Source organism: Labeo rohita, chromosome 23, assembly GCF_022985175.1.
Source record: "Labeo rohita strain BAU-BD-2019 chromosome 23, IGBB_LRoh.1.0, whole genome shotgun sequence".
NCBI classification, from domain to species: domain Eukaryota; kingdom Metazoa; phylum Chordata; class Actinopteri; order Cypriniformes; family Cyprinidae; genus Labeo; species Labeo rohita.
The window spans coordinates 21,906,114-22,050,292 of NC_066891.1; the positions used below are offsets into that span (position 1 = coordinate 21,906,114).

The following is a 144,179-nucleotide window of genomic DNA, read 5'->3' on the forward strand; positions in this document are numbered from 1 at the left end:
AATAAGCATCGGCTGCATACAGTGACCAACATTTGGTTTTCAAACACTTAAAATGGGTAGCATTCAACAATCTGAACATGGAGCCTCATTGAAATCCCCCTATCTCCAGGACTGAATGGTAGGGCCATGACATTTATATAATAAGATTCCAAAAGAAAAGGTTATTATCAACTACAATCTAAAATCATTTTGCAATATCTTTATTACTTCATGAGTCCAAGGCACACAAACATCTAAAACCAAAAACAAGATGCAAAAGACATGACCCTAAAAAGGACAGAGTGCCCAAGCATTAAAGGTTCTTCTCATTATAGAAGCTATGTTGCCAGTGAAAGTGTAAAGGCTGAGCTTTTTTTGGTCCTGAACAAAAGCACCAAAACAACTGAACTATGAGTATAAACATCCTTAAAATCCACAATGAATATTTAATTATACTGACATTCACAATCAACAATGTTCACTAAATATTTATATTTTTGATTGTTTGTAATATCAGAGCATCCTTGGAACCATGTGAGTTTTGCATGAGGGTGAAAAAGTTACCTACGCAGATTTTGCTCGTAATCAAATTGCACTTTTGTACACACACACACACATATATATAGACAAGACAAGCGTTTGAGATTAAAAAGTATTTCAATTGTATTTTTTAAATTAAAATAACTGATCGTTTCACTAGCTAAGACCCATTTTTCTTTGGCTGGGATTATTGACAGCCGCTATGCATTTAGCCGCTAAACTTGCTAACTAGGACATTATTAGGAAAGGCGATCACAAAGATTCATAAAAAACCTTATATGCACTTCTGCATTATTACATCCAGCAACACAACACCTTAATCGCTCAATTCTTGTCTTACATCCCTGCTCCGGCATCAAAACATGGAGGCTGGACTGTTACAACTAATCTTAGGTAAGGCACTCATGTCAATCAACTATCATGGGAGCGGCCTCTGACGGTGTGACGCCACAACGACAGGCATCTGAGAATGGCTCGATTTGAAAAAGGGAATATTATTTTTACAGATTAATTAAAAACCACTACATGATTTTTATCACTATAGGGTAGATTTGTACATACGCTGCCAACACACATTAATGTTCAAACAACATGAAAAAGTGAACTTTGCATCCGATGACCCCTTTAATGTTAGCTCTGCAGAAAAGAAGATCTCCAGGAGCTGGGCTAAGCACCCTTGATCTAGATCATAAATTGGGTTGGATCATTGAGCTAATGTGTTTGTTGAAAACCGCTGAAGACTGGGCAGTGCTCAACCCCTGGGAACTCTGAGGTTGTACAAACCAGACAAGCAAATCACCCCAGATCAATACCACCGCCCTAAAGCCTGACGAAAAGCCTGAAGGTAATATAAATCATTAAAAGCAAACAACTAGCTGCAAATGGTAAACATGTGGGAGGACCAAGGGCCAGCTCAACAGTGATCCAGCGCTCAACCCTGGACCCTTGATCCTTAGAGTAAAATCATAAAACATACACAAAAGTGAAAAACCACTAAACAAAACGAAAAAGTCTGTTTACCCTGAGCTGTATTCTATCTCTGTTTATCTATCCATAATGACAGACTGCAATGAAGGATTATAACCTTGAAATGTTCCCTAGTATTGAATCAGAAAGGGATGGTGGCATGTGATACATTCAAATCAGTCTACACACATCCATCAACTACAGATGTCCTTAATTCATCAAAAATGACAGTTCTGTTATTATTTACTCACCATCCTATCGATTCAAAGGCGTGCAGACTTCTTTTTTTCTGTGGGCCCAAAAACTGCATATTTGAGGAATATCCCTGGTCACTTTTTGATAATTAACGTTAAAGTAAATAAGGAAAAAGGCTGTCAAGTTCCAAAACCAGCTTTCAAATGATACAATTTTGTGGCGCTTCGACGTGTCGTGAGTCGTGACAGATCGCTGCAACGCCTCAGTTCAAGCACATGTGAACCGATCATCTCTTCCTGTTTACTAGTTAAGTTACAGCACGAAATTAACATGAATGAACATCAGAAAGTATCTTGTTTCAACCGCGGAAAGACAAAAATACACACCATTCTGCATGTTCAAGTCCATCGATGTTAATCTACTCCTTTGAACTACTCTCCTGTCTGATTTGTAGGATAACATGGCAGATTCGGCGCTATGATTGGTCAGATCGTCTGTCAATCAAACTCCAAGCAACGACTGAATTTATGTTATTTTTATACCTGAAATATTTAGACAAGTATTCACTTATTTAACACATTCCATTAAAGGTCGTTGTGAATGTGTGTAGGGCAAGAGGATTAAACCAAAGCAATAACAAGACACAGCAGGTATTATTTATTTATTTATTTATTTATTTATTTATTTATTTATTTATTTATTTAACTTAAATAGACACAGTCAAAGTGCAGTTAGGACTACAATAACGCACATGAAAACACAAACAAAAAAATATAAAATACTAAATATGAGTATAATTGTTTTTTGAAACAGTAACAATGGTGACGTCACGATCAGTCCGTTTTCCCGAGTGACCTCAAGTGTTGATATGCATCCAACCAATGCACCAATGCTGTTTCTGGGTCCAAGCCCCAACTCATTACACTTGAGAATACTATCTCAACAGCCGTTTATGAGCACTGTTTATTCATATTAAACATTTAAGCTGAATGTTTTCATATTTAAGGTGAGCTTTTTATTGGGTTAAATTCCATATTTGTTTGGGTTTTGTAGTATTCAATTTTGTTGTATGCTTACATGAATATTATAAAATAACATGAGTAATTTACCGTTTTAAATTTGATTTAAAAAATCGAAACTTCTGAAAAATTGAGTGTTCCATAATGTCTAAATATACATTCAAATGCAAAACCTAAAAATAAAAGTTATGACGGTAAAACTAGTTTGAGCAACTAGTGTAGAGCTAAATACCGCCATATGGACATCTAGTGGTTAAACTATGGCGTTACATATGAATGTTATTTTTCTGGCCACCAAACGCCTCTAATTTGCCTGTTTGCACTTGAATTTAACCCTAAATACTACAGTAATTGTAACATAAATTCTACGCATATTAGAAAATGTTATATCTATCTCTCTATCTATCTAATAATTTATTTATATTATTGTATAACAGTTACACTTAAGTTGTTGGGTCATATTTGACTGCCAAAGAGTATGAGAACATATTAATGCTGTGTCTTTATCACTCCCCAGAATAAAATGCTATTGTAAAGGATAGACAGAGTAGTTATCAATACACAAACAATCATTATGTGTTTAATGATATTAAAATAGATCAGTTTAATTAAATTAAAATGCACATTACTAATTGCTGCAAATATAGTGAAACTGCTGTCTATCCTTCTTAAACTCACTGAAACATATTGACAGTGCGGAGTTGTTTGTAACTAATCAGAGCACCATGAACCACGTGACCACGTTTCATTTACCAGGTTGGTCTAGCCAAAATGCTGGATAACTTTTATTCAATTGGATGCAATAACTAATCTAATTATCATCCACTTTTGTTTTGACAGTGAAGAATTTCTTGTCCTTCACATCCTAAACGACGACATAAAACAAGTGATTTCCACACATTCTATTGAATTCAAGAGAAATCATCTGATTTTAAAAATAAAACTGTACCGAGTACCTCAAATGTCCTCAAGTGCTCATTCTGAAATCTGAATAACAATGTATGACTTTTTTAAGTATACATAGCCTATCCATACAATAATTTCCCTTGTACTGTTACTCACTGTGGTCATAAAATTATACTGGTTTTCATTAGTGCAGAAAAAAAGTGAACTGTTAATGTTATTAAAAAGCCAGAGAATTTGCACTGAAGTGGATGTTGGTCTGTGAGAAGCCATAAAAACACTCTTCACATATTCTGATAAATGTCTGTGAATTAACATAATGATGTAAAGTAGCCTATTATTTTCAAGCACCTGTTGATGATGCATGGATATATTAGGCTAGCTTCATGCAATACAGTATTCAAGGGCATCTATTATGCCCCTTTTTTCAAGATGTAATATAAATATCAGGTGTCTTGCGTCAGTGAAGTTTCAGCTCATAATACCCCGCAGATCATTTCTTATATCATTTTGAAAGTGCCTATTTTGAGTGCTATTTTTGTGCATGTCTCTTTAAATGCAAATGAGCTGCTGCTCTCCGCCCCCTTTTCCAGAATAGAGCTGTGGCTTTACAGCTCATACTTAAGATTCTCTGCCAAAAAAACATCTGTTTGGTTTTGATTATCATGTCTATCACTCTGAAATCATGAGATTTAAAGTCATATCAGTTTAACACTTCTGAAACAAGTTTTTCTGAACACACACATCTGAAGAAAGCACATTGAAAGCGGCTGTCACACGGCATGTGAGTACAAAACTATCTCTTTCATATCTTATTGCACTTAAACTGTCAAATGCACACAGGTTTATGTTAAAAACACACGTAAGTTATAAAAAAACCAGTAGGATATCTCTGTAAAGGTAAACAGCTGGGGAGGAAATCACAAAAACAAAATGGCAGCACCATGGGTGCATACGTGCAGATTAAGGGGTGGTAATATTTTAATATTATTTTCATAATAAGTTACTGGGTTGGGAGCCGATTATAGCGGAAAAGGTCAGATTTTCATGATATGTCCCCTTAATAATTTTACAACAATTGTTCCCATAATGATTTGTTTTAAGTATTAATTTAGGAGTTTTAAGTCATAAACCAAAGCAACCAGCTACAAGGTCAATCACAAAATTCTAAAGTTTGATTTAAAGCAAAGAAAAAGTATTGGAAATCAGACAAAAAGACTGTAGAGCTTTAAGAGAGAAAGAACTACATTTCCTTAAAGCACTGTCCTGTAAAACTATTGTTTTAAAGATGTTGATTATATAAATCATTCTTCATCATTCAAAGTAAATCATTAGTAAATCATTAATATGTTCTTTTGACACAATTTACTTGTGCTGTTGTAGCTCACAGCAGGTCTGTTTTTAAAGATTTTAAGTTGCATTAAAAATCAATTCCCTGTGGAGAAAATGAATGGGATTTTCCGATTCTTCTGAACCCAATTGTTGCACTTTGCCCACTGGTGGTTAGGGAAACAGAGTGGTCGATAGGTTTCTATAAGCAGTGATATAGATCAGTTCAAACAGCATAATTCTTGGAGCAACTTGTGTTCCCTACATGAAAAATCGTCAGGATTTACTCTCACATTTAAATACTCACTCCTGAAACTGTGTGTACGTGTACACGAGCAGTGAACTGCATATAGTGCACTGTATTTTAAGCAGTCAGGCTTACAACTTTCAGCCGATAAAAAAGGGAGGCCAAGAGCAAGGGAGATGTTTATTAAATGCTTTGTTACAGTGACATTCTAACAATAGTACCAACATCAGCACAGTGAACCACCTGAGCAAAATTTGCACTTTGCTCATCCATGCTGGATACAGCCAATTAATCACCACACACCCAGTCATTACAGAGCTGGTTTTAGACAAATAACTACTATAATTGCACAGCCTCTGTTTTATATTTGTCTGAGAGGTTGTAAACTTATCATCTAGTCTTGGATCACACCGATAACAGCACCAGAAACTCATTCTCATTCGCTTCTAATCTTTGTGTAATAATCTCAGTCTATTAATCACATCACTCTGACACACACACACATACACAAGCAAACAAACAGACAAGCTAAAAGATACACAAGGAGCAGCTGGCAGATGGAGAGAGTTCTAAAGTCCAGACAGTCCAGGGTGAAAGAGGACACAGCGCATCATCTTTTCCAATTGAATTTTGATCTTAAAATACCTTTGCGTGCCACTGAGATATTGTGGTATTGCTGCCCTTGTTTCTGCTTTCAAATGCTTTCACTTTTCTGATCTATCCATTCACATAAATAGCTGCTCAAAAGGGCATTTGCAATTATCGCAAAGCATGATGCTGATGTGAGTGTTAAGACACAACGCAAAGAGATGCCCCAGGCTCGGATGAGTATCACTTGACCCTCTCTACATGTTTAATAGTAGACAAGCTATCAAGATGCTTTATAAATAGAGAAAGGAGAAACGGAGACAGTGATAAATAACTCATCCTGCAGCATTTGTGCTACAGACACCACAGATCCCAAATCCGATTATCATCTTGCGGGAAACACATTTTCTATAATTTGCTATACTGTTTGGGTTGGTAAGATTTTGTGATCTTTAAAGGAATAGTTCATCCAAAAATTAAAATTCTGTCATTAATCACTGACCCTCATGTAATTATAAACCTGTAAGACCTTCATTCATCTTCAGAACATAAATTAAGATATTTTTGATGAAATCTGAGAGCTTTCTGACCATGCACAACATTGACACGTTTAAGACCCAGAAGGTAGTAAGGACTAAGGATGCAACAATACAGTTAGTCCATGGTTCAATATGTACCTCAGATTATAACCAGGGTTTTCGGTTCAGTTCGGTTCTAATAGCTTGCCACATTAGTGTGTTTTTTCAAATTAACAACAAAATACTCCTGTAAACATCTGTACACTGAAAAAAGCATGGATTATGGTATGTCTGCATAATATTTCTTTTGAGAGAGGTATTATTTTTTCTATTTTTACGCAAAATAGGTTGGGTTTCAGTCATACTGGACGCCAGAGGGCGCCCTCGTGCAGAAAATCCACATATGCGTCAAAGAAGTATCACTGATTATGTTTTTTTCCAGCCAAATGTAATGACAATAAACACTTGACTGCAATAACATATGGTTTATCTGTGTTCTTCAAGCCATCTTGTGTATTTTCAGAATGATTAAGTATATCTGTAAGCCATTACTAATCGACATACATAGAATATGAGTATAGAATTTATTGTCTGCCAAATTCTGTGATACAAAACCACATCAGATCACATAAGTACGCTATTTTAAACACTCGACTGATGTTGTGCATTAAAAACAAGTTATAGTGTTTTTTATCACTTTTGTTTTTATACTTCTTTTGCTGGACAACAGGTTTAGAAAGGCTGATCATTGCATATCATTAGAAGGGAAGATGCTCTGCGTGTGTTGCTTTTCAAATATAAGCTGGGAAGCGTTTCCTCATCATGTGAAATTGCGGGCACACACAGCAAATTCAGAGAGAAATAAAACAACAAAATTATTTAAATGCAAAACTGAAAAAACGCAATTCAGAAGTGCGTATTGAACTGCGGATGTCGTACCGAACGGTTCGATATTATATATTATGTAGATACTTTTTGTGACTTTATTCAACAATTTCTTCTTTCAAGTACAGCATTTATTTGATCAAAAATACAATAAAACAGTAATAATGAGAAATATTATAGCAATTTAAAATCTGTATTTTAAAATTCATCATTCCTGTGATGCAAAGCTGAATTTTCAGCCTCATTACTCCAGTCTTTAGTGTCACACGATCCCTCAGAAATCATTTTAATATGCTGATTTGTTGCTCAGGAAACAGGAAAAATTCATTAAGCTTTAATAAATCAAAACCGGTAATATCCAAACAGGGCAGGTAGACACGCACAAAGTAACGGACCTCATCCTTGTGCTGGAGGAGGGGGATCGCTCTCTTGAGGACCACACTTTGTGTTCCTCGCCAACTACACACACTACCCGGACTGCTTCTGCTCACTCTATCAAGCAGAAATTAATGCCGCCACACACGCGCTGTTGTCTGTGGACGGTCCTCGAGAGAGCCTAGATTGTGTGCTGGTGTGGACCCATCTTACGAGATGCGAGAACTGGCAACTGAGCTTGTGCCGGTAGATGAAGCAAGGGAGCATGAGGGCTTGGAGGAAATTCCCACCCACTGCACCACCACTGAGGGTGAGCTTGCACGGGACTCTGAGTACCTAATAAACTTTGATTTGGATTTATATCTTGACATGCCCGTTCTTTTACCCCCATCTTCAGAACTGTCTGTCTGCCCTGAATTATCTGTCATGTTTCGGCCAAGGAGGCTATTTGTGAACTGTCAATCTGCCCTGAACAGTCTGCCTGTACTTCAACAACCATGGAGGTCGTTCCCCTGTCACTGGTGCTCCCACTACTGGGAGTGCCACCCAGCCTCCCTCTCCTACCACCTCTGCATCAGTCCTCACTATCACCTCCGCTGTCTCCTGGCAGCCCCTCTGCTCACCCTCAGCTCACCTTCTGTGTGGTGGGATTGCCGCGGGTCTGCCAGTCTCCATCAGTATTGTGGCTGGAGGATCCCTTGTCTCCGCCTCCAGCCTGTGGAGCCAGTGCTGAACTCCGCCTTAGGCCATTGACCCAGCAGCTTCACCATGGCTCCTAGCTCCCTCCTCTCCACCATGGCCCGTCAGTCCACCAGCTCCGCTGGGCTCCTTCGTCCCTCCAGCTCTGCCTTGGTCAGTCGTCTACCATCTACCACCTTGAGACTCCACTCCTCCAGCTATACCTCGTCCTTCTGGCTCTGTCAGGCTCCTCCTTCCCTCTGGCTCCACCTTGGTTCTCTGTCACTCCGGCTCCACCACGGCCTTCCAAATTCCCGCCTCCACCTTGGTCGCCAGAGCCATCGGCTCTGCCTTGGCCCTCCGGATCCTCGCCGTCACCCTGGCTCGTCGGCTCTCTGTCTCCGCCTTGGGCTCCACCACCACCTGCTTCGCCGTTGTCAGCTCCAATGTGGGTCCCACCACCTCTGCATCAGTCCTCACTATCATCTCCGCTGTCTCCTGGCAGCCCCTCTGCTCACCTTTAGCTCACCATCTGTGCAGTGGGAACACCGCGGGTCTGCCAGTCTCCATCAGCATTATGGCTGGAGGATCCCTTGTCTCTGCCTCCAGCCGCCGCCTCAGCCCATTGACCCAGCAGCTCCACCATGGCTCCTAGCTCCCTCCTCTTCACTGTGGCCCATCAGTCCTCCAGCTCCGCCGGGCTCCCTCATCCCTCTGGCTACGCCTTGGTCAGTCGTTGACCATCCGCCGCCTCGAGACTCCACTCCTCCGGCAACACTTGTCCCTCTGGCTCTGTCAGGCTCCTCCTTCCCTCCGGTTCTACCTTGGTCCTCTGTCACTCCGGCTCCACCTTGGCTCTCCAGATTCTCAGCGTCACCCTGGCTCGTCAGCTCTCCACATCTACCTTGGGCTCCACCACCATCTGGCCCGCCTTCTTCAGCTCCACCGTGGGCCACCTTCATGACAGCGACCTGGGTCCCGCCAGGCTCCTCCTGCTCCAAGTCCCTCCTGTCATCTCCCTGTCTCTTCTCTGTGTCTGATCCGCCTTCGCTCTTCCTGTCTACGTCCTGGCTTCTCCCTCGATTTGATCCACCCTGGACTCTGTGTGTCGTTCTTCTCCCGAGGGTCCACCCCCCCGCCGGAACCTCCACCAGTATTGTCAGCCTGTATTCCTGCTAGCCCTTTGCCATACCCTGTCACCATCCCACATCCACTCCTTTGTCCTCCGTCCTTCCCTTTGTCTCTGTGGCGCAAGGTCGCCCCCTACGGGAGGGGGGCAAACTGTCACATCTTTGGACATTTTTGTTCTGTTTTCATCTCTAGTGTGTTCACTGACCCATTTTTTGTCTCTCTTTGATTAGTTAGTTCACCTGTGTCTTGTTAATCATCCTCACCTGTCTGTCCCTCGTTAACACCCCTACTTAAGTTCCTGTCTGTTCAGTTTGCCTTTTCCTGTCTACTACATCACTACATGTGTCTCCTGCCTGCCTGTTTGTGGATGTACCCTCTTGTGGATTAATTAAAGACTATTCGACTTGATCTTCTTTGGCGATTATTATTTACAGTAGCGTGGCATCATCAATGTTAAAAACCATTTGCCTTTTTTCAGGTTTCTTTGATGAACAGAAAGTTTAAAAGAACAGTGTTTATTTGAAATTGAATCTTTTGTAACTTTTCAAATGTCCTTCCAGTCATTTTTTATTTTTATTCTTTTTAAAATAAACAAATAAACAAAACTTAAAATAAAATAAATCTTACTGACCCCAAACATTTGAGCATCACAGAGTCAAATATATACTGTACGAGAAAAAATGTGTGATATAATGTGATATAATAAAGTTAACATACTGTTTGAAAAATTAAAGAATTGCTTTTTATATTGGCACTGTAGTCAAATATTTGCTTTATATAAAGTTGACAGTATAAACTTTTTTTGAAAGTTAATATGTTGTAAATTTTGCAAGTATTCAGAACACCGTAACATCATGCTAGCAAAATCAACAGACATTTTCTTCACAAATCTTTCCCCATCTGCTGAACACTAAGTAATACACAAGCGTGAGGAATTGACATTACTTTGAGCGATTGATTAAGTCATTGTCTCCATTAATTAAAGAAAGTGGAGAGGGTGAGAGAGCGAGTGAGAGGCCCAAGGCTGACAGTTATTGTGTGTGGTGTGTTTGCACTCGCTCAAGTAACTGCAGACCTTGTCTGTCCTTATATTTATCATCGCTTGCATTCAGCAGCAAATGAAATGAGAAAACTGGACACCTTCTGTCTTTTGACTGCCAAGGCCAAAAAGCAGTTGGCTATGGCTTTAATTGTGTCTAGTCCTCTCCATTTTTCCAACCCCCTTTTTCCATCTTTGGCAGGCTTGTCGTTTGGAGTTTACAGCCTGCGGGAATAAACCAGAGAACAGAGTTACAGTGGCAAAGCCACGCATCGCTTCTATCAGCCTAGTTTCCTGTTACAAAATCAACACCGTTTTCACTCATCTACAAATGCTCAGAGGTAGGAACTCCTTTTCAGGGACACATTTCACCTTGAGGAGATCAATTAGCACATTTTACATTTCCATTTTCCATCAGTTTACAGGCATGCTGCTGCTTGAATGATATGTGAAGTAATTAAGGAAACGGAAAATTAAATAAGACCTCATTTTGAGTGAAATCTGTTTCTCTCAAATGTGGTAGACAAGTGAAGAAGCTTTCCTCCTCCGCCATTTCATATTTTCTGCATATTACAGTCTGTGGATCATTACCTGTCTCTGTTCTTTTCCTGAAGGTCAATGGTCTACTCTGGAGGCAGCCCATTAAAAGCCCCGTTCTTCTGCCATCATGTGCTTCTCCTACATACACATCAAATTATCTCTTTATTCCAAGAGGTCGTAAGGACACAAAAGTGGTAATGTGTAATTGTCAATTCACAGGACCTGATTCTCCTTTCAGCCCTGTATTTCACTGCTGGTGTTAACTGGTTAACTGTCTTGTAGGCATTGTCTGAGTAATGTCCTGTCTTAAAGACCCCAGCAGCATTATGCTTTTTGTTTTGTTACATTTGTTTTTGTTACAAAAATTGTAGTTAGTAAAGAATCCATTACATTACACATTTTAGGTAATATAATCAGACTACTTTCAGATTACTTTTGACCTATTTTCATTTATCACATTGATTTAAATAGGATAATCTTGATATAAGATTGATATAAAAATAAGAAGATACACTACCAGTCAAAAGTTTTTGAACAGTAAGATTTTCAGTTTTTTCAAATATTTAAAATAACTGGTTTCTATTTGAATATATTTTAAAATGTAATTTATTGCTGTGATCAAAGCTAAATTTTCAGCATCATTACTCCAGTCTTCAGTGTCACATGATCCTGCAGAAACCATTCTAATATGCTGATTTCCTGTTCAAGAAACATTTATTAATATTAATATTATTATTATTATTATTATTATTATCAATATTTAAAACAGCTGAGTGCATGTTTTCAGGATCCTTTGATGAATAGAAAGATCCAAAGATCAGTTTTTTTTTTTTTTTTTTTTTTTTTTTTTTTTTTTTTTGAGTAGCAAATTGTATTTAATTTAATTTAATTTTACGATTTTATTTTATTTTATTTTATTTTATTTTATTTTATTTTTTTATTTTCAGCAGCAAATCAGAATATCAGAATGATTTCTGAAGGATCATGTCACTGGAGTAATGATGCTAAAAAATCAGCTTTGAAATCACAGGAATAGATTACATTTTAAAATATATTTAAATATAAAACAATTTAAATAGTAAAAATATTTCAACATTTTACCTTTTTTTGCCGTATTTTGGATCAAATAAATGCAGGCTTGGTGAGCAAAAATACTTCTTTATAAAAAAAAACATTAGAAATCTTAAAAACTTTTGACTGATAGTGTATATTTTATTGTTATTAACAACATTATATTACATAAAGCTTTCTCAAACTGGGGTTTGTGAAGGAACTGCAGAGGGGTTATGAGTTAAATGAAAAGCTAATAATTACTAATAAAAAATAATAAGCTAATAATTAATTAAAAATGTTAATCAAAACAAAACACTTGCACGCATGTCATACTAATGTCAGAACCATGATTAAAATATTTATATTAAAAATTTTAGGGGTACTTCAACTTAATATATTAGATGAAAGAGGATAAGATGAAGAAAAAAGTTTGTGAATTTGTGAATTCATGAACTTGTGCATTTTAATGTGTTTGAAAGACAAAAGTCTTCTAAAGACATAGAAATATATGATTAACCTACACAGTGATAAATCATATAAAAATTTATGTGCAATATCGAAACACTTCTTAAACATATACAACATTTTTTCCAATAAAATATCCTCTGGAACCACAGTGTTCCCTCATTTTTAAACATTACCACCAATTTGGTTGCTCACATACATGAAATAAGCAAATAATCCTACCATCTGAACATATGATCACACTCCTATATTGCTAGCGGTGATCCTCTTCACCAGAACGGTCACCCTCAGACTCAGAGGTTCAAATAATCCCAAGTTAATTTTCTTCTTCATCACTCTCTGACTTTGGCAGGTCTGCAAGATGAAGGTTGTGGTGAGAAATACTCCACAGCTGAATGTTAAATATCCCCATTGCTTTTCAGGGTACAAATTTGTCCAGCTGAGATGTGAACTAAAGGTTAATGGCTATGTTTTATTTATTTATTTATTTTTTTTGAAAGGCAAAAACTCAAATATTTCTCATTCTAAATGCCCATTAAGACACGCTCAACAAGGCATAAATAAATGTCCTGCTGCTAAAGAGAAATATATAGTATTTTCTCTCTCTCTCTACACACACATGTTCAACAGATATACTGAAGTGCTAACCAGCCTGAATTACAATCAAAGAGTGAGTGTGTCATAAATCATTGCTGGAAAACTTATACACACACACACCAAACAAAAGCAACAAAACATTTCTAAAATTTATACTGAAAGGTAACTGTTTTTTCTCCTTTTTCCAGCGTGGTATGGTGGGTTTCCAAAGATTAATAAAAGCACCCTCAGAGAGACTGAATCATTCCTTTCAAGAGCTTTTAGGGCCTTTATTGGCTCAGAGCCAAACAGAAAGAGCTCTTAGAAACACATTTTTCAAAAATGAAGTTCTGGAAGAGTTGGACCATTTTTCCTCCCTGTACAAACAAAGCTTGTTATAGTTTCATTAGGGTTGGAAAAGAAAACTATAAGTTCAATTGACTCCTTTTCTTACATAATAAAAAAGGAAAGAAAGAAGGAAGAAATGCACAATACAAGTAAAAAGGGCCATTAAAAGAAAAATCATGTAATAATAATAATAATAATACCCATCCTAAAACCTAAGAAAACTAATAAAATAAAAATGTCTATTTGCCAGTCACACATAATGAAACAATTGACACTTACATAATAGTACTAACAAAATGCTAAATTCAAGGAAATGTAATAATCGAGTTTGAAAAAAACTGTATAAAATTAAATCAGATCAAATAGATGCAGATACTTATGGAAGCCCGTTTCTGCCACTTAATAAATAAAAATAAAAAAGGTAATTGTGACTTTTTATCTTACAATTCTGACTTTTTTCTCGCAATTTCAAGTTTACGTCTCTAATTGTGAGTTATAAAGTTAGAATTGCTAGATATAAAGTCAGTATTATGGGATATAAACTCACAATTGTGAGAAATAAAGTCAGAATTGCAAGATTTAAACTTGAAATTGCGAGAAAAAAGTCAGAATTATGAGATAAAAAGTCGCTGACTTTCTGACTTTTTTTCTCACAGTTGTGAGTTTGTATCTCGCAATTCTGACTTTTTTTCTCACAATTATGAGATACGCAATTGTGAGTTATAAAGTCTAGTTCTGAGGAGAAAAAAAGACTGATATGTTCACAGAATTGCAAGTTTATGTGAAGTTTATTAAGTCACAATCCTGACTTAATAACTCCCCTGATAGCACACGTACATCTCGGAGACGTCTATTTGACGTCTGCATTTACATCTGCAAGACATCTGCAAAACGTAGTTTGCTAATCTGCAATACGCCCGTTGGACGTTTCCTATCAGATGTCAAATAGACATCTATCAGATGTCTTTAAGATGTTTATGATTTAAAATGTATGTAAAACTGACATCTTACAGACATCTACCAGACGTTTGTACACAGCAGATGCTTTCCAGATCAAGAGATCTTTAACAGACATCTTATAGACGTACGTGTGCTATCAGGGTCGCAATTGCCAGTTTCTATCACACAATTCTGACTTTATTTCTCAGAATTGCAACTTTATACCTCAGAATTCTGACTTTATAACTCGCAATTGTGAGTTTCTATCATGCAATTGCAACTTTATTTCTCAGAATTGCTAATTTATATCTTTATAACTTCATAACTCGCAGTTGTGATTTTATATGTCACAATTCTGAGAAAAAAGTCAGAATTGTGAGATAACAAGCTGCAATAAACTTTTTTTTATTTTCTTATTTTTTATTCAGTGGTGGAAATGTGCTTCCGTAGATACTGGATAAACTATGCCATGACACATTTTTGGAGTATATTAAAACTATACTATTGCATTATCTGAGCTGTTAAGTTTTTATCATCATTTTACGACCGTTTTAGGGTTTTGTCCGTTGCATTGCCATGGAAACTAAGTTGTAAAATGGTATATAATGTTCCAACGAAAAGGTTGGTAAGTTTTTTTTTTTTCCTGTTTTTACCACATTATATAGTTCACAGATCACAGCCGGAGTTCAATGTGCTACTGTGGGATCCATAGTGATGGAGAACATTGAACTTTGCACAGCACTCTGAGATCAATGTTAATCGCATGGTGACATGAGCAGCCAGTCCAATTTCCCTCCAGCAGAGCCTGCGGTGCACCAATTATAATCCAACAGAGGGAGGCGAGAAAAAAAAAGAGGTGCAGGTGTGTGTACAGAAGTTCGTTTTCAGGAAGTGTGTGTATGTTTGAATTCCTGTCTTCATTTGTTTACTCATTGCAGAACAGGATGCGAACAGACAGTGTGTATCTCATCTCTCATCCTCTCAGCACCTGTCATGAGGTGGAGCTGGGACTCGTGCCAATGGTCTGCTCCTCCCTTTACAGAAACATATTAACCAGCAAAGTATCTAACACACATGCAAGATCCTTTTTTGTAACGCTTTGATGCAGCTACTATTGACATAATCTGTTTCATAACTCTGTTTACCTTGCTATAAGATCACTTAAAATTTATTACTTTGATACTGTGGTATCAGATTGCACAACTGTGATATATTGATAAATAACATGGTTCTGAATGAATACCATATTCATATACCATATGTAATACAAGGTGTCTCAAATACATAATGTATAAAAAGAAGTGATGTCCAAAATAGGCTAATATTAGCACTTGCAAGCTATTGTTTGAATGAACTAAAACGTGTTTCAGACTGTAATTGGATATGAATACTGGAGTATCATTTCACTGACCTATACTTTCATACAGAACTGGTTCATTGCTTTTGTTTACAAGACAAAGATCATGTCACCATGACGACTTTAGTAAACAGCGCATGTTTACTTCGTCGGGGACAGAAGGGAGGAACTCGTTTGTGTTTTGTGAGGTAAACAGTTTTAAACTAGTCTTAAATACGTTTCACGTATGGTTGATATACAGATCTGTGAGGTTTATAAAGCTAGAGGAATGAGCAGAGATGACTCTGAAAACGTTTGCTTAAATGTTACGATGAGGTTTTTATGTCTGTCAGTTATTGCATCATCTGAAAAAGTTCACCAAAACGATTCAATCATATTCGTTTCATGAAGCTTTCTGCAAGGTATATTTATATCTTTTGTGCGTTAAGAATGACTGACTCCTCGAATCGCTTCCTCGTTCAAACACATTATGTGTTTTTATAATTAAATGTTTAATTTATTAATTAAACGTTTGTTATGATCTTTTTTCCTTTAATGTGTTTTGTGTATCTACAAATCTAGTTTTCAGCAACATTGTTCAAAGTGCACAAGTGAGAAGAAGTAAACAGAAAAGTGCCCCTCAAAGTAGGCCCTATTTGGTGGATTTACTTTGAAACAGTTTTCACTCTTTTCTAATTTCTAATAATTTCTAATAACAAACCAGTTTAAATGTGACATTTTGAAATAGAAAGACTGAAATAGTGTTTCCTTGTAAAATGTACTCCAACATGCTATATAAGAGAGAGTGGGGTAAGTTGAGCCAGTGGGTAAGTTGACCCACCCTGTATCTTGGCAGCTGTACACTTTTACTGTCATGTGACGATGTATTTTGGAATCACACATCATTTCTGCCAGAACAGTGCTGATCCTGGACTTCAGGGGGCCCTACGCAAAACTGTGTCTGTGCGAAATGTGGTATTAATGAATGAATGATTGGCTGTTACATCAATGCAAATTTATCTGGGTCTAAAAATATTTATGATGCACATAGGTAAGTTAGCAACATATAAAACCATGCAAACGATTTTTTTTGTTTTTGTTTTTGTTTTTTTGTTTTTTCAAAAATGCCAGCTATGGGGCAAAGTGAGCCAAATGCTGTTGGGTAAGTTGAGCTAATAATTTAACTTACCTCATCATAAGGCACTGAAGTTAAGTTAAATCTCTGAAGTATAAACTGGTATTTTGATATTATACAACTCGTTTAGTTTGTCAAATATACACACATTATTTGTAGTTTATTTGACAGAGACAGTGTACAAGTACAGCAAATCCTTCTCTGAGAACCAGAAGATGCTTTTCATCACATTATATTCAAATATATCTTTCCACCTGTAGTCCTTAATGGTTTGTTTGACATTGCAGGAAAAGCTACAACGCCAAGAATCTTTTGACTAAAATGTTTATTAGTTTTACTGACAGTTATTCCTGTCTTGGCTCAATTTGCCCCAGGTTTGGGGTAAATTGACCAGAGTCAGTGGGTAAGATGAACCAAATGGGTGAAAACTGATCATCTGTTTGAATCTGATTTAAACCCATGTGAAATTGAAAGATCATTTACCTCTTTAAAAAACGTATTAATCAAATTTCATAGAGCTTCAGCTTTTCTTAAAGCTAAATTAGACAAAACAAAACCAATCAAATAAAGTATAATTTCAAATCTTTTCTGAAACAATATGTTAAACACCAAAGTTTTAACCTTCCCCAAACAGACTAAACAGAGAGTTTGAGTAAAAAAAAAAAAAAAAAAAAAGAATTAGAATGAAGGAAGTTTTTTATAAGAAGCCATAATTTTACAACGTTTTGTCATAGAAACATTCTGATCATTTAAAATGAAAGGAAACGTCCTGAAATTACTTTAGATAACTTCATTGTACTTCTGCCTCATTTCCCCTTATCTTGAGAACCACAAGTAAAAAAATGGCTAATCTTACCACACTCTCCCCTACATTTTATTTAAAACTTAGAAAAGTGAACACAAACAGTTCATTCATCATAGTGCTAACAATGTTCTCAGAACTTTAACTAATGTTCTCTCAAAATTATGAAGAAACATTCTTCCAGTAGCTTTAATACAATGTTCATTCAGAGTTGCCTGGTCTTTAATAATGTTCTCAAAATGTCAGCACAAAAATGTAATTTTACACTGTTTATGGAAAGTTTTGTTTCTTAAATGTGTTAGTTGGATGCTCGTCTAACGTTTTTTTGAATGTTACACGTTGTCATGGCAACGTGTTTCAGAATGTTCAGAGAACATTCAAAAATAACATTCCCATAGCCCATTCCCATTACAGTTGCATAACCACAATAAATAAATAAATAAATAAATACATTTGAGAACATAAAAAAAAAATGGACGTTAGCTGGGCATTTGAAAAGTGTGTTAGTTTGTAAAGTTTGTTGCTGTTGTACATATATATATATATATATATAATAGCCTCTTCTTGTACTTAAAAAGCAATTTGTTGTGCAGGTCATGCTCACACCCTGTTGTGGAAGTCAAAGATGGCAGGACGACAATCTCAGAGCAGAATTTGTTTGAAGATATGCCCTCAGCAGAGAACTCGTCATGAAGCCTACAGCGAGCCGTCTAAAGAAGTACAGAGCTGGATGGCAGCGGCAAACCAGCGCGTGCATGCGCATCAGAATAATCAAAATTCCCGCCAGGTCTGCAAACTCACCGCCGCTGCTGAGCGTCAAAATCAGCTCACAGCGCAATTAAAGGCCGCTGAGGCGAGGAATCGTGTTAGACAACTGAGGCAACACTATCAACACCTGAAGGCAGGAATTTTTCTTAAAATAACAGTATATTTTATTATGTGCAAACACTTAAAGCTGCACTTAGTAAATCCGCCTTTACACACCAATAGAGTGTTTTCATGACGCGTCATCAGTCGGCCATATTGGCGCCACTGACCGTAAACAACGCCATTGAACTGAACGAAACTCGCATATTTTGCTGATTATTGCTGTTGATACGGTCAATTATTGTAATGTTTTGGGCTGTACTAATCGGTTGGAATGGGAAAAACATTTGGAATAGTATAGACTACCAAAAGTTATAACAAATAAAGGAGAAGAGTGCAGTCGTTTGTGGTTGGCCGAACTGAACCAGGGCAAAAATCTTGACAACATTCATGTTTGTTTTTATCATTTCCGGTCAGGTAGGTGAAATATTAGGCTAATATCTTAATAAATACTGCTCGTACGTATCTTTACCACCTATTAACTTTAGTTTGTCAAAATATTACACCCTTTCCTGCTTACTAAGTCATTCTCTATATGATTTAGCAGCTTACGTTTTTTTCTGTGGTTTAGACAGTATAAATTAGCAGAACATTGTATTTAGTAGTACATTAACCATGCAATCCATGCTGTCGTTTACATCCGAGTAACATCAATATGGCCACACCTGCTCTTATGGGAAAAATAAGGTGGATAGTAGCTGTTTTAGCGGAATGATTGTTGTATATGATCAGTCATGATTGACTGATTGATTGATTTCACATATAAAAGTAATATTTAGTAGGCTGCAGAAATACAGTTAAGGTCAAGTGTTCACATCCCCTTTTCAGAAACATTAAAAATGTTCATTATCTAAGCAAAATTAGAGGGATCATACAAATTGCATGTTGTTTTTTATTTAGTACTGACCTAAATAAGATATTTAGGATATAGATATTATAAGATAGAGAGAAAATAATAGTTGCATTTATATATATTTATATATAAATGACCTGGTTCAAAAGTTTACATCCCCTTGATTCTGAATACTGTGTTTTTACCTGAATGATCCACAGCTGTGATTTTGTTTAGTGATAGTTGTTCATGAGTCCCTTGTTTGTCCTGAACAGTTAAACTGCCTGCTGTTTTTCAGAAAAATCTTTAAGGTCTCAACCAAATTCTTTTGTTTTCCAGCATTTTTGTGTATTTGAACCCTTTCCAACAATGACTGTATGATTTTGAGATCCATCTTTTCACACTGAGGACAACTGAGGGACTCATATGCAACTATTACAGAGGGTTAAAACACTCACTGATGTTTTAGAAGGAAACAATGCATTAAGAGTCTTTTTTGCATTTGAAGATTAGGGTAAATTTACCTTATTTTATCTTCTGGGAAACATGTAACATGCTATCTTCTGTAGCCTCTGAAGGGCAGTACTAAATGAAAAAAATATGATATTTAGGCAAAATAAGAAAAATGTACACATCTCCATTCTGTTCAAAAGTTTTCACCCCCTGGCTCTTAATGATTTTTTATTGTATTTTTTCCTTTTCCAATAGGCCTAATCGTTTACACCCAGATGTATGTCACAATATCAAAGAAAAAAAATCTGTTGCTCCTTCAATTTCATTGTGACTTTAAACACATTTTTCAAAATGATTTTCTTTAAAAAAAAATGTTAACAGTGCCAAAAATAAAACTAAGTGCACCTTTAATCAAAGAACACACGACCCCCTATAGTTACCAGAGTGTGAACATGTTAATGATATAAATCTCACCCAAATCTTTGGAAGGAAACTCAATACAGCATTTGTCTCTTTGACGCTTGCCTAAAAGTCTAATCTCTCTCTTCTACGAATGTTCAGGAGCAGGAAATTAGCTTAATGATTTCATGCCAGTCTAACGCGCAGAGGGCTGTGCGCCTGGAGCAGCTACTCCCTGTGAGTGAGAGGAAGATAAACCACACAGACTGCATGGACCAATTACAGGTGGATATATTTGCTTAAAACGTATAAAAATCTCTTAGATAGCCAATACTTTTCTTTCATTATCAATGTAAATGTACTGTAACCGGGGGGAATGTCCGAGTCAGGACCCGAAATGTTCTTCGATGAGCAGAGAGAGCCTGATCTTTGCTTCATTTCCCCTTTCCCACTGCTGTAATGCCGTAATAACGTTAAGCAGCTCCCTCTTGACAATTTCTCATCGACCGTCACAGTCCTGATGGTATCTCCTAAATAAGCATGAGCGTAGAAAGTGAGAGAGAGAGAGAAAAAGAGAGGGTCTCCTCCAGATCTCCACATATTCTAACAGGTGGAGAAGCGCGGTCCCATTATCTCCCCTCAGCAGGTGGATATTTAAGCGACTGCTTCTGTTTTGTCTCAACCTTTATTTTGCCCTAAAGGGTTCTTCAGTAAAAAAGCATTCATAAGAATCATGACAACAGGGGTTCTAATCTGACTGTCCTTTCAAAGTCATGTTATCTTTAGATGGAAAATGTCAATGCAGTGCCAATCTGTATAACATCAGGATACTCGGTTCAACTGCTACCATGTGAGACCCTACAGTGACAGGACTGACATTACTGATTCATGACATTCAGAGTGTTCAGGGATTCAGATTGAGCTGTTATTGTGTGAGGAGCTCAAAAAAGTGCACACTCACATCAAACCTGCCTGATTTATTGATCTGTAGATCAGTACTTGGGGGCTTCATCAGCTGTGGGTTTTATGTAAGTGACGGAAATATAAAACCTGAAACTGTCCAGTTGAATAAGTCAATAATGTCACTGAGATTGTATGTATTTTTAATGCTAATAGCCTTTGGAAGCGAATACTTTTTTTCCACTTAAACGAATAGTTCACCCAAAAATGAAAATCCTGTCAACATGTGCTCATTCTGTTCCAACTTGTTACAAGCTTGTATGACTGTTAATTGTTTATATTTCGAATAAGATTTTATATCATTTTGTTTGTTTTGATTTTTGTTTCATTTTAGCAATTTTATTATGTGCTTTTGTCATTTTCTGTAGTGTTACTTAATAATGATATTATTATATTAAGGTTTTATTTTTATTTTTTTCCAGTTTTATTTCTAGTTCAGTTTCAGTTTTTATTTATTTGCAGTTAGCAATTTTAGTTATTCAGCTTCAACATATCTATTAATGTTGCCAAGGCTAAATTTATAATTTTAGTGTACTTTGCATTTTTCATCTTTTATTTTATTTTTTATACACTACCAGTCAAATGTTTTTGAACAGTAAGATTTGTAATGTTTTTTTAAAGACGTCTCTTCTGCTCACCAAGCCTGCATTTATTTAATTTAAAATACAGCAAAAAACGGAAATATTTACTATTTAAAATAATTTCTATTCTATTCTATTCTATTCTATTCTATTCTATTCTATTCTATTTGAGTTTTTATTTATTTGCAGTTAGCAATTTTAGTTATTCAGCTTCAACATATCTATTAATGTTGCCGAGGTTAAATGTATGATTTGTGTGTAGTTTACATTTTTCATTATTTTATTTTATTTTATTTTATTTTATTTTATTTTATTTTATTTTATTTTATTTTATTTTATTTTATTTATTTATTTTATTTTCAGCAGCAAATCAGAATATTAGAATGATTTCTGAAGGATCGTGTGAATGGAGTAATGATGCTAAAAATTCAGCTTTGAAATCACAAGAATAAATTACATTTTAAAATATATTCAAATATAAAACAATTATTTAAAATAGTAAAAATATTTCAAAATTTTACTGTTTTTTGCTGTGTTTTGGATCAAATAAACGCAGACTTGCTGAGCAAAAAAGACATTAAAAAACATTAGAAATCTTAAAATCTTTTGTAACATTATAAATGTCTCTATCAATACTTTTGATCAATTTAAAGCATCCTTGCTAAATAAAAGTATTCATTTCTAAAAAAAAAAATTACTGACTTCAAGCTTTTGAATGGTATGGTGTATAATGTTACATGAACTTTTTATTTCAGATAAATGCTGATCTTTGGATCTTTCTATTCCTCAAATAATCCTGCAAAAACATACTCAGTTGTTTTAAATAATAATAATAATAATAATAATAATATAATAAATGTTACTTGAACAGAAAATCAGCATATTAGAATGATTTCTGAAGGATCGTGTGACACTGAAGACTAGTAATGATGCTGAAAATGTAGCTTTGATCACAGGAATAAAATACATTTTAAAATATATTCAAATAGAAAACAGTTACTTTAAATAGTAAAAAATCTTTTGCTGTATTTCGGATCAAATAAATGCAGGCTTGGTGAGCAAAAGAGAATTCTTAAAAAAACATTAAAAATCTTACTGTTCAAAAACTTTTGACTGGTAGTGTATATTTGTTTTGTTTATTCCAGCTTCACTGCAATTGCTTTTAATAGTGTTTTAATATCGCTAAATGAAAGTCATTGTTTTGGACCCCATTTACTTTAATTTTATACACAAACCAGTTGACAATCTTCAAACTATTCAAAATATCATCTATTCTGTTTAGAAGAAGAAAAAAAAAAGCTACACAAGTTTGGAATGAAAGGAGGGTGAGTGAATAATGACAGATTTCTGCATTTCTGGGTGAACTATTCCTATAATTCAACTACTTATGAAATGTTCATGTTGTACAGTTCCTCACTTTAAGTCGCTTTGGATAAAAGCGTCTGCTACATGAATAGACATACATATAAATAAACTTGGAAGGGCATTTTTAAGAACATGAACTTTTCAAATTAAATTTGCAGCACCCTCAGTTGCTTACATTTTCTTCTGTGCTCTATTTTAGAGACGAAGAGTTGAAGAAATCCTAGATGAGAAGGGCCTGACAATCAATCGTAGATGACTGAAGACAAAAAGGAATATATTTTCTGAAAATGCAGAGTATATTGTGGCCATGCAAAATATTTATGCATTGGACTTTCTTAGTTAAAATTTCAAGATAAATATTATCTTACTATCACAAACCAGTAAAGCAATTATATTATGTTTAGGGATTCTGTCAAATTATGATGTAAAGCCAATAATCGTTATTTTTATTTTAGAAATTATAAATTAATTAATTATAATTGAATTATTTTATTTTTATTTAGCTTTTTCATTAGTTTTGCTTTTTGTTATCATTTTATTAGTTTGTTGTTTATATTATAATTTTTAGTACTTCAACTCAAGGCAACATTTCTACTTTTCATTAAAAAAAAATTAAGTTTAAGTTTTTCAATATACATGTAAAGTAATGTATACATACATGTAAAGTAACAATATACAGTATCATATATCCTTAATTCTGTTCAGTTTTAGAAATATTCATTCATATTTAAGCAATATCAGATTAGAGGATTGTTGTATATAATCCAATGTGCTGCAGTTCCAATAACCAGAGGTCTAAACCTCTGATCTTATTATATCATATTTCATAGATTCTCCTATGTCTCCAAACTAGTTTTTCTTTCATGTGGAAACCAAAGGGGGATGCCAAAGTGGAGAGTGGATGTTCAGTAATCCCATCTCAGCAGATTATGATCGAGAGCAAAAACCCATCTAGACAAAATGAAAGTCTTCAGCTGAGGCACAGAGGTTTCCAGGATGAAAAAAAGAGCCCAGACCAACATCACCAGCAAACAGAAGTGAGAGTAAAGAACAGGGCAGCTTGCTATGTCAGTAGCAGTCAAACACAGATTGCTGGCAGCAAGGCTTTTTTGTGTGTGAAGTGTCTGTGAAGCATCGGGGGGTGAATCTGGCAGCGGGAGGTCGGACTGTGAGCAGAATGTCAGTCTGTAAGATGTGAGTGTCCGAGTAATAGAACTGCCCTCTAATAACCTTGCAGATTGCTGACGTTATGATAGAAAGTGAGCTCATGGTTAGCCTTCGTGGTGTGAAGGGGCCTTTATCGTTACAGTTGTGTTGTGGACTCTGCTATTCTTTTCAATTTAAATCTACTTTTTAAAACTATAGGCCTGTTCACACCAAGAACAATAACTATGAAGATAACACACTGACACTCTGCAGTTTTGTTTTCTGCTGATTTTAATCCACAAGCTCTTTAAAGGATTAGTTCACTTCCAGAATGAAAAATTCCTGATAATTTACCCCCAGGTCGTCCAAAATGTTCATGTCTTTCTTTCATCAGTCAAAAAGAATTTCTTTGTTGAGGAAAACATTCCAGGATTTTTCTCCATATAGTGGACTTTAATGGGGACCAGTGGGTTGAAGGTCCAAACTGCAGTTTCAGTGCATATTCAAAAGGGTCTACATGATCCCAGCCAAGGAATAAAGGTCTTATCTAGCGGAATAATTGGTCATTTTCTACAAAAAAAAAAATACACATTTCTATACTTTCTAACCACAAATGCTTATCTTGCACTAGCTCTGCAATGCCCATCTACGACTTCACGCATTACGTAATCATGTTAGAAAGGTCATAGTCCATCTGTGTACTTCAGTTCAAAAAGGTAGAGTAGGACGAAAAACTCCATCTCATTTTCTCCTCCAACTTCAAAACCATCCAGTTGTTTTACTTTTTTTTTTGTAAAGAGCGTTAGACTTCCTTTGCATGTTTGCTTTGTAAACACTAGGTTTGATTATATAATGCGTGAAGTCAAGCCAGTGCAAGATGAGCATTTGTGGTTAAAAATGATATAAATTGTACCTTTTTTTTTTTTTAAATAGCTGATTGTGTAACTAGATAAGACCCTTATTCCTCAGGTGGTGGACCAGTTTGGGCCTTCAACCCGTTTATCCCCATTGAAGTCCACTCTATGGAGAAAAATAATGTTCTCCTTAAAAATCTTAATTTCTTTTCAACTGAAGAAAGTAAGACATGAACATCTTGGATGACATGGAGGGAATTGTCAGGAGTTTTATATTCTGGGAGTGAATTCATCCTTTAAAGCAGTGTTCCTCAAGTCCTCAAGGCCCACTGCGCTGCACATTTTGTATGTCTCCCTCATTTACCACACCTGATTCAGATCATCAGCTTGTTAGGAGAAAAATCCATAAACAGAACTGAGTTTATCAGATTCAGAAACATACAAAATGTGCAGAGCAGTGGGCCCTGAGGACCAGAGCTGAGAACCACTAAAGCAGGATAGATTCTGATTGGTTATCAATGTTTTATCAATTCCAGCAATATCATTTCTCTATGGCATTAGCGTTATAGTTAAGTTACTCTATCAGCAAACATTAAATGTTTCCTTAACAATTCGTTTTTTTTTTTTTTTTTTTTCGTAACCAAAAGCTAACGATGAGTTTTTCTATTAAGGAAATCCTTATTACCAAACCAAACCAAAAGTGATTTACTCAAGCCATCCTATAGATACATGTAACTTTTATCTTTCAGATTAATAAAAAAAAGTTGTATTAAAAAAAAATCCTGGCTCTTCCAAGCTTCAAAATGGCAGTGAATGGCTGTTGAGGTTTTGAAGTCTAATAAAGTGCATCCATCCATCATAAAAAATACTCCACAACATTTCCAGGGTTTAAGTCTTACCTACATCCTACATCGTTCACTGAAACACCACTCTCTCATGAACACATGTACAACAGTTAGCACAAGCTAGAGGTTATAGTTTACAAAGTTTTAAATTTGGATATTTTTCTTACACAAATGCATCAGTTCACCTCAGAAGGCATTTATTAACCCCCCAGAGTCATGTGGAGTACTTTTTATAATGGATGGATGCACTTTATTGGATTTTAAAATCTCAACACCCATTCACAGCCATTATAAAGCTCAGAAAAGCTTGTCTTCATTTATGAGTGAACTATCCCTTTAAGGCCAGTTTACACCAAGAACAATAACTTTAGATAACTACATTAGCTTTGACAAAAACTCATAATAACATTCTGTTTATTGTGCACACTGCAGTTAATATTGTCTGCCGCTTTAAATGCTCAAACACTTTCTGATTGGCTGTCAATGAAAAAAAAGTGATTGCAATAATAATATTTCACTATGTATCGTCATTGTTATAGTTGTTTTGCAGACTCTAAATGCTAAAATCATTATGAAAGTGACACCAACAACATAGTTCTTCTGTGCTGTTTTCACACGTATCAGTATCACTATCGTCATTGTCCTTGGTGTATAAACATGCCTTCACATACATATTTTTCCACTCTGAGTGAACATTTTGGTGCTCCTCAACAAAGTCAGAATTCAACTTAATTATGGCTTAAAGTCATTATGTCAGCATTGTAATTAGAGGGGAGGGAGGGTGAAAGATTGGTCAATTTCATGTCTGTTAGATTAAAGACGGGGGTGAAGCCGAAGATGACAGGAACCAGATAACACAATTAGCCGAGCTGCTACTTAAAGGTAGGGAGAGAAAATTGCCTGTAGCCTTAACAACATAGACGATCATTAATTATACCTAAAAGAAATATAGCTACCAAATGCTTTTTAAAGACATTCTTATTGCTCCCACTAACTAAATGCTCAGCAAAGTAGGTGCTTTTAGGAGGGATAAGCATTTAATCATATGATAAATCAAAATGCGGACTTCTTAATGGTGTGTGGGGAGGGGTTTTAGCTTTACAATGTGGCAGAGAGCTTTACTGACACCAAGTGGCCATCACACAGATGTCCCCCCATAACCCTTAACCATCCTATAGTCAGTAACTACTGAAATAAAAGTGGAGTATCAGGAGAGAGGCAGTACCTCTGTTAGTAAAATCACATGGTATCTTGCAGTAAAACGAATCTAGATTATCTAAAGTAATACAGCTTGTATATTAACGCATTTCTTTGAACATTTCTATCTTCAAGAATCTTGCAGAAATGCAGTTGTGGGATTTTTGTGACGCGCCGTTCTCCTTAGTGTTTGGCGCCCCCTGCTGGATATTAACAACATTTGTATAAAGACATGATTATAATCTATAGTGGTTAGAATAATAGACATGCGATGTTAAAACATCATATGCCTGATTTGCAGACTGTAAACTGTACCTGTTATGTAAAAAAAATTAGAAGTGCTAGAGGCATTCACAAATATTAGAGAGAACGCATTAAAGGGAAAGACAGACTGCATGAAAATCAAGTAATGCAAGGCCTAGTCGTGTTGTAGCCCCCCAAAAAGTGCTCTTTATACAAACACTTTTGTTTTATTGTTTGATTCACCACATTGTGTATTATTTCAGCCGGCTGATTAAAGGAAGACCAACTTGAAAAGTTCCGCTGGAAATGACAATTACCGAGGAAGTCCTTCGTCAATCGACTGAGTAGAACTGTCTAAATCAGCGCATGCGCAATTCATCCTCAGCCTGCCTCCGTAAGGGTGTCGATTCTCAAGCTGGAACATTGGAGGAAAAAAAGATACTGTATTTTACCCACAAAACAGCCCAAAAACAAACGGATGTGCTTCAGAAAACGAAACGGCTACCGCCCTCCAGATCATTTTCATGCCAAAATTGTAAGTATGGTCATCCTTAGCGTTTTTCAACAGCATAAGCGTTGAGTTTGCCAGTGGATGGTGGGTTCTTTCCCGTTTTTTTCCCGGAGAACGGGTCGTCCTCCGTAAATCCCAATCTTCTGTTTCTGCATTTGCTTTTTGTGCAGTCTAAGGGGCAGGAATGAACTTCTATGGCTTGGTAGGAACGAAGCTTTCCTAGAAATAGAGAGGTTGAATGTCTTCGAGATAGACTACAGCGCTTATTCGCAGTCGAGGAGGGAATACCGCTTATTTTCGCGTCTCCCGTTTCGCTTCATCAGGATGGGATAGATAGATGGCTGGAAAGCCAAACTGAGTTGTCATCTGCTGTAAGATGTGTTTTGTGAGCCCCATGCAGCAGTCGTGCTCGGGGAGTGATGTGTTTTCAGTGTACAGTTATTACAGGAAGACCGAGTGCGCCCGGTGTGTATGCGTGTGTCACGGGCATTACGGGCTTGATTTGTTCATCATAAAACCAATATTTGCATAGCACACTCGGTCGATGTTTTAAATCGCTATGCGTTAAGCAGCATGTGCTGCTTTGGTTGGTTTGAGGCATTTGGGTGCAACGGAGAGTGAAAGCGAATGCACGGATTATAGCGTTGTATGAGGGGATATTTTCAAATCAAACATCTAGGAAGTGGGGGAGGAGGATAAAGCTCAGGTTATCCTCTGTCACCTCCTTTGACTTAGGTGTTTCAAACACATATTTTAGGTAAGCAGTTAGAATAAACCCCGAACGCCTTTTTGTGCGTTTTCGTCTCGAACGCTGTTCTTTTTTCCCTTTCGCTGGCTGTGTAGTAAAGCGCGTTCGCGATGCACGCGCGGGACCTTCGGGTGAATGAATTCTGTGTGCGCGTGCCCGTCGCCGCGTTCGGGAGGGGGCGGGGCCCGCGGTGTCGCGTGGCGGCGTAGAGCTTTGAACGCGTTCGCGCGTGTCGCTGCGGAAACGGAGGGGAGACACGGCGCGCGTGGAGCTCTGACGTCAGAGAGAGAATTCCCGAGGTTAGGAGATATTTATGTCCGATCGATGACTGTTCGTGACCTTTGGGTTTCTCGGAGGAAGTCATGAAGCCTGAATTTTTATGATGAGCGCATCACGGGCATGTCTGTCACTTGACGAAATTGAATAATCACGGTGTAAGTATGTAGCCTTCTTAGTTTGTGGTGACAACAACGAGGTCTATATTTAGCCAGAAGAATGACATGTTTTGAAACACCAAGTAAGCTTCCACGTGGGCATGCCAGTCAAACTCAGCTGCTTTGATATCTTCAGCATCTCTGCTGTACCAGGAATCAGATTTAGTGAGCTTACTTCATTCGTTCCACAAAGTCACACTCTTAAGTTCACAGAGAACACTGTGCTTGCATTGTCTTGCTTGTAGTGGTGCATTTGGCATGAATTAAACCAGACCGTTGTCTCCTGAAAATGTGAGCAGAGATGCCCATGACCAGCACCATTCTGAGGAAATCATGTTTTGGCTGGGAATAAAGCAAGGAACACTAGCTAAATGAAATTTACGTAAGCAACTGAGACCTACAAATTATTATAATTATTAGATCTTTAAGTACTTTTATGTAGAGTTACATGACATCCATTAACCGTTATTTACTTGCAACACATTGCAAGTGGAATTAGGGGGCGGGACATTCTCATTTTAGAGAGCATTTGATTGGACGAAAATCTGTGTAGGGCAGGGTGAGTCATAATCAGTCGTTTTTTTGTTCATTATGGTTAGAAGAGAGATATAGCATACCTTTAAAGTGCAAAATATATATATATATATATATATATATATATATATATATATATTTTTTTTTTTTTTTTTTGACGCAAAGCTGAATTTTCATCAGCCATAGTTAAAGCACAGTTAAATGCATTATTATTTTTTTGGAACCTGTGATAGTTTTTTTCAGGATTTTTTTCACTTTTAAAAAGTTAAAAACAGTATTTATTCAAAATAGAAATCTTTTCTAACAGAAATGATGTGTTAAATTGATAAAATGATAGCAAAGACTTATACTTTGCTATTACTTTTTATCAATTTAACACGTCCTTGTTGGATAAAAATATTAATTTCTTTCAAAAAGAGAGAGAATAAAAATGTACTGAACCCAAACTTTTGAACCGTCGTGTATATTGTTAGAAAAGAATTCTATTTTAAATAAATGCTGTTCGTTTTCATTTATCTTCATCAAAGAACCCTGAAAGAAAGTATCACAGGTTCCAAACAAAAATAAATAAAAAAATAAATAATGTGACCAACACCGATAATAAATTAGCATATTATAATGATTTCTGAAGGATTATTTGACACTGAAGACTGGAGTAATGATGCTGAATATTCAGCTTTGCTTCACAAATATAAAATACATTTGAAAGTATATTAAAATAGAATACCACTATTTTTATGTATTTTTAATCAAATAAACAGCCTTAATGAGCAGAAAAGACTTCTTTAAAAATCTTACTGATGCCAAACCTTTGAATGCCAGTGTGTACATAGATAGATAGATAGATAGATAGATAGATCAGACCACACTGGTCGTGTTGTGTGTTTGGTTTTGCATGCAGCCCAAAGAACAATTAAATAGAAAGACATGTTTTCTTGACATTATTTCATGGTTCACTGTATTTAATTTCATCACATTCAATTCAGACTGCATAAAAATGCAGGAAATATTGTGCTAAAGTTTTTTATTTTTTTTTTTAAGCTGTTAAAAGTGCACGTATAGGTGGAGTGTAAGCCACTAGACTTTTATTTCATGGGATCGTTGCACTTTTCTTTTTCGATGGGGGTTTTTATTTACAAGGGTGTGTAACATAGACAGGAAACCGTGCTCTGGTTCTGTTTACTCACAAGTATGTATTGAGAGTACAAGTACTGTATTGAGAGATTTATTCTATCTCTGGATTGATCAAACTTGTCCAATTATTGTTAGACGTCTGTCAGTTTAGTCTAATTTTACATTTACTGACACAGTTTAATGATCTAAAAGTGTGCATTGTTTTTGCACATTTGCATATTTTTTTTGCAAAAAACTATGAGTTCCAGTAAGGTTTGCAGAGATAGATATCTTAAACCACATCCTATTGCAAGAAAAAAAAACCAAACTCATTCTGTCTGCTGTATAGGCATTATTCAACAGCAGTTCCTGAATGAACAAAACCAGAGAAAATAGAAAAGCAATGTGACCAGTCACTGGAGCAGAATCCTGAATAAATGATTCCCTTATTCAGGGCCTTCAGGGTTGTGCAGGGTTCATAAGGGGCCAGTCGTCCTCTCTGAAGCCCTAATTCAATCAGAACACCGCTTAGCAAACACAGCTCCTTTTAAAACAAAAGTGAGTCGCCATTGCAAGTTGCAAGTGGGCCATTTTTACATTACATACACTACCAGTCAAAAGTGTTTGAACAGTAAGATTTTTAATGTTTTTTTAAAGAAGTCTCTTCTGCTCACCAAGCCTGCATTTATTTGATCCAAAGTACAGTAAAAACAGTAACAATTTTAAATAATTTTACTATTTAAAATAACTGTTTTCTGTGGGAATATATTTTAAAATGAAAGTTATTCCTGTGATCAAAGCTAAATTTTCAGCATCATCAGTGTCACATGATCCTTCAGAAATCATTCTAATATGCTGATTTACCGTTCAAGAATTTTGTTTATTATCATTATTGTTATCAATATGTAACAGTTGAGTATAGTCACACATTTATAATGTTACAAAATATTTTAATTTCAGATAAATGCTGTTCTTCTAAACTTTCTATTCATCAAAAAAAAAAAAAAAAAAACATGAAAAAATCTACTCAGCTGTTTTCAACATAATAATAATAATAAACTTTTTTTGAACAGCAAATCAGAATATTACAATGATTTCTGAAGGATCACGTGACTGGAGTAATGATGCAAAAATTCAGCATTGAAATCACAGGAATAAATTACATTTTAAAATGTATTCAAATAGAAATCACTTATTTCAAATAGCACAAATATTTCAAATTTTTGCTGTTTTTGCTGTACTTTGGATCAAATAAATGCAGGCTTGGTGAGCAGAAAAGACGTCTTTAAAACAAGACTGCTAAAGTTAAACAGCTGACGTTATGTTACAGTAGCTTCCGTGAGTTGTTGTTGCTGTAGCTTATTGCTTGATCAGAGACCTAAAACTGTTAGTTATTTATGAATTTATTTATTTTTGCAGGTGGTATTAGGGAGCCAGACATTCTCATTCTAGTGAACATTTAATTAGATAAAAATCTGTGTAGTTCAGTTATGATCTAAACATGTTAGTTTTTTGCATTTCGTGATTTTGAATTCAAATGTGATAAAATAAGATAAAAACAGTGAACACATCTTTCTATTATCTTTAATGACTGAATGCAAAAACACACATACAGAGCGACCAGTGTAGTCGATTCGTCAATGAATGACTCTGATGTGTTGAACTTTATGAATGACAGGTATGCCAGTGTGTTGTAGTTTCAAATTGCACTCGAATCACCACAGTTTTTTGCCTTCTATATGGAGACTGATGTGATTTTTTTATTTATTTTTTTTTAAATAAACATGTCAGTTAAATGATGAATTACATAGGTATAGTACAAGTATTTTATTGGTATTTTGACAAGTTTTACGTGTAAAAATGTGATTATTGATCAATAAAGATAAAAAGGGTGAAAAGGGAAGTATTGGGTTGTTAAACTGTCGGAACATTTTTAAAGGGATAGTTCACCCAAAAATGAAAATTCTGTCATATTTACTCACACTGATGTCGTTCCAAACCTGTAAGATCTTTGTTCATCTTCTGAATACAAGTTGTTTGATTAAATCAGAGCTTTCAAGGCCCATAAAGGTAGTAAGGACATTGTTAAAATGGTCAATGTGACATCAGTGGTTCAACCATAATGTTATGAAGCTACAGTTTTATGCGAAAGTTTGGAAATGAAAATGTGAATCATTTTAACAAAATAACAGAGATCATACACGATGCATGTTATTTTTTTATTTAACACTGTCAGGTAGTGTTGTCACGGTACCAAAATTTCAGTATTCGGTACCAATACCAGTGAAAATCCACGGTTCTCGGTACCAATTTCGGTACCAAATCAAAACACAAAAACATGAACTGAACAACACACTATTTTTATTTATAACAAACAAAAATAAAACAAAGTTTTGACTTGGAAGCTGGTATTTTGGGCTGAGGTGATGAAGCTTTTGCTGGAATCCCCATTTTTCACTGTATAAACTAGCACTTGATCCATACATGTGAATTTGTGGTTTGTGGTCTTCTTCAGCCTGCAGCTGTAAAAGGAAAATATAATATACTTAAGTAAAACAATGGGCTGAGTCTGACTAAATGCAACATTAGATTGACACCAGCTAAACAGAACTTTATATACAACTTTTCAGTAAATAACAAACCTCAGCTTTTTAAAATAAATTTAGATAAGATTACTTATATTGAGTGTATGATATCAATGTTACACAGACGGAAACTGTAGTATTAAAAACACTTTACAAAAAGATTCCATTTAACATGACTTAATAAACAAGTGTTACATAGCAATTTCTTCTTAATTTCAAAATGTATTAATAAGTTGTATCTGCTGACATTATTTAACGCACAATGAACAAACATGAACGATCAAATGTTTGTATAAAATAACATTCACACACATTAATTAATGTTCACTCACTGTAACTTGAGGTTAGATAATATATTAAGTCATGTTAATGAATGGTATCTTTTACCAAACTATACAGGACTGCATTTGACTGTACTTTTATTTAATCAAACTGCGCGAACTATATTTTATAGCCTAGAACTGCTTTTCTGATTGACCGATTTTAACATTTGTTCTCTAACACATATTTTAGCTACACAGGTCATTTAAAAGCCTCAGGTGTGTAAAAATAGTACACTATCATGTCCTGTTTTTTTTTTTTTTTTTTTTTTTTTTTTTTTTTTTGTTTGTTTGTATTTTAATAAACGCTATAGAAGCATTAAACACTTAATAAAGAAGTTTATTCTAATACTCGCGTTAGCATTAGCCGCGCTTATGATAACGATTAACTAAGCAAATGGCGATGTTTATTTAAGGTATAATTTTTATAACGAAAGCTCTAAATATAAAATTAAATTAAAACTTACCTGCTTGAACTTTCATTAAATCTGGGTGTCGGTCTTTGAGGTGTTTTATTAAGTTCGATGTATTTCCTCCTTTTGAGAGAGAACTTCGATGACACCGTTTGCAAATGGGTTTCTGATGATCTATGATGTTGCCCTTGTCATCAGGCGCAAATACAAAATATTTCCACACGTGGCTCCTTCCTCCTTTCTTTACAACAAGCGGATTCCGAGCAGCCGCATCAGCAGCACCACCGGTCGCCGTGTCTTGTGCTTTTATGAAGAAGACGCAACTGCGCACTTTTCGGATAGCGCTGCAAGAACCGGGTTGACCGGGTGCTCGGTACCACCGGTACTTAAGAAAACCTGGTACCGTAACATTTAATTTTTTTTAGTACCGACTTGGTACCGAAGTACCGGGTCTTTTGACAACACTACTGTCAGGAGTAAGATATTTTACATAAAAGATGTTTAAATATAGAAGACCAAAAAAATAACTGAAATTATTAAAATAAACCCCTTCAAAAGTTTGGGAACCCTTAGTTCTTAATACTGTGTGTGGTTACCTGGATGATCTACGACTGTTGTTTTGTTTTGTGATAGTTGTGAACAGTAAAGTGAGCACTTTTCTTCAGAAAATCCTCCAGGTCCTGCAGACACTTCAGTTTTCCAGCATCCTTTGCATATTTGAACCCTTTCCAGCAGTGACTGTATGGTTTTGAGATCCATCTTTTCACACTGAGGACAGACTTTGCTGCCCTTCGGAAGCAACAAGATACTTGCATGTTTAGACAAATTAAGTACAATTTACCTTGATCTTCAAATTCAAAAAGTTTTCACTCCCCAGCTCTTAATGCTTCGTGTTTCCTTCTGGAGCATCAGTGAATGTTTGAACCTTTTTTAATAGCTGTGTTTGAGTCCCTCAGTTGTCCTCAGTGTAAAAAGATGGATCTCAAAACCATACAGTCACAGCTGGAAAGGGTTCAAATATCCAAAAGATGCTGGAAAACTGAAGAATCTGTAGGACCTGGAGGGTTTTTCTGAAGAACAGTACTCAGTTCACTGTTCAGAACAAACAAGGAACTCATGAACAACCATCGTAGATCATCCAGGTAACCACACACAGTATTGAGAAACCAAGGGTTCCCAAACTTTCGAAGGGGGTTATTGTAATAATTTCAGCTATTTTTTTTGGTCTACTATATTTAAACATCTTTTATATAAAATATCTTACTCAGGGCAAGTTTGGAACGACATGAGGGCGTGTAATTAATGACAGATTTTTCATTTTTGGATGAACTATCCCTTTAAAAGTTAAAGGTTAAGATTGTTTTTCATGATGCTGCTTGTTTCATGATGAAACGCAATGCCGATACCATTGCCCGACAAAACCAAGCCTCGACACGAATGTCTTGCTTGTCAAAATAATTCAGAGAGGCATTATATTCGCATTATGTGCAGGAGTAAAACTTGATGCTGGGAAAGTGACGTCAATTTGCAGAGAAGCCAAAAGAACATCTGTGAAACAAACATTCAAATAGTTTAACAAAATTTAAATCAGGAGTTAAATCAAGACCCGTCTCTGATAAAGACAGACATCATGAATAGTTTTGTTAATAAACTGAATACTGGCCAAAATGCTATCAAGTTTGATTGAATGCGAGGCTTTTGACAACAAACACATCCAATTATATTCCTGTAATCAAGTGTATGATGTTACACAAAATGTATTTTATATTTAGCATTGTTTATATCTCTGCTGTCCGTAACCCTGTCAGAACAGAACTCAGTTTTGGGTCGCGGCCCTTCAGTTTACAACCTAAGAATTCAAGTGCGCACATAAACAACTTGTGTGAGCAAGCGTTTATTGCGCCATTGTTGTTTTGTGGGGGTTTGTGTTTTGGTTTAATGGGAAAGGCTGGAGTGCAAGTCCACAACAGATTAGCCTGGTGTCGCTCTAAGAAAAATGGATTTTAAGGAGGAACCATGAGTCACTTGTGTCATTCTGGAGCCATCTTTCTCTCTCTCTTTCTTTCTTTCATCACACACTTCTTGTCTTCTGTCTCTTTCACAATCCTCATTTCTTTTACTCTTCTCTGGCTGTCACTTTTCTCTGTACTTCCTGTTTCTATTTCTCTCTTTACACTACATTTACATATGAATTTACTTTCACACTCTGCCTTCCAATCCATCATGTCTTGCAACATTATTTACTCACACACCTCATGTTTTTCTAAAAAAGTATGACTGTCTTGTCACGCAGTTACAATAAACAGGCTTCTTCTTATGACCAAAGTGTCATAATGTGGCGCTTACACATTGTTTGTAATGTTCCAAGCTGCCTGAAGTCATGATTACTTTACATGAGAAATATATTGAAATTTAAGTCGTTACTCACTGAAAATCCCTCTCTGTTTTAGCTCATGCATTCATGAGATTTGTAATATAAGTTAACATATGATTCCTGAACAAACTGTTTGAGTTGATCATTTCAGTGAATCAGTTGAATGAATCTGAAACAGTTTCTCACTAACTCACTGACTTGATTCATTTAAAGTGATTCACAGATTAACAGCTGACTGTGGGAGATAATAAGCTTTGTGCCTTGTTACTTTTGATGTGAAAAAAGTTTCAGAGTTCAAATTCTGTCTATTTTATTACAGTATTCAAACAACAAATGTTGTTTTGGCACTGTTTAATGTTGAGTTACAGATCGCTGTAGTGCCTCAGTTTAAGAGAAGAAACAGCAGGCGCACATGAACTGATTGTCTGCTCCGCCTTAATACCAAATTCAGCATTAAATAAACATGAACAAACATCTGAAGGTGTGTTTAAAGAAAGAGTACAACTTACTGAAATCCATATCCTGTCTCATGAAAAACGTCAGTATAACAGCTTGTAAAGTATATGTCACATAACGTCACATTTACCTAAAGGGTAGCATTTTGTTAAATATATGTGCCATATAAATTCATTATAAAATGTTTAATTTATGTTTAAATAAATTATGACAGCCACCATTTAAATATTTATATTTCAATAAACTAATTGGAGTAGTTATAATTATGTAATTTTAGCTTTATTATTATAAAAGCTTCATTGAGTGTAATTTAGGAATTTGTATACAAATCAGTTAATTTTAACTTTAAATATTATAGTAATGTATGCTTTAAAATATGGTGGGTTAAAAACAACCCAACTTGGGTTATTTGGCAACCCAGCGCTGAGTAAATGTTGGACAAAACACATGCTGGGTTATTTCAACACTCATGACCAATTCATACGTATTTTACTAGGTGGCTAATTCGTACAATTTCGTATGACCTCACTCATACGAATTTGTACGTTTTCAATGACGGGTAGGTTTAGGGGTGGGGTTAGGTGTAGGGCATTCATACAAATTCATATGTATTGTGCAACATGTAAAATAGCTAAAATCGTATCAATTTCTACGAGTGAGGTTGTACGAATTCATACAAATTAGCCACCTTGTAAAATACGTATGAATTGCTTTAAGATCGGGCTGGTTATTTTGACCCAGCTGGTTGGGTTAAATGTTTTTACCCTACATTATGGGCTATTTTATTTAAGTCAGCTGTTGTTTCAGAATTATAATATTGCTGGCTTTAATTACTACACTGTAAAAAATAAAAAACAGAATTTGTTGAGTCAGCTTAAAATAATTTGTTACCCTGCTGCCTTAAAATTTTAAGTTCAGGCAACTAAAATAAGTTTATACAACTTGAAATGTTAAGTTGTACTAAGTAACAACTTAGATATTTGTGTTTGCTAAACTTAACAGATGGGTAAGTAACCCAGCTGCCTTAAAATGTTAAGTTGATTCAACTCAAATATCTAAGTTGTCACTTAGTATAATTTAAAATTTCAAGTCGAATAAACTTTTTTTGAGTTGACTGAACTTATTGTTTTTTACAGTGTAGAGGCAACAGCAATACTCAAAAGAACTTATGGACAAAATACAAGACAAATTTGGGTGAATACAGCATAATTTACAATGTTATATACATTTGAACTCATTTAACAAGCATTTCAGATATAAAAAATGTAACATTTAAAATTAGCATTTCAAATGTACTCAACCGTTCTCTGTAATAGCTTTTTACTGTAATAGCACTAATTTTCATCCCGGTGTGTTGCAAAAAACTGAGCTGGCGATGGGATGCTGTTCGCCGGTGTAACTGTAAACGTCAAACCACGGCCTCATGTTTCAAACGCAGCTGAAAGATGCCGTGACTGGCTCCAAAACCTGTCCATAAAGAAACAGTACTGACGTTAAAGAACATATTTCCAAATCAAATTAAATTAAACTCAGTAACTAATAAAATGTATTTATTTTATTTTAACCATTTATTTTAAGCAAGGCAAAAGACGTTTCTATCATGCGAAGTGACGCAGCTGACTGACATCTTTGCATAAAATAATACATTTTACAGCACAGAAAAGACTTTATAAATGAAATAAAATACATACAAACCTTTATTTCGCTGAAGAAGTGCACCAAATCAGCAGCGCTGAGAACCGCTCTCTCCTGTAGAGGACTCAAAAAGTCAGCGCTGTGACTGACTGTCACTCAGCACCTGGGTTGTTTCGTCAGAGACAGGCTCAACCCAGCGGTTGGGTAGAAAAAAATAACCCAGCATTAAAAATGACCCAGCAACTTAGTTACAATAAACTACCCAGCCCCATTTGGGTGTGTTTGATCAGGGTTGGAGCTGAACTCTGCAGGAATGAAGATCTCCAGGAACAGGGTTGAGCACCCCTGTTTTACAGCATTATTTGAGAGATCTGATATGTTTCCAAAATAATCAATACCAAATAGAATTCTGAAATTTGTGCCAAAACCCAGCCCTATTAGTTCTCAGATAATGATAACTTCAGCTCTTTTACTATTCTGTTGTATGTCTTCATACGATAGATTCATGGGTGGAGTTGAATGAACCACTTTTGAGGGTGCATTAGTGTTGTTTTTGAAACTTGAAAGCTCTGTTCTCTGTTCTATGTAAATGCATTGAAAAGAGCAAGCAGCGCAGTCTTAAAAATATCTTTATGTTCCACAAAGGAAGGAAAGTCATACAGGTGTGGAACAACATAAATGATCACAGACTATTCACAATTTTTAGCTCTTTGCTACTGAAAACTAGTTTGGTTATGCATTTTTCACATCTCCAAATGCCATTTCATAATATATACATAACTGAAACATCACATTGTGTCCGTAGACAGCCTGGCTAAACAGAGACCTCTCCCTACTACTTTGTGCCCTCATGTTTTTGCCTTCCGTCTCTGTTTTTTCTTACGCATGTCCTCGCCAATGTCCGCTTTTCTTCCCCAGTCTTCTGTTGACCGTTTCCTCTTTTCATGTGTAGCTCCCCTTCCTCCTCTCTCCTTCACAGAGTCAAAAGGGAAGTAGGAGATTTTGGCCATAGCAGACTCAGCAGTGCCTTTAGTTCCCTACGTAGTCACAAACCCCTCTCCAGAAGACCTAGTAGAGGTTAGCTGACAGTCCAGAGATATTTATCTACCCCACAAAACCTGCAGCCATGTAAGTATCAGTCTACCTAATCTACTGCGCTATTAAAAGCTCATTGTTTTAACGAGAGTATTGAGGGAAGTAACATATTTGTTCTCCTTATAATAGCAGTAGTGGTTGTAGAAGTACTATTACATGAATGTTAATTAAATATGATAAGTATTAATATAACTACAATGTTCGGGCATTTTTAAGATGCCAGCTGCTCATTGGGTCATGGACTGATTGACCTTTTAGCTCACATCTGTGTATTTGAGGGTGGCATAAGATCGTGGCAGCTGGCTGAACATCTGGGGCTGATTTGATCATGATTCGTGGGCGATTCTTGGCAGATCTTTAGTTTATGTTTTAGACAAGTTTAGACAAGTGATGCATGGTGATTTAGTAATGCTTGATATTGGTTAAGCACTAGACTTTTATGTTCAGCCGAGTAGATTTGATTTTGTGTCATTTGTATGATATTTTCTGTACATGCGTAGGATTAGGTGTTATATTTTATTCAGTGTGAATGAAAACAAGGCTAATGTGTACACTGATGTAAATAGATCAGCCAAAAAAACATTCAAAATATGTTGAGAGCTTTTTTAGATATGGAAACTCCAGAAAACGTTGGTAGTGAAAATCAGATGTGACCTATGACATTAAGATACAACCTGTACTTCATTCCCAGAATTCCCACGGTCCTGGACAACCTGGAAACACCAGAGAGTTTTTTAAAAAAGTGTAATTTCCATGCCTGGAAATGTCATGGAAATTAATAGAATCATTAAAAAGTCATTGAAAAGTCATGGAAATGTCTTTAGTCATTATATATTTTTTCTAATTATGTTGAGTTCTTCCATCTTTGTGAGTGCAGTCTCTATAGTATGATTTTAACATTCCTCATTTAGTCAATCATAGACATAAAAGTAATTGAAAAATCATGGAAGTTCACTGGCCAGAAAATGTGAGAACACTCCAAGCCCTTATTTATTCAAATTAAGCTATGGAAAGCTTTGAGATGATTTGTATACTTTGTCTTTCCACAATGAATGTGTGGAAGCTATATGAAGTGAAGAAATCAGAACATTTTTTATGTTTATTATAATTATATTACAGTGTCGTTTAAAAGTTTGGAGTCAGTATAGTGTCATTCCATGTCTAAACCAAATTACAAAAATTTCCCTAGCTCAAATTTTTGATTTTGCTAATATTTTTTCTGAAGAAAGATACACATGAATAGTGATGAAAGCTAAAATATTAAATGTCATTGATGAACATTCACTGAGTAATCCACTACTTTGTAGCGGCAGGTCAAAATGGCAATTTTCACCTGAAATTCAGAGTCAAGTTACAGGGGGGGTAAAAATGACTTCGAAAAGATGCCAGCGTCATAATGTTATTTTTACACAGAGATTAGCAGTTATATTAGTAAAATCTGTTGACTTTAGCAATCTTTGTTGCATTAAGTGCCAATGGTGACCAACAAAATTAGCAAAATATTAGCAAAATCAAAAGCCAGGGGCCCTCTGGTTGATTTGACACGGAATGATCCTATAGTGTTTTTTTATAAAGAAATAAATACTTTTATTCAGCAAGGACACATTCAATTGATCATAAGTGACAGTAAAGACATTTATAATGTAAAAACGTTCTAGTGAACGTTTTATTCATTAAAGAATCCTCAAAACAAGTATCAGAGTTCCCACAGAAATATTAAGCAGCACAGCTGTTTTAAACATTGCTATTAATAAGAAATGTTTCTTGAGCAGCAAGTCAGCATATAACAATGATTTCTGAAGGATCATGTGACTTGAGACTAAAGTAATGATGCTGAAAATTCAGCTTTGCATTACTAAATTTCATTTTAAAACTTAATTTCAAATTGTAATAATATTTCACAATAGCACTGTTTTTACTTTATTTGATTAAATAAATTCAGCTTTAGTGAGCATAAGAGCTTTCAAAACCATCTGAAAATCTTACCAACTCCAAACTTTTGAATGGTGTAGTGTAAATGTGAAGGAGGGGTTTGGACCAATGAGAGGCAAGTCTAACCTTGTTGCATTATTGCATCATGTTTGGTTAGGACACAGTGTGAAATATTTTTGTAAGTTTGAGTGTTTTGTAAGGTGATTTTTTTTTTATTTTTTTTTTTCCATGATTCATGCATTTACATTGTAAAATTCCTGTGATGGACTGGCCATCCGTCCAGGGTGTTGAAATAATTTTGTTGAAAATGTTTTATTTTATTTTCTCCCTCCCGTAATAATTATTAACGTTTCACATTCTTGCTACCGTTTGCTCAGTTTAGTAGATGATTAAACTTAACATGCCTGACTAAATGAGCCTAATTCATAAAACACAAATTTAATAATTTAATTGTGAGCATTTGCTTAATGTGACTAATATGAAGTCTGTTTCTCTTTTTCTCCCTCACCGTTCTCTCTCTCTATTTGTGTGTCTGTGTGTGTCTTACTGTTGCCCCGTTCGTGTGTTCCTGTGCATTCCGGCCTGTGCTATATGTGTTTGTGTGTGAAGGAGAGGTCCGCGGCCTGCGGGGGGATGACATGCATGTGTCCAGGCATTTAACATCATTGAGGATTTTAAGACTAGTAGGCTGCCCTCCGCCAAGCCATGATGGACATTCTGGTAACTGGCCTTTTTCTCTCATTGCTGTTTGTGTTTGCAGTGTTTTTGTGGTGGTTCATTTGCGTGTTCGTGGATTGAAGAGTGTTTTGATGTGCTTTGTTTAATTTGGTACCTGTGATGTACGAAGCATTTGGGTTCCCCAAAAGAACCTTTAAAGGGATAGTTCACCCATAAATGAAAATTACCACATGATTTATTCACCCTCAAGCCATCCTGGGTGTATATGACTTTCTTCTTTCAGACGAATGGAATTGGAGTTGGCTCTTCCTAGCTTAATAATGGCGGTGAATGGGTGTTGAGATTTTGAAGTCCAATAAAGTGCATCCATCCATCATAAAAAATACTCCACATGACTCCAAGGGCTTAATAATGGCCTCCTGAAGTGTATAGATGTGTTTGTGTAAGAAACTAAAAAAATATTGATATTTAAAACTTATTTTAAGTTATATATAAAACCATAATCTCTAGTTTCGGCTAACTGTCATACGCGTGTTCACAAGAGAGTGGTGTTCTAGTAGATGACGTCGGACGTAAGCTCCGGTGAAAAGTGACAAACGCGGAAGCGCTGTGGAGAGAGCAAAACAAAACACCGGTCACGAATTAGAAGTACAAAACAAGGATTTGTAAAAAAAAAAAAAAAAAAAAAACATGTCAGATAATTTCAATATAAGCCAAGAGGAGACAGGTTTTCCTTTGCTGTAAACAAAACTTGTTTCTCGCGAAACTAGCATATTCTCACTGGAGCTTACGATACTCCTACTTCCTACGTCATCCACTGGAACGCCACTCTCTTGTGAACGCACGTATGACAGTTAGCCAAAGCTAGAGATTATGGTTTATAAAGTTGTAAATATGGATATTTTTCTTACACAAATGCATTGATTTGCTTCAGAAGGCTTTTATTAACCCCTGAGAGTCATGTGGAGTACTTTTTATGATGGATGGATGCACTTTATTGGACTTAAAAATCTCAACACCCATTCACCGCCATTATAAAGCTTGGAAGACCCTGGACATTTTTTAATATAACTCCAACTGTATTCGTCTGAAAAAATAAAGTCATATACACCTAGGATGGCTTGAGGGTGAGAAAATCATAGGGTAATTTTAATTTTTTTGGATGAACTATCCCTTTAAATGAACTTTTCTTAAAAAAAAAAATTCTTATTAAAGAACATTTTAATAAGCTTAAGAACCTTTTTCCACTGCTACTTTTAGAATTGAATTAGAACATCTATAATGCACAAAGGTATAGTTTACACACAAAAAAAGAAAATTCTGTCTTTATTTATTCACTCTCATGTTGTTTTTAAATCTGTGATTTTCTTTCGTTGGTGGAAATTGGAATATATTTTGACAAAATACAATGGTAGACAATGGTCACCAGAATTCTCCAAAATATATCTTTCTGTGTTCTGCAGAACAAAGAACACAATACAAGATAGCAACAACATGAGGGAGAATAAATGATGACAGAATTTTCATTTTGGGGGAAATATTCTTTTAAATGTTTTGGATAATTTGATAAAGCTGCCGATAAGAGCGAAGCAATGTCTACTTCCCTTCACCAAGTTTAACTCCCATTTCAGAGATTTTCCCCACAAAATCTGAAATGTGAAAGAAAATTTGAAACATGTCTGCAGTCTGGTCTTGTTTAAACCCATATATCAGCAAACCTCCTGATGTTTAGCATTATTTGTGTTTTATTTTCTCTGACAAAGCTTTTTGTGTTTAATACTTGGGAGACGTATTCTGGTTGATGCTGGAGTTCTTTGCAGCACGCAAACTCCTCCTTTCCTCTTGTATCCTCAACGTTGTTCTCTTCAACTCACCTCTCACTTTGTTATCCTCTCCTTATTCATCTTCTTTCGTTCCTATTCCACACACACACAAACCTCCCATAAAAGCCTAAATTAAGCTAATTACAATTACTACATCCCTAAAGACATTTTAATTCAAACTCTAGACAGTTTTCATCTCTTTCTGAAGACGTTTTGCTGTATTTCTGACATTTTCAGAAATGTGTCACTTCTCAAATCACACAAACACACATTTCTTTGGCTAGTCTCGGTCTGTCAGCGCTCACCGGACAGATGAGATGGATGGAGAACAAGAGATCCAGAGATCTTCATCAAGCGACAAGACTGCTGGAAAGCTGGAAAGACAGCAAGAGAGACAGAAAGGAGAAGTCAGCAAAGGGAGGGAGTGATAAGTCACATGATTCATGGCCAGTCTGCCATGGCATCTGGATAAAGTTAGAGGAAAGCAAGATTTAGATCTAAAAACAGACAAGCAGACAGATATTCATTCTGTTTGTGTGTGTGTAGGGGAGTTTTCCTCTTGTCTTTAACAGCACAGAGCAGCTTACTCACATCTCCAGCAGTTTATTTAGTTGCACGTCTTTCTGCAGAGCTCCTCCCACCTCCATAGACTAAAGTTCGACTTGTACATTTATATATAAAGCCGAACTTCAGTGCACATTCTCTTTCTCCCTCCCCCTCTTTTGGGTTAAGTTTCTTGCCCTCAGGAGATCCCTGAGTTTCTCACGCTTGATGCCAGGTTGGGGGTGCTCAGTGCTAGTGCTCTCAAGCCTGTTGGTTTTGATACTTCTTTTAGAAAACAAGCGGCTGTGTCTTTTTGAAAAGGGATGGAGGTGGTGTAGCCTAGTGGATCTGGGCTGCTTTCCAAAAAGCTCCAGGTTCCAGTCTTACAAGGATTGATTCTCGGTCACCGTGTTGGTTTGCTGTAGTGATCATGCGTGGACGTTGTAGGCTATGTTTGGAATAGAATGCTGGTATGTGCAGTATACACTGTATACTGAGACTTTTTCCTAGTAGAATCAAGGGGTCATGGTTTAGGTAGTTAGTGTGACCCTGTTATCCTCTGGAGCTAGATGCCATTGCTGTGAACAAATGAGTTCACCTAGGGATTCCAGCACACCTCCTCCAGCATATCTGATTTATGACAAATGCCAGATTAATTGCTGTGCAAATATGGCCAATAATGACTTTTAAATTGTTACATATAATGTTAAAAATCAAAGCTATAGATTGTGAAATGAATTATTTCCTGTTGTAAGGTGAGGTTTACCACTGTACAGCAAAATTCCACAGGAGAAATGCAGTCGTCTCAATAGGAATCTGTGTGATCTGGAATTTCTCATGAGGGATGTGTGAGGTGAAGGAATTTCCCAGATGAATTTTGCATCAGATTTATGTTTGTTCAAATTTGAACACAAGAATTCACCACATTGACCAATATAAAGCTTCTAGTTTGGAAATGACCTCTAAGTTCTTGAACTTTATGAATCGCTTTAATATCAGACAGTGCACCCGCAAATATTTACTACTGTGATAACATCTTTATGGATCTTTTTAAACAGTAGTATGCTAATTTAATGCCATGCGAAATTGCCTTAAAGTGTCCCTTTTATGGATTATAAAAGGTTCATATTTTGGTTTTGGGAGTCCCCAACAACAAGTTGACATGCATGCAAGGTCAAAAAACACTTTTATTGTCTTATTTATTTTTGCCTTATTTGCGACTCCCAAACGGTTTGTTAAAACAAATAATTTGTCCAAACCACTCCTTTGCATGAAACTAATCTGCGGTGATTGGTCCGATGACCCAGTCTTTTGTCATTGGTTTAACGTTACTGCGTGCAGCGAATTTCAAACACGGAACGCCCATCACCGTTACTCTAGCCCACAACTCGGTGGTAAACAACAACACCCAAACAGCCATAGTATATGCATCAACCCAAATGCAGAAACGTATTGATAAAGCACTGCAGTACTTAGGATACAGCGTCTTCTCAACATGACGTAAACCACATGGAAATTTGACTGTGTTTGTGGGCAGCCAAGTTGTTCGCAGCATAGAACGTGGGCGGACATTACGCAAATATGCTACTTTGTGACGTATAACTGTAACAGGATAAGGTTTGAATTCCTGACGACTCGTTCAGGCGATTGTGAACCAACTCTTTTTTTTTCGATAGACAGTAACTTTATTTGTCGTGCACTGTCAGCTTCACAACTTTGCAGATAGTTTATGTTCACATACAGCTACATGACACACTGCATGAAAGGTCATATTTGAAAAGGCCTAATAGGAGCACTTTAATATGCAGTTATGCAGTTACCCATTGTAAAATCTATATGGGAAAATCCTTGTTCCTCATGCGAAATTCCAGGTTATCGGGACTTGCTGGATTTCGAATGCCAAAATTTGCAATAAATGTGACTGCACCTTTATATCTTGCAACTCAATATGGAGATGTTACAAGTTAAAACTAATGGTTCATTTATTCATTGGTTCACTGGAAAATCAAGTGAGATTCTGAGATTGTGTAAAAAGTGTTCACATCCTCATAGAATTCATAATTACAAATCGTAAACTCACAATTTTCGGAAAGTTTTTAGAACATGTCCTCCGCAACATCATGCAGAAACACTCGAAATGGCCCTGACTTTAACAGTAACATGTATATAAGCAAAAGTTAAACTATGGTAGTCTACAATTGACAATTGTTAATGTCTTAAAAGGATCAGCCAAAAATTAAAATTACTCCATGATTTACTTACCCTCAAATCATCCTACACTGTAAAAAATAAAAAACACAATTTGTTGAGTCAGCTTAAAATAATTTGTTACCCTGTTGCCTTAAAATTTTAAGTTCAGTCAACTCAAATAAGTTTAGTCAACTTGAAATGTTAAGTTGTGCTAAGTAACAGTTTAGATATTTGTGTTTGCTAAACTTAACAGATGGGTAAGTAACCCAGCTGCCTTAAAATTTTAAGTTGATTCAACTCAAATATCTAAGTTGTCACTTAGTATAATTTAACATTTCAAGTTGAATAACTTAAAATTTTAAGGCAGCCAGGTTACAAAATATTTTAAGTTGACTCAACAATTTTTTTTTTTTTTTACAGTGTAGGTGTATATGACATATATGATACAATTGGAATTATATAAAAAAACGTCCTGGCTCTTCAACGCTTAATATTGGCAGTGAATGGGTGTAAGATTTTGAAGTGCAATAAAGTGCATCCATCCATCATAAAAATTACCCCACATGGAAAGCTGGAGATTACAGTTTATAAAGTGGTACATTTTGATATTTTTCTCACACAAACCCATCGCTTCACTTCAGAAGGCTTTTATTAATCCTCTGGAGTCATGTGGAGCACTTTTTTTATGATGAATTGATGCACTTTGTTGACTTCAAAATCTCAACAGCCATTCACTGCCATTACAGATTGGAAGAGCCAAGAAAGTCATATACACCTATGGCTTGAGGGTGAGTAAACCATGAGGTAATTTTCATTTTTGGCTGAACTATTCCTTTAATAATGCAAGGATAATCTAAAAATAAACAAAAGACACAATACAGTTTAATGCAGCTAGCACAGACTTGTATAACTAAAGACTACTAAAAAAAGCTAAATAAACTTTAACATTTTATCAATAACAGCTTTGTCTGTTGATTATTCCAGCTCAGAATAGAACATCTAGGATGTCATCTAGTAATTACAGTAATTGCGACATGGCATGAACTCATGTTAAAGCTTCTGTTGTATTCTATTCAAAGAAATCTTTATTAGCAGTAATGTGCGTGCTAGCAGCTAAACGTGAATGACACTCCAAGACTTTTTAAGATTTGGCTTCATACTGAAAAGCAAACTGATGTCACCCAGGTTGCCCAATCAATAGCTGGCTGAGTTTGCAGCGTGAGCGTTTCTGCTCAGCCTCATGCGGTAACCTCCAAACAAATGTGAGAGTTCAGTCATGTGACAGAGTAAAAGAGAAGCTACAAATACAGCTCTGTGTTGCTTTAAATGGCTGTAATGTGTGTTTGCAGTGATTTAAGACCAAAACGTAGCCAGTTCTTGGTGGGCCGCTGCTCTGCTGTGGTTGCTCTTTAATAAAACCACTTCCTCTTCTCATTGTTTCTCTGAGGCAGCTCCCTCTATTTTGAACTCTTACTTTCATAGACCACTAATGCTTTTCTGATCCTTTGACTGGGTTTTCTACATCTTAAGTCCTTGTTTTTGCTCTTAACAAAGAAATGTGGAATGGTTTACTTCTAATGTCGCCGGCTAAATTGAATTTCAACTCTCTTCTGATCACATATAAAAGCACAGATATAAGACACCCTAAAGCTTCAGGACTAGTAGAGTTAATTATCACATAGCATAAAAATGATCATGGGTTGGCATGTGAGGAGATCATCCAATATTGATGTGGAAAGAAGCTGACAGCACTGTTTCTCAATTCCCATTTGAGTTTCCCAGCAGGAAGTTGAAACACTGTTAGTGTTGTTTTTAAATTGTTGGATCGGGGAAAGGCCTTAGAGAACACTTCTTAACCTAATAAAAATTAATTTCTTTCTTTAGTCGCAAACTTGTAACTGTAACAGTTACAGCTGGCATTTGCCCTGTTTTCTCCAGGGGTCATGACCTTTTGATCCCCCATAAGCTGCCTATCAGAGGGGCTGTTGTATTGACTCACAGAGGAAGCTGATATATGTTACGGACTGCAACCACGGGCACAGGACGCTTCTGCTTTTTAATGGCAGTTCTTGAGGCGGCACATGGTAGCTCAGAAGTCACCCGTGTGTCATACGTCAATGTTATTGCCAAACACTGGTATGACAGAAACCTTAGCTTCTCGTCATGTAAACTTGAGTAAACTGCGGAAACATTTTTGTTTTTCCGATGCTCTTCTGATATACTTACTCAGTACGATTTTCTGATATACACTGCCCACCAAAACTTTGGAAACACCCTAGAAAAGTGGAGTTTTGGACAATATTGGCCATTTTAATTTGTGATAATTTTGCACTGGTAAGGGACAACACAAACTACGAAAACATATTTTATTACATAAACAGTTTATACATAAAAAAACTTAAATTTTCGATTCATCAAAATATCCATCATTAGCAGCTATTACAGCTCTGCATAATCTGGGCCTAAATTCATTGTATTCTAAACTTAATTGGCAATCAGTTGTTGAAGCTATTAAGGTGTGCTGACCAAAAATCTTTTAAAAACCTGGGCCAAGTTTAAATCAGTAACCAGGCATCACAGCTGGCAAAGGGGCATGTCTGTGTATATTGTATATTATATATATATATATATATATATATATATTATATATTGTACATGTATATATTGCCATTATTATGTAATCAAAATGAAAATTATTGCTGGTCTTCAATGATAATGTCAAGTTACTTTAATGTATTTGCACCAAAAAATGATAAGGATTTATGCTGATATCATCCAAAACCACACTTTGCCAAGGGTGTTTCCAAACTTTTGGAGGGCAGTGTATGTGTTACTCAGTAAGTTTTTAAGTTTTTTGTTGTTGTTGTTTGAAAGAAATGGATTTGTTAAGTCAGCAAGGATGCATTCATTTGATCAGAAGTGCCAGAAGTGACCACAAAAATATTTATAATAAAAGATTTATAATAATGTTGTAGTAACTGATTATAATAAGAAATATTTCTAGAGCAGCAAATCAGCATATTAGAATGGTTTCTGAAGGGTCATGTGACTGGCGTAATGATGCTGAAAATTCAGCTTTACATCACAGAAATAAATTTTACAATATATTAATACAGAAATCAGTTATTTTAAATTGTAATAATTTTTCACAATATTAGTTTTTTCCATTTTTAATCAAATAAATGAAGCCTTGGTGAGAATAATTGTGAATTTAATTTAATTATTTAAAAGGAAATTTAATAATTTGTGCAAATAGATTGCAAACAATGTTAATGGAAAGAACGCAATAAACGCAAATTCGTGCCAACTGACTGACACGAATAATGCAAATTGGGCTTTGCAATGGCCACAAACACGCATTATTCACCTTCTTCCGCACGAGGTGAATTTTTTTTTTTATTTGTGCGAGTAATCTAGAGTGAGTAACACGATGCGAATATTCATTTCACTTTTGGAGTATTTAAAAAGAACAAACAAACAAAAAAGTTTCTTACCAGATGTGTATGGTTAGGGCTGGACGATATGACCTAAAATCAAAATCTCAATTAATTGAACGTTTTACCTTGATTACAATTAATGAATGAATATTTTTAACTATTACCATAGTTGTGAATAGATGTGAAAGTGACTCAGGATTGCTGTTGCATGAAATCTCAGTGATCCTCTCAGTGATGTTGTCCTGTCACTCTATATGTGCAAGTACTTATACTAGGTTCTTACTGGCCATTCACACAGAACGTGTCTTTGTGTCTAAAAACACGAAACACAGTGCTCAAGAGTGGTTTTAAAAAAAGCATAGAGTAGAATGCAAGGGTCTCGAGAGTAGTAGAAATAGGCAAACAGCAGAATTGATAGATATTTTTTATAGTTATATAATTCAGGGTATCCGGACACAGCCACAATGAGCGTCTCCTCCGCCATGTTGCCGTCGAATAAAACAGTTGTCATGCCTACTTGCTTCTGTAAACAAATGCTCACAGCGCTTACCCGCCTCCAGGTTCTTATGATTGGTCTACTGCTTTGGAGCTGACATTGATGAGCAGCGCTGCGTGAAAAAGTTGAAATTCTTTTAACTTGACACAGCGTCTTAAAAACTCTGTGCTTGTGTGTGAGGCACTGCAAAAGATGCAAGATGCGACCGTAATGCTCATTCACATCCGTCAAACACGAAAAGTAGTGCATTGGAATGGAAATACGCATTCTGTGTGAATGGCTCCTTAAAAAAGCACAGCGCATAATGTCATGCGCTGTGAATTTTGATCGTGCAGTAAAGTGTAAAAACACTTGTGAGGACGCTGGTGCCCTCTGCAGTCATTTGTTATAATGTGTATTATACATTAGCTCTATTGTTTGATACATTTTAACAGTTTTGTTTAATAAAACCATTGGATTACTTGCTTTTGGTACTTTATTTGGACTAATTATGGCCTCATTGCTATTATATATGTATTTTACATCATTTTAAAGGCTATTGTTCACTTAGGTCTATTTTTATTACTACAAAAAAAAAAAAACAGTTATAATTATCCGATTATTCGATTAATCGTCAGAAAAATCGACAGATTACTCGATCACCATAATAATCATTACTGACAGCCCTAAACAGGATTTAAAAAAAAAAAAGAAACTGACATAGGAAAATTACAGGTTTATGAATTTCGGTTTTGATTCCTTTTCGATTAATCGTCCAGCCCTTTGTATCATAGTCAGTTATACAGTATAAGGGAATTACACTGTCATATTTTTAAAGTTGTAAACAAAGATTATTGGAGTATGTTTTACAAGAACATACTATTTTATTCTTTTTGTTTGAAAATTTACATTTAACTCAATGAGTCACTTGCCATTTCTTTAGAATTATTTGTAAAATTCACTAGCAGTTTCTAAGTGAGAATTGCTTTGAAGTAAATTCCACACCCATTTTTTTCCATGTAGTTGCTGAAATGCCCAAATCTACATCTTGAGGCTACTGTACATTAAACAGGATGTGTCAGATAAGCAAATAGCAAACTTACTGAGCTATGTTAAACCGAGATGTTGTCGTGCATTTTATCTGATGAAGAGGGCATGTGGGATTGTGCACGGATGTTAGCATGAGCGTTAGTTGTGGTGCTGTGGACTCATTGTTTGTCAGGACATCTGGTTTGATCTGGTGAGAGGTGAGTGGCTAGAAAGAGGAAGAGGTGGCGGCTGACTCATTAGATTTCAAGCGCCGTGTGCCACTTACAACATCTGAAGAGTTACAACACTTCCTCTCCTCTACTGTCCCTTTATCTCTCTCTCATTTTGGCTCTTTACACTTGAAACTTGTCACTGTAAACTAATGCTGGGATATCCAGTACACCGTTTCGTATTAATGTTGTGTTTAACTTAAAGAAATACTTAACTAATTTAATAATTAAATGACTGCTTATTTAATTGTTAATTAATATTGAAATAAATATTTAATATTTTAATCCACAGCCAGTGTGCAAGTTCAATGCAAAGGGTTATGATGCTCTTGATGGTTTTTATAGTTGAGCTCTTCGTTTCCCGTGTGACTGTACAAAATGAGCTGAAATTTACAGTGGGATCTCCTTACAAGGACATCAAACTACCGCATAACTCCGGCGAATACTTACTGCAGCTCCTGGTATTAAAAATATCTGTTGACCAAATAAACTTTCGTGTGTGATAATACTATGTGGCTGCTATTTCACACAAGCTTTTTGGCTTTTCAGTCATAGCTGATGATTTAAGAGTGAATGTACATGTACTCTTAGCTCACAAATCTTTATGCTGATGTAGATGTGTGTGTGTGTGTGTGTGTGTGTGTGTGTGTGTGTGTGTGTACATAGTGAAAACTCGTTCTCTTTGTTCAACTGAGAGCTTGAGTTTCAAAGCCTGTTAGAACAAGATCAGAGTTAGCAAACGCGCTTCTCTTCTGTGAAATTTTCTGCCATTTTTCTGCGTAACAAGTAACACCCACATTAAGACCCAGTCTGATTTTTAGGCCTCTTTTTGAGAATCTGTGACAAATTCGACTTCGCCAGAGCTCTAAGTTTGGCCCCCAAGTCTCTGCAGAGTGGTGTCAGGTCTTGTGCACTCTTGGTCCCATTTATTTTGCCTAATGTTAATTTTTATGTTAAATGTTGAACAAATGTTGGACGGAACCTATTTTTAGGCTTATTACATGCTAGTGATAGACTGATATTGCCTTGACCAATTACTTATGTTGTTTTAGTTACAAAATTTTTATTTTATTTGCAAAGAACATCGGCTGAGGAATTCCCTCTCTGAAGCAATGGCTTTTTGCACCAGCGAAATAGCTGTCCGATGTTTGCCCTCGTACCTTTAACCTTTGACCTTCCTTGTCCCAGACACCAAATTCCCCCTTAAGGTGCGGCAGTTCTGACTCACACCGAAAGAGCCAGCGCTAAGAGTAATGCTAAGTGAGATTCCTGTCTCAAATATCAGGAGAGTGTGTGTTTTCACTTGTTTTGTATGTAAACTACATGCCTCTGCCTGTTTGAGGAATCATGCCAGCTTTGCGTTTTAGTGCAAAGTGCTGAACTTCATTCATTCAAAACCTCATCAAGCCTATTAAAATGGCTGCAAATGTGACAAGAAATAAAAAGTCACCTTGAAAACAAAATGCACATGTTCTCCTGTAATATTTAATAAAAAATGTTCCTATGATAACAAAAGTCTAAATATAGCTTAGCCGTAGATTTTTTTCACAACAGAGGAAAAAAGACAATGTTCTTTTCATGCTGCCTTTAAAATGTTGTAGTAATTAGTGACAGCTATGAAAATTTCTGGTCATCCATATAAAATTTAGCCAAATACCCTCTTCTTAGAGAGCGAGACACTGTTTCATGCATGCAAAAATAAACAGCACGACCTAGAATGTCTGATATGCAAACAAATGGCTCTTATGAACTGTTTTTCTTAATGAATCATTCCAAAATATTCACGAAACGGCCTCAAACTCATTAAATCAAACTCAGTTGTTCATGCAGAGCTGCTACAGAGTTTACGACTATATCCCTTCGGGTCATTTTGCGGTTACAGTTGAGGTCAAAAGTTTACATACACCTTGTGGAATGTGCAAAATATTAATTATTTGACCAAAATAAGAGGGATCATACAAAATGCATGTTTTTTTTTTATTTAGTACTGACCTGAAAAAGATATTTCACACAAAAGATGTTTACATATAGTCCACAAGAGAAAGTAATAGTTGAATTTATAAAAATGACCCCAATCAAAAGTTTACATATACTTGATTCTTAAGCCTGTTACCTGAATGATCCACAGCTGTGTTTTTTTTGTTTAGTGATAGTTGTTCATGAGTCACTTGTTTGTCCTGAACAGTTAAACTGCTGCTGTTCCTCAGAAACAATCCTTCAGGTTCCTTTAAATTCTTTGGTTTTTCAGCATTTTTGTGTATTTGAACCCTTTCCAACAATGACTGTATGATTTTGAGATTAATCTTTTCACACTGAGGACAACTGAGTGACTCATATGCAACTATTACAGAAGATTCAAACACTCACTGATGCTCCAGAAGGAAAAACAATAGATTAAGAGCGGGGGGTGAAAACATTTTGAATATGAAGATCAGGGTAAATTGAACTTATTTTGTCTTCTGGGGAACATCTAGGCATCTTTTGTAGCTTCTGAAGGGCAGTACTATATGAAAAAAATCTGATATTTAAATCAGGCAAAATCCACATTCCGTTCAAAAGTTTTCACCCTCTGGCTCTTAATGCATTGTTTTTCCTTTTGACGCATCAGTGAGCGTTTGAACCTTCTGTAATAGTTACATATGAGTCCCTCAGTTGTCCTCAATGTGAAAAGATGAAAAACCAAAGAATATGTGGGATTTTTTGAAGAAGAGAGGACAGTTTAACTGTCCAGGACAAGCGACTCATGAACAATTATCACTAAAAAAACAAACAAATAAAAAACACAGCTGTGGATCATTCAGATAACAGCACAGTGTTAAGAATCAAGAGTATGTAAACTTTTGAACAGGGTTATATATTTATAAATTCAACTATTATTTTCTCCTGTGGACTATATGTAAACATTTTTTGTGAAATATCTCATTCAGTTCAGTACTAAATAAGAAATAACATGCTTTTGTGTGACCACTTTTATTTTGGTCAAATAATTAACATTTTGCATATTCCAAAGGTAAACTTTTGACTTCAACTGTACGTCTGATTCAAATTAAACTGGTTTAAGTTCCACGTTAGGTTCACTGAAGAGGTTCGTTTTGAAGATCAGTTATGCGAAGGCGGTCACAGCTTTCTCTTTAACTGTTCTTTGATCATGTTTACATACAGTATGTGTATGTTTTAGAGCCTGTTTTCATTTGTCTAGATTAGGCTTGAATTGCCCGCAGTGCCTGGCGTTATTTAAACAAGCCTTTCTTTCTGACTCGGTCCTCTAGCGCTGATCTGTGTGTGATATTATGAAGGAATAATCACACAGATTAATTCTCAAATGAGCTCTTAATTGCTTTAAGCCCCCGGGCATGAACAGCAGAGCTTTATTCAGTCCTCCAGCACCACAGCAACACCACCCAGAGAGACACGTCCCAGCATGCTTCCATTCCGGTTCTCACTCTCAGAGTTTCTGCCTCTGCCATGTGCTTAGCAAGGGCCCCGATGACACTGGAGCTCCCAGTGGCCTATATCATTTTTACACCATATCCTGTCTCTTGCTAACACCTTTTTGCCTCTCCTCTATATCTCCTCTATATCTCTGCAGAAATAGATCTCCTCTGGGTTGTATTTCTGTATTGTATTACTTCATTCATGTGTTTTTTTTTAAACTAGACACGTTATTTTTGTTTTCTTTGCACACAAAAAGTATTCTCAAAGCTTCATAACATTACAGTTGAACCACTGATGTCACGTGGACTATTTTAATGATGTCCTTACTACCTTTCTGGGCCTTGAATGTGTCAGTTGCATTGCCGTCTATGCAGGGTCAGAAAGCTCTCGCATTTAATCAAAAATTTTATTAATGACAGAATTTTTATTTTTGGGTGAACTGTCCCTTTAATTTCAGGTGTAAACAGGGCCACAGTCATAAAGGTCTACAGGGATCATTTTTATACATGTTTTTCCATTTGGGTTGGAGCACATGACAAAGCCACTGAAAAGAACTGGCATCCAGTTACCACAAGGATTTATTGTGCAATATTTGTTAAGATTTCCTTGGGATTTGCATCTGAAACCTAGAAGAAAGCGACATAAGTTCTTGTCTCACATCTACTCACTTTCTCTCTTGCTTTGTGAACTGCACCCTCTCACTGTGGGTCAAATGGGATGGTATTTGGGGTTGCCAGGACTTGACCAAATCCCTCCTAACAGGATTGGAGGGAGGGTTAACAAGATTAGAAAGGACTGAGCTGCCACAACGCCTCAGCACCGGACCAACACGCACACTTTTGTGTCTACATGTTTGGCCGAATCATATATTAGACCTGTAAATACGTAAAGCATGTTATGGTTTACATGCCATTCATTCTGCAGTTCATTCATATTGTATCCTTGTGTAGTCTGTCGAGGAAACTTGCAAGCCTTTGATTGCAGTAAGCAAAGAAGAAGAAAAGAAAGACGCAGACTAAACAAAAACACAAATGTTTACAAGACCTCATTTGAGATTGTCATTGTGCAACACTAAAAAAACAAACAGGAGAGGTGTTTAATGCAGACAGAATCTCCGGAGGGAAATACAACACCACGTGCTGCGAGAACGAAGAGATGGGGGAGGATTTATCCCTTGTTTGCTTCGACAGTATTTGTGAAGTGTGGAGTGTGTTGTCAAAATTTCTGGCCACCACTGACCCTGGCGCAGAAAATAGCTCTCCAGCAAAGAAAAAGAGAGCTGGAGAGGGGAGGATGAATGGGGGGGTCTGCCAAAAGCTAAAAATACCTCAGGCGGCTGCAGCCATCTTTACGGCACAGAGAATTTCACGCACGAGAGGGAACGAGGAGAGAAGTTGTGAAAACTTTCGGAAAATCAAATGAAAGTCAGGAAAGGAAAACAGCGAGGGAGTAGGTGTTGAGGGGATGTCTCCTCCTACCTCCTTTACAGCCTGTCGAAGGCTAAGAGAAAAGAAAGCAGAAGATATAATTCATTGTAGCTGCTTGGTAACTTGGTTTGTTTAGTAGACTGATAGAAACAATGCTGACACATTTGGCTAATACTTTAAAAGGTGCATTACTTAATTATTTAGTTTGTTTCTCTTAGGGATACATAGTGCATTGATACCAGATTTGTTGATATTAGAATTTTGTATTAGATTTACGATTAGATTACTTTTGCTATGCTGTAGTGCTCCTTTAAAGGGATAGTTCACCCAAAAATGAAAAGTCTGTCATTAATTACTCACCCTCATGTCGTTCCAAACCTTAAGACCTTTGTTCATGTTTGGAATGCAAATAAAGATATTTTTGATTAAATCCGAGAGCTTTCTGACCCTGCGTATACAGGACAAGTATAAGGCCCAGAAAGGTAGTAAGGAACGTCTTTGGAACGTCTTTGTCTTTGGAACATTACAAGCTGTTTGTGCATATATAAGATCTGTAAAGTTGCAAAGATTAAAGTCTCAAACCCAAAGAGATATTCTTTATAAAAGTTAAAATTTCAAAATCAAAAAAAATTTTCAAAAATCACTGTGTGGGAAGATTTGAATAACACCACCCATATGTCCATGCAAAGAAAGAAGCCGCAACCTTTATTCTCGCTGTAGTGTTGTTGCAGCCGCCGCCATGTTGTGGAGACACTGTGTGTTTCGTTGAGAAAGCGAAACTGCTTTGTTTGGGCTTCCAAATGAGTACACAGCTAATAATTAGTGGTTAAGTTATATTTACAACACTGTTTCAGAAGTGTACAACGCAAATATTTGAGTGCGAGCAGCGCATTTTACGGAGGACTGTTTCCTGAAGCTGAGAGAGTAGCCTACAATGCCGGCTGTGCACACTGTATAGTGTGGCAATTCCTTTGCAAGGACAGTCTGGCGCTTCTGACTCACAGCCTGTAAGCACGTTTTCATATTTACAGAATTTTCTACTGGATATTCAAATACAAGTTTTTAAGCAGTGTAGAGAAGTGCTTGTTGTTTGTCGTTTCTACGATCACAAATGCAGACATGGTGTTATGTTTACGCGGCGCAACGCAACGCATAAAAAGACAGTATGAGTCATTATAATCTGTAATTATGTTCTCACTGGATGCAACAAATGCTTAATTTGTAATGGGTTTTATTGTTTTTGTCTCGTCGTGCCGGGACACGGCATCACAACGTGGTAAGGGGCATAACCTTTCCTTCACGCACTCGAGGTATTCGGCCAATCACAATGCACTGAATAGCTGGCTAATCAGAGCACACCTCACTTTAAGAACGTTAAGCTTTGTAAAAATCCGTGCATTTCAGAAAGGCAGGCAAAGAGGAGCAACAGTACAGTATATGGATAATAATGTGTTTTTTGAACCTCAAACCGCGTAAACACATTTCATTACACCAAATACACAAAATAAAGTTCTTTTTAGCAACATCAAATGACCTCTTTAAAATAGTCCATGTGACGTTTTGTAAATTTATGGAGCTACGAGAATGTGTGAAAAGAAACCAAAACGACTTTATTTAACAATTTCATCTCTTTCCTGTGTCTTCGACGCATATTCATGACAGTACCACACATGACTGACACAGAAAAGAAGAAATTGTTGATTAGTCTTGTATAGAAATTGTTGATTAATTCTTTGCACACAAAAAGTATTCTTGTAGCTTCATGAAATTACAGTTGAACCACTGATGTCACATGGACTATTTTAACGATTTCCTTACTACCTTTCTGAGTCTTGAAAGCGTTGTTGCATTGCTGTCTATGCAGGGTCAGAAACTATTGGATTTCATCCAAAATATATTTTGTAAATTTGTGTTCTGAAGATGAACGGGTTTGGAACAACATGGAGGCGAGTAATTCATGACAGAATTTTCTTTTTTAGGTGAACTATCCCTTTAAAATCCATGGAACCATTATACAAAAGGTTCTTTATAGTTAAAAAAGGTTCTTCAGATTATTAAAACATTCTTAGCACTAAGAAAAAAAAATGTTCTTTTAAGAAAAAAGTGTTCTTTGGGACACGCAAAAGTCTCATTTTAGAAACTTTAAGAGTACATCAAATTGAATGGTTTCATTAACTAGATTCCATTTTGGAAACACCTTATTTGCAGATGTATCGGTGATGATTTTACATAATGTCTCACATAATGGGACAGTAGCATCCTGACATGGTGACCATCATGTTGTGACAACCAGCCTCAGAACTCCATAAAAGGCTGCGTGCTTCCAGTTACTTCCATAAAGGCAGACTCACAAGGACAGGGACACAGTCTGCCACATTGTACTGCCATTTTGGGTGTAAAGCACTACTTCCCCGTCACCCTCACGCATTTTAACTTGCATTTCCTCATTACAGCGAGCAACTTTTCCTCACTCACAGCAGCCGTTCATTCGCGTCTACAGACACTCAAGGGTTTGTTGTTGGATTTGCCAGAGGCTGTGGAAGTTTCTGAGACTGTAGAGCGGTTGTCTGTTTGTGCATATGGAAGTTCGGATTTTAAAACACTCTACATGCATCTGAAGTTGTCATTAAACAACACAAAAGCCTTTTGTTTTAATGCTGTGTGATTTTTCTTTCCGTTCCTCAGCACACACATACACACATGTATGTTTGTGTGTCTATTGTGATGGCATTAGAGATGTTCGGTATGCAGTGGGACAGGGCCTCTCTATTTAGGACAGCTGGCCCAAATGTAATTGGAAAAGAATTATGGCTTAGGCCTTTTAGCGAATTAAAAATAACCTCTGAATTGAGAAGGTCATATGGGGGAGGAGAACAGAGTTTAAACACAACACCCCACTCTCTGTTCCACTTTAAAGGAATGTTCCAGGTTCAATACTGGATCATGCTGTCGATTACCACAGAAAATCATTGACTCGTCACTCAGTTTGTAAAAACACAAAGAGTTTAAATTATAGGAATGTACATTTGTCAGTTTGACAAGTAGTGATGAAAAGTGTGCATATATACAGTTGAGGTCAAAAGTTTACATACACCTTGCAGAATCTGCAAAATGTTCATTATTTTACCAAAATAAGAGGGATCATACAAAATGCATGTTATTTTTTATGTAGTACTGACCTGAATCAGATATTTCACAGAGACATTTACATATAGTCCACAAGAGAAAATAATAGTTGAATTTCTAAAAATGACCCCGTTCAAAAGTTTACATACGCTTGATTCTTAATACTTGAATGTTGTTATCTGAATGATCCACAGCTGTTTTTTTTATTTAGTGATAGTTTTTCATGAGTGCTTTGTTTGTCCTGAACAGTTAAACTGGTTGCTGTTATTCAGACAAATCCTTCAGATCCCTCAAATTCTTTGGTTTTTCAGCATTTTTGTGTATGTGAACTGTTTCCAACAATGACTGTATGGTTTTGAGATCCATCTTTTCACACTGAGGACAACTGAGGGACTCGTATGCAACTATTACAGAAAGTTCAAATGCGCACTGGACAAAAAACACAGACATCTTCCACTTTAAAGCTGGCTAAACTCTAGAAATTCTTACATGAAACCTCTTTAACTTCATTTGTAATGCAATACTTGTGAGCATCATCCAAATTTTACTCTAATCAAACCGTAAAATGTTGTTTATGCCACTGACTGCTGTTAAAGTCAGTACGTCACTTGAGATATGGTGGGAATTTTCATGACTCTTAGAAAAATACAATTCTTCTCTGATGTGCGGTGTGTATAACCACCTTGTAGTAGACAGATTAATCTAATGGTAGTGAAAAGTGTGTTTTATAAAAGTTCACGAAACAAAAGTATCCATACAGTAGCTGAAGAAGCGTTCTTATAGTTGTAGTGTATACATTTACTTATTTGAGTTACTCTCAGGTTAATCCGGTTAGTTTATATTTGTGCTTGTGGTGACAGAAATCAAGCTACTCCCATATCCCATGATGTATCACAATGGTTTAACACTCTTCTTCTGTTCCCTGTGTCTCTTTTCTCCACTCACTGGCCCTGTGGCCAGACATCTGAAATGTAATTGGTTGGATCAGGTCACATGCTCACTGATATCCCTCATTCTTCATTCTGATTGGCTGCTTTAGGTGACGGGTTGCGTCTTGGCCCCTTTTAAGGCTGGATTGATAGTGGAAAGGCTAATATTTGTCTGTTTGTCAGAAGATTATGACCGTGTGGGGTGGTTTAGATGGACCGATTATGACCTCATGACCATGTGCATGCTAATTTCCAAACTCAAGTCACCAGATGTAGAGGATTTCCTGTGTGTGTGTGTGTCCGTGAAGGGTTGGGTATTTACTCTAATGTGTATCAGTACACAGGCCCTGTCCCGGCAGACCGCGAGTCTCCGATGACGCGGAGCGAGACGTCCCCCAGCCGCGCCCAGCATCCCTCCCCCACACAGAAACCCAACACCTGCTGCTTCTGCTGGTGCTGCTGCTGTAGCTGCTCATGGTACGACCCACTCACCTGTCTCTGTGTCCATGGTACATTCCACTCATCACAATCGCTAGTGTTACATTCCACATCCATTCCTTCACCAAGATTATATTCACCTCTATATAGAGCGCTACAGTGATGATGTGTTTTGTAGGCCAACGAGAAAGGTAGCATCACTTTTGGTTCTCTCTTCAAGTACTGTAGTCCCTTTAAGCCATTTGTTAGGAACCGTTTTCAAGACTTGACATATTTTTATGTCTCAATACAATGTGAAAATAACCAAAGACATTATTTCAGGCATTAAACCAAAAGTACATTTATAAAAAAAAACCCCGCTGACTTCAGGACGATGGAATTGGAAGTGCTACAACACACTTCCAGGTTTTGGCCTACAAAAATATGTGACCCTGGACCACAAAACCAGTCATAAGAGTCAATTTATGCATTTATACATAATCTGAAAGCTGAATAAATGAGCTTTTTTTTTAGGATAGGACAATATTTGGTCGAGATACAACTATTTGAAAATCTGGAATCTGAGGGTGCAAAAAAAAATCAAAATATTGAGAAAATCGCCTTTAAATTTGTCCAAATGAAGTTCTTAGCAATGCATATTACTAATCAAAAAAGTTTTGATATATTTATGGTAGGAAATTTACAAAATATCTTAATGGAACATGATTTTTACTTAATATCCTAATGAATTTTGGCATAAAAAAAAAAAATCAATAATTTTGACCCATACAATGTATTTTTGGCTATTGCTACAAATAAACCTGTGCTACTTAAGACTGGGTTTGTGGTCCAGGGTCACATATGTCATCCTTGCAGCCTTCCTTTTGTATGTTGTACAGATTGTCTTAGTCCCACCCCTTAGCTTTGGTGCATTCCAGCCTCGCTCCAATTTTATTAATTCATAAATTCGCAGATTTTATATTTTAAAAGGGTAATGATGAAAAATTTTAATTAAAATTAAATTAAAATTTCCTGATAATTTATTCACCCCCATGTCATCCAAGATGTTCATGTCTTTCTTTTTTTCAGTCGAAAGGAAATTAAGGTTTTTGAGGAAAACATTCCAGGATTTTTCTCCATATAGTGGATTTCAATGGGAGCCAACAGGTTAACGGTCCACATTGCATTTTCAATGCAGTTTCAAAGGGCTCTACAAGATCTCAGCTGAGAAATCAGTAATTTTCTAAAAAAAATAAATAAAAATGTATATACTTTTTAACCACAAATGTTCATCTCGCACTAGCTCGACTTTATGCATGACATAATCAAGTTGGAAAGGTCACACGTGGTTAGTTCTTCGCCTGTGTACTCCAGTTCAAAAAAGCAGGATAGGGCAAAAAAGTCATCTCATTTTCTTCTCCAACTTCAAAATCATCCAGTATCGTTGTTTTACCTTTTTTTGTAAAAGGGCGCTTAACTTTCTTTGCACGTTTGCTTTGTAAACACTGGGTCGGTATTTTCGCCTATTTCACGCGTGATCTTTCCAACGTGATTATGTAATGCATGAGGTCGAGCTAGTGCAAGACGAGCATTTGTGGTTAAAAAGTATATAAATCTTTCAATAAATAAAACCCTTAGTCCTCAGCTGGGATTGTGTAGAGCCCTTTGAAGCTGTATTGAAACTGCAATTTGAACCTTCAACCTGCTAATCCCCATTGAAGTCCACTATATAGAGACAATCCTGGAATGTTTTCCGCAAACATCTTAATTTTGTTGTGTACAGTTTATCATTGCATGCTTTCCTAAAAAAACAAAATGTTTGTTTTCAGAATTTTCTGTCAAACTGTAATACCACTGCTGGTTGAGGGAAAATAACATTAACCTATAATATCATAGCCTAATTTTTATGATACAATCAAATCCCTGTGGATAAAATCAGTCCTGTGTCATTTCCGGCTGAATATTCAGTTTCACTCGTAAATATGAATGTGTTATGAAGTTCTCCCTCCTGCCGTCATATCAAGATCCCTCAACACAACACTCAGTTATTTTTATATGTGTGTGAATGAGATGTGATATGTTTTTCAATGTGATATATGATATGTGTTTGTGAGTACAGGTGAATACATGCTTCAGTAAATGTACACACGTTAATTGATGTGTGTGTGCTTCTGTGGATGAGTGAAATTCAAGTGTACTATGAGTCAGGAGAGTAAATGTGGTTAAGATTGCTCTCGTTTCACCAGAATCCCCGGAGGAAATGGGCGCCATATTCACACCCACACATCTTTCACACACTTACCCATTCACACTCATTCTTCAAGCACACCCGGTGCACATACAGTAGCTGTTTACAGTGACCACTGAGGTCCAAACTCTGATGACCTCTTAATGACTTAAATGTTGTAGCTTATTCTGTAGATATTTCAGAAATCAATTCTTTTTAGTGATTCAAAGCCTTTCAATCAGTGTTCCAACCAATGAATTAATGACTTGTATGAACCAGTTCTTTTTAAAGTCATACAGCATGAACAGCGTAGTCCAAACAGTTACCTTGTGAATGAGACTTATAATCCCGTTCTTGTTAATTTTTAAAAAAATACAGTGTGTCTAGTGTAGTCCAACAGATTCCTGAATTAATTATTCTTATGAACCAGTTCTTTTTGTAGTGATACAACCCATACATCATGACTAGTGTAGTCTGGCTGATTACCAAAAGAATTACTCATATGAACCTGATCTTTTTAGTGATTCAAAGCCATATAGAATGAATGCTTATGATCCAGTTCCTTTAAGTGATTCAAAAAACCCGGTGCATCCAACAGATTCCTAAATAAATGACCATAAAACCATATAGCATGACCAATGTAGCCTGACCAATTGATGAAAAAATAAGTCTTATAAACAGGTTATATTTAGTGATCCGAAGCCATATGCGTAGCTATAAGCATATTCCAGCTGATTTGGAAATAAATGACTCTTACGAACCAGTTATTTTTAGTAATTCAAAATCATTCAGTGTGACTAGTATAGTCCAACAAATTTTTGAATGTGTGACTCTTATGAACTGGTTCTTTTTAGTGATTCAAAACATGTGTGGTCCAACAGATTCATGAACAAATGACTCTTTTGAACTGGTTCTTTTTAGTAATTCCGATCCATCTTATGATCCAGTTTTTTTAATGATTCAAAATGATGTGTAGACCAACAGATTTATGAATGAATGACTCTTATGAACTGCTTCTTTTTACAGATTCAAAGCTATACAACATGCCCAGCGTAGTCTAGCTGAATGACTCTTACGATCCAATTGTTTTAGTGATTCAACTATGTGTGGCCCAACAGATTCATGAACAAATGACGCTTATGAACTGGTTCTTTTTAGTGATTCAGAGCTATAGAGCATGGCCAGTGTAGTCCAGCTGAATGACTGTAATGATTCAATTGTTTTAGTGATTCAAAACCATGTGTGGTCCAACAGATTCATGAACAAATGACTCTCATGATCTGGTTCTTTTTAGTGATTCAAAGCTATAGAGCATGACCAGTGTAGTCCAGCTGAATGACTCTAATGATCCAATTGTTTTAGTGATTCAAAACCATATGGTCCAACACATTCATGAACAAATGACTATTACTATACAGCATGACCAGTGTAGTCCAGCTGAATGACTCTTATGATTTAATTGTTTGTAGTGATTCAGTTATGTGTGGTCCAGCAGATTCATGAACAAATGATGCTTGTGAACTGGTTCTTTTTAGTGATTCAAAGCTATAGAGCATGACCAGTGTAGTCCAGCTGAATTACTCTAATGATCCAATTGTTTTAGTGATTCAAAACCATGGGTGGTCCAATAGATTCATGAACAAATGACTCTTATGAACTGATTCTTTTTGGTGATTTTTGATCCAGTTGTTTTAGTGATTCAAAACCATGGGTGGTCCAATAGATTCATGAACAAATGACTCTTATGAACTGATTCTTTTTAGTGATTTACACAGCATGACCAGTGTAGTCCAGCTGAATGAATTTCATGATCCAATTGTTTTTAGTGATCCAAAACCATGGGTGGTTCAACAGATTCATGAACAAATGACTCTTATGAACTGGTTCTTTTTTTAGTGATTCAAAGCTATACAGCATGAGCAGTGTAGTCCAGCTGAATATATGGTGTGACTTTGGTGTAATTGATGTAAGTTTCTTGAGTCATGAAAGAGCAAAAATATAAAAATAAATAAATAAAAATGTTTTGGGCTGACATGAATTCACCTGAAAACATATTTGAAGGGCCTTGCGTGTTGTATGTGAGTGTGTTGTGTGTGTCTAGATTGTGTTGTTTTGTTCAGACACTGCTGTTATTTCTCAATGCCGTTTTACCACCTTCTAGTCTCACTGTTAGGAGTGAAGATGACAAACGAGGGCGGAGGAAAGCCCAGGACACAAAGCTGGAGCCCTTTCCATGTGAACCTTGGTGAGAACACACACATGCTCACACACATGAGGGTTGAGCTGTTTCTCTCAACTAAGTCATAATGGATTATTACGTTTGTTAGGGAAGTGAAAGTACCTAATGTCTCTCTCTCTAACTCTCTTTCTCTCTCTCTCTCAGCCCCAAACCGACGATAGAGGAGATTAAACAGTGGGCGCAGTCTTTCGATAAGCTGATGAAGAACCCGGCGGGGCGGAACAAGTTCCGTGAGTTCCTGCGGACGGAGTACAGCGAGGAGAACATGCTCTTCTGGCTAGCCTGCGAGGACCTGAAGAAGGAGATCAACAAGAGTGCCATCGAGGAGAAGGCGCGTTTGATCTACGAAGACTACATCTCCATCCTCTCGCCCAAAGAGGTACGTACACACACATAAACACACAATCCTAATCAACAAAAACACAGTGGACAGTATGAAGTAGAATAATAATTTAATGTTAACTTCATTCCTGTCCATATAGTTGAGGTTTTATCCTATAAGCACATTTGTGAGAGAGAGCATCATCTGAAAACATTGTGTCCTGTTAAGCCTCTTATTTATGTACTTTTAAAAAAGCAGATCATGTCAGCTTGCAAAAGGGGATGTTTAATGCTTTTTTGCAGGTGAGCGAATGATAAAACTTACATCAAATAGATGGTAATGTACTTGTGTTATCAGGTCAGGTTGTAAAGGAAAAAAGAAATTGGAAAAGTAGTCTTTGTGTGGACTGGAGAGGCATTCAGGAATGTACTTGTTTATAGAATGCATTAATAAATACAGCAAATTAATTTTACATAAGTTTTCTGTTGGTTTGGTTTAGAGGACTTAGGACTTTACAACAGATTTGAGAGTTGAGGAGTTGTCCGAAGTGCTGTTGTCTGTGCCAAAGTGCGTTTTTCACCAATCTCTGATCTTCAAAAGAAACCACAAAATAAAAAAAACTGTAATAAAATAATAAATTGAAATGTATGTCATTTTTTTATTTATTAAAGTAGTGTAACTATTAAAAATGATGTACAAAACAAGTAATTAAATATGTAAACTGCAATAATATTTCGTTTTTTTTTATTTTTCACCCTGAACAAATGTAGTTTTTATTCAAGATTTTATTCAAAAGGTTTTATTCAAACATCTGAAATCAAATTAAAATAACATTTCTTGTAGTATATCTCAGAAAAAAAAATGCAAAAATGATATGTTTATGGGTACAAAAACTCCTGGGCCACTAACAGTTTTCTTTTAAAACCTATTCACAAAGTTGCTGAGACAAACTCTTACTAAGGAATAGAGATAAGTCTTAAGATAAGAGTAAGGTGGGGTTGACCTCGTTGCTATGGATGATGTCAACGTGCTTACTAACTATGCACACTGTGATTGGCTGATAGGGGTCTCTGTCAGATTTATTCATAGATATAATATTGTAGAGCAAGATATTGTGTTGCCATATTCAAATAAAGGCTTAAAAATGTTACCACATTTAAATAAAGATTTTAAAGTGTCACTAATTAAACAAGCATGTTCAGCTAATTGCCAGCCTCTTACATGTGTGCATCTTATAAACAGTTAGAAGATATGCATATAAACAGCCTTTTAATTAACAGAATAGAATAATCATGGCTGATTGTAAGACATGCAAACGTAAAAGAAAACCAAACTGGACGCAAAACAGCTGTTACTTCTTGCCCAGCTTTTTGATGAAAACAAGGATATAATCAAAGGAAAATTTGGAGTTGGGATAACCTCCAAACCAAAAAAGATGTGTGGGAAAACACATGTGTGCAGATAAATGTAGCGTGTTTCTAAAATGTTTACGGTTGGAGGCAGATTACCAAATTGTTAATAACTTTACTAATTATAATGGGAATTGTACTGGTTTTAATGGTAACTGTAATGGTGCCTGTTGGTCTCCACTGGTAATTGGTTGCCTTCTGTTGTGGGCTTGTTACAGTCACTAAATCCTAATGGAACATGTCCCAATACACACTACTACAGAATACATTTTTTAATGGTTTCAATGGTTATAAGTTAATGATTTGTAAATTTAGTAATGGTATTTTTAGTGGAAATGAGTAGAATTTCTGTGATGTATTGTATTTCAGCAGGGAGGATAGTTTGTGATTTGGTCTTAGTGACTTAGGAGTCCTCTTCACTACTCCTTACATTTCACAGATTTATGCTGGGTACACACCACAAGATAATCAGGCTCATTTTGGGCCGATTTCTCCCCTTCCGACAATGCTAGGTAATGTCCGGATTATCTTGGTGGTTCTAAAGATTATCTTATCAGATTTTCCTGTGGTGTGAGATATGTTAAGAGTGACTGCTCGGAAGAACGTCAGAGGTGCCCCGATCACAAATCGTAAATATTCAACATCCTGATGTGTGGGGGGAACCCTGAGGCACACCACACACAATAGGAGCAAAACGGTTAAATCTAGGATTTTTTGACCTCATGTTTGTGGTCTCTTCACATTTTTAAGTCCCCCATTGACATGGCCATTATTTTTAAGATTTTCTCCTAAATAGGCAAGTTGCGAGTTACTTTGAGCCGTAAGATGTTTTATGAATATGGGCCTTGGAGCAGTACCCTTAAAGCGACATTACTGACCCCTAAAATGTTCATAGTAGTACCTCAAAGGTACATATTTTTACTCTAAGGTACTAAAATGCATTTTAGGGGCAGAAAATGTAAAAAGTTGTTCCTTTAAAGAGTAATTCAGCAAAAAATTAATTTACTCATCCTCAAGCCATCCTAGGTGTATATGACTTTCTTCTTTCAGATGAATACTATTGGAGTTATATTAAAAATGTTCCGTCTCTTCCCAGCTTTATAATGGCACTGAATGGGTGTTGAGATTTTAAAGTCCAATAAAGTGCATCCATCCATCATTAAAAGTACTCCACACGGCTCCGGGGTTTAATAAAGGCCTTCTAGAGCGAATCAACGAGTCAGTGTTCCAGCATATGATGTCGGAAGTAGATGTAGCGTAAGATCTGGTGAGAAGTGACGGACACGGAAGTGCAGTGAAGAGCGCAAAACAAAACACCAGTCACAAATTAAAAGTACAAAAAGAAAAGTGTCAGTTGACTTCGGATATAAGCCAAGAGGAGACTGGCTTTCCGTTGTTGTAAACAAAACTTGGTTTTCCAGAGACTAGTATATTCTTATGCTACAGCTACATCCTGCTGGAACGTCACTTTCTCATTTAATATAGATATTTTTCCTACACAAATACATCGATTTGCTTCATAAGGCCTTTATTAACTCCTCAGAGCCATGTCGAGTACTTTTTATGATGAACTGATGCACTTTATTGGACTTCAAACTCTCAACACCCATTCACTGCCATTATAAAGCTTGGAAGATCCAAGACATTTTTTAATATAACTCCAATTGTATTCATCTGAAAGAAAAAAGTCATATCCGCCTAGGATGACTTGAGGGTGAGTTAAATCATGAGGTAATTTTCATTTTTGGGTGAACTATTTCTTTAATGGTACTGCCTCAGTAACACGCTATTATACCCCTACAGACATAGTATTTTCACATTTTTCTGATAGTGTATTGAGGGCGTTTAATTATTGTGTTCCTTGCTGGAACCCAAGAGTAGCCATTTGTATCGTCACTTTAGTACTACAATAATCTACAGTAGCTAACATGATAGCTATAACAAAATCATTTACAAGACATGAACATATTTTCATGTTCTGTATGTAAATCTATTCTAAGAAAGGCAGCGACTATAATAACCATAAAAAGACCAGTTGTAACTGCAGTGGAAAGATTGGTAGCTGTTCTTTATCACCTCTGTCTAGTTTCTCCTTTGTGGAATGCAGATTTCAGGCTATGTGCAAGTCTGTGATTGGCTGCGTTCTGACCAATGAGAAGCGACTGGGGCCTTATCTTAAAATACGAAGCTTATTTGGATGCTTGGCTTGAACTTCACACCAGTAAATGTTGAGAGAGTAAACGTTTGAGAGGTTCTGTGTGACAAAGAAACGAGGCGTGAAAGAATTCTACCAGATGTATGATCGAAGTGTAATGTTTTATAAGGCTCATTTCCTGAGGTACATGCATTTAGCACCATATGTGGTGGTTGATTCTGCTTTCTATTATGATCTGTTTATGTTTTGTCTCGTTTCGATGTGAGACAGCGGGGTGTGCATGTATTGTACACACTATCACTGCGTTCTCGGTGCGGACGTGTGCTGCTGGTATGCTGTTTAATTCATTGTGTTGACATGTTGAATGTGCCTCTCTGCTTTTTTTTTTTTTTTTTATCACCCGAGCCAGAACTCACACCTTCAAACTCCACTACTTTCTAAAGGCAGTTGAGAAAAACACACTTTCTAGAAGTAAATGAAGGAGCAAAGGTTGAGCAAAGGAAGCCATAAATTGATCCCTGCTGGACTCTCTACTGTAAAGCGGTTATATAAATAGGCCATAGAGTGAGAGTGGGAGTCAGTGAGTTCAGATGGATGAGCTTCATGTTGACCCGAGCTCCTAGTTCCAGTACTCGTGCACTCTTGAGTGTCTAGTATGAGAATGAATGGAATCCTTATATATAGGCATGAAATAAAGAGAGGCCGTTGTAGTAATGGTCTCAGCCCATGGTATACATTTCACGAGAGGTTCATGAGATTGAAACTGTAACTACTCTTGAGGGATTATACGATTTTACATACCAAAGCTGCATTTATTTTGAAAATACATTAAAAACAGTGATACTGTAAAACATTATTACAAATTAAAACAACTTTTTAAAATGTCATTTATTCCTATGATGGTAAAGTTAAATTTGCAGAATCATTACTCCAGTCTTTAGTGTCTCATCTGTTGAATATTTTGTAATATTTTTTCATGAATAGAGAGTTCGAAAGAACAGAATTTATTTGAACATTATGAATGATAGAAGCATTTTTTTGCCAGCTGTTCAATAGCTTTCATAAGCTGTTGAAACTAAACAGCTTGTAAATGTTTCTGCAACTGTACAAAGTGCATTAATATTTAATGAGGTGAGCTTGGTTTCGTTTCTGATTGGTTAACCACATTCTAGCATATGGAATATCTCCTTTCACAAGTCTGTTTAACCCAGGCTTTAAAAAAACATTAACCCAATTCCTAACTTTTGACCTTACTACCCTTGAGCATTAGCATAAAATGACTATAAAACTATCCTTTATAAGTCTATTATTTTAATATTATGCTGATTATTTTGCTTGGCATTAGTGTTAATTTCGTTAAATGAGAAGTCCACTTCCAGAACAAAAATGTACAGATAATGTACTCACCCCCTTGTCATCCAAGATGTTCATGTCTTTCTTTCTTTCAGTCGTAAAGAAATTGTGTTTTTTTGGAGGGAAACATTTCAGGTTTTTTTCTCCATATAATGGACTGATATGGTGCCCCGAGTTTGAACTTCCAAAATGCAGTTTAAATGCAGCTTCAAACGATCCCAAATACAGTTGTAAACGATCCCAGCCAAGGAAGAAGGGTCTTATCTAGTGAAACGATCGGTTATTTTCATTAAAATAATACAATTTAAATACTTTTTAATCTCAAACGGTCATCTTGTCTTGCTCTGCCTGAACTCTGTATACTTTGGCTCAAGACAGGGTATGTTGAAAAACTCGTAGTACCGACCCAGTCTTTGCAAAGTGAACATGCAAAGTTCAGACACCCTTAACAAAAAAGGTAAAACAGCGATATAGGACGATTTTGAAGTTGAGAACATGAGATGGGAGTTTTCCGACATACCCTAACTGTCACGAACTGGAAAAAAACAGGGTTCAGACTGAAGACAAGACGAGCGTTTGATATTAAAAAGAATATACATTTTATTATTTTTATGAAAATAACCGATCGTTTTGCTAGATAAGACCCTTCTTCCTCGGCTGGGATCGTTTACAACCACATTTGGGATTGTTTGAAGCTGCATTTAAACTGTATTTTGGAAGTTCAAACTCAGGGCACCATTGAAGTCCACTATATGAAGAAAAATGCTGAAATGTTTCCTCAAAAAACATAAATTCTTTAAAAATGAGAAAGAAAGACATGAACATCTTGAATGACAAGAGGGTGAGTACATTATCTGTAAATTTTTGCTGTAAGTGGACTTCTCCTTTATTAAAAACTATGATGAAAAATGTTCGTTGACAAGCTTGTTTCCCATAACTAAAACATGACGAGACAACAATAAGGTCAATAAATGATAACTGATTATATCAACATGCAAAATCGCTGATGATAAAAGACCAGACTAAAATGTATTTTAAAAATAAAGCTTATACAAAAATCTCTTCTTTTTGTTTAAGAAAAAAGGATATTATTGTGGATTGCTGTACGCTAGCTTTCATGTGTACGGTTGCCAGATATCAAGAGTTCTTATCTTAATTTTTGCAATCTGGTTACCATGCTCACTCTTCATTGCGGAAGTGCAGACGATGATCTGAAAACACAGACAAACAAGCTGAAGTTATGTAATCTCCAAATGAAAATGTCATTCAGCCAGTCTGTGTTGTCATGAGATCTCAAATATTTTGTTTGCGATTGTGGTTGCTAAATAAATGCACTTACTCAACCGCACTGCTTACTAGAGAAATTGTTATTGCTGTTTGGAATATTGCAATTACTGGAATTACTATTAGGAATTTTCCTGTTATAATATGTATTAGGGGTTCAAGTAGCGCTGAAATTCTATTGTAATTGTTAGAATTGCAAAAGATAAGCAATCTCCATATAAAACTGATCATGCAGACCAAACCGTAAGTCTTAGAGACTTGAAACTTGGAGGGATGGTGGTACTCACACTGCCTACAGCGTGAACAAGGCTCGGCCTCAATCGTCCAAGACAGCGATCAAAAGTACGACATAACTCATAACTTCTAAAGCATTCATCACAGGCTCAAGTGTCTTATGTCGTTGGAATCCTTTGATTAGGATTCGGATTTGTCCGTCACCTGGCAAACTCTCTGGATATTTAGCATTTTTTTTAAAACATACTTTTGCAGATTAGTCCTAGGTTTTTCACCCCACCAAACCAGTGCAGGAAGATTATCTGCAGAATAAATATCAATAATTATCAAAAAAGCTGAATGTTCGACTCTATGTTGCAAAGGGACGGCAAAATGCTCGAAAGGGGCAGGGCCACCTTTACTAAAACGGCTAAAACTTTTGAACAGAATGAGATATTATTGCCAAACATACAATGCGTATGTAAGAGCTGAGTCACATGAAAAAGTTGTGGATCTTGGCCATTTAGTGGTGCCATAAAAGGGAAAAAAACAACAAAAACGGCCAGAACTGCTGTTTGTCCTATCGACATGAAAATCGGTACACGCAGTCTTGGTCCAAAGTGCCACAAGCATCTAGAAGGACATTTGCGTATCTTAAAAAATATGGCCTCCATAGGCAGATTAACTTTTGAGCACCTATTAGACAAGGAATTAGCAGAGGGCCTGTTTGACTTATGACCCTAAAGGTCTGTGATCAATTTGAAAGAAAACGTATTTTCACATTTTTAAAGACCGTAAACGATTGTATATTGTGCGGTTTTTCTCACATGCACATGATATTCGTTTCATACGATAGATCTCATCATTCCGAATGTCTTTGCCTCTAGAACCACTGCTGTCAATCAAACCTTTAGTTAAATGATTGAGTTGAGAAGATGTGAAAAACCTACTTTTGCAAACTTGTCCTAGGTTTTTCGCTCAGTCTGGGAAAACAAACACTCCAGTGCAATTCTCTGGACTCTCTAGGTCAATAATTATTAAAAAAAGTTTAAATTTACCCTTTGGGTAGCTGTAACAGGGTCATTTAGAAAAGGGGCCTGTCCAAATATACCCGAAAGCCTATAAAGCCTAAACGAAATCTCTAAACGTCATGAAACCTGGTGAGCCCATGTGATTCTAAACAAGCATGCAAAGTTTTAGGGAGATCAGGCCACAGCTGACACTATTACAGTCATAAACATTAAAAAACATCATATTTCTGTCGTAAATGACCTGGGTTTTCAAAAAAATGATTGTTTTATCATTGATTTAGGTCATTACAGGCTTGATAAATAATATGCAATGTCTTTTTCGTATGCGCTTAAATAACTTAAATCACTTAAACCCTGGTATTTGCTGTATTTTTTGTTTGCTTTTACCAATTTTCATAAAGTAGTCGGAGAGAGTGCATATCTAAGTCAAAGCAAAAATATTTTTTTTATCAGTTTAACTGTTATACACTGTTATATACTGTTATATGTCAAAAGTGTGACTAAGTGTTCATTGATTAAAACTAGGCTAAAATTCTCAGACAGTAGGGTGACTAAAAACTGACTAAACAAAAACTTAATATTAATAGGCTTAATATGATAACTAAAAAATACATTTGACACCAGGACTAAGACTAAATTTAAAAGACTAAGTGGCTGATAAAATGAACACTACCCTGCATTCACAATGCTCTCTTTCTGTCTTGAAGGTGAGTCTGGACTCTCGGGTGAGGGAAGTGATCAACAGGAAGATGCAGGATCCCACCCCTCACATATTTGAGGACGCACAGCTGCAGATCTACACGCTCATGCACAGAGACTCCTATCCACGATTCCTCAACTCCTCCGTCTACAGATCACTGGTGCAGGGGGGGTCACGCTCTTCGTCCGAGTCATAGACCCCCAACCCCCTCCTCTTTCTTTCTCTTTCTCACTGTCACCATCCAGTTTCCCTCCCATTTCTCTCCATCTCTCTCCATTGCACAACCACTCGAGGAGAAAGTACTCCTTTTTTGTGTCGTCACAGTTGGATTACCATTTTTTTTTGCTTACTCCATGCCATTTTTTTGAGGGAATCCCTCATTTGGTGTTTCTCCTGAATCTGCACAGACTGAAACTGGAAGACACAGGGTTTGAAAATGCAGTTTTCATTTTTCGAATCTTCGTTTTTCCCTCCCGTACCATCATTCCAAGCATACGTGGCAGAAGCAGCATCAACAACTACTGATTTTCACAGCCATCTTTTTTTTTTCACGCAAACATGCTTCACGATTTTTGTCTCCTGATGTCTCTAGTTGAAGAGAGATGAGAGGGCCTCTGCAATAACATACACTGGAGTGGCCTGACCAATTTACTCCTCTCTTCTGACCCCTGACCTGTCCACTGTCTCTGTGCTCTGATTGGCTCTTTGAGGCGAGGGGTCGAGAGGTGATTGGCTGCATCGTAAAGAGAGGAATGGCACTTTTTCAGATGTGCTAAACAAATAGGTACAAAACTATTTACACCCTATTAAGAATCAATTTTCAGGCCCAGACGGAATTTTCCAGATTTTCTGCACTGATTTTTTTGAGGGAAAATCTGCGTAATGGATGTAAGTGTTATCAAAATAGCCAAAATATTTACTAAACATAAAGACAATTGTGAGGGCATAACTATTATGTTGGAGATGTACAGATTTCGTGTGGGCCTGTTGATTTCAAACAAAGGTTATCGGTAACATAGGAGCAAAAAAAAAAAGAGGGCCATTTTTAGAGATATTAAATGAAACAAACATAAGAGAGATGAGCGAATGCCATGGTCTTAATTAGACTGGTCACTCACATTTTAAAATAAGTATTTTTAATGTTATTTATTTTGTTAAACTGTGACCTGATTTGTTTTTCTTGTACATATATTAAAAATCTGGAACATATGCGACACAACGAGCAAGTTGTTAGTCTTGAGTGCTCAATTGCGCTGTATCTCTCTGGCCTCACTGTGTGTGAGTGTGTGTTTGTGTGTGTGAAAATTTCTGAGGTTGTACGGTGTGAAAAATCACAAGTCTCTCTGGCGCCTCCCGTAGGCGGTTTCAGGTACTGCAGTTTTGCGAGCTGTTTCTCAGTGTTCCCGCCTTTTCGTTAGGCAAAAGCAGACGATCTTAGTCAACATGAAATCAAAATTGTAGAATAGTTTGTTTTGGTAAATGTGAAAAAATTGCTCCGCCTCTCAAACTATCTTTTTAAATTCATTGCAAAAGTAACTGAACCCTGATTTATGTTGTTGTAATAAGTGTTACAGCAATAATAGCAGGTTTGAATTGAATTCATAACTTGTCATCACAGTCTCTTTTTCACTCAGTATACATGTTTAAGAGAATATTTCTTAAATTATTTGTCAGCGTTAGCGAATAAGATTGCATTGCACAGGTTTTGTACAGAAAACTTTAAAAAAGAAGCCATGAGCTGCTGTAAAACCATTTAAAATATTTCACTGGTCTAATACACTTTTTTACGTTTAATGCTCAGTGTTACACATTTTAGCACTTGTGCTAAAACTTATTTTCTTTACAGATGCCTTCAACCCACTCGATTTCGAACGTAAAATGAATTTTTGGAGAACTGATGTTAACACTGTGAGCTTCGCTACTGCTCAAAACTTATGTATCACAAAATATTCCATACATTTCATAATGTGAATCTGAAACCAATCAGTGCTGTGCGAGTGGGTTCACAATAATAGAGACATTTTGTTATGCAGTTAATGTTTTTATATCTTTCCCTAAACGTTCTCCTTCCTTTAGTCTTTTTAGTTTTAGTTGAGCATTTCGGATCTTTCATTTCACATTGAAATGAGGTAAATCATCCACATCCGCTTGGTACTTCCTGGTACTTTCAGGATTTGGTTCTTTGTAAATATATATACGTACAGCAAATAAATGTATAATGAATTACGGACTCTAAAGAAGTGAGATTTCGAGAGTCACGTGGCAACTTAGAGGAATTTCATGTACTGTAGTACTAAAAAACAAAACAAACTAAAAGAAAAAAACAACTGATGCCTTTATTTTGCTTTTTTTCTCCATCAGTTGTGCATGAAGATGTACATTTTGGAATACGTGTGTAAAATAGTTGTGTATATGGTTATATATGTACATGAACATATATTTAGTATTGCTCTTATTGTCCGACATGATGTGACCAGTCTAACTTAAGCCAGATGAGAGAGTGTGTGTGTGTGTGTGTGTGTGATTAAAGTTAAGTGAATTTTCTTAAGACAATGGGAGAGAGATGTCAATGTCATTGTGGCCTTTGACAGCAAACACTCGATTACACAGGGATATGCACAGTAACGCACCATCCCGCTCTTTAAAGACACACTCAAAGAGGGAAGCTTGCTGGTGGACCTCTTGACGTTTCACGTGCACTTTGCGTTCACACTGAAAGCGATTAAGAGGACACTGTACTGTACTGTATCAGCTGATCACATGAGCTCAACTGTATTCACTCCTAACGATAGTCGCAGTTTATACATGTTGAATGCGGCTCAGCTGTCGCTCATGTTGCCTCAAATTGTCAACTCACATTGAAACTTCAGTTTGCTTTGAAAATCGCTGTCAGTGTGAATACTTTGTAACTAATGCGATGCAACAAAATTACACTTTCCTGTTATCAACATCACTACTGCAAAAAGAAAATTTGAGTTCAATAATGTAACCTGGATTTGCCATTTGTTAAACTAATATTAACATTTAATTTAAATGTGTTATAATTTTCCAGTCTTAAAAATGCATTTAAAATTGTAAACATTTAAATGTGCAATTTGCAAATTTTAAAATTTATGCTTAAAATTTTGGCCTAAAACCGATAAGCTGGTAAATATTATTTGACCAATATTACAATTTTACACTGTTTTGTCCAAATATATTGAAATGAAAACAATAAAATCTTTTAAATTGTAAAATTTAACATTTTAAAAGCAACAAATGATTTTAGGCATTACAGTATTATAATGTACAGTTTAAAAAAATGGTAATTCATTAATTCTTTGCTGAATGTTACATTTTACTATTTATTTACAAATTATTGCAGATTATTAGTATTTTTAAAGATCAAATTTAAGTGAGTGTTAGGTGATGGTGAAGGTAGTCTACACAAAAATATTTAGGCTTAAATTTAAGATTTATTTATTTGAATTTCATATTCAGTATCCATTTGGATTACACAGGTAAAACATAAACTATTGATCTTAATCTGATGCGTATTTGTCAGTCATACATAAATGGAACAAGTAAAATTTTTGCACTCAAATAAATAAATAAATAAACATAAAGTGAGTAAATGAATGAATGAATGAATGAATGAATGAATAAAGCCGGATTTTGTGCTAAAGGTTACATTTTAATAATATTTGCAAATTATTACAAATTATTAGAATTTGAAAAATGAAATTTAAGTGAGTGTTTATTTGAACTTCATATTTAGTATCCATACATTTTGATTACACTTTTAAAATATAAACTATTAATCTTAATGTGATGCATATTTGTCAGTCATAAAAAAGGTAAGAAATCAGGTAAGATTTCTGCCCACAAAAAATCAATTAATACAGTAAATAAATGAATGAATGAATGAATAAATAAATCATACCATAGTTTATTATTAACTATTTGCATCTACTTAATTTTTAAATAATTACACTACCAGTCAAAAGTTTATATATATATATATATATATATATATTTTTTGTAAATATATTTTTACTATTTAAAATAACTGTTTTCTATTTGAATATGTTTTAAAATGTAATTTATTCCTGTGCTTTCAAAGCTGAATTTTAAGCATCATTGGTCCAGTCACATGATCCTTCAGAAATCATGTATCTGAAATCTTTTGTAACATTATAAATGTCTTTATCATCACTTTTGATCAATTTAAAGCATCCTTGCTAAATATTAATTTCTATATTTTCTTTCCAACAAAAAAAAAAAAAAAAGCTGACACAAAGCTTTTGAATGGTATAGAGTATAATGTTACAAAAGCTTTTTTATATCAGATAAATGCTGATCTTTGAATCTTTCTATTCATCAACGAATCCTGAAAATATTAATATATAATGATAATAAAAAATGTTTCTTGAACAGCAAATCAGCATATTAGAATAGATTACTGAAGGATCACGTGACACTGAAGACTGGAGTAATGATGCAGAAATTGCAGCTTTGATCACACGAATAAATTACATTTTAAAATATATCCGAATCGAAAGCAGTTATTTTAAATAGTAAAAAAAAAAAAAAGTCACAATATTACTGCTTTTGTTGTATTATGAATCACATAAATACAGGCTTGGTAAGCAGAAAAGACTTATTTGAAAAAAGTTAAAAATCTTACTGTTCAAAAACTTTTGACTGGTAGTGTAGATTTACAAAATTATTTTTGAAACTGCTTGAAATCAGCATTAATGTGTTCACTCTGAAAACAAATTTATTTATAAATGTATAAAATTATTTTTTACAAGCAATATTCAGCAAGTTAAAATGTTGAAACAATTAGGATTTATTGATGATAAATATATATGCCCGTTTCATTTATGTATGACTGACAATAATGCATCACATTAATGTTTATGCCAAAACTATGTAATCCAAATACTTGAATCTTAAATTTAGGCCTTATATTAGTGTGTGTATATGTAAAAATAGGTGAAATGAGCAGCACAATTAAATATAAAATCTCTAATATTGACCAATAACCAATATGCTACCAATAGAAAAATGAACGGACACATATTCGTTAATGATAATAGGTGCGTTTGACTTTGTTGTATCGCTTGCCAACAACTGTCCTCATCCTCTTTCAACGGCTGCATGGGACAGACTTTCACAAACTCGTATTTGATGGAGACGGGGACTGTGACCTAGAGCTGCTTATGTTTACATAGATTTCTTTAAGGTGCCAAAATGAATCTAGCCTTCTAACAGTCTCAAACTAAGGAGCTTTGTGTGGAGGAGGAGTGAGTCTGTCAATAACTGAAGTGTTTTCATCCTCACCAAATGCTCACGCTGGTCTTTGTTACAATATGTTTTGCTTTCGATGTGTCAGTCGCTCACTTCACATGCTATAGCCTCAAGGTTTTGCCATCTCATCCGCCTTCCCTCGCTCTTTCTTACGTTCCCTCCGGTCGCTCTGTGAGATTTTCTCTTTTTGTCGTGTATTCTCACGAGATTTGCAGTGCCATGACATACAGCAGTGAGATGGGTCCCTGACTCATGGACTTCTATGGACACTTATTTATTGACATTAGCATTATATTTTGTATTAAAATAAATCAAGTTATGTTTTAAAGAGTATGTTTATGGATTTCTGGACCAATTTTATTTTTATTTTTTTGTTTGTTTCCCAAAGTCTGTGACCATTACTGTGTAACCTCCCCTCGTCCTTGGGTGCCATAGCAGGACGCCCTCTTCAGGTTGTGGTTGGGACTCGAGGTCCCTTTTAACCCAGGCCAGCTCATTGCCGGAGATGATTTCATCAAGAACTCGTCTGTAATATTCCATAACCTTTGACTTGGTTGCAGATTTTTTTGAATGTTTTTTAAAGAGAAGATATGACTATAATGATAATAATAAAGATGTTTGTGTTATTATTCATTTACAGCTTGCCAAGAGATTTACTGTGACTGCGGCCTCCAAATGGGCTTTTTACACTCTACTCAACCCGTGACACCTTAAAGGTCAAAGTACAATTCGGTTTTGATGCAATTTTTTTTATTAAAATTAGTTAATACATAAATGAATAAATACACTGACTGCCACACAAGGAGCAACGGAGGTTTAAGTGGACTACATGATTGAAGTCATCACAATAACATCTATTTCATTTCATGCCAACTTTAAAGAGATAGTTCACTCAAAAAAGAAAATTCTGTCATTAATTACTCACCTTCATGCCATTCCAAACCTGTAGGACCTTCGTTCGTCTTTTAATTTTTGACGAAATATGACAGCAACACAACTACCATGTTCAAAGCCCGGAAAGAAAGGACATTGATAAAAGTCTTTTTCAAATATTATGAAATATTCTTAATATTACATTACTATTAAAATGGTCCATTTAATATTGTAACTATTTAAATCACTCAATATGTGTGTGTGTGTGTGTGTGTGTGTGTGTGTAAACATATATAAACTAAAATATTGTTATGCATATTCATACAATCATATTAATACAATTATATACACACACACAAACACATTTAATTTATTTTTGAATGATTATTATTAATAGTATTATATAACATTAATATTAAAATGATTACCTAATTATAAAATTATTACTGATATTACTGTATATATATATATGTATGTGTGTGTGTATATATATATAAGTGTGTGTGTGTGTGTGTGTGTGTGTGTGTATGTATATTTACAAACACTAAAAAATATTCTTAATATTACATTACTACTAACATGATTCATTCATTTTAATAATAAGGATTAATAAATACAATTATTATTACTATTATTTAATAATATTAATACAATTAAAATATACTAATTATACATTATTAATTATAAAATTATTACATTACTGTTAAAAATGATTAATTTATATTTTAATAATTTAATTTATATAACATACATACATACAACAACTAAAATATTATTATTACATTACTATTGGAATGATTCATTAATTTTAACAAAGATTATTATGATTATTAATACTATTGTTTAATAATAGTAATGAAACTAAAATGATTACTTAATTAAATTATTACTGATGAATAGATAGATAGATAGATAGATAGATAGATAGATAGATAGATAGATAGATAGACAGATAGAAAGATGATAGATATAGATAGATGATAGACAGACAGATAGATAGATAGATAGATAGATAGACAGATAGATAGATAGATAGATAGATAGATAGATAGATAGATAGACAGATATACACACAGAAATATTCTTAGTATTACATTACTATTACAATGATTAATTTATTTTACTAATGATTAATAAATACTATTATTATTCATATTACTTCATTTTAAAATGTTTACTTATTAATTGTTAAATTATTACAGATTTTTTTTATATTCACATACACACATACACTGTGTGTGTGTGTGTGTGTGTGTGTAAATATATAAAATTACTTTGTTTCAAAGGGCTAGTTAATGATTTTCAGTGTTGTTAATTAAAAAAATAATAACTGAAGAATATGTAAAAGCGTGGTATTTGGGGTAAAAAGTGCCTCTGCTTTTGAGGACATGGTTAGATGCTGATTGTTAATATCATTTTTAAGCTGGATATTAAGTAAAATTATTATTATATTCCATTGCATTTAAAATATGAAATCAATCACATCATATCATAAAATATATTTATTGTCACTTCTGTAAAGACAAAAATTTTTAGTACTCCTTCAAAGCTTTCTCTATTTTTTAAAATGAACATTTTAAATGAGAGTATTATTACCAGAAATAAATTCTTAAACATAAAATTGTTTTGAACAATGTATTCAAAACATAATTTTAGCTAAAGTATTAGTATCAGTGCTGGATGCATTTACCCGAGTGTGTGGCAAAAGCCCGTGCTTGCCATCTAATACATTTATAAAATGTATAAAATGTGTTATCCCATCAATGTTCAATTTTTCCTGCAATCATACACTATGGGTGCGTTGAAAAGCACATGTGCCTTTAGCCCTGCTGTACCCTACGTTAGGATATAATCACTAACCCAGAATGAAGCATTGTGTGATATATGGAATAAAATAACTTAAAATAACATTAACCCAGGGGGCACAATCACACAGGCTTAATCTCAAATGTGAAAAGCCCCATAGGACGGTAATATGATCTATTGTATCCCTCTAAATAGCATTTACACTTAACTTGACCCCCCTCTGCACATCTGGTTTTACTTTGAGAAAGTTGACTGGGATGCAAGCAGCGTTTGTGGACTTTTTGTTTAGTATTAAGAGCTCTAGATGATGGAAATATGAATCGTCTTTCCTCACGTTGGCTTCTTAACATCAGTAGTTATACATGTTCTTTTCAGATAGCGCTACTGAGGTTTCCAATGATAATTCCCATTATTATTGTGTGTTGACTTCATCCTTTCAACAGCAGGACTAACCGTAACCGCATACAGTATTTAAACCAGTGTGACAATCCTGAAATGCTTAGGGATTTTCCCTGGTTTCATCATTCTTGTTGTCATCTCTCAGAACATGTACGGAAATATTGTCATATTGCCAAAACAAACATGGGCCGTAGTCATGCGGCTCTCTGTTTCTGCCGTGTAGGTGACCGCTGACTCAAACAAGCCGCGGTGTACAGTACAAAAGCTTTACGCCACATATCAGCGCTGTTCAAACATCTGTGTTGCATAAAGTTTGAATGTATGAAGGAAAAAACAAATGGCTAAAAATGCGAGACGGAAATACCAATACAGAAAGACATTTTTCCCTCCCCCTTCATGTTCCACAAACATTCCTGAAGTCGAACATGAGGCTCGGTTCACACTGCCATTCCAACGCGAATTTGGTGGGAGATGGTTACGGTGATAAAGAGCCGAGAGTGACTCGTCATCTGGACTGAGATGATTAGCTTTTCTCAATAAAACAAATGACTCTTAACAGACCAATACATAAGAAACATGCTCTCTTCTCAACTCTGTGACAAAATACTCTTAACAGTTCACCCAAAAATGAAAATTCTGTCATTAATTACTCACCCTCATGTTGTTCCAAACCTGTAAGACATTTGTTCATCTTTAAAACACAAATTAAGATTTTTTTTTTTGATGAAATCCAAGAGCTTTCTGACAGTTAAAACTGCCCACTGTTCTTTAAAAAAATCTTTCAGGTCCCACAAATTCACAAAAACTCATTTTGTCTTCTGGGAAACATGCAAGTATGCAAGTATCTTTTGAAGGGCAGGGCAGTACTAAATGAAAGACGTATGGTATTTTGGCAAAAGAAGAAAAATGCACACATCCTCATTCAGTTCAAAAGTTTTCACCCTCAGCTCTTAATGCATTGTTTTTTGTTATGGAGCATCAGTGAGTGTTTGAACCTTCTGTAACTGTTGCATATGAGTCCCTCAGTTGTCCTCAGTGTGAAAAGATGGATTTCAAAATCATACTGTCGTTGTTGGAAAGGGTTCAAATACACAAAAATGCTGAAAAACCAAGGAATTTGTGGGACCTGAATGATATTTCTGAAGAACAGTGGGCAGTTTAACTGTTCAGGACACACAGGGAGGGACTCATGAACAACTATCAATTGAAAAAAAAAAAAAAGAAAAAGAAAAAACAGCTGTGGATCATTCAGGTAACAACACAGTATTAAGAATCAAGTGAATGTAAACTTTTGAACAGGGACATTTTTATACATTAAGCTATTATTTTCTCTTTTTTTATTATTATTATTATTATTATTATTATTATTATGTCTTTAATGTGAAATATCCTATTCAGATCAATACTAAAAAAAAACAACATGCATTTTCTAAGATAAAATAATTAACATTTTGCAGATTCTGCATGTAAAATTTTAACTCAGCTCTATACTGCATTTATTGTTAACCAATTTTAAGTACAGATCTAAAAATGAAAATGAAATTTTAAAACTTAAACTTTTGTAAATATTAAATGAGAATAATATATAATATATAAAAAAAAAAGACACTTAGCAAATGAAGTGAAAAATAAGTAGGCCTAAATAAAATTAATTAATAAAGTTCAAGTTTATTCCTTTAAAAAATGCACTAAAATATTATTTTCTTATTTGATATAAAATATACATTTCTAAAACTTGTGTTCCAATTTGAGTCTCAAAAGAAAAAAAAAAAAAAAACCCTTTTTAGTAAGATTTTGTTTGGGTGCAATACCAACTGTTTGCACTAGATGAAATTACTTTTTCATAGGGATGTACAATGTGACCACGATAATATAGAGAAGAGTTTTGCTATCATGGTATCGCAATTGGAAATCTTGGGTGAATAATTATCGTGGCCACATTACGATACGAAACGATATAGGTCTTGCAGGCAAAAAGTGTCGATTTTTTAAATATTCAAACATAAAAGGTCTTTGAAGTCGTGTTTTGGGCCATTATTTGGGCCTTTGACACAGTATCTGTCAAACGAACTAAAACCAAAAGTGCAATATGGTTTAATCCCTTCATCAAGTCTGTTTTTGTTGCACCTTTCAAAGCGAAGCGCGCACGTCGTTCATGCGATCAGCTCGTGATCCGGTTTTCCACGCCTCAGAACAGATCCGTTCACACAGTGAATGCAGGGAACATGTACTGTGAGTTTAGCACACATTTAGGAACGCCACCAGTAAAGCTTTATTTTCACGGCAGATGATTACAGCATTTAACTAGATTTGTAGTGACACGTGTTTTTGGAGTTTTCCTTCAAAATAAAAGTTTAGGTACAAGTTAATTCACTTTTTTTCTGACTTAAATTTTCTTAGTTAAGAACGTAGGTTCGATCTCCTAACTTTGAATTCTCAAAATGCATTAGATTGAATAATTTAACTTTAAAATGTACAAAAATGTTTTCTTTTTCCAAGTCTTCATTTGTCTTTTTTTTTTTATCGTAATAAATATCGTATCGTGGACTTCACATCGCAATGTTATCATATTGTGAGATTTTGATATAGTGACATCCCTAATTTTCCATTCACATTTTTCATTTTTGATAATCTTTTACGTTCAAATACGCATCCCAATACAGAAAAAAAAAAAACTATTATTGTCATCACCACTTGGACAAAATCAGTAGTTTGTAACTTGCACAACTTTTTATTTTTAACACGTTTTCATTTTTACATACAGTGATTACATTTAAGAAAAACTATGGCATTAAATATTTAAAAGTTTGGGAAAACACAATAAGGTCCTGTTAGTTAACTTTAGTTAATGCACATAATTAACAATGAGCAATACATTTGTTACAGTATTTATATCTTCGTTAATGCAAGTTATTAAAAATAAACGTTTATTGTTAGTTCATGACAAGTCTGGTCAATCAAGTAATATTAACAGATACATCTTTTGATTTAAATAATGTATTAGTAAATGCTGAAACATTATCTAAGATTAATAAATGCTTGAGTTTATACTTAAGTCATGTTAAAGGGATAGTTCACCCAAAAATGCTGTTATTAATTACTCACCCTCATGTCCTTCGTTCATTTTCAGAACACAAATTAAAATATTTTTGATGAAATCCGAGAGCTTTCTGACCCTTCATAGACAGCAACACAACTGGCATTCAAGGCCCAGAAAGGTAGTAAGGACATCATTAAAATAGTCCATGTGACAGTGGTTTAACCATAACTTTATGAAGCTAAGAGAAAACTTTGTGGGCAAAGAAAACAAAAATAACTTTATTTAACAATTTCTTCTCTTCCCTGTCAAGTCTTCGACGAGTGTTCATGAGAGCATCATGACGCGTGTTTGTTTTAGTTTTAGAACAACTAATTTTTCTTGTAGCCTATAAAAATAGTAACTAAAATGGTATCTTGTAGTTCACCACTTTTTATAGTATACATTACAATCCTCCACTCCTTTCTCCTTCACCTGCGGTCTGCAAATTATGGTTTATTCCCTTGAAGGGCCTAGAAGCTTCCTTCAACACTAAGCATTTTGATTAACCCAACCATTCATTTAAAATCAGCAGATCAAAGCTCTTGCCTACTGACCCTTTCATTCCCCCTATGCCTGGGAGCTATTTAGCCTCTGTGGAGCCTCAGTGGAGACAGTTGTTTGGAAGATTCCCTCCAACCCATAACAGGTTGGGTTGGGTCTAAACCCAAACGTAGTGTTATTTAGGAGCGTCCCCGAGCGCCTTCACTGATCTCCTCAATCCAAAACCAGATCTGACGGCATTTATTTTCAGTCGGCGTAATTAAGAAATGTTGTGACAGCTTGGAGAAAATTACCGCTCAGGCAAAGGCCAGACATATTTCACCAGCTGTGCCTTACGCAAGTCACAGAGGGTCAGTTCTATTCTCAGATTTGATTAAGATTAGCTTCGCAATACGAGAACGACGCTACTGGGAAGTTTTCAAAATATAGCAGCGGTTTCATGCGCAAGTCCTCAGGATCAAGAAGATCAAACGCTGGATTAAAACATCAGCTTCATCAGATCATAAAACAAAGTTCAGTTAATACAGCAGACAAATGATGACACTGGAACACAGCTGTTCACTCAGAGTTGTGAGAATTGGCTGATTGCTCCCTCTAGTGGAAAACATGTGAAGCACAATAAAAACAAGCATTGCTTAGTTTATATTTCCTCACCTTCATTTAACTTAATTTGACTATTGGTGGATTTTGTGGGACACAAATATCTTTAAGGATGTTCTGAAATTTTTTCCATACAATGATATTGTGAAAGCGGATGAGGGCTGTCCAAAATGACAAAAAAGCACCTTAAAGACTGGAGTAATGATGCTGAAAATTCAGTTTTGCGTCACAAGAATAAATTACATCTTAAGATATTTTCAAACAGAAAACAGCTATTTAAAATTATAATATTATATCACAAATTTGTGTATTTTCTGAATAGACTTTAAAAACATTTTAAAAAAAAAATGTAATGACTAAATGAGTTCTGTTCATCATCATATGACTTCAGAATGACTCCAAATATGGCATTCGAAGTTTGACTGACCTGTTCCTGTTCCCTAATCAAACACACACATGCACACAAAAACACACTCAAACCACAAAATATTCTTAGCCAGATTTACTGAGACAGAACAGTCCAATTATTCATACAATACATATGAACCTTCAATTATGTACTACATTCTGTTTCTCTCCTTGTCTGGTTCTCTACAAGAAGCAGCAAGCTACCGCCTACACTAAGGCTCAAATATTAACCGTACTCCTTTACGTCTTTCTAAACTCTGGAAAAGCAACCAACCATTTAAGATTTGGTTAAATAAATCATCTGCGAAGTGCATAAACTGCATATACATATGAAAAGCACATGTTCCCAAATAAGAAAAAAAAAAAGTATGAATTTGTACAAATTCTTTCAGCAATTACTTGGCACTCATAGAGCAGAAAGGCACAAGCGCTATATCAAAAGGCAAAGCAAGACTGAACAAGCCAGCTGAGATACTAGGCCTAAGTTATCGGCAGTGCATGAAAGGCATGAATATTACACCAGTAAAAAAGGAAAAGAAAAAAAATACAGAAACAGCTTTTTGAAAAAGCGACACTCGTTATATATTACAAAGCTATGAAAATGCATGTATAAAAAAAAAAGAATAAAGACATCAGGTTTGTTTTTTTCTCAAAAGAAAAAACACATTTTCTTGCACTATGAATTCAGGTCATCTCTTCATATGAAGAATCCTGCTCACTTTAGTCTTTAACAAAACTATGAAGAAAGAAAACAGGAGACAAATGAATATACAAGATTAAAAGATTTATAAATGAAGAAAAACAACTAGTGGAAAATATTGAGTAGCTTGTTTCCTAATAAAAATATCAAAACATCCTTAAAACACTGACCTGAGAAACAAAATCCCAAGATTTTTGATACCTTTTCTTCTAAATATACTGAACATGTATTATGTATCCATTCACACTTTGTATTTTGTGAATATTTCTTAGTGGCAGTCTGCTCTAAAATCACTGAATATTGTATAATTATTAATTTATATTTATATTTATATATTTATATATTTATATTTATATATTTATATATTTATATATATATATATATATATATATTTCATTTTTATATATATAAAATATGTATAACACACTACCAGTCAAAAGTATTTGAACAGTAAGATTTTTTTTGAAAACTTTTTAAATTAGTCTTCTTTGCTCACCACCACTTGATCCGAAGTACAGCAAAAGCAGTAATATTGTGAAATATTTTTACTATTTAAAATAACTGCTTTCTATTTGGATATATTTTAAAATGTAATTTATTTCTGTGATTTCAAAGCTGAATTTTTAGCATCATTACTCCAGTCATATGATCCTGCAGAAATCCTTCTAATATTCTGATTTGCTGCTCAAAAAACATTTAGTATTATTCTGTTGATTGATGATTGATGTTGATTGATGGTTTTAGGTTTATTTGATGAATAGATTAGAACAGCATTTATCTGAAATGACCAATTTAAAGCATCCTTGCTAAATACAGGGTTCATACAGATACTGTAAAATGAAATTCAAGGACTTTAAGCACTACTTTTCTGATTTTTCTTTACTTTTCTGACTTGAATCAGAGATTTCACTTATTAAAAAAAAAAAAAAAAAAAAAAAAAAAAAAAAAAAATTGTAGTAATTAAGAAAAAAACATCAGAAAAAAAATTTGCGAAATCGTTCCGAAGTCCCGATCTGAACCAAATGATTTGTGATACACAATCCGATTGGAGCACTTCGAAACAGTGAATCATTTTGCATGGTTTAAGTGATTCGGAGTTTCAAACAAGCTCTGTTTCACCCATCACTACGTGCTTTTTAAAGTCATAAAAAGCATTGTCAAAATTCTAAATCGAATGGCTCTTTTAATTAGACTTTTTGCTAGTTTTTACTAGTGAACTGATTGAAATAAATTATCTAAGTCATGAGTTTGAATCAATCGAAACAGTAAATGACTCAATTGATTCACTTCATCTATTCCTCTTTTCGCATCTTCAGCCCTGTTTTACACGACATTGTCAGTACTACTACAGGCTTAGCTCACTGGTTTTATGACATTAATTGAAATATGTGCCGTTTTTTTAAACTGTGTGAATTTTGCGTATAAAAAAAAAAAAAAAGATATGTGCTTCTTGAAATAATTAAACACTTTTTATAGATACAGTCTTTCGATAATTCAAGTACTTTTCAAGTACCTCTTCAGAAATATTGCTATTTTCAAGGGTTTTCCAAGCTTTAAATTTCAAAAAGTCAAATTCAAGTACTTCAAGCACTTTACCCACCTTGTACGAACCCTGTAAATAAAAGTATTAATTTCTATAATTTCTTTTCTATAAATTATACTGACTCCAAGCTTTTGAATAGTGTATGATGTTACAAAAGCTTTTTATTTCAGATAAATGCTGATCTTTGGATCTTTCTATTCAAAGAATCCTGAAAAAAAAAAAAAAAAAAAAAAAATTTACTCAACTGTTTAAAAAAAAAAAAAAAAAAAAGTTTCTTGAACAGCAAATCAGCATATTATAATGATTTCTGAAGGATCATGTGACACTGAAGAGTAATGATGCTGAAAATTCAGCTTTGATCACAGGAATAAATTACATTTTAAAATATATTCAAATAGAAAGAAGTTATTTTAAATAGTAAAAATATTCACAACAATACTACTTTTGCTGTATTTTGGATCAAATAAATGCAGGCTTGGTGAGCAGAAGAGAATTATTTAAAAACAAAAAAAAATTACTGTTCAAAAACTATTGACTGGTAGTGCATTTAAATATTAATGGCATCAAATATTTAATAAAAAAAAAAAAAAAAAAAATATATATATATATATATATATATATATATATATATACATACATATTCATGCAGTCAGTTATGCTGGTACACTTTTTTTTGCAAGTTTGCCTACAGTTAGTAAATACTGCCACTGTGTGGCTACATTGTACCAAAGCTGTAATACGGTCATGTAATGGATGTGAAAGTTTCATGGTCTTCAGCAGGCCAGATTACACATCAACCGATGGCTTTTATACAGCCAGGTGTGTAGGGAGATTCTTACCTTCCACCGGTTTCCACACTCGTTGCACAGCACGAAGGTGGTCATGGGTTCATCTGCGCTGCGTGTCTGGACCTGCGGAGAGAGATTTTGCATTCCTGCTCATTTCATGCTTCAATGCAGTTTAAGCCCACTTGCAAACTTTTTTTCAGACATGCAGGCGAAGCAAAGACTTGTGCAAATTTGCTCCGAGCACAGAAATGCAGGGCTGTTTGTGTTTCAGAAACTATGGTTTAAATGTACAAATACTTTTGGAAGGACTGTATTTGTAACCCATTTCTCATGCTTCAGATTGATAGTTGTTTCGATAATGAGGGCAAGTATAAACATCTCTGGTTATAAAACAGTCTTAAGTAAGATGTTGTAACAGCATACCTGAGTGTAAGTGCAGTTCTTGCCCTTGCATTTTCCACAGACGAACATGTCAGTCTCTGTGCCGCCCACTTTGGAGAGCTGATGTTCTCGAATAGACTCCTTGGTCAGCGCTTTCCTGATCTCTTTCAGCTCTGCGCTTGCCATCTCCTGCCAAACACACAATTAACACAAACACATTTCAAATCCTGCAGAAAAACTGCAATTTAACACTTCACAAGCCAAAATCAGACCTAAACGTACCTCTGCGGTCATGCTGGCGATGCGGTCTGGAGAGATGTTGCCGCACAGGACGTTCCGGCGCAAGTCTGGGTTTTTCTGGTCCTTGAGGTTTGAGATGCGACTCCTCAGTCTGGTTTTGTACTTCATGTCGGTGGACTTGAACTCCTGGTAGATACGTGTCATGAAGTACAGTCAAGGAAGTACAAATTTGGTTGCATTATTTTACATTCTCCTTTAATGATGAAGCATGCATTGTTTTTAAATGTTACATTACTTTTGCCTTTTGCAGCAAGAGCACTGTTAGTAAACCATTCTAGGCAAACGAAAAAGTGTAAACACTGTGGCACAATCAAAACATTGCACTGTTTGTTTGAAGTAAAAGGTCAACGTTTGGCTGATTATTATTGCCGCTACTGGTAGATGTTAAAAGCACACAATTTATAGGCAAAAGTTGTGTATTCTGACTAGTGTTGTCACAATACCAAAATTTTGACTTCCATACGATTCCTGTCCAAAATATCACAATACTACTACTGAACCGATACACTGTAAAAAATAAAAAACACAATTTGTTGAGTCAGCTTAAAATAATCCTTATTTTATTATTAAAAATAATTACCCTGCTGCCTTAAAATTTTAAGTTCAGTCGACTAAAATAAGTTTAGTCAACTTGAAATGTTAAGTTGTACTAAGTAACAACAATATTTGTGTGTGCTAAACTTAACAGATGGTTAAGTAACCCAGCTGCCTTAAAATTTTAAGTTGATTCAACTCAAATATCTAAGTTGTCACTTAGTATAATTTACCATTTCAAGTTGAATAAACTTTTTTTGATTTGACTGAACTTAAAATTAAGGCAGCCAGGTTACAAATTATTTTAAGTTGACTCAACAAATTGTTTTTTACAGTGTACCACGAAAAAACAGAACAACAGGAAAAGTAATTGAATAATATATGATCCAAATTCAGATCTTTGCTATATTGTTAAGTTAGCTTAAAGGATAAAGCTAAATCTTATTTCATGATACAGTAATTTTATTTCACAAGAACAATTTACATCACAACATACACTGTAAAAAACAATTTGTTGAGTCAGCTTAAAATAATTTGTAACCTGGCTGCCTTAAAATTTTAAGTTCAGTCAACTCAAAAAAAGTTTATTCAACTTGAAATGTTAAATTATACAAAGTGACAACTTAGATATTTGAGTTGAATCAACTTAAAATTTTAAGGCAGCTGGGTTACTTACCCATATGTTAAGTTTAGCAAACACAAATATCTAAGTTGTTACTTAGTACAACTTAACATTTCAAGTTGATTAAACTTATTTTAATTGACTGAACTTAACATTTTAAGGCAGCAGGGTAACAAATTATTTTAAGCTGACTCAACAAATTGTTTTTTTATTTTTTACAGTGTAGTCACTTTATCTTTGTTATTAATAAGAACCTAGATGCAAGTAACAAACTAAAGGACAACTACAATAAAACAAAAGACACAAATGAAATAAATAGGGCTCTATAAAAGAGGTTTTATTTTTTCCTAAATTCCATTTTTAATTTTTCTACACTCATTTTAATGGTTACATTAAAAAAAGGTTTTCAAAAAGCATGTCTACTTAATTAAAATCATGAAACTTGCAGAATTTAACAGCAATTTATTTATAACAAGAATTAAGTTTTTAAGGTCCTATGAAATACGTTTTATTATTTTTCTCAGTTTCAGTTTTGTTTGTGAATCTCTGTTTTCAATTAATTTTCTGGATTATATTTTAATCGTTTCATTACATTTTAATAATCAAAAGCATGTCTAATGAAGTTACAAAGGATAATTGGATTTGATAAAGAATTAATTTATTATAGGCTATTTATTTATTTCAGAAATACTGTGTTATGCATTTACAATTTTCTGGTAAATAAATTCTGGTAAATATTCTTTAAACGTTGTAATAACATTTTTATTTTTAGTAGTAGTACCATTTTTACATTAAGTAATATATTAACATATTTCTGACTGTCTAGTTAAATCGAACTTTTATTTTGACAGGTTGCTGTGAAGACCTTTAGGGTCTTCATTATATATGATGATAGTTTGCATTCTGAATGTACCGGTACTAGTAAAATGTGGAATCATACCGTTTTTAAAAGCAGGGTATCGTGATGCTTTTTAAGTACCGGTATATCGTGCAACACTAATTCTGACCTTTTTTTGCAAGCAAAATATTAATGCCAACATTTTATACATTACCGTGGTACTTCAGAAGGATGCATTATATTATCAGAAGCGACAGTAAAAGAAATTTACATTGTTGCAAAGGATTTATTTTAAATAAACGCTGTTCTTGTAAAAATATTAAGCAGCAAAAGATTTTCAATATTGATCATTAGAAATATTTCTTGAGCAGCAATTCAGCATATTAGAATGGTTTCTAAAGGAGGATTATGTGACACTGAAGACTAAATAAAAAACAGTTATTTTGAATTTGTAATAATATTTCATAGTTTTACTGTTTTTACTGTATTTTTGCTCAAATAAAACTTTTTTTTAGAAACAAACAAACAAAAACTTACAGACCCTAAACTTTTAAACAGTACTGTATGTTATAGTATTTGTTTTAAAAATGTCATATTTTGAAGGGCTCTTAAAAGCATTTTACTTTTTTACTGTTCAGAAGCTTTTACAGCTCAGGAAAGTCACTAGTGCAAGGCTTGGGACGGTATGTTCTTATGGTGCCATCAGCTATGTGATGTATTTTTCCTGCAGCTTCAGTGATTTGGCTCATTTATGGCTCAATGGCTCAAGTGATTAGTTAAGAAACAACTGGCATTGAGCAAAGATGGCAGATTTCAAATCTCATACTTCCACAGATCCAGTACCTTCAAGTAAAACATTTTCAAGATTAATAGAAATGTAAATGAATAGCTTTCTCATGGTTTTCTATCTATACCACCGATGAGCATCCCGGCATAACACTAGCTAATGTAGCTTTTGGTAATGAGAAGGATATAATCTTCAATCTGTGCTGCCAGATGTTCACAGTCTACACCGATTGTCTGGTAATCACCTGAAGAAAAAACACACAAAGAATAAATCAACTCAAATTAACTTCAAAGGGATAGTTCGCTCAAAAATGAAAGGTCTGTCATTAATTACTCTCCCTCATGTTGTTCCAAACACGTAAGACCTTCGTTCATCTTTGGAACACAAATTAAGATATTTTTGATGAAATCCAAGAGCTTTCTGACTCTCCATAGACAGCAACGCAACTAGCACGTTCAAGGCTCAGAAAGGTAGTAATGACATAAAAAGTTCATGTGACATCAGTGGTGTCTGTGTCAGTCTCCGCCATGTGTTCATGAGAGTATCACAACACGTGCTACTTTAAGGATGCCCTTACTACTTTTCTGCGCCTTGAACATTGTAGTTGCTTTGCTGTCTATACAGGGTCAGAAAGCTTTTGGATTCCATCAAAAATATCTTAATTTGTGTTCCAAAGATGAAGGTCTTACACATTTGGAAAAACATGAGAATGAGTAATTAATGACAGAATTTTAATTTCGGGGTGAACTAACCCTTTAACTCAACTCTAATTTTAAATCCTAACACTAAGAAATCTCCCCCATAGTCATCTTTTGCAAAAATACATTTACTTAAATGAATATTTTAGTTTCTTTAATTTTACTTAATGACTTTTTATATCAAGTACAATGAACTTGAGTGAAAGTAACTTTTATTTTGGAAATTTCAGTGCATTAATAACTAGCTGAACAGGTTCAGCACTTACCATCAGTCTGTAGGGCCGCCACAAGCAGTTCTCTGCATTTAGTGCGCACACTGTCCGTCGTGACGGGTGCAGGTGGGAAGGTGGTGAATTTGGGGGTGACAGGGGTGGTGGGAGTTTTTGGTGTCTCCGGCTTGTTACTAGACAACAAAAAGTAACAACATTACAATGTTTTGTAATACTACTTAAAATAATATGTATTGTATAAACACAAATACACCGGAATAAGTGTTTGATCACTTTTTATTCATGTTTTTAAAAGAAATGCATATTGTTAATATTGTTAAATGAATAATACTGTTAAATACACTTGTAAAAAATAATGTATTAGGACTAATGAATAAAAAAAATGCTATTATTGTATTTTTTTTTTACATTTATTTTTTCCATTAAGTTCAATTTATTTTCATGGCCCATTTTCAAATTGTGTTATTGTGTATTTAGTAAATAAATATTATGTCAAATAAATATGAATGCCATTGCAGCAGGTGTTATTTGTTATCTTTAAATTTAACAGTGAGATTAAAGTTGTTATAGGAATAATTATGAGAATAAAGTTGAAACTACGAGAATAAAGTCGACATATTTCCATAAAAGTCAAAATTATAAAGCGATCTGTCCCGCCACATTAATGAGCGTGAAAAACACATTAATGCATTAATTTTTGCTACAAAACTGACAGATTTTGAAAACTGAGACTTTGTTTTATATTAAAGTACCAGAAGCACAAAGCGTATTGCTATTATTGGATGGCTGGCGCATTACAAATAGGCCTAATGAATGCAATTGAAGACGTGAAATATTATTTTCAAGTATACTGTCCCTGCATGTATGACACATGGTATGATTTCTGCTAATAATCCCAAATATATTCAAATAAATTAAGGTGGCCTGGCAACCGGTGCTCCAGGCCATTTGCATGCACAGGCTAAACTCTCAAAACATTACTTTAATTTAATTCTTGTAATTTAATTTCGTAACATTTCGACTTTATTACCGTTAACGGTTAGATTCCACATACCTGGTGTCGCTGGATCCAGGACAGTCTTTAGAAGACGAGGACTGAAGAGGAGATCCTCCTTTTTCTCCTCCGATTTACCCTCAGAACCATCTACACAAAAGTAGATTAACAGTCCAGAATTAATATCAGAACACATGCTCACTGCATTCACTATCAACAAGTTTGCATCCTTAAGACAGGCAGCTTCGTCCCACCGCTTTTTAGAAGGACATTTTTCAGTCAATCATTGTCAATGACTCTAAAGTAAGTCAAACACTGTCTTTTTAAGCTGTGTGAGTGTGAATAGGGATGCAGTACCCAGCAGTTTCTTCCAGGTCTTGATGAGTGATTTGGCCAGTGTCTGCACTTCCTCATCCGAGCTCTGTTTGCGCACCGCATTCACCGACATCCCGATCCGCGTCGACTGCACCGTGGACCGCAATGAAACAGAGAGATCACATTTGGTACATTAAATATAACTATGACAACAAGCATTTTGTGATGCACTGTAACTCACTACATACATTTTTGAAGTGTTATAAATAACCATATAGAATAGCCAATTATGATGCTTTGACTACTTGATCATTCTACATGCAGTACAAGCAAATGACCACTTATGATTTTCAGCTATTGAAACGCATTATGTTTTATTGCTAGGCATGATAACCTTTACTGTTTTAATCATGCACTGATCTGGAAAGACTAAAACACAGCTCTAGGATGTTTTTTCCTTCTAAGTAAAAATTCTGCGTATCACTGCTCTGCTGTGTTTGAATTTCAGGGACTAATAAGCCAATTTGTCTGTACATTAACTCCGACCATACTGAATACATCCATTCCAGGGTTATGTACTGTGTATACTAGTATTTTTAAAAAGCATATGAAAAAGTGTGCAACATTCAGTCTATGCAACATGCATCTGAGCTACAGAAAAGAGATAACTTTGCATTTTAAAAAATGATGTAACTTTTGGCAATATGATCAAATAATGAGTGAAAATATATTGGTACAACATCCAAACTGGAAACTGAAGGTTGAGCACAATTGCATTGTGGTATACAGTATTCCATGCAATATGCATTTGGAAAACACAGGTCATCTGGATATTCTATGCATGCATGATTTTTGCATACTAAGCACTGATTACATTTTACACGCTGCAGAAACAGTACGAGCAGTATGCCATTCCAAACACAGCCAATGAGAGCAGCAGCCTGGGATTCCCTGACTGGAAGAAAAAGCCATGATTATGTAATTCAGCCTAGCACATGCTCTGCCCACAGACGTTGTCTGCAGTCCTGCTGAGATACCTGTAGGGTCTCCAAAGACATCTTCATGTTCTTCAGCTCCCGAAGCAGGTCAATGGCACCATCCTGAAGACAAAAACACAGCGAGGAGAAAAGACAGTTACACAACAACTTCTCAAACGCATTAGTAAACACTGGCTTCTTCAACTATAGGTTGGCTCATAGAAAAACACAGGCAGTCTGCACATAAATGCTTGTTTTGGGGACCAAACTGGGACTGACTGGTGTGAAGTGTTGGCTTAAATGAGTCTTTTGTTTGCACTGGAGAATTTTGGAGAACAACCAGCTGCCAGCTCATCACAGTACACAAACGCTTCAAACATAAGAGTAAAAGCCGATTGTGCATGAAGATTAGCCAATAAGAGCACAGCGGTTGTCTGGATGAGGATGAAACAGGTGATAATCACAAACAGAAACTACATCTCCTGCTTGTTTAACGAAGACAAACAGAAACAAACGCGTGGATGAAATCAACAGCTCTCTCTCCTACCTGTTTTCCAGATGCTACAGCAAATGTGTCACACTTACAGTGTTTTTCTTATGCACCATTTTGTCCAGCTTCTTTGCGATGCGCTCCACTTCTTGGTCCTTCACCATGTTTACAGGTTTAGGGCTGTTTGATGGCGCCCGATGGCCGTGCCTCCATTTATGTGGGAAAATGCGCCCGTCTCTCTGTGTGTCTCTTTCTCTTTTAGCGGCAGTATGAGAGGAATCCACTGGCTTTCTCTCCGCTCTAGAATGTTGTATAGCGATGTTCGAATCTAGCGAGTCGTTCTTTTCAGTCGAATCTTTAGAAAGAATCAAATTAACCTGTTCATTAAGTCGGTCTGAACGATTCGTTCACGAATCAGACTGAATCGATTAAGAGCGGTTCTCGAGTCAACAACCGACTCACAGGAAACCAACAACCGCGGTTTTTTTCTGACACGTTTAATTCGCAATGAGCAGTCACGAAAAGTGACACGAAAGATAAGTTACTTTAATAGTGGCAGTGTTGCAAATGAATTATGTCTTCGAATTGTTTATGAGCTAATTGTATGGTAGTTTTGTCAATATCAGAATCACGAATGTTTTGTCATGGCTGCAACAAACTGAACTAGGGCAAGTTGAATTACAATAAACACATTTGAAAGAATAATACACAAAAATATGTGACTGCACTGAAAGGTTTAGAACATTTCATTGATCACCTGATGACAAAAGTAACAAAAGTCATCGAATCGTTTCTTAGAAGCTGTTTTTTGAAAGCGCTGTTCAAAAGAACCGATTCTCGGAAATGAATCGGACTGTCTATCGAGTCTGTGTTGAAGCAGGGTGTTATGGGAATTGGAGTTAATATGAATAAACGCAAAAGCACCCTAGTGTACAATAAATATACTAAAATGTATTTAAAATGCATTTATTTCATGCTAAATATTTTACAGATACATTTACTTATTATGTATTTAATAAAATTACCCTGCAGTTGTACTTTTAGTATACTAAACTGGTATATTTAAAGTAAACTAATTTACTTAAAGTACTTAATGCACTTTAATTGTGCGGAAGTAGTGCTGAGTGTATATATGATTGTGCTAAAGTGGGACTATTGCAAGTATATTTCAGGTACACTTTACATATTTTGCATTTAAAGACCGATATTTAAAGATCATGCAATCCCAAACAGTGACATTAAAACATATCTTAAGCTTAAAATTAAGAAATGTGCATTGTGCACAAGCAGTACTTTAATTAAAGTTTAATTACAATTTTGTATATCAGTATGTCTTGAGTGATATGTCAGTGAATAAGCTAATAGACTTGAACTATAGGCTACGTAGTGTAAAATAAATGCATTTTAATTTTTAAAATATTTTTTTCCTAGGGCAGTCAAACACAAACTTTGCTAAAAATGTAAAACCGTATTTCTATCAATCCTAACAAACTAATAGTTCTGATATTTTTATCCAGACCATTTTCATAAAAACATTTGGTAAACAACTTTGACATTTTATTTTGCTAATAGACTCAATGCCCTTTAATTTAATTTATTATTTAAGTTTTTTTTACAAGTTTAATTTAAGAGTCTGCCCTTTAAAATGAAGCTAATAGATAAATACAGGAGTGATTAACCTTATCATGACAATGGTTGGTTTATAGTTTACGTAATACACACAACGAGCACCACATTTCATTTTTTATATCTGCTGTACTGTTCATTAGTCTTTCATTTATTACCCACTTACTTAAATTAAAAAAACTATTGAATCAGTATAAACATTAAAACTTGCTAAATGGCAAAGATTCGGAATTGTACTTAGCAAAAATATGGATCATTTTTAGCAAAACAGTGACTATTGTTCCTTGCTGCTCATTTTCCAGATCTCTTGTCAGGATTTGTGGTTGTCAAGCCACATGCCTTTTTACAACTACATTCGGTGAGTTCTTTGTTTGGGAGTTTTCATTTCTGCACCTGACAAATATTTTGGTTTTGATTACCAGCATTCTTCAAAGTATCTAGAAGTTCCATGTTGTCATTTATTAACACATTAAGCATGCCTCGACATCATGATAAGGGATACATTATTATGAAAAAATGTATGTGTTCACTCAAATCTTTGCAAAATGAGGCTAGTATTATTTTGACCTACAGTGTGTTGTGTGTTGTGTGTTGTGTGTTGTGAGGTGTAACAGACACTGGATTTTATCAGTAGAGGGCGTCATTGTAACAAAAGTGCTAAAGTATTTGACCACCTAAACCACAAATAAAAAAGCATTCATGGCACTGTGTTAAACAACAAAATATCAAACTAAGTGACATTTATTTTAACCCTTACACTGTCATTACAAGGTCATTTTTTGGACCTGTTTTTGGTAAAAAGCCATTCACTTTAGCCTTTGAAGCATGTTAAACAGCCAGCAATTTTAAAAAAAAATTATGAATAAAACTTGTTAAAAATATTAGCCACTTTCTGAGATTTAGCCGCTCACACACATTGTTTTCTATAAGGGTACAGTGATGCTAAATCCAAATTCATTCATTTTAAATTTTAATTTGCAGTTGCCATTTTTGGTGTTTTGTTGTTTAATGCAAGAAAGTTATTGATTGATTGACTTAAATTAATCAGAAAAAATAATGAGAGATATATGCTGCAATTTTATTTATTTAAAATAACGTTTGATTCAAAATAAGTAGTTTAAGTGGCATTCAAGAAGTGAGTTTGTGATAAAAGATGCACAAAATGTAGTTACTAAAAAATGTATTGGTGAAGTAAAGAAAATATTACATTAACACATGTGACCCTGGACCACAAAACCAGTCATAATGGTCAGTTTTTTAAAATTGAGATTTATACATCATCTGAAAAATAAATAAGCTTTCCATTGATGTATGGTTTGTTAGGATAGGAGAATATTTGGCTGTGATACAACTATTTAAAATCTGAAATCTGAGTGTGCAAAAAAATCTAAATATTAAGAAATATACCTTTAAAGTTGTCCAAAAGAAGTTTTTAGCAATGCATACTAATAATCAAAAATTAAGTTTTGATATATTAACGGTAGGTAATTTAATGACTTTGGCATAAAAGAATGTATACAATGTATTTTTGGCTATTGCTACAAATATATGTTGTACTTAAGACTGTTTTTTTGGTCCAGTATTTTTCATTTTGAAACCAGATCGATACAGATTTTTGCATTTCAAGTGGCATTGCAAACAATAGTGACACGCTGAATCAGAATTATGAGCGTTAACGTCCCATAATGCCCTGTTGAACCCACGGTATGTGCACATAAGGGGTTGAAGCCTTTATATATGAGTGAAGGTGACAGAGTGGCATGTTCTCCAGCTGAGGAAACCCCACCTCAGCATTGAGGGAATGTGTTCAGAGGGGGGGAGGGAAGTCCCCGAAACGACCAGCTCAGGCCTCAGTCACTCGGGCAGGAAACCCGGTCTTCATCACCCTGCTGAGGTCATCTCTGATTATAACTGGACTGGGTTAAGGCAGCCCGACTGGCTCGCTGGTACATGCCCTGTTCCTGCCATACAGTCTCTATTTAGAGTGATACAGGCTGGCCATTCTTACTTTGGACTTTTTGTGTGGTTTAGAAATGTGCTGATTGATTGAGGTGTGTGTTTATTTCACTCGGCTTATCAGTGTGAGGCTGTTGCCGACCATTAATCTGTCATTACGAGGCATGGGGTCAAATTTATCTTAAATGAGAAAGTATAGATTATATTGTCATCAATTTTTTTTTTTTTTATAATTATAATGCTGACATTTTGTCTTAACACTTTTTCATAACATTTTACAACAAATGTTGACTTAAACTCTTTTTAGGACTCTTTTATTTATTAAAAATGTATTATATAAAAAACAATTTGCGTTTTTTTTTTAAATATTAACATTTTATACCAGTTAGAAGAAACAAATAAGAATTTCTGTCTTGACATGATAGATTATATTGTCATTATGTTTTAAAATAATGTAGACATGTAATGTTGACATATTGTCTCAACATTTTTCTTCTTAACATTTTATAACAAATGTTGACTTAAAACACTTTTTTAGGACTTTTTTTTTTTAAAAATATTTAAGAATTTAATAATTTTTCCATTTGTCCATTAATTAAAAAATACCTTTTTATATATATTAAAAAAAATTAACAATATTTAATATTTTTGTTAATATTTATTAACAATTTCCCCATTATATAAAAACTCTTTTTAGGACTTTTTTTTATTATTATTTTACTTAAGAATATTTGTTAAGAATTTTGCCATTTTCCCGATAATAAAAAATACCTTTTAAAAAACAAAACGAAAAAAAAAAAATCTGAAAAACATGTAATACCAGTAAGAAGAAAGAAATAAGAATTTCTGCCTTGACGTTATAGATTATACTGTCATAATTTTTTTTAGGATTATAATGTTGACATTTTTTTCTTAACACTTTTTCATGACATGTTGCTGTAAAACTCTTTTTTAAGAAAATGTATTAAGAATTTTGCCATTTTCCCAAAAATAAAAAAATAACTAAAAAAAAAAAAAAATCTATAAAACACTGAAAAACATTTTATATACCAGTAAGAAAAAAAAAAAACTTTTTTTAAAGAATATTTTTTAACAGTTTTGCTATTTCCCCATTACTTAAAAAACAATGCACCTTAAATATATATATATAGATAGATAGATAGATATTATAAATGAAGTTATTCATATATATAAATATGAATAACATTTTATACCAGTTAAAAGAAAGAAATAAGAATTTCTGACATTATAGTATACTGACAATAATTTATTATTATAATGCTGACATTTTTCTTAAAACTTTTTTCAGAATATTTTATGAATATTTTATTTTTAAAAAATGTTGATTTTAAAACTCAGTTTTTAGGATTTAAAACAAAACAAAAAAAATTCTTAAGAAAATATTTATTGACAAATTTGCCATTTTCCCATTAATTAAAACAAAAAAACTTTTTAGGACTATAGATTATATTGTCTTTTTTTTCATAATTATGATTTTTTTTTTTTCTTAACACTTCTAAATAAGGATACTTTTTTTGTTTTGTTTTGTTTTGTTTTTTACATTTTTCATAAGAATATTTCTCAACAAATGTTCTCTTTAATTAAAAAAAGCAAACAAACAATGTTTTATACCAAATAAACTTTTTTTGTAATAATTCATTTTAATAATTTAATTTAATTAATTGAATTCTAATTAAAGTCTAGCTTTTTGCTAGCTCCTTTAAGAAGCTCTCTTTAAAAAAGTAAAATAGCTAAAAAGATGAGCACTGTAATGTATTCTGATTAACAGTAGTTTGCTTAAGTTCACAGTTTATTTGTTGTATATGCTTCATTAATCTTGTGATGTAACTGTATTTATATTTGGAAGATAAGATAAATTATTAGAATGCTTAAAGCAGGCCTTGATAATGAAATCAGAATATATCCAAATGTATAACATCATAACACTGATTTAGTTTTGTTGTAATAAGAATGATCATATAAGTATTAAAATGTCTCGAGATCATAATATTTATATGGTTTTGTGGTTGCAATAATCAAGTGATCTCACCAAAGCTTTTTTGTTCTAAAAATATGCATATTACATCAAAATATCTCATCGTAACTTTCATGTAATTTTGGTAATATTTCCATTGAAGTGTGATACATATAATACACTACATTTAAAAGCTTCTCCCAGTAATCCCTATTGATTTTAATAGTTTCAAGCGTGTACGTTTGTTTGGTTCTGTTTAAAGGGGAACTGAGTGAGTTTGAGTGGGAGAAAGAGAGCGAGTGAAAGAGCTGTGACATCTCATGCAGGCAATATCATGTGTGCTGAGTTTAAACAGATCACTCTGTCAATAAGCACTTTCAAATTGAAATCAGATGCTGACCACTTCTAGTCCCAAACCTACATCCTCTTAACAGAGGAAATTTAACAACGAGTGAGAGCGACCTGTCCAGTGCAGTCAAAAAGCCTATGTATAATTGCAAACAGTTTGAGGAAAGAAACCCAGGGCTTGGAAAATCGTCATATGTGCTGTAGCGTTACTGTAAGCACGTTGGTATGTGTTTATTAAGGGCGAATGATGCAAGATGGCCCTGGCACGGGCCGACACGCACAAATATCTCAGGCACCGACGAAAGCAGAATGCGAATGTTAGATGCAGCGAATCTGCTTGACCTAAATGAGAGCTAATTGTGTTTATTTAGCTCACTGCTGCATTTCTTCTTCTCCGCGAAGGCTTTTGTTTTTGTGCAGTTGTTGCTGAACCGTGTTCTCATGTTACCTTTGTAACAAATGTATCTTTCCCTGGCCGTCCTCAATATGATAACAAACTCCAGTCGATGCCATATTTAATGTCTATAGTAATTTTTCATGGTGTTTTTCACTCTCAGGCAGTGAGATACCGTAAAACATGTGAGCCTGGTCGAAGCGAATGATGAGTTACATAAAAAGTTAGGGAGAAGGGGACTGAACATCATCCAAGATCTTATTAGAGACAAAGAAGCATTCTCCTCTTCTCTGTCAAGGGTCCTCTCCGTCTGAAAGGAAAGTGCATGTTCTTGATTTTTAACACATGTATCAGAACACATAAAACAGTGTCTGTAGGACTGCAGGAACAGCCCCAGGCCTGCTCTTGATGTGCTGGGAAAGCGATTTTAGGCCAGCGGTGATCTGCGGAGCCCACATATTACAGTTCTGCTCTGATCGTTTTCATCCTGAAATAGACCACAACAAAAAGTCAAGTTGATTCTGCAGGACACGGAGCCTATAAACAAACATATTAGTTGTGTTTGCTTTCCGGACTGCCCTGGTTAGCGCTGACTTTATTATTTACACTCCTCTTTTTAGGACGTATTTAAAACTGACAGTAGATTTTTACAACTGAAAACATGTCTCATGATTTTCACAAAACATGTCTGTTTTCAACATCGATAATAATCAGAAATGTTTCTTGAGCGGCAAATCAACATATTGGAATGATTTCTGAAGAATCGTGTGACACTGAAGACTGGAGTAATGATGCTGAAAATTCAGCTTTGCCATCACAGGAATAAATTACATTTTAAAATATATTCAAATAGACAACTGTTTTTTGAAATTGTAATAATATTTGACATTATTACTGTTTTTGCTGTATTTCTATCAAAGAGAGAGAGAGACTTCTTTCAAAAGCATTTTAAAAAATATTATCGACCACACAATTTTGAACAGTGGTGTAAATGTCATTAATAGACTATGTAAAATGATACAAAATTACAGTACTTTGCAGTATTACAACCTTAAATATAAATTAATAATAAATTAATCCAGCTATTGTCAAACCTCATTGGTTCTTGTATGTTGATTTGTTTTGATTTAAAGGGGAATAAATAAAATCATAAAGTTCATTTTTTATCATACATTGATTATGTTGTGATTAAGTCTTGTTGACTAATTTCATTCTAGTTTTATTAGTGTTATTTTATTTGATATTAGTGTAATATGTAAATGGGAGCATTTATTAATATTTAGAATTCCATTTCCACATTTAGTTTTAGTAATTTTGATATGTGTTTTAGTTTTTATTTGTATTTTAATTTTTTGTAATTCTTTCACAGTTTTATAAGTTTTTTTTTTAAATTTAGCTTTTTTTTTAGTTAAAAAATTGTGCATGATTTTATATCAGTAAAAGACTGTAAAAATGCTACAGTAAAATTGGTTGACAGTAAGTTTCTGTTCTATATACGGTGCATAACTATGATTACATTTAATGTAATTTTACAGTACTGTTAAAATCACGGTTTTTGGAAGTGAAAAAGAAAAAGTCATTGTATAACTTACAGTAAAAACCCGTAAATTTTTCGTTTCCAAAATTCCATGACACTTCACATTTGATGCTTTTTTGTTTAAATAACTAGGTTTCTTAGTAGTTTCTAATCAGATGTGTACATTAGTGTTTTTTTCTGACATCTAATGTTGTTAAATGAAAGGTTATTTCATTATTTAAACCTAACTGTAAAACATAAAATGTTTTTTTATTTTTACGGAAAAGTTCTGGCAACCACAGCTGCTGGTATTTTACAGTAAATGTCACAGTTTTTTTTAACAGTAAAACAGATTTTTAATAGCTTTAGTGAACAGTAACAACACCAACCTTTATGTCTTTTTTAGAGCTTGTTGTGGGTCCCATTGATTGAAGTTTGGAACAACATGAGAGTGAGTAAATGCTGACAGAATTAAATTTTTTGGGTGAACTGCTGTCTCTTTAAAAGATTGCAGGTGCATATATAACACAATTATGATGCAATCTAGGAAAACCCAACACATGGTGAAATTTTGACTTTTTTTAGGTTTTGATACCATATGAAAGCTGGGTTCAAGCCCTTTCCAAAACATTTTTTATTTTGTTCATAGCTTGAACATAAAAGTTATGGCTATCTTAAGTTGGCTGATAGCTACGATTTTCAGAAATGGGATTTTGAGAAAAACGGGTTTAAAGTAAGGGGGGTTACACTTTTACTTCACGGGTTTAACGGGAGCTGTCTGTCAGGAGCACTATTCTGCATCATTACACAAACAGACTAACGTTACCCTGAAAAGGACATTTGTTGTTGTTTATCATGGGCATAGTCTCTAAACTTTTCATCACCCCTTGTATGTTTAGATAGCACCAATATAGTTTACAATTGGAAAAGAGAGTGCAAAGCAGCTGTTTGTGCACTGTGCATAAAACAGACTGTCATTGGACTCCTCCTCTTTAGTAACTTCATCATCCAATCCTTCATCTCTGGGTGTGAAATAGTCTGGCACTGACATCACCAAGATTGAGCAGATTGAGACAAGTAAGATCGTTTAAGTGAGCAGCTACAGTACTTCAGACTGCATTGTTGCACTCTGCCATCTCACGATATTAAAAAATAAATAACTAAAACTTTGCGTGCCGTAGTTTACACAGGATTGGTGGGGAAAGTGCATTGATACACCTTTATTACTTGGTTATTACGTGGTTTATTTTGGTAGGTTAACTGTTTTTGTGGTGTTAAGGGAAAGCACCTCTGCAGCCTGTTCTTAAGACAGTCACTTCTGCTTGCTGCAATAAATCGCTATTTTTTACACTAAACAAGTGAATTTTGTCAAGATATTTTCAAAGATGATAGACAAGAGGTTATACAATAATAATTTAATGAAAACCTAATTTTGACAACAACAAAAAAAAAAAACATTCAGCCTATTTTTTGAATTTCTGGAAAACGTCCCAGCGTGACAACCAACAGGTTTTCTCCAGATCGCATCACAATTGTGAAAAGGTCAGAATTGTGCTTCAATTTGCAAAATTCGACCACAAAGCCCAACTAACCAGAGGTCCTGTGAATAAATGCATTGCATGCAGTAGGGCTGGAAAAAAATAAAATGCAGCGCGAGTCAAGTAAATTATTCTGCATCAATTCTGAGAAATGATTCTGAGCTTAGTTTTGCACAGCAGATGGCACTGCTTGCTTTAGAAACAGCTGTACTCAGCTTGCTTCCAATTCCTTACACACACTTGAACCTAAAATAATCATTCATAAAGTTTGAAAAGGTTGATTTACACAGTGGGCTGTGTTTACATTAATCTCGCTTCATGAAAGCACTCTGAGCCGAGGTGCAATTACATGACTCGCCCAAATGCACAGGCACTCTTCTTCGTGAGCATTTGAGTTTGCGGTTAAAAAACTAGATCAGAGTGCTATCTTCTGTAAAAAAAATAAATAAATAAATAAAAAAACTAAGGTCAGAATTGATTTTAGATTAATTCGTAAAATGCATTCGGAAAATCTCAGAAATGATCCACGAATTGCAGTGCATCGATTTATCATTGCAGCCATAGCATGCAATGGTTTTATTATTCCTGTCGCTTTTTGCTTTACTAGAGTAGTATGGTATTAATCCAAACTGAACCAGATTTTAAAGATGACCTATTATGCCCGCTTTTACAAGATAAAAATAAGTCTCTGTGCAAATGAAGTTTTAGCTCAAAATACCCTAAAGATACTTTTTATAGCTTGTTAAAATTGACACTTTTAGGGTATGAGCCAAAACACACAGTTTTTGTGTTTGTCCCTTTAAATGCAAATGAGCTGGTTCTTCTGGTTGTTTTCACACACTGCAGAAACACAACTGTGTTCAAACACCTTATAAAAGTGATTCTTGCATAATAGGTCCCCTTTAACATTTTCTGAATTAAATGTGAGTGCTTCTTGTCCTAGTGCTCCCGCCGTGAGTGAATTTTTATATGAAGAGTCAGAAGTTTGCTCACGTTACTAACCTATGAGCACTAGTAATAGTGATGCTTCCCTTAGTAAGCACCACACTGGGATGCTTTAATGACATCATCGTTTTCCCTTTTGGACTCACGACAGGCATTTCGCCTTCAACAGGAAGTACAATAATGCAGCCACACAATAAGCTATTAAACACATCACACACACATCAACAATCACAATTGCTCTGGCACACTAACCTTCTGTTTTCCTGCCGCCATCCAACCAGATAAATATAAAAAACACACACTTTTCATCATCCCTCTCTCAAGACCTCAAATCCCACCTTCTGCTTCAGAAACCCCCCCTGCTGCCCCAATCCAGAACCAAAACAACCCTCATCCTCTCAGTTTAATCTTTCACCTCCTTTCCATGGCCCACGTTCCTACTCCAATCTTCATTTCTTTCACAAGACCCATTGCAGCCCTTTCTCTCTCAAGCAGATCCGCTTCACTTCCTTTGCTACCTGTCTGAAAACACCATCTTCAGCTCGCCGAAGCATTTCAGCAGCACCTCATTTGATCACCCCCTCCTCTCTGCCCAGCCTTGACCCTCTCCGTCAGGGGAATCGAGTGCTTCCCCTTGGCCTGTCTCAGCAGGGTTGCTGTGCTGCTGTGCTGCAGGGCGCTGTGTGGGAAGCCGTCAGCCCTCTCACTCTCACACGCACCTCACGGCTCTTCCTATTCAACGTTTCCTCCTGCTGCCGGCCTGCCATCGCGCTCACACATGGCTTTTTTGTTTTTTTGTTTAGCTGGTTTTGTTCTGTTTTCTTTTTTCATCTCTCTCTCTCTCTCCTTCTCTCTCCTTTGGGATCGGCAGAAGAATAGGGGGACAGTAAACCTGAGGTGTGTGCATTTCCTCTGCTGAGACGCTGGCGAAGTTAGGACTCCGGTTGTGTCAGGGTCTCTGGCTGCTGCCTGTCACTCTCGCTGTTCGCCTGCCTTCATCATCTTCCTCTTTTAAAGGGATAGTTCACTTGAAAGTGACAACTCTGGAATCATTAACATGCCTTGTAAAACTCATAGAAATTCCGTTCCTCCGCCCCCCTTGAAGGTCAAGTTAATGTTATTTGATTTTATTTTCTATATAGCGCCAGATCACAACAAAAGTCATTTAAGGTTACCTTTCCTACAAAACAGGTCTATACCTTGTTCTTTTATTAAACAAACTAAATGGTCTTATGTTATTTATCTTATTTACACGATGGCATGTCATTTCTGTCTCTACATGGAAACGCTTCTACAGTCTTTCTTCCGCGAAAACGCGGACGGGATCGCGGGCCGATTCATAAAAACGGAATTTACTCTATAGCGCAGAATGCCACGGAATTCGTCAATTTTTGGATTAATAAATCAAAATTGGCTCTGTCACTTAATTCGAATCATGATATGGACTAATGTCTGCGAATATTAAAATGCAAGAAGACGGTTTAAATATCAATCCTGCATGTTTTCGGCCTCTGCGTCTCATTATATGATGACATGAACACATGAACTTCATCTTCAGAGCTGCAGTGAGAGTCATTTCATGTGAATTTTACCATTTCATTTGAGAAAAACAGCATCATATCATGCCGTATACACACAGAAACTTCACGGCAACCTGTTAAAATAAATGTACGGTTTAACAGAAATATAGTAATCTTGTGTCACTTTTGTACATTATAATGTACGTCTCTATATATTTCAATTTATTTAAATAAAACAATTAAATGAGAATAATGAAAATAAATATTACAACCAGATTAACCACAACCAGATTAACCACTTAATTGTAGAAAAAAATTCTACAATTATTATTAAAGCTTTTTGAACATAATATTCACACAAATTGTCTTCCATGTATTAATTTGAACAGTAAACCTCTGTTTGTTTGCCAAAAAAAAGGGGGTTTAATTTTCATTTGATTAAAAATAAATGTTTAATGCCTTCGTTTGATTATCAGAAAAATCTGAAAAAAAAAGAAAAGAAAAAGATTGTAGGGCCCTATTGTTCAAAATGTTGAAATTGAGAGTTTTGGACTCTTTTTTTTTTCACTGAAATAAATGTTTTTGTTATTATAAAGAGAGTAAAGTACTGAAAAAAAAAAGTACTGTTGGGTACCGCTGTTGTGCCCATTTTCGACCCCTGCCAAATTATTACCCCTCTTGATGAAATCGCTTCCTGATTTGCCTAATCCTAACCCCACCCCTAATCCTAACCCCTCCCCCACACCTAACCCTAAACGTACCAATACTAGGGGGTAGTAATCTGGCGGGGGGTCAGAATTGGGCATAACACCGGCACCCCTGCCCCATCCATCCCCCCCTACCCCCCAAAGCTGTGAACCTAGGGAAACACTGAAACTGATTATATTTACAGCGATAAACTACTTGGCACAAGCTGATTGGTTCATGTTGCATACGCAGCCAAAGAGCTTGCTGCGTTACACTTAAATGTCTTCACTAGAGCATTTCGCAGCGCACTCTTAGAGTTAACGTCCTTGCACAGTGAGTATGTGATTTTTCACATTTGTCAAAATTCGTAACGCACAGAAAGTCACAGTGGCTCAGAATTGGTGAAACACCTCTCAAAATGCTTGCTACAAAGGCAAAAAATGCAGAAAACTGAACCCGATCTGAATTTTTTATGACGGACAAAAGTTTCGGAGGCAATGTGTAAATGTGATTGATACAACATGTGGTAGTATTTATTTTTTAACATGCGAGAATTTCTGACTCAGTGTGGAAGGACCTTTACTCTGAAACCCTCAACCTCCCCAGCTCCACCTGTATAAATCTGCTACAGGTTATTATATATATATTATATATTATATTATATATTAAAAAACTGAATGGAATCAAAGTATTTAAATTATTTGTTGATTCTTGTGTGCAGCTCACTGAAAAGAAGGTGCAAAGCAGTTCTGATGTGGCATTTCATTTGCGAAAAACTTTTAGAAGTTTAAAACACAATACCTACAGTTTAACACGCTAGTTGTAGTTCTAGTTATACAAATTTTACAGAATTGCGATTGCTAACGAAGGATGAACGTGACACACGGATCGAAAGCAGCGGAGCTTTTACAGTCGAACATGCCATAGTCGAATGCTTCCGCTTCTTCTGGTCTTTTGTATGTAGGAAAAAGCAGCGCTGTTTTATTGTACTAGATACATTTGAGTGTGTTGAAGTGTTGTTATAATGCTACTCTGTGCATTCGTTTCCTGTCTAATAAAATGCATAACATATTAAAGTGTCTTTGGGGTTTTCACGTTTTCTACAAAATAAAACCGGAAAATCAAAGGATCGGATAAAATCGGAAAATCCACTGCACTAATTAAAATGGCTTATTTCTCTGGATTTAAACATTCTTGGAAACATTTGGGATAATATAAGTACACAAGTCAGCAAAATATATAACCCTGTTTTTGGATATTTTAATAAAAAAACTTACATATTGAGCCTTTAAATGGTTAATCTTATATTTTGAAATGACAGAAAATGTATTATTATTGCTATTATTATTATTATTATATATTTTTTATTTTTATAAAACAAATAAATAAATATAAGAAGTGATTTCTCAATCAAAATGCAGTGCAAAATGCAAAAAGACATTTAAAAATTATTCTTAGTATTTTTTATATTTTATATTATTTATTTATGTTGTTATATAGTTTATACAAACCGCAAAATATAAAAAAACACTTCTTAATAATAATAAAAATATTTTATGAAAACAAATGTCCTTTCAACATGTAGTACATTTTATTTCATAGCAATCCCCTTCACATTAACATTTGTAGCATTATATGATAATTCTGCAGAAGACAGACTGGAAGTCTGATCAAGAGTCTCGTGAATTTGATCTTTTGTTAACAAACAAGAAAGGCATTGATTTGTATTATTAAAGGATTTGTTCCCTTCCATAATAAAAACTTCCTGATAATTTACTCACCCCCATGTCATCCAAGAATGTTCATATCTTTTTTTTCTTTAGTTGCAAAGAAATGAAGGTTTTTGAGGAAAACATTCCAGGATTTTGCTCCATATAGTGGACTTCAATGGTGACCAATGGGTTGAAGCTCCAAACTGAGTTTCATCATCTCAATGCAGCTTCAAAGGGCTCTACACGATCCCAGCCAAGGAATAAGATAAGACCGCCAGACAAGACCCTTATTCTTTGGCTGGAATCATGTAGAGCCCTTTGAAACTGCATTGAAATTGCAATTTGGACCTACAAACTGGGGTGAGGAAATTATCAGGAAAATGTAATTCTGGAAGTGAACCTAAAATGCTGTTTAGGACCGCAACTGAAACGATTGTTTAAGAGTGTACAACTGATTTTAAGGTGGATTGTCAGGTGTGTAATGCATTATACATGCTGGCTTCTTAGAAAGTGTTACCAAATTCACTAATGTTTTTCTAAAAACCCAGTTTATATTCTATATCAATTGTGTTTTTGGTGCCATAGCACGTTCAGCACTTTGAAAGGTCACAGAGAAGATAAACCGGTAATCCATCTCTTTCTAAATTGTTTTCATATTGTTTATGATCTACTTCCAGCCCCATGCTGTTTTATTTTTACTTAACTGAAGGCACTAATTCTTTGCGTTCATCTCCACCCACTGCTGATCATCACCATAGAGATTCATCCATCAGCCTTTCTGGATTCACCAGCGAACAGATTTGCTCGCAGGAATCTCGGCGTATGGGAACTCTCAGCGCTGTGTGAAATATTTAGGGTGATGTATCTCGTGATCTCACTGCACTTTGATTCAGTCAGACTTTGGGAGAGTTGTGTGAGTAACGGACAGATGCGTCAGTGAGCGGGGAACGTGTGGCCGTTATATATTTCGGCATGCCTGCACACATTGTTTCAGGTCTTGTGGCGTGTCACTATGGTATTGTTTTTAAATGGCCTCCTGGGAGTGTGTGCGTATGTGTATGTGTGTGTGCGGGCTGGACAGAAGCCATGCTCTTAATTGGTTCTGAGTATATGCTTAAGTGCCTACTTGTGTGTTTTACCAGGTCCTGTGTATGTGCATGTATGTACATGAGTACATATGGTGCATGTATGTGACACTAAAAAGTCCAGTCATTTACCTATTTTATTTTATTTTATTTTATTTTATTTCATTGCATTGCATTTCATTTTTATTTATTTTATTTTTATTATTATTTTGTTTTGTTTTGTTTATATTTGAAATTCATTATACTGTGATTTCAACAAGGCAAGTTCCAACTTGCATTAGGGAGTAAAAATGATTTGCTTGAGCATTTTGCATTTTATTTTATTTTATTTTATTTTATTTTATTTTATTTTATTTTATTTTATTTTATTTTATTATTTTATTTTATTTCTTAAATGCAGTTTACTGTGATTCCAACAAGGCAAGTTTCAACTTGCAAAAGGGAGTGAAAGTGATTTGCTTGAGATTTTATTTTATTTTATTTTATTTTATTTTATTTTATTTTATTTTATTTTATTTTATTTTATTCCTTAAATGCAGTTTACTGTGATTTCAACAAGGCAAGTTTTAACTTGCAAAAGGGAGTGAAAAATGATTTGCTTGAATTTTATTATTATTTTTATTATAATCCTTTTTTTTTTTTTTTTTTTTTTTTTTTTTTATTTCTTAAATGCAGTTTCAACTTGCACCAGGGAGTGAAAATAATTAGCTTGAGCATTGTATTGTATTGTATTGTATTGTATTTTCATTGTGTTTATTTGTTTATTTTTTTAAATGCACTATATTATTTTATTTTATTTTATTTTATTTTTAATTATTCTTTTGCATTTTATTTAATTCTATTTTATTCCATTTTTTTTCATTTATTTATTTTTACCCTGACATGACCTTTTTTAACTTGATGGCTCTTCTTTAAGAGTATGTTTGTATGTTGTCTAATGTTAGAATTTCTATTTACATGCAAGAGAACAAACCTTACACATATTCAAAAGTTAATTAATACTTATTAATTATTTGCTTATTAATTAATACTATTATTCAGCAAAGAACTGCCACTAAATAAAAAATAAAAAGGTTATTGTGACTTTTTATCTCTCAATTTTCATTTTTTTCTCAGAATTTTCTCAAATAAAGTCAGACTTGCGATATAAAACTTTTTTTCTCACAATTCTGACTTAACTCGCAGTTGTATGTTGTAAAGTCACAATTGCGAGATATAAACTTGCAAAGAAAAAAGTCAGAATTGCAACTTAAATCAGAATGAAATCACTCTGTGGTTTAAAATAAGCACAGTAATAAAAATGCAAGAAATAAGTTTTGGAAGCAACTCTCAAAATCCACTTCAAAAACCTGTTTGATTGGTCATGACACTTCTGCAATGCAGTTGCAAAGCAAAAATCTGCACTTATTGTCCAGGAAAACAAATGTTATCCCCTTCCACCCCTCTCTTTCCATCTCTCGTTTTCTCTCTCTCACACACACACACATTCACAGCCATACCAGTGTCAGCACAATTCCCAGAAACACCCCCATTCCTCCACCACCCTCTCAGGGCCGAGAGCGGCCTCGCTCTCCAGAGAACAGGCATGCCAGGCGCCAGGTCCGTGCTCACACATAAACACACACAGACAGAGGCCATGCCCACGGTCTAATGGCCTGTGTGAACATGCCACATGCTCATCTAAGGCGGCATCGGTCGCTGCTCTCGTCTGTGGTGGCCATGTGCGTTTTGTTTGTGAGTGTAACAGTAGTTGTACTACGCGAGTGTGTTTTCCCCTGCTGCGCTGGACTGCTGACTCAGCAGCGTGTGGTGTCTCTGTGCTTTCATGAACTTGTGTGTGTGTGTGTGTGTGGCCTCTTTGCACTTTATTTGCCCTGAGGTCTTATGTTCAAACAAACCAGCCACTGCCCGGCACAGCAAAGTCCACAAACAGTGCGTGACCAGTAGTTTTATATGTGTGATGGTACTCTCTCTATATTTAAAGCCTAATTTCATAAGCGTGTGTCAGTGTGTTAACACTACTCCATGACAGCATGAGTGTTAGTTGTGCCAGTTAAAGTCTATATTTAAAACTAATTGTTGAGGAGACGCTTTGTTTACCCCCTTTGGAGCCATGTGGCTTGTCCAATACCAAACCAAATGTATTTGCTGAAAGTATATACACACACACACACGCTTAAAATATGCTCACGTATTATTTATATGTCGACACATTTCAAAAATAGTTACTTAAAGTCCTATAAAATGGTGTAAAATGAACATTCTTGGATCATTTGTTAACATTCAAGTCATTCCAAACCTATATGAATTTATTTCTTATGTGGAACACAAAAGGAGAATTGCAATATTCCCTGTCAGCTCTTTAAAATCAGAACAAGTGATGACTCTTTTGAATCAGTTCTGTTCCAAAAATCTGAACTGCTCGGAATCATCAAAGTTGTAGGTTTGCGTTTAAAATCAAATTTTTAAGTGACGTCTGATTCAGAGTGACTCTTTTGAATCAGTCCTGTTTAAAGAATTTGCTCAACTTTTCTGAATCAGTAAAATTTTCAGTCTGAGTTTTGACTGAGTAACAACTTTATTTTAGTGTTTATTCAGAGTGAACAACTCTTTTGAGTAAGTTCAAAGAATGTGAACTGCTCTGCATCATCAAAGTTGCACGTTTGAGATTTGAATCAAATATTTAGCTGATTTAGAAAGTATGACTCTTTTGAATCTGTTCAAAGAATCTGAACTGTTCTGAATCATCAATTGTTTTAGGTTTGAGTTTTAAAACAAAATGTTAAGTCTGATTCAGAATGAATCTTTTTAATCATTTCTGTTTAAAGAATCAGCTGAGTCCATTTTGACTCAAATTTTTTTGAGTAACAATTTTAGTTTAGTGTTTTCATCACACAAAGCAATCAAGTGATGTCAGTTCAAAGTGAATGACTCTTTTGAATCAGTTTGGTTTAAAGAATCTGAACTGTTTTACATTATCAAAGTTGTAAGTTTGAGATTAAATTTTTTTTTGGAAATAGGTACTTAATTTTAGTCTGTTTGTTATTTCCGATTGAAAAAGTATGATTCTTTTGAATCAGTTCTGTTCAAAGAATCTGAACTGTTCTGAATCATAAAAGTTGTAGGTTTGAGTTTTAAATACAATTTTTAGCAAACCTAAAAAGCAACTTAATTTTATTCTGTTTGTCATACAATGTGATCAAGTGTTTTTCGATTCAAAAAGTATGACTCTTTTGAATCATTTTTGTTCAAAGAATCTCAACTGTTCTGAATTTTGAAAAGAAATTTAGTGAATAACAACTTAATTTTAGTCTGTTTGTCATACAGTGTGAACAAGTTATTTTCGATTCAGAAAGTATGACACTTTTGAATCAGTTCTGTTCAAAGAATCAGCTGAGCTTTTCTGAAACACTGAAGTTTTCTGATTCATTAAAGTTGTAGGTTTTAATTTTGAGTCTAATTTTTAAGTGACATCTGATTCAGAGTGACTCTTTTGAATCAGTTCTGTTCAAAGAATTGGTTGATCTTTTCTGAAGTTTTTTTTTTCAGTCTAATTTTTTAGTAAAATATTTAGAAATAACAACATTATTTTAGGGTGTTCTTTATACAAAATGATCAAATCTAAATCAGAGTAAATTCAGAAAGTGTGACTCTTTTGAATAATTTCTGTTCAAGGATCTGAACTGTTCTGAATCATCAGGTTGTCAGTTTGAAATTTGAATAAACTTTTTAGTGAATAGCAACATAATTTAGTCTGTTTGCCATACAGTGTGATCAAGTTATTTCCGATTCAAAAAGTATGACTCTTAAATCAGTTCTGTTCAAAGAATCGGCTGAGCTTTTCTGAAACATTGAAGTTTTCATTGAAGTTGAAGACTTGAATTTTTAGTGAGTTTTTTTTAGTGAGTTTAAGTGTGTTCCTCACACAAAGCGATCAAGTGATGTTTAATTCGGAGTGAATGATTCTTTTGAATCAGTTATATTCAAACAATCGAGACTGTTCTGCATAATCAAAGTTGTAAATTTCTGATTTCAATTAAATTTTTAGCGAATAGCAACTTAAGTTTAGTCTGTTTGTCAAGCAAAGCAATCAAATTATTTAATATTCAGAAAATTACTGTTGAATCAGTTCTATTCAAAGAATCTGAACAGTTCTGAATCATTAAAGTTATAGGTTTGAGTTTTAAATTTATTTTTTTAAGTGACGTCTGTTTCTGAATGACTCTTTTGAATCAGTTTTGTTTGAAGAAGCGCTGAACTTTTCTGAATATTTTTTTTTTGTAGAGTTTTGACTCTTTGAATTTTTAGTAAGTAACAACTTTATTTTAGTGTGTTCATCATAAAAAATGATCAAATGATGTCTTGGAGTAAATGACTCTTTTGAATCAATTCTGTTCAAAGAATCTAAACTGTAAGTTTGAGATATAGTCCTCTGAACTTTTGTGAATTATTAAAGTTGTAAGTTTGAGTTTTAAATCAAAATTTTAAGTCATGTCTGATTCAGAATGAATCTTTTTAATTAATTCTGTTCAAAGAATCAGCTGAGCTTTTCTGAGTCTGTTTTGACTCAAATTTTATTTTAGTGCCTTCATCACACAAAGCAATCAAGTCATGTCATTTCGGAGTGAATGACTCTTTTGAATCAGTTCTGTTTAAAGAATCTGAACTATTCTGCATCATCAAAGTTTTAAGTCTGAGATGTAAATCAGTTATAGTAAACAGCAGCTTAATTTTTTCTGTTTGTCATGCAAAGCGATTTCCCATTCAGAAAGTATGACTCTTTTGAATCAGTTCTGTTCAAAGAATCGAAACTGTTCTGAATCATCAAAGTTTTAGGTTTGAGTTTTAAATAAAATTTTTAAGTGACGTCTGATTCAGAGTGACTCTTTTGAGTAAGTTTGTTGGCTGAACTTTTTTGAATCAGTAAAGTTTTTGTCTGAGTTGTTAATACCAACTTTATTTTAGTGTGTTCAAGGTAATCGAGATGTCAGTTCAGAGTGAATGACTCTTTTGAAACAGTTCTGTTCAAAGAATCTGAACTGTTCTGCATCACCAAAGTTGCAAGTTTGAGAATCAGTTTTTTAGCAAATTGCAACTTAATTTGAGTCTGTTTGTCATACAACGGAATCAAGTTATTTCCGATTCAGAAAGTATGACTCTTTTAAATCAGTTCTATTGAAAGAATTGGCTAAGCTTTCCTGAATCATTGATGCTTTCAATCTAAGTTTTGACTAAAAATTCTAGTCAGTAACAACTTTATTTTAGCATGTTTATCACACAAAACAATCAAGTGACGTCTAATTTAGAATGAATGACTCTTTTGAATCAGCTCTGTTCAAAGAATCTAAACTGTTCTGCATCATCAATTTTTTAGCGAACATTTGTCATACAAAGCGATCAGGTGGTTTCAGATTCAAAACTCTTTTCAATCATTTCTGTTGAAAGAATCTGAACTGTTTTGAATCATCAAGTTGTCAGTTTGAGTTATGAATCAATTTTTTGGTGAATAGCATCTAATTTTAGTCTGTTTGTCACTCAAAACAAAGTGATGTCTGATTCAGAATGAATGATTCTTTTGAATCAGTTCTGCTCAAAGAATCAGCGGAACTTTTCCGAATAATCAAAGTTTGTGTTTTAAGTCAAAATTTAAATAAATAAATAACTTATTTTGGTCTGTTTGTCAGATAATGCAATCTAATGTCTTGCATAGACTTAAAATATATATTGTATGAATTGTGTGGCCCATTTTTCTATGTTTATGTCAGTTCTTTTGTCAGTTTGTAGCTTGCCAGCCCCAGGCCTCATTCACTTTCATTATATTAAAATGAGGGGCCAGAACACCGGTCCAAAATTCACTTGTGTGCTCCATATAAGAAAGTCATACAGGTTTGAATCAACACAAGGATGAGTAAGTGATGACTGAATATTCAGTGCTGCGTGAGTTATTCATTTAATGCACAGACAACAAACATTATCTCATAAGATGAAGGAGTTTGCAGGGAGCCAATCCTCAGCAACATTCATCACTCATATCCACACACTCCTAAGTCAAGTTGAGAAATCCCCTCCCTCACGTATTTAACATTTTCCAAATAGCTGTGCAAACCACAGAATAGTTCCCCTCGTTTTGTGGCAAACATAAACATTGGAGACTCTCTCCCCTCGAAGATGGCCGCCGCATCACATGAAGAGTTTCCAGCGGCCAACTCCAGCTCTACTTTCTCATTTTGGGAGACTGACAATTATATAGCATGGACACCACATCATCTAACAAAGTATTATCTAGAAGTCACAGAGTCTAGTATGTCTCACTTCAGAATGTAATATCATTAAGTCTAGAACTTAAATCAAAGCTCACTCTTCCCAAAGATAAACACCACTCAAAATAACACCAACAGAAAAACCCACAGTCGTCTGAGTGAAAACTGACCCACGATGCGTAATCCTATGTCTCTGTCCACAAGGAAGCTCTATTGCAATATTGCATGTAAAGAAACCTAAAGGACAAAGGAAGCTGAATTCTACGTTTCGCTTTGGAACTGGTACGAATAATGCTTTTTTGAAAATAAGTTATTTAGTTGAGATATTTAGTGTTTTTCAGTGAATAAAGTAAACAAAAAAGTTTTGTGACCATATTTTAGAGTTAAGTAAGTAATTAAGTAAATGGAAAAGTTGGAATGTAGGTAACTAGGTATAAATAAAGTTACACAAAATAAGACTTTAAATATCAATGTTTGTCTATGTTTTGTTACTGTATTATTACAAAAATAGATGTTTATTGTTTGTCACTAAATAAAGAAAATGATTTTGAAAAAAAAATAATTCAGGTAACTCAGAATGAATAAAGCAAAATAACTTTATTCTGATAATAAAGGCCTGTTTGTACATTTGTAACATGTTTTTGTATTATTGCTGTTGCAATTGATTTCATGTCATATGTATCACATGTATACACTAAATTGTTACCATAATGAATTTATAAGTCAAAACAGTGGCAACGTACAGTAAATCTATTTTCTTTTTCCTCCTATGTTACATGTACTGTACATGTATTGTTGTTGCTAACAATTTATTTGACGTACAATGTGTAACATGTACACTGTAAAGTGTTACCAAACTGAATCTGGAGGTCAAAACAGTGTTACATGTACTGTAACACAAATGTAACAGGGTTTTTTTTGTTTTATTGCTGTTACCGATTAAATTTACATGTAATGTGTAACATGTCCAGGTCTGTTAGTTGTATGTTGTGTAACATGTATTAGGTCTAGTCAAAACAGTGAAAAGTGCTGCAAATCTATTTTCTTTTTCTTTTCACATCACCTGTAACACTATTGTTATAGTTTTATTGCTGTTGTTACCAAGTTAAAAGTAATGTACACTGTCATGGGGTTACCAAAATTAATCTAGAAGTCATAACAGTGGCAAATTGCTGCAAATATATATATTTTTTATTCCTTTTTCATTTTATATTTTTCCTCCTAGATGTTATATGTGCTGTAACACTGTTTTTATTTAGTTTAATGCTGTTGTTACCAATATAATTTACATGCTATGTGTAATATGTCCACTGTAAAATGTTACTAAAATTAATCTAGAAGTTAAAATGCCTCTAAACTATTTTTTTTCCTATACATGTGTTACAAATATTGCAACATGTTACCTGTAACACTGCATATTTTTATATGCAATATGTAATGTATGCAATACAGAGTGTTACCAAAAAGCTGGACTCATTACAGAAGTCAAAAACAGTGGCAAAGTGCAACAAATTGCTAAAAAATTTCTGTTCCCTTCCCTGTGTCTGGGTGATTTAAATTGTTACCAATTAAATTTACATGTAGTGTGTAACATGTACACTGTAATGAGTTACTAAAATTAATCTAGAAGTCAAAACAGTGGCAAATTACCTCAAATGTATTTTTTTGTTGCTACATGTGTTACATATACTGTAACACGTTACCTATAATACTGTTTGTTTGTAATACTGTTTGTTTGTTTTTTAGCTTTATTGCTGTTACCAATTTAATTTACATGTGGTGTATAACATGTCCACTCTAAAATGTTACTCAAATGAATCTAGAAGTCAAAATTCATCAAATGTAATTTCTCATGTTTTACAAATACTGCAACACATTTTTTGTAACACTGTTTTTGGTTTTATTGCTTTTGTTATCAATTAAATTTCCATGCAATGTGTAACATGTACACTGTAAAGTGTTACCAAAGTGAATCTAGAAGTCAAAACAGTGGCAAATGACCTCAAATGTATTTTTTCGTTCCTACATGTTACATATATTGTAACACATTACCTGTAATACTGTTTTTTTAGCTTTATTGCTGTTGCTACCAATTTAATTTACATGTGGTGTATAACATGTCCACTGTACAATGTCACTAAATGAATCTAGAAGTCAAAATAGTGTTAAAATTCTTCAAATCTATTTTCTCATGTTTTACAAATACTGCAACACATTTTTTGTAACACTGTTTTTAGTTTTATTGCTGTTGTTACCAATTAAATTTACATGTAATGTGTAACAGGTAACACTGTAAAGTGTTACCAAACTGAATCTAGGAGTCAAAATGTTGGCAAAGTGCTGCAAATCTACTTTCTTTTCACTTCTATGTGTTACATGTACTGTAACACATTATCTATATTTAATACAGTTTTTTTATTGCTGTTGTTACCAATTAAATTGACATGTAATGTGTAACAGGTACACTGTAATGGGTTACCAAAATGAATCTAGAAGTCAAAACAGTGGCAAATTACCTCAAATTAATTTTTTGGTTCCTACATGTGTTACATAAACTGTAACACATTACCTGCAATACGGTTTGTTTGTTTTTTAGCTTTATTGCTGTTGTTACCAATTTAATTTATGTGGTAATGTGGTGTTACAATGTTAGTCAAATGAATCTAGAAGTCAAAATAGTTTTAAAATTCCTCAAATGTAATTTCTCTTGTTTTACAAATACTGTAACACATTTCTTGTAACACTGTTTTCAATTGTATTGCTTTTGTCATCAATTTAATTTCCATGCAACGTGTAACATGTACACTATTAAGTGTTACCAAACTGACTCTAGAAGTCAAAACGTTGGCAAAGTACCACAAATCTATTTTCTTTTCACTTCTATATGTGCTACATGCACTGTAACAATTTAAGTTTTACTGCTTTGTTACCAATTTAATTTACATGCAATGTGTAACGTGTACACTGTTAAGTGCTACCAAAAAGCTGGACTCATTACAGAAGTCAAAAACAGTGGCAAAGTGCAACAAATCTCTGTTCCCTCCCCTCCTGTGCATTTGGGTGAGCCCTCCTTTGACCTACAGGTCATGCCTGACCACGCAAACTCTTTTGCTGATAGAAGGTCAGCTGACGTCCTGTGCTGCTCCGTTTTGTTGCAATCTATGATCGCTGCGCTCATGAGTTTGGGCCAAGTCCCTGTGTGTCCAGCGCTGATAGCATTGACCTAAGAAATCACCACATCTGATTTACGCTCCCACAGTGGAATTACAAAAGCAGGCTGGTTATCTGCACACCAGCTCGTCTTATTGAATTAAACAAGCCTCCCTCGTTTTTTTGCCCTCCCGAGCACATAGATGGAAAAGAGAGATTGGTTCCGGAAATATACAAGAGTTTGAGTTTAAGAGTTTACAGCATGAAATGAGAAATGAAAGACAGAAAAACACAGCAGACAAAACAGTCCCAGATCTATTTGTTGTGTAGCGCAGGAATACGTGAAACTTTGCAAGATTCCTCCCAAAGCGCGTGTCTTATCGTAAGACTGCATCGTAAATTGTGCCACCCTCTTCTTTTATCCAAAAATCTGTGTATTGTTCATATTTCAGTCATTACTTAACTAGCATACTGAGATAAAACACTACAAAATATCTAGAGAATTAACCTTCCAGAGTTGACCGCCAGTTCATTAGACCCGCTTGAACTTTGCTGTGGCCTGTCAGACTTGTTTTATTAGTAATAGTAATAATTGCTTTAAAATAATGATTGATAGGTTTAGACATTGTCATATGAGGCAAAGAGCTGTCAAGTATTTAAAGGTGTGGTTCACAATCTTAGTGTATATACACTAAAAAATGTTGGGTTATTTTTTTTTTTTTACCCAAATGCTGGGTTCAGCCTGTTGGGTCAGTTTATTGGGTTATTTGTAATATTTTTTTGTATTCTATTTCCACGTGTTCTTGCTTAATAATAAATGTTCATCTTCTGATTATTGCTGTTGCCTCTAGTAATTCTCTGTATGTGTGTTTTATAAGTTTCAGTCCATTTTAAACCAGCAATATAATAATTTTTAAACAATAGCTGACTTAAATAAAATAACCCAGCATGTTTGGTAAAAACATTTAACCCAACCAGCCGAGTCAAAATAACCCAGCATGTGTTCTGTCCAATATATACCCAGTGCTGTGTTGACAAATAAAAAATAATGCCAAGTTGGGTTGTTTTTAACCCAGCAATTTTTAGAGTGTACATTATGATACTAATTGCAAGCTTGTGGTTAGCAAGATGTGGTTAACATAACACCCCCCCAAATCTCCCTCTGATTTCAAGACGGGGTGGAGTGGGCAATATAGCAACATCTATGCCGCTATAGGAGAACTATACTTATACAGTTGTGATACAGTAATGAATCTAAATATCTCAAAAATAAATAAAAAATACTATACAATAAATTACATTCTAAAAAATCCTTGGTAAAATATGAACAAACCCAGTGATTGGGTTGTTTTGACCCAGCGATTAAATGTTTAACCCAACCTTTTGGGTTAAAAATTATTATATGGCTTGCTTAAAATGAACCCCCCAAAAGGTGCAACACATTAAAAAAGACAAATAATTACTAGGGGCATCAGCAATAATTAAAAGGTGAACACTTATTAATAAGCAATTTAATTTTTTTTTTTATTATTATTATTTATTCAACTTATAAATAAATGTTAATTTATTGAGCATATTAATAAATGTTCATTTCCAACCTTTTAGGTTCATTTTAAACAAGAAATCTAGTCATTTTTAATCAATTGAGTTAAATAAAACCACCCAGAAGGCTGAATTAAACATTTAACCCAACTGCTGGATTTTCCATGTTTCACCCAGCATGGGGTTGTTTTTTCAACCCAGCATTTTTTAGAGTGTAGGTTACAACTACCTTTTTAGTCAGTTCAAAAATAGTAGATAACACATTTCAGTGTTTTTGTATTTTAGCTTTTGCATTTTTTTTTAAACACCAATTACTTATTTGTAACCACATATATTAGATATTAGTTTGCTGAAATAATAATAATAATATTAGACTGGGAATTTGGTAAAAGTAAATAAATCATATCATGAAAAAAAAAAAAAAAAAAACGCCAGTGTATATATTCTGCATTTTACATTTTATGTTGTTACATTGTGATAATTGTAACACCAATATGTGCATGCCTGGCATTGCTTAATATATAAAGTAAATGCTTAGAAATATTACTGCCAGCTATATCATTATTTATAAGATTATAAAACATTTATTATAAACTAATTAATTAATTATTAATTTTATTAATATTAGAACATTTATTTGTTATAACAATAATTTTAGAACGTAATAACAAAAAATAAGATAAAAGTCACGAGCCTCATCAGTCATGTATTTTCATGAAATTTCAAGTCTTAAACTGTTGTATTAACGCTTTTTTTAGCTTTCTTTCTATTGCAACTTATTAGTTAACTTATTACAAAAAAAAATCACACAAAATCGCCATCTTGTAAAGTACTTTTTCTCATGAGATCAGGTTGGGTAAATGCATTTAAACTATTTATAGAGTTGGATATGACTCATCTAGCACAATACATTTGTAGTACAACTTAATAGCTGTAGAATAAATTCCTCACCCTTATAGCGGTTCTTACAGTTTGTCATTTAGCGCGGTTTGAGCCCACAGTTCAGGGTTCTAATCACACACACACATAACGTCTATGGTTTTGCCTCCCAAAGCCGTTTCCATCCCCTCTGTCTCCGTGACACAGCCACAGCGCTGAATACACTGCACTTCCGTCTGCCTTTTCCCGCACCGCAACTGCACTGTCAGCGAGTGGATATTCTTAGACCCAAAGCCAGGCGTTAATCAGCCTCGCTAGCCTAGCATTGTTTATCTCTGTGAGATGACTTTGATTCCTCATTCTGTTCCTTCAGAAAAAATGATTTATTTAAATAAATAGCTCTCACTTCCTTTGTCTCAAGCCAAGTCACTATCATAACATGACCGGTCAGAGGGCCAGAGGAAGGTAACGGGGAGATGGAGCGCGGCTGCAGGCTGCAGATAGAAGAGGTGTACCCTGGGAAAGTGACCTACGCTCCGCCACACCTCAAAACTCTGTAAGACACTCGGATGGGATTATTAAACATAAGGGAAAGAGCGAGACACTGACAGACAGGGCTTAATTTAGTCACTTCCTAACCGAGGGCTCCAGCAGTTTTGTCCTCAGATTACTCAGATGGGATCATCAGAGAGGAATGTGATATGGAAGACAGACGGAGAGAGAAATGTGATGTGATGTCTGCAGCAACTTTAAAAATAGTTCAAAATACGTTGTAGGTTTTGGTCCGTTTTTATTGATGTCACCTGCATATGCTAGTATCCTCCTAAAAGTTGACAAGGTCACTTTGGCGGAAAACAGTTTTTCTCTTCACAGAAATATTGATGACTCATCTTGCACAACACAGATTTTTGTCCAATCAGATGCACTCTAAAATAAGAACGCTCCACCCCCTTAAACCAGCGGCAACAGACTAGGAAAAATCCAATCATGTTCCTGATATATAAACTACCATTCAAAAGTACGTATGATCGTGCTCACCAAGACTGCATTTATTATTTGATCAAAGTACAAACAGTGAAATATTATTGTTTATTATTTATTTTAATATTATTATTACTGTATAAAATAACTGTTTTCTATTTGAATATATTTTAAAGTGCAATTTATTCCTGTGATGCAAAGCTTAATTTTACACCAGTCTTCAGTTTCATGTGACCCTTCATGTAAGGGATTCTTTAATTAATCGAAAGTCTAGAAGAATTTATTTAAAACAAAAATATTTGTAACAACAAAATATTTAATGTCACTCTCAATTTAATGCATCCTTGTTGAATAAAATTAAAAATGTCTTTAAAAAAAAAAAATCTTACTGACCCCATGCATATATAGTTACAGCACATTATACCGAATAAAAAATGTCTTGGAATGACATTCTAGTATGTACCTCTTTCTGGTTTGTAACACCCACGTTTCTCTATTCAATCAATGTCAATGAATTAAATCAAGGATTCTCACTAAATATTGAGTTTTATTTGGAAATGTGTTGGATTATTGAACTAAAATGGATTGTGTGGATTGTTTCGTTTTTAGTCGTGGTGATTTAAAGAAAATCTGTTTTTGTTCTGTCAGCAATTTTGCTAAACAGTGTAGATTTGCAGGACACAGATTTACTAATATTTATAAATATTCCATTATGTATATAAACCAGTTTTCCTCACATCATAATGCTAAATGTCTGCTAAATTACAGATTTTTACAATCACAGGACCCATTTCTCAATATATAGGTCACTCTCAAAACTCTTCACAGAGTTCACTTTACCTGCTTTCAGCTGGGCACTGCAGATAGTTTCACATTCAGAATGCACCAAAACTACCACAACATTTCACACGTCTTAAAAGTTATTCTTTCAAATGTTGTCACCCAGTGAACACAGTATACTCTGGAAACCCATTTCCGTCACTGAATATATATATATATTTTTAAATGTAATTGCGACTTTTTATCTCACAATTCAGACTTTTTTCTCGTAATTGCAGGATAACTCGCAATTCTTAGAAAAAGTCACAAATGCAGGATATAAACTCACAATTCTAAGAAAAAAAAGTCACAATTGCGGGATATAAACTCGCAATTCTGAGAACATTTAAAAATTTTTCCCCTGAAAACTGGACTGTATAGCTCGCACACAATTCTGAGGAAAAAAAAAAAAAGAATTGAGAGCTATAAACTCATTTGCGAGAAATAAAATTAGAATTGCGAGATAACTTGCAATTGTGAGTTTATAGCTCTGATTTTTTTTTCTCACAATTCTGAGAAAATGTCAGAATTTGGGATTTATATACAGTATCTCAATTCTGACTATAACTCGCAATTACGAGTTTATATCTCACAATTCTGAGAAAAAAAAATAGAATTGTGAGATAAAAGGTCGCAATGACCTTTTTTTTTCATTTAGTGGCAGAAATGGGTTTCCATAGTATACAATATTTTCTTTAATAAAAAAATTCTTTACAAAACATGACAGCTTACTGTCATAGTCCATGTTACAAGGTCCATGTTATTCCTGATAGGGCTGGGAAAATAAATCAATGCATCCCAAATCGAGAAATGATTCTGCATTTCTCGATTTGTAATACACCAATACGGTGATAATAATGAGTTTCATGCATTTTGGTCCGTGTAATACACCACTTCAGGGTTGTATTACACAGATGAGAATCCATGAAACTCATTATTAGACCATTTTCCAAGGGTGCATGATATATTAACACATTTAAAAACTAATAATAAAGCATAATGCTTGACTGTGAATTCACAAACATTATGATTCAATTAAATAAATTCGTGTGATTCAGGTTTAACATGTGGTTTAATCATTCACAGTGTGTAGGTTTTAGTTATTTTAACTTAGGTCTATTTTAATTACCACAGAAAAAGAATTATAATGATTCATTTACTAGATTTATCGTCAGATTAATTGACAGATTACCCGATTACCATAATAATCGTCAGTGATGCATTTGGGAAATCTCAAAATCAAGTGTTTTAAAAAAAGTGTTTTTTTAGATTTGTAATATATTTTAATATGGTATTGCTGTAGCAAAGTGGCAAAATTGCTGTCTTACTTAGTTTTATAATATTTTATGTTTTGAACATAAGATTTAAAAGTATATAAATATAAATGTGCAAATTGGCCTGTAAAGGTGCAGTGAGTTTTGGCTGTTTTGTGTCTGACTGAGAAAAGAATTCATGTCATTTGAAAGATGTAGTCATTGAACATATTTTGTGCCAAAGAAATGATAAACGATCCACACTTCAGCCCACATAGACTGCTGTTGTGCTCATGGTGTGATAAGTTTTAAAAAAGTGATCTAAGTATTCAGAAACTGGTCCTAGCGATTGTACTGTTATAATTGTAATAAACCACCATAAATTACCATCGGTAGATTAGCTAGAGGAAATGTTAATGAAAATTTGCGTGTGCGTGGATGTGTGTGGCTATCAATTGTTTCAGTGTGTGTGAGAATATTGTTAACATGGGGGATTCCCAAACATAGTTGCTTCCATCCATCAGCACAAACTTCCCTTCATCGGGCGGCAGAAAATAGAACAGCGCATGAATATTTCATAAAACGTTCACCTCTAACACACACACACACACACTCATAAATACGCTCATTTGGAGCGACTTCAACATATTCATCAATAATCAAAGCACACACACACACTCATTATGAGTCTTTGTTCCTGTGTGCCTGTGTGTGTGGTATTGTGTCTGTGTGTGTCCTCCTCCCGTACAGTAAATAGAGAAATAAAAGATGAGAGAGTGTTGTGAAGTTCTCCTCCTCTAGCCGCTCAGTCTGGAGTCTTGGCCAAATTTCCGCTGTGGTGTAGGTGTGGTGCCCGTCTCTCGTTCTTTCACATAGACGCAGAGACAGCGGCAGACAGCGGTGAAGTGGGAGTGCTGTCGCTCGCGGCGGGCAGGAGGCCAGCGATCGGCCACGCCAAACCGGGCACCTCCACAAGAGGACCCGAGGGGTCGGGTGGGTCAAAGGTCAACTGTCCTTTCTCTTCCTCAGCATTCCCTCTCTCTCTTTCAACTGCGGTATCTCTCGATCTTATCAGGTCCAGTCACGGCGGCCCGCAGGAACATCCCTGACTTCCTGTTTCTGGAGGTGGTGGGGCGGCAGGAGGTGGACTGGAGGAGCGGTGAGGCGGCCGCACACACATTTACTGTGAGAATGTCCAGGGGGGAATGCGGAGCAGACAGCCAGGCGAAGACCACTGTCACGTAGCCAACTTTCACCATCTAAGAGAGGGAGAGACCTTCCCGTCCACACGGCCCACACAGTATTTGCCGGTAAATCACTGACGCAGCAGAAGCACGTATGTGTGAGTGTGTATTTATTTACATTTAAGTTATGTCACAAACATGCCATGCCAGATCTTATAGGCAGGGGGAATGTAAAGGTTAAACCATTCCACTTTGTGCATGTCAGGGTTGTGATTAAGTAAAACTAAAACTATAATAAAACTTTCATTACTTTAAAATAATAATATTTAAAAAAAATTAAACTATTAAGCTATACTCGAACTAATTTTCATTTAGTTTAACCTGATCCTTAACTATAATAACTAATACAGAAATAAACACACACATATATACAGCGCCTTGCAAAAATATTCATACACCTTCATTTTATTCATGTTGCAGCCTTATGTAAAAACTGCTTTAAACTACTAAAATTACTGTTTTTTTCCAGATCAATCTACACTTCATACACCATAATGACAAAGCACAAAACAGGTCTGTAACAACTTTGCAAATATTTTAGGAAAAAAAAAACTAAAATGATTTCATTCCATAAGTATTCATACTTCTGGGACTCTTGAAATTTTGCTTACACAGTTAAACTGTGGTAAATTCATTTGAATGAGTATGATTTAGAAAGGCACACACCTCTCAGAAAAAGGTCTAACAGCTGAAAATGCATATCAAAGCAAAAACCAGGCCCTGAGGTCAAATAACTGCCTGTAGAGCTCAGAGACAGGATTGTGTCATTGCGCAGATTTGGGGAAGAGATCATAAAAATTCTTCTGCATTGAAGGTTCACAGAAGCATGTAGCCTCCGTTATCCATAACAGAAGAAGTTTGGAACAACTAGGACTCTTCCTGGAGCTGGCCTCCTAGACAAACTGAGCAATTCATGGAGAAGAGTCTTGGTTACACTCTAGTTGAGCTCCATTATCATATATGCAGATGGGAGAAACCTATAGATGGACAAGCATCACTGCAACACTCCACCAAACCAGTCTTTATGGTGGTGTGGCAAGGCTCAATCATCCCCTCAGTGAAGGCACATAAAAACACACTTGGAATTTTCAACAAAGCACCTGAGGATTGTCAGACTGTGAAAAACAAGATTCTCTGGTCTGATGAACCTTAATTCCAAACAACATGTTTGAAGGAAACCAAGCACTGCTCATCACCTGCAGATTATCATCCCAAGAGTAAAGTGTGCTGGTAGCAGCCTCATGCTGTGGGCCTGTTTTTCAGGGGCAGGGACTGAGGGACTCGTCAGAGTAGAAGAAAGCTCAACACAGCAAAATATAGAGATAGCCTTAATGAAAACCCAGTCCAGAGCATTCAGAACCTTAGACTGGGCAGAAGTTTCACCTTCCAACAGGACAATGACTCTAAGAACACAGCAAGTGTGGCTTATAGACAACTCTGTGAATGTCCCAGCCAGAGCCTGGGCTTGAACACAATCAAATATTTCTGGAAAACCTGAAAATGTCTGCCAGCCCCCATTCCAGCTGACAGAGCTTGAGAGGTGAAGAGGTGAGGAGAAGAATGGCAAATAATTGCCAAATGCTGATGTGCAAAAAAAGACTTGAGGCAGTAAAGGTGCTTCAAATAAGTACTGAGTTAAGAATATAAATACTTATGAAATATACTTATTTCAGTGTTTTATTTTTGATAAATTTGCAAAGTTGTCCAAGATCTGTTTTGTGCTTTGTCATTATGGAGTATGGAGCGTATAGTAGACAGATGTGAAAAAAGTAATTTAAAGCAGTTTAACATAAGGCTAAAACGTTAAAAAATGATATAGATGTATGGTATATAAAATTTGTTTAGAATTTTACCGTAACCAAAGGACTCAACACAAATTCCCGTTACCTGTGTTAAAATGACTAAAATGACTATTTTTTTTTTTTAATCAAAATAAAATAATTTTCTGGCAAGAAATTAAATAAACTGATTTTTAATGATTAAAAAATCCAAAAGTAAAGCAAAGTCGACTTAAATTTAAATAAATAAATAAATAACCTTTCCACTTTGTGCAGGTCGGGGTTATTATAGACAACTAAAACCATAACAAATCTTTCAGTACTTAAAAAAAAAAAATATTAGCTAATTTTCATTTAGTTTAACTTAATACTTAAATAACTAAAACAGAAATACATACACACACATAAACAATTTTCTGTCCAGTAATTAAATAAAAACATTTTCAGCCAAAAGTTAAATAAATAAATAAATAAATAAATAAATAAATAAGCATAATAACAACATGAACATTATTATATGAAGCATGTTTAAGACAGTGATATTCTTTCAGTGATATTTTTATTGATCATTTACCACATTTTCTTCACAAACCTTTAAAACGGGGATGTCATGGAAGTTTTTTCCCCCGTATTGTGATGTATATCTGAGGGGTTGAATTGCTTACAATAAGATCAATAACATGCATTTAGAAAATAGATGTGAATCATACATATACATTTATTTAATAAATTAATGTCAGTTTTAAAATTCCTTTTTTGTTTTGGCATTCCACTGCCCTGCTTTTATATTGTTTTTCTATGTAAATATGTGTTTAATGTAAGTTAAACTAAATAGTGTATTTTATAGACATTTTATGCACAGAGAAAACTTCTAAAGGTAACAGCTGCACATTTCCTTTTAACACCCATCACCCTCTCTTCATAATAGCCCTTATCTTTTCAAAGACAAATGCCAGCACCATTATATTTCAGAAAACCATGACAAGTCCTCATAGATTAAACAATAAAATGCCTCTTGTGGCCTTTGTGGCCTGTTCCTGAGCCGCCTACTGTACTAATAGAGCTAAATCCACTTCACACACACACATAAAACTCCATTTCCCCCTCAGTGCGATTCTGTACGGCCTCAACTCTCATGCCTCGCCTTGCATTTATTCATAGAGTCGAGAATATTGATTTAGTGCTCAATAGGGGGAGAAATTGGCTGGATGTAGCCGTCTAAGACTGGATGAATTGCATAGGTGTGGAGACAAGAAACCACAGGACTAATTTGTGGTTTTCACATGGACGTTTGAGAATGTTTAAATGTGGTTACTTCACATTCTTATAAGGTAAATCAAAAGCCAACTTTACATTTCACACACATGCATTCGTGTACATATAGTTTTAAACACATGGAACTAGTTTTTCACAATCAGTTGTGAAGTTAAGAGTGCTGGTCTTTAACTATCACATCCTCTTGAGTTAGATGAGGTTAAACGATTGTGTTCAACTGTTGTTGACCGTGACCCTTGTCAAAGGAGAGAGGCAGGCCGACATCCCATCTCATTAAGAGGTCGCCCTCCCTGAACCGTCCAATGTTCGGCGTTTCTTCTATTTTTATAACAAGAGTGATTGATCTACTCTCTACTTCACTGGCAAACGTAACTATTTTTATATTCTCCATTTTACTCGCATGAAGTTAATGAAGCTCATTGTGAAGTGTGAAATTCATTGTAATCGCAGCTGTTTAATAACTCGCCTCCTCCTTTGCTGCATTTTTCACTAACAGCCGTGTAATAAATGCTGCTGTCACCCCGAGCACGGCCGTGATTTCAGCTCATTAGACTATAAAAATAATGTTTAGATGAGCAATAAAAATACTTGATGTTTGCATACAAACCCTGACAGGAATAATGCCAGCTCACATGAAGTGTGAATTTTTTAACTCATAATTTTGGTCATTTGACAAAAAATGTATTTTAAATGAAATATTTTAGTCAACCAAAAGAACATTTTCATAACTGTAACAGATGAATCTCTGAAAGTTCATCCTATTTAAAATATATATCAGTAGTAAAGTCCTCAAAGTTGTTGTTGTTGTTTTTTAAATCAAATCTAAATTCACATCCCAGTCACATTTTCTTGGTTACGCTATCAGAAAAATAAAAAATATATATTTGTAATCAATGTAATCAAAAATTCTATTTATTAAAGCCAAATATGAATATCATCAATGTGGTGTTTGTAATTATTTTTATTAATTTATAACGTGCTGTAAAAAAAAACAATTTGTTGAGTCAACTTAAAATAATTTGTAACCTGGCTGCCTTAAAAGTTTAAGTTCAGTCAACTTAAAATGTTTAGTCAACTTGAAATGTTAAGTTGTACTAAGTGACAACTTAGATATTTGAGTTGATTCAACTTAAAATTTTAAGGCAGCTGGGTAACTTACCCAGATTTAAGTTTAACAAACAAATTTTTTTTTAAGTCAACTCAAATATATAAGTTGTGTAGTACTTAACAACTAAACTTAACATTTCAAGTTGACTAAACTTATTTGAGTTGATTGAACTTAAAGTTTTAAGGCAGCAGGGTAACAAAGTTGTTTAAGTTGACTCAACGAACTGTTTTTTGTTTGTTTTTGTTTTTTACAGTGTAGAATAATAACTCAAGGCATTAACTATTTAAACAATATATTTAATTTGTGAACTTATGTTTAGCTATTCTTTTTAATAGTTAACTTTTAACTATTTTTGAATTTGTTGGATCATCTGTCATCAAAGCTCGGTAAATACTGGTTACAGACACAGAGATTTACTTTGAATTTCACCAAGCACGCTGTTCACTAAAAACTCCCACAGATCATGTTTTCATGCCATTTTAAGTCATATTATCTAAGTATGTGAGTTGTTTACTTACTTTTTTAAATTAGTCTTCCCATTAACCCCATTATATTGTTCATTCAGACTGATTTGAGAGCGTGTAACGCGCACAAATACAAGAAGTGGGATTTATTACATTAACCAATCACAGCCGAACATAACCAGTCATATCCAATCATATCGCGAAGAGGCATTGCCTCCTCTCATGTGATTTTCCCCCATTCGTTCGCAATTACCCCCTACCAAACTTACGACACGCTGTAGGGGGTCTGTTAAAAACTCAGTGGGCTCAGGGGAGGCGAGAGAGATGTGGACCCCTGCTGTAACTTTACCTGCTGGTGTCACTATCGGACAATGTTTCTTTAGAAAAACAAGTGATTTATACTCTTTTTAATGTTATATTGTGTAATATTTGAGATGTGTTTTTTTTCCTCATCCAATATTTTAAGGAGACACTGCCTCCCTTGCCTCCTCGGTACAGTATATGAAACTGTGTAAAACTTAAGCTCCTAAAATAATAAACAGTGTTAGCTACTTTTTAGCTGTAGATCTGTGAACTTTTCATGTCCACACTTTGAATTAAACAGCCTTTACACTTCTCACCCCTAAGAAAAAAAAAAAGCACATTACCTAAAAAGTATTCTTCTAAATGATCTGCTTTTATCCAAGTCAAATATAATATTTAACATGACTAAATCAGCCAGGCTATATTGGGTTACACAAAGTAATTTTTAAAGTAATTTTTAAGGGTCACATACGATAGAACAAATTTTTTAGGGTAGAAACGGCATGTTTCCACTTTTTACAGTGTATTTTTAAATAAATTATGGGTTGACCACAAATATTTAGCTGTGAAAACTGTCTATAAATCACTTTAAGTATAGTTATTTCATGCTACCAAGAAACCAGAGAGCAGGATATGCTTTATATTCAGGGCAAAGGTTGAATGCATCTAAAACGGTTATGTTACATTAGTTTGTGCATTCGGTTTATGTGTTTTCTTCAGTTCGTGTTGACTGCCATGTCTTTACATTTGCGCTCATTGTTACAAGTTGTTAACACTCAAGTGCACAGCTTTCTTTGTGGTCCCGGCCCCCCAGTACAAACAGGGTTCCTGTGTGTACGCAAGTGTGTTATGATTTAGTGTATGTGCCCTATATGAGTGTGTGTACAGCAGGCCTAAAACAATGGCCCTCTCAGATTACATCTCTCTGTCTGTGGAGGCTGTAAAGGGGGGCAGGAGAACTCCCACTGGCTACCCCTCCCGCCTCTCCTGTCCGGGCCGGCGCTCTGATTGGCTCAGGCCACGTATATATTTACAGCATGGGTTCATCAAAACTCACTACAACTTTCAAACTCGGCACAAGAACTGTGTACCGTCTGGAGGGCAGGAGTTACAAAACACTAACATCTGTGGGATTTTATACATCCGAAAACAAAGGGTGCAGCCTCTTCGAACTCTTTTTCTTTCTTTTTATGATTCGTTTCATTTGGGTTACTGGTCAGTCTGTATTTAAAGTAGATTAAAGTAGCATAGAGACGTCCTGGTGTCGCTTCTATCCAAAAACAACAGCGTGCTTTAACCGTGGTGGTCTTGCTGGAATGAATATATCTGAGTCTAGTTGCTGTCAAGAGGCCAGTTCTCAGCCCAGCCAGGTTGTGGAGCGTGGGACATGGGGTGCCTCTTCCAGCACTCCGGGGCCTGACCGGGGACATGGTTTTGACCGCAGCCGGACCACAGAGCTGGCGCCGGTGCCCAGCTCTGGAACGCGGACGGGCTCCCGAACCGGAGCGGAGGCAAGAACGGGAAGCCCGGACTCAACCCGCACTGGAGCTCTGACCCTGGGCTCCGGCGAGGGGAAATCAGGGGGGGAGTCGAGGATCAGGAGGCCGATGAATGCCTTCATGGTGTGGGCTAAAGATGAGCGCAAGCGCCTGGCCCTCCAGAACCCAGATCTGCATAACGCCGTGCTCAGTAAGATGCTGGGTAAGACGCTCGCTATACATCACATCACGGGGGTTAGTCTAGTGCATCGGCACGGATGTGACATATTTGAAAACTGGTGGTTTAAAATATAAAAATGTTGATGTGTCAGAATTGCCATGTGCTAATGTATTAATGTATTGCATGTATTAACACATGTAATAAAAAAATAAAATATTAAGAATTATAAATACATTTTAAAAAGATTGTTAGTGTGAGGTTATTAGAGGAATAAATGGTTTTGAGATCCATAAAAATTATACTAGCAAGCAAACATGACCACACTGTCACTTAAATCTTTAGTAAATGGCCATAAAATGTTAATTCCAAACATAATTGTTTAAATGTTTGTATTTAATGTTGAAATGATATTCATGTTGCACAAAATCACGTTCCTTTTTCACACCCTGTCTACTTTTATAATCAGACTGATTTATTGTCATTTAAAATTACTACAAGCACAAAAAAAGAAATTAAATAAAATTAAATGTGCCGGTTTATTATTATAATTAAAAAAAAAACCTGAACTTTGTATGCCGCTTAGAATTATTGATTGGAAAACAAGCCCTGGGCGCACATGGCATGGAAGTCATTTGAAAAGTTTGTAAATCTTGCACAATATTTGTGTTTGGATGTTTCTCGGGGGGACATTTTAATGTCCTTATTTTTTTAAATATAACAGGGCTGCGGCAGACACACAAGCTGCCGATTGTCTGCAGCCATTGACCCATTAATAATTCAAGTACTACAACCCAACCCCGTGTGCTCCGCACCAGTTACATGTAATGATTTGCTCATGTCACACACGTTTGTCAGTACTTGTGTTACATCTGGTTTTTTTTCCCTAAAATCAATCGCTGCTGCGAACGTAATAATTGTGACAGCTCATTTAAAAATCATTTGTGCATGATTATATCTGTATATTTATTCCAGAGAGCTAAATTAAAAACTTTTTATAAATAATCAGAGGAATCTGGCTCAATACCCTGGCATTGTTTCTGGATTAAATTAGAACATTGTTGTAGTGACTAAACAAGGTATGATAAAAATCATATTTATACTAAACTGCTAAAGCAAAAACAGCAAACACAAAAAGTAGCACAACAAATCCTGAAACAATAACACTGATTGGATGATGTTTTTAGGTCAGTCCTGGAAGGCTCTAAGCACACTAGACAAACGTCCGTTTGTGGAGGAAGCCGAACGACTCCGTTTGCAGCACCTCCAGGATCACCCGAACTACAAATACCGTCCTCGACGCAAGAAACAGCCTAAGAAGATGAAACGAGTTGAACCGGGTTTGCTCCTCCAAGGCCTCGCCGGAGGCCCGGGAGACGCCTACTCGCCGCACCGCCATGCCCATCATCTGCTGCCTCCACTGGGACACTTCCGAGATCTCCACCCCTCCGGAGCTCCGGAGCTGGAGAGTTTCGGCCTGCCGACGCCGGAGATGTCACCGCTAGACGTGTTGGAGGAGGGAGGCGGAGATTCAGTGTTTTTCCCCCCTCACATGCAGGATGATGTGGGTCTGGGTTCGTGGATAAACTACCACCAGCATCCAAACCATCAGACTGGCCACCACCCTCACCACAACTCCCATAACCTCCAGCATTCCCACCCACACCTCAACCAGAAGTCTCCGCTGGCCTGCCTCCCACTGCAGGAGAAATGCCTGGTCGTCGAGCCCACGAACCCTAACGCTCTCTACCCCAACATGAGCCTCCCAGAATCCTCCAAGGCTCCTCACACTCCCACACCTGCAGGCTATTACGGTCAGATATACGGGAGCAGTCAATCCCAGCCTGCCTTCACCTCTCATCTGGGCCAGCTGTCTCCTCCGCCCGAGACCTCGGCGGTCGCTCAGGTCGCTCCGTCCTCTCTAGACGCTGTGGACCAGCTGGGACCCTCGGCCGAGTTCTGGGGCGAAGTGGACAGGATTGAGTTTGACCAATACCTGAGCGCGAGCAGGACTCGATTGAGTAGGAACCCCCCTTGCGAGGAGAGCAGCGCTTTGATATCGGCCCTGTCCGACGCCAGCAGCGCCGTCTACTACAGCGCGTGCATTACGGGATAAAACTACTTCCGCAATCTCCACGCAGTCCTGAAGTCTGGTGCACATATGGCTTTTTTTGAGTCTCAGATCTTTTTGATTTATTCGAGTTACCTTCTTCAGGGAATCATCTTGCCCGGTTTCACGAATCACTGGAGGTTACTGAACTCTATACAGGATGGTTCTCACCGTATAGACTTCACTAAATTGCATTTCACAGTATGACTAGTCATTTCTGGTCTTGATAACCTGTACTTTCTGAGACTGTGGTCGAATTTAACCGATAATTTTGCTGACTCCATCCAGCTACTGTATGCTTACGGTCTCACATGAGGGTACTGGGACGTGGAAGTCAAGAATGTGAATATTTTTGCTATATATATATATATTTGTCTTTTATTTGCCTTTTATATTGTTTATTTCTATTTTTATAGACATTTTATATAAGGTTGTATGAAGATATGTTTTGCACTGGGTATGTGAAAACCACTCAAGACTTTTATACTGCACTTAATATCTTTCAAATACTCTTTTTGATGCCATCTGACGTACTTCGATCTATTGGCGACTAATTTATCTTGCGTTCTTCCCTTCTGTGTGGTTGAATTGGGCATTTCATGTGGACATGACATTTTGTAATCCTCTTAGCACTTGAGGAACATGTTGAGTTGGTAATAACTCTCTCCCTTTTGGTAATAATTATCTTCAAATAAAAAGAGTTTGCAATAAAAAATGTCTCAGAGCTATTAAATCAAAGCAATTAAATTGAAAACACACAATTGTACATAGTATTTCACTAACACACTTTCCCACACCACAGAGTGCATGTGCTTTTCAATATGTTTTTACTTCTTAAAACCGTTTTAATTAAACACACAAACTTGTATTACACATCCAAATGTATCAATGCATATTTTGCGAAATAAAGTTGTCACTAAATATTGGGTACTTGTCAAAATCATTACACTTGCATTAGGTGCATATTTGCCTGATTTATGTAAAATGGTGATGTGGCTGCAGTTGTTGTTGCCTTTTGAGAGAAGCGGAGAGCGAGAGCAGGGCCGCAATGTTTAAGTTGTAATCCAGTCTTGTCTCTCTGATTCCCTCCTCCAAGATTTTTGATCAGCCACAAAATGAGTTTGGCTCTTTAAGCTATTTTTTCCCCTAAAACCACGGACAAAAAGAAAACATTTTCGACTGAGGAGAACAAAACTGAAACTGTCTTCTCTTATGTCTTCATACAAAAAAAGGCAGCTCTGAGATTAAAGAAATGCTCCCTCGTGTTGATTCATTCAATACCGGAGAACAAAAAGACTGATATAAGAGTGCATTTCTAAAGGGAAAACAGTCTTTCCAAAGCATTTACATTTCAGGCAGCATGCCTAGTGTGTGTTATTCTTTACATCCAATGATACACATTTCATGTGTTCTTTTCCCTCATATCACGCTGACTATATTTGCATGTGTGTTGAATGACACACCACAGATTCTTTTGCCAGGACGTTAAGTGGGCTCAGTTAGGTCCAGGTCAGCTGCCGTGCGGTAAAGTTTCAGCCCGCCAATTAATTAGCCATAAAATTAGCAGGAATGTCAAAACAGAGGAAGATCCTGGGGAAACTGGGGATGTTGGGATAGCAGGAATCTGTGTGTTGGAGAATATCTCTGTGTGTGTGCTGCAGAGGGAAGGATGTTAAAGGGAAGAGGAGCTTTTTTTCACCCCTGACCAGCTCCCCGAATGGAAAGAACAACACTGACCGATCATGCAGGTCCAGTAATTCTGAAGTCCGATGTGCAGGTCAGCAAAATGACGTTTATTTTAAGCTGCGTGTGACAGACAGAAAGAACGCTTGAGAGCTACGCTTGTGGTCGCCGGTGGTATTTCGCCATTTCTTTCACAGTACGTGGTTTATTGCCCATCTGTGGCTTTGTGAACTCATGAACAAGGTTTTCATGACATGCACCCCTGGTGATTTCTTTCTTTCTTTTTTTTTTTTCAAATGAAATTGACAGTAAAGCTCTTGACTTTTGGAAGGATGAATAATCAAAACTCAACTCTGCAGGCTTCAGGAATCTCAAGTTTAAAACAATGTTTCTTAAGCTCTCTCAAGTCTTTGTATCTCATTATCAGTCAACTGACCAGTGTTTGTTTTTATGAAAAGATTTTGGACCTAAAAATAAAAAGGTTCAAAGCAGTCTCAATGCCTTTGAACATTTTTGCTACAACTTTTGCTTACACTGTTTCTATACCTGCATAGTTGTGATAATATCAGGGCTCCAGACAGAAAAAAAGAGGAAGGTTTTTATAGTTAAAACATTTAAATAAAGCTTTTTTTCTTTTACATTAATAGTGTAATCAGTATTTAGTTTATTAAAACCAAGTATGAATCTCATGAAGTTGGTGTTTTTGAGCATTTTACATTTATTCCAAAATAATAACTCAAGCCAGTAACAATTTAAACAATATATTTATTTGTGAACTTATGTTCAGTTATTATTTTTAATAGTTATCTTTTAACTACTTATTGAAATTTTTGGATCATCAGTCATCAAAGCTCTGTAAATATTGTTCACAGACACTAAAATTACTTTCAATTTCACCAAGCGATTACTCACTAAAACTCCCACAGATCATGTTTTAAGTCTTATTTTGACATAACAAAGTGGTTATATCTAATTTTGTGAGTTGTTAACTTTTTTAATTAGTCTTCCTATTAACACCATTATATTGTTCATTCAGACTGATTCGCGAACATGGAACATCCGAACATAACCGGTTTTATCCAATCTCATCGCATGTGACTTTCCCTCATTCTTAATTACCCCCGACCAAACTCATCACACACTTTAGGGGGTCTGTTAAAAACTTAATTCACAAATCTAAAATGTAACTACTATACAACAGCAGTTCATTTTAAATCAGACCGAAAATGACTCTGTCAGCAGTAACGACTCTAAATGATTCACTAACTGAGCGACTCTGATTCTAACCACTTAATTACAAAGGAGCTTGAGGCTTTTTGTGAAGCTTTTTTGGCTGACTCATGAAAAGAGCTACTTCATAAAAGGGCTGTTCACACCAAGAATCGTAACTATAATGATAACTATATAATAACCATGCAATGCTGTTCTGTTGTTTGCCACTGTAAATGCTCAAGCTTTTTAAAGCAGGATGGATTCTGATTGGCTGTCAATGTGTTAAACTTTCATCAGCTGGAAAAAAATAATTTCTAAAAAATGAATTGCAACAACAGCATTCCTTTATGTCCTTAACGTTACTGTTGTGTTGCGGACTCATGGACAAGATTTTTAAAACTATATCATCCTTTGCTCACGCTGTGTTCGCATTATCTCGAGACTGGAATATCTTAATTAGTAGTTCACTTTCAGAACAAAAATTTACTGATGATTTACTCACCCTCTTGTCATCCAAGATGTTCATGTCTTTCTTTCTTCAGTCGTAAAGAAATTACGTTTTTTGAGGAAAAACAGGATTTTTCTCCATATAGTGGACTTCTATGGTGGTCGCGAGTTTGAACTTCCAAAATGCAGTTTAAACGCAGCTTCAAAGGGCTCTAAACGATCCCAGCAGAGGAAGAAGGGTCTTATGTAGAGAAATGATCGGTTATTTAAAAAAAAAAAAAAAGTACAATTTCTACACTTTTTAACCTCAAATGCTCATCTTGTCTAGCTCTGTGATGCACATGTGTACTCTGTGCACTCCCGTTCAAGACAGTCAGGGTATGTCGAAAAACTCACATCTCATTTTCTCCTCCAATTTCAAAATTGACCTACATTGTTGCAGAAGTACCGACCCAGTGTTCACAAAGTGAACATGCAAAGAAGGTCAAACACCTTTTAAAAAAAAGCTAAAACAGTGATGTAGGATGATTTTGAAGTTGGAGGAGAAAATGAGATGGGAGTTTTTTGACATACCCTAATTGTATTGAACAGGACTGCACAGAGTATGCACGCGTATCACGAAGCTAGACAAGATGAGCATTTGTGGTTAAAAGTTATCCACAAGTTTCCTGTAAAAAAGAATGGTATTTTGTGTGCTAATTAGCGAAGAGGGTAAGTGTTTTAGACCATTGTTTACTTTGTAAAGATGCACACCATTATGAGAGATGTCATTACATTCTTAGGGACAACATATGTTTTTCGAATTTGTGTTCCCACATCATTAGCGAGCTTGGATCGCTAAATCTTGAATTACAGTCAACTAGTGAAATGACGTTTGAACCGAGACATCAGAGCTTGTGTTAAAGGGCATGCCAGATGAAGCCTCGATTCAAGGCTTGTTAACGTAGAAATCCCTTTCGTAAAAGCCTCACTTTCTGTCCAGTCATGTGCGCGATACACTTTGCGTGTCCTAATGTTCGACCCCCAGATCTTACTTTGCCAGTACCTATTAAATAATTACATTTTTTGATACCCAGTCATACAAGTAATATGAAGACCACAAATTATTTCAGGAAAATTAAATATATGCCATATGCAATTAATATATGTGCACACTATTCTTCTATTACATCATACTGATATTCGTACTGGCATTTAATGGCACTGTTCAATGGGTAAATTAATTTATCAGAGTCAGAAATTCAACAAACAAACACACACACGGTTAGGCTTTTATTTGTGCATATAACATGGACCGATCTATGGAAATTGTGGTGAACGCTTCTTCTGACATAGCTTTAGTCTTTTGGCTGCTTTATTTTTTACTAACCGGATCGTGCTGTTTCCGACACTCTTTAAGCTTTGAATCTTTTCCCGAAACAGTCAGAGGAAAGTCTTGGTGCTTCACGAGGCTTCATTTGCCCGTCACTCCTGTCAACTGTTGAATGAATGAGTGTCACGTCCCGCTTGTTTACTTTGAACCGGAAGACAGTCCCACTTTTGACGCAAGGCCTCATAGGGCATAGGAAACTTGTGGATATAAATTGTAATTTTTTTTTAGAAAATAACCAATTGTTTTGCTAGATAAGACCCTCCTTCCTCGGCTTGGGATCAGTTAGAGCCCTTTGAAGCTGCATTTAAACTACATTCTGGAACTTCAAACTCACAGGCACCATAGAAGTCCACTATATGGAGGAAAAACCCTGGAAAAACCCTTTAACCCTTTAACTGTCACTCCTATTTTTGAACACAGACATAAAAATGCACTATCCAAACTTAAATTTTTATAATTCATGAATGAAAACATTTTGTAATATCGACTCTGATTCTAACCACTTAATTACAAAGGAGCTTGAGGCTTTTGTGAAGCTTTTTGGCTGACTCATGAAAAGAGCTACTTCATAAAAGGGCTGTTCACACCAAGAATCGTAACTATAATGATAACTATATAATAACCATGCAATGCTGTTCTGTTGTTTGCCACTGTAAATGCTCAAGCTTTTTAAAGCAGGATGGATTCTGATTGGCTGTCAATGTGTTAAACTTTCATCAGCTGGAAAAAAATAATTTCTAAAAAATGAATTGCAACAACAGCATTCCTTTATGTCCTTAACGTTACTGTTGTGTTGCGGACTCATGGACAAGATTTTTAAAACTATATCATCCTTTGCTCACGCTGTGTTCGCATTATCTCGAGACTGGAATATCTTAATTAGTAGTTCACTTTCAGAACAAAAATTTACTGATGATTTACTCACCCTCTTGTCATCCAAGATGTTCATGTCTTTCTTTCTTCAGTCGTAAAGAAATTACGTTTTTGAGAGGAAAAAACAGGATTTTTCTCCATATAGTGGACTTCTATGGTGGTCGCGAGTTTGAACTTCCAAAATGCAGTTTAAACGCAGCTTCAAAGGGCTCTAAACGATCCCAGCAGAGGAAGAAGGGTCTTATGTAGAGAAATGATCGGTTATTTAAAAAAAAAAAAAGTACAATTTCTACACTTTTTAACCTCAAATGCTCATCTTGTCTAGCTCTGTGATGCACATGCGTACTCTGTGCACTCCCGTTCAAGACAGTCAGGGTATGTCGAAAAACTCACATCTCATTTTCTCCTCCAATTTCAAAATTGCCCTACATTGTTGCAGAAGTACCGACCCAGTGTTCACAAAGTGAACATGCAAAGGAGGTCAAACACCTTTTAAAAAAAAGCTAAAACAGTGATGTAGGATGATTTTGAAGTTGGAGGAGAAAATGAGATGGGAGTTTTTTGACATACCCTAATTGTATTGAACAGGACTGCACAGAGTATGCACGCGTATCACGAAGCTAGACAAGATGAGCATTTGTGGTTAAAAGTTATCCACAAGTTTCCTGTAAAAAAGAATGGTATTTTGTGTGCTAATTAGCGAAGAGGGTAAGTGTTTTAGACCATTGTTTACTTTGTAAAGATGCACACCATTATGAGAGATGTCATTACATTCTTAGGGACAACATATGTTTTTCGAATTTGTGTTCCCACATCATTAGCGAGCTTGGATCGCTAAATCTTGAATTACAGTCAACTAGTGAAATGACGTTTGAACCGAGACATCAGAGCTTGTGTTAAAGGGCATGCCAGATGAAGCCTCGATTCAAGGCTTGTTAACGTAGAAATCCCTTTCGTAAAAGCCTCACTTTCTGTCCAGTCATGTGCGCGATACACTTTGCGTGTCCTAATGTTCGACCCCCAGATCTTACTTTGCGAGTACCTATTAAATAATTACATTTTTTGATACCCAGTCATACAAGTAATATGAAGACCACAAATTATTTCAGGAAAATTAAATATATGCCATATGCAATTAATATATGTGCACACTATTCTTCTAT

General features: G+C 35.2%; 4 protein-coding genes across 10 annotated transcripts; 3 read left to right on the forward strand and 1 right to left on the reverse strand.

Annotated features, from left to right (window-relative positions):
* The first annotated feature begins 15,809 nt into the window (after positions 1-15,809).
* LOC127154895 (protein LKAAEAR1-like) lies at positions 15,810-24,195 on the forward strand. 3 transcript variants are annotated; one of them, XM_051096775.1, is made up of 5 exons: positions 16,792-16,811; positions 18,180-18,487; positions 20,300-20,422; positions 23,243-23,337; positions 23,897-24,195. In XM_051096775.1, the coding sequence occupies exons 1-4, from the start codon at positions 16,802-16,804 to the stop codon at positions 23,297-23,299; spliced, it is 498 nt and encodes a 165-aa protein (XP_050952732.1). In that variant the 5' UTR covers positions 16,792-16,801; the 3' UTR covers positions 23,300-23,337; positions 23,897-24,195. The 3 variants fall into 3 exon arrangements, with proteins under 3 accessions (XP_050952734.1, XP_050952732.1, XP_050952731.1); XM_051096777.1 differs by lacking the exons at positions 16,792-16,811; positions 23,897-24,195 and adding an exon at positions 15,810-15,858 and having other exon boundaries at positions 23,243-23,564; XM_051096774.1 differs by lacking the exon at positions 23,897-24,195 and having other exon boundaries at positions 23,243-23,564.
* A 3,481-nt stretch (positions 24,196-27,676) lies between these two features.
* On the forward strand, positions 27,677-79,298 carry rgs19 (regulator of G protein signaling 19). Of its 5 annotated transcripts, XM_051096769.1 has the most exons (7): positions 27,682-27,863; positions 39,431-39,579; positions 42,088-42,198; positions 61,138-61,277; positions 65,606-65,689; positions 65,828-66,062; positions 74,158-79,298. In XM_051096769.1, the coding sequence occupies exons 3-7, from the start codon at positions 42,184-42,186 to the stop codon at positions 74,344-74,346; spliced, it is 663 nt and encodes a 220-aa protein (XP_050952726.1). In that variant the 5' UTR covers positions 27,682-27,863; positions 39,431-39,579; positions 42,088-42,183; the 3' UTR covers positions 74,347-79,298. The 5 variants fall into 5 exon arrangements, with proteins under 5 accessions (XP_050952724.1, XP_050952728.1, XP_050952726.1 ...); XM_051096771.1 differs by lacking the exon at positions 42,088-42,198 and having other exon boundaries at positions 27,681-27,863; XM_051096770.1 differs by lacking the exon at positions 39,431-39,579.
* Positions 79,299-87,187: 7,889 nt separating this feature from the next.
* tcea2 (transcription elongation factor A (SII), 2) lies at positions 87,188-97,708 on the reverse strand. Its single transcript, XM_051096772.1, is given in 11 exon segments — positions 87,188-87,844; positions 90,191-90,262; positions 90,563-90,709; positions 90,803-90,957; positions 93,789-93,845; positions 94,566-94,702; positions 95,584-95,638; positions 95,641-95,673; positions 95,881-95,986; positions 96,876-96,938; positions 97,401-97,708. Coding segments are annotated over 11 exon segments (903 nt in total). The 5' UTR covers positions 97,470-97,708; the 3' UTR covers positions 87,188-87,835.
* Positions 97,709-134,731: 37,023 nt separating this feature from the next.
* Positions 134,732-138,350, forward strand: sox18 (SRY-box transcription factor 18). Its single transcript, XM_051096765.1, has 2 exons — positions 134,732-135,364; positions 136,507-138,350. The coding sequence occupies exons 1-2, from the start codon at positions 134,980-134,982 to the stop codon at positions 137,433-137,435; spliced, it is 1,314 nt and encodes a 437-aa protein (XP_050952722.1). The 5' UTR covers positions 134,732-134,979; the 3' UTR covers positions 137,436-138,350.
* Positions 138,351-144,179: the final 5,829 nt, after the last annotated feature.

Bases quoted from the DNA above. Each gene is read 5' to 3' on its own strand.
- LOC127154895 (XM_051096775.1), top strand. The intron at 18,488-20,299 runs GCAGGAATTTTT...ACGAATGTTCAG, and splicing joins AACACTATCAACACCTGAAG to GAGCAGGAAATTAGCTTAAT. The intron at 20,423-23,242 runs GTGGATATATTT...GCTCTATTTTAG, and splicing joins ACTGCATGGACCAATTACAG to AGACGAAGAGTTGAAGAAAT.
- rgs19 (XM_051096767.1), top strand. From the start codon at position 27,807: ATGTGCTTCAGAAAACGAAACGGCTACCGCCCTCCAGATCATTTTCAT. The intron at 61,278-65,605 runs GTACGACCCACT...ACCACCTTCTAG, and splicing joins TGCTGCTGTAGCTGCTCATG to TCTCACTGTTAGGAGTGAAG. The intron at 66,063-74,157 runs GTACGTACACAC...TCTGTCTTGAAG, and splicing joins CCATCCTCTCGCCCAAAGAG to GTGAGTCTGGACTCTCGGGT.
- sox18 (XM_051096765.1), top strand. From the start codon at position 134,980: ATGAATATATCTGAGTCTAGTTGCTGTCAAGAGGCCAGTTCTCAGCCC. The intron at 135,365-136,506 runs GTAAGACGCTCG...TGATGTTTTTAG, and splicing joins CGTGCTCAGTAAGATGCTGG to GTCAGTCCTGGAAGGCTCTA.